Here is a 130,357-nt window from a genome sequence, read left to right as displayed (position 1 = left end):
AAAGGCTTCAACACAAAGGGATCTGGCGGATGAGCTCAGGTGCAGGGAATGAGGTGATTAGGAAGCAGAAAAGGCAGTGAGATGATTGGCTGCGAAAAACTTTGGAAGCAGCGAAGAACTAATGAGGCTTATTCAGAGCAGGTGTGTAGATATGCAAAGGAGGGAGAGGCAGCCAAGGAATGGAACACAGGAATCAACAAGGGACAAAGGAGGAGGGTTATTGTGGTATCTTTGGCTGCAAGTGGCATCGAGGATGATCGGATTGATTGATGATTGAATTGTTTCTGGCTTTGGTGGTTATAGGAATAATTCATACATGTTTCACACCAGAGTCTGTTTACAAGGCTTGGGGAGGACCACTGCATATCTGAGTGAAGTTGAACTACACCCTATTTAGCTCCAATAGGGGCTGCTGCAATCTGATTCAAGCGATGTCACAAGGCTACATCAGCTGCTGCTAACATATAATTGAATCTCCAACAAACTGCATTGTGGGTAAAGTAGGCGGCTGGTTTTGACAAGGAAGAGGAGTGAAATGACATATCTCTGGTTCTGCTGCTTTATACTACCCATCGTGAGTCTAACTGTACATTGCTATAGTACAATGCTGAATCGATACAAACTCTTTCACAAATCAAACTAAGCGGGATATTTACATTTCAATACAATGCTACCACTCTTGGTACATGTTTGCTAATGTCACCAAATACTGAATCACTCTGCTTGAGTCAGATTGTGATCATAATCCTTAATTGGCCAAACAACAGATTTGTTATTCTTGGAGAGTGCGCTGGACTGTTCATGATCATGTACGTCACTGCGGACAGTGGCCACATCTTATCTTGTGGCGAACAGCAGGGTTTAAGAACCAAATCTCTTGTCTCTCGTCCCGGCCTCGGAGCTCAGAGCCACCGGTGTTTGAACTCTTTGACTGGAAGGTTGGCTGTTAGCGATCCGATTGAAATGTTCCTTTTTTTTGCCATAGCACAACGTTTACTGATGGAAATAACTTTGTTGGACATTGTGGTTCAGCAGGCTTTATGGGTGATATACAATTCGAGTGGAGAAGAAAAACAAACTTGTATCTAATTATCCTTTTTGTTTTGTGTTGACTAAAATACCTTTATGTCATGTCGCCTGGCATTAAGCTGTAAGCACACTTTAGAAAAACTTAGTTATTTTGAAATCCTTTTTATTTAAATGAGAAAGCTTCATTTACAATTCTTTGATGTAATGAACGTGCACACTGTATCTGGGTCAAACGTTAACCTGCTAATTCCTGATGGGAGACAAATCTCTTTCATGATGTAACAAGCAAACGCTTGCTCATGTGCGGAAGCAGCCTTGTTTTTTATGTATTACTTTGAAGAGTTTTTCACGGTGAGCCCACTCCTTGTGGAATACATGTCCCACTTCTTTTCTGCGTCAATTAGGTGATGTGATGGATCTATGTTGCTCTTTTTGAACGTAGGCATTCATGTTGTTTTTTTAAAGAAAATACCATTTTTCCACCATGTCAGAATCTGATGACAATGTGAAAACCGAGTCCTTATGGTACAGCTGATGTTAGACGGTTTCCACCAGGTTAGCTGTGAATAATGAAATATAGAAATGTGTGAGCTATCTCAGAAACAGCGTGACTAATGCTTTTGGGGCGTGAAGAAGTGAGAAGAGTGTTTAGTTCAAGAGAAACAATGGTGAAAAAAAAGAAAGATAGACCAAACAGAAAAAGCCCATGAGGAATAATTCCATTCAAATGTATGACAGATTATGGCTAAGCAGCCATATATAGAAACCAACATCAGAACGTACAGTATGTTATGTAGGCTTGTATTTGTAAACCATAACAGGCAGTACAACACCACGAGGAGCAGCACATGTTCCTGTAGCAGCAAACAGGTACAACATGCTGTCAATGCACGGGAATGAGAGACAAGGTGTGAATGTTACATTTGAACAACAGATGCTGGTATCTGATAGTGACATAAATCAAACGATTATATCTTATGTGTGTTTGTGTTATGAGGCAAAAGCTAACAGTGAGACGTGGTGGCAGGTAAAACAGTCACCTGATTATAATAAAATAAAATGATTATAACTTAATAAAAATAATAAATTCAATTCCCTAACCTGATTATATAAAAACGATTCTGACCTGATTATAGTAAGAAAGCTGCCTCTCACACTAAATAACATGCATCATGCACACGCTCAGTGAGCAGTCAGAGGTCAATATAATGTGGTTAACATGTGCTCTCTGTATTAAACATACACTATATCTACCCGGTATGGTAAAGTATTTATAATGTACATCAACTAAATATGTGACAAATAAGTTAAACGGTTCCATACGCGTTTAATGTCAAATTAGCATTGCAAGTAACACCACTAGTGTTATAGTGTGTTGCATGCTAACATGCTCACAATGACAAAGCTAACGCACTGATTGTAACCATGTTTATTGTTGAGGCTGCTATTTTGATCTACAACATCTCAATGTAGCCTATAGTATGTGTATGTGTATAGTGACAATTAAGGCTTTCTATTCTATGTTCAACATATTAGCCTGTTAGCATTATTGACATTAATAATAAGCATCTTTTTGTAGGCAAGTATTTGGAATATTTTGAGATTTGACCTGATGGTAGCAAAGCCAAAATGATTGCCACTGAAAACAAACCTCATGAGCGAACTAGAAGAGAGGTCAAGTGTAACCAAAGTAGTTGGTAGCTAATCTTTTGGAACCACCTGTACAAAAGGAAAATGGAAATACGTCCCACAGTTGTTAAGTATGTACGTCTGAAACAAAGTGGCTGCTAGCATGGCTAAAACAAAGGATCAGGTAAGCTAACAAACTAAGTTAAAGCAGACAGTGCCGTGAATATTATGAAGAAGTGGAAAGTTACTACCAATGTTCACTGTACATAGTTGAGCATTGTCCTGAGGTACTTTTGTGTTTCCATTTTGTATACCTTTCTACATCTAGGAAAGGGGAAATACTGTAAGGGCTTTTTACCATATCCACAAACCCAGTCTCACGGCATTTCGTGTTCACCAACACGATTTTTAATCTATTGATTCGTGTTCACCATCACGATTTGCCCCTTTTTTTTCGTGTTGTACAGCACGATTTTAAAAGCAATGTATTTCTACTGGTAACGTGTTTTGTGCCTGCAGGCTGCAGCACGTCTTTTTCTCCGGTCGGGTCGTGGAAGACCGGAAGCTGTGTGGTTCATAAAAACATGTTCTTACTCAATATCAAGCCACAATTATTGCTTTTATTTTAAATCGTATAATTTCGGACTTTTGTTGCCGTCTGTGAGGAAAATAAATGGGGCTCAGAGCCTCAGGATACTGAAATCTGTATTTTTAAATATTTCTTTCCTTCTAATTTGTTATTCTTTTCAAAATAACACACTGTTATTTACTCACCAATAACACACAATTATCCTTGCTTTTATTTATTGGTTTAATTCCATAATCTCGGGCTTTTTTGGTGTCCGTCAGGAACTGAATTTCAAAATAAAAATAACCGGAAACAGACGTAGGCCTATAAGGGACATTTCGAACATCATTGCGATTGTCAACAGTCCGAAATTATACGATTTAAAATAAAAGCAATAACTGTGGCTTGATATTGAGTAAGAACATGTTTTTATGAACCACACAGCTTCCGGTCTTCCACGACCCGACCGGAGAAAAAGACGTGCTGCAGCCTGCAGGTACGAAACACGTTACCAGTAGAAATACATTGCTTTTAAAATCGTGCTGTGCAACACGAAAAAAAGGGGCAAATCGTGATGGTGAACACGAATCAATAGATTAAAAATCGTGTTGGTGAACACGAAATGCCGTGAGACTGGGTTGCATCCACTCAACGCTTTGATGCAATTAAGACAGAAAGTCAGATGATTCGCTTGGCAAACATGACGGCTATGTTTAGCTCCAGAGGCAGATCTGCTGTTCACAGACTGTTGGTAACCGACGTTGCGTGTTGCCGCTTGTCATAGTTTTGGTAAATGCCATAAGCTAAAACTAAAACTGCATCATGCCAGTGTACACACAGCATTACTGTGTTTAAGTGTTTGGTCCTGACTGCTATAGGATGTAGAATCAGAGTTTTATTTAAGGGTCAAGTTTATGTTAGATTATGAATAAATTGTCATATTTGAAATTAATCATATTAATATAGCCATAGTGTTATTAATATTCAGTATAAAAATGTGTTATAAAATATTGTCACATTCACACAGAGGTTTTGCCTCGTAAAAATATTTAAGTGCAGGAAAGATTAGTGACATTAAATCAATTTGAGCACTAAAGTATTACATTTTAATATATTACACAAGTAAAATCCTCTTAGGAGTAATAGATTCTGAGGAGACATTGTGCTATAAAGAACAATAAAGTCTTTAAACTCAGGGTGGAGAAGCACACTCACAGTCTCTGTAAGAGTAATACAGAGAGAGACATTGGAAATAAATGAATTATAAGCTGCAGAGGGAGAGGGGACGGCAGAGAGGGTGGGCGGGGGGCCAGAATGACATTGGGGTTTGTGTTAGACATGCCAAAAGGGGTTGGCATTGCCATTTGCTGACTCACGCCCCAGCCCCTAGAGGGATAACAGGGACAATAGACTTTCATTTATTTTTAATGAGTGCTACGGATAGTCTTACAGACACATCATTGTTCAGAAAATCAGCGTCTGACGGGAGTGGAGGACGCTGGCCAAAAGACCCACACAGATGCTATAGGCGGTTAAATCACTGCCCACAGTTACTTTCCGTTTCGATGAAGGTGCAGCAGAACAGGCTATGTCTACAGCTGAGGGAATACATGTCTTGTGATTTGACATGTCACTTCGGAATGTAAGTTATTGCAAATTAGTTTCTGCTCTCTGACTTGACCCTGAAGAGTTGAAAAAGTAATTTCGGTGATGGAATTGTCTTATGGCCTTGTGCCTTTATGCCAAGGATTTCCAAGCAAATGAACTGAGGGGGCAGATCTAGGAAATGAAAAGAGGTGAATAAAATCACCAACACGACTACAAACCTATTTTATCTGTATATTAAAAATGTCTTTAACAAGATCAACGTGCCTGTTTTTTCCCCTAAGATGCAGCAAACTAATTCATTGATGAAGGCCATGAGATGTGGCTTTTTTAACCGTAAAAAAACTCAAATTAAGTGGAATTTATGTTTAGAAGTGCTATTTCCAAGTCCAGTAATGTCGTTTCATGCCTGTTTTTTTTTTTATTTCTGTATAAGTGACAAATCAGCAAAGATTTGTAACAGTTTATGCAATATGTAAAATGTAGCTTACAGTTATCAAATGGTGTAGAACCATCCATGGTGCTGAACATGTCCTGCAAAGCAGAAAAAAAACTGATAAAAATAACTTCTCACTGTCTCACTGTCACATTACATTTTAATGGCTTCATTGTTTCATTTTAAACAACTCAGCAGTGGTTTTGATTCCAAAATGAAGAGGGAACTTCAGTGAAATGATTTCTGTTGACACACCACAGCCATGAACTTAGGTGTACCTTCGCTTCCTTCAGTTTTGCTGATGTTTCGCAAGCAACACAGTTTTAGAGCCACTTACATCAGTTTGCCTCAGCATAACTCAAATGCTTGATACAGCTATGGAAACGTGCCTCAGCACAGCATTTTGTGAAATGTGATGCAAACTGCTGATCAACTTACTAAAGCAATTATTACCTTCTGAGGAACAACATCGAGAAATGAATACATGTTTTGTGGCTCAGTTGCACAAACTTGTAAGGACAATTATTATTCTGTGCTTGATGCTGATCTACATGAACGCACGAATACACATTAGTGGCACAGCGACACCATTATATTTCTATCATTGTTGAGTAAAACCAAGACATTTTTATTCAATTTAAGATTTAATAGGTAAATTGTTGCCCTGCCTTCATCCTGTCGTTTCTTGCTGTAATAATAGCCTTGCCTAAGGGTATAGCACTCTCAGACTGAAAATACATCTAATGTATCTTCTCATCCCTTCTTCCTTTGCATTTATTCTATTCCCCTCTTTTCACCCCCCTAACCCCCCTTTTGCATCCTAAAGATAAATGTGTGCAGCTATAAAGCTTAACTAACTGGCAAATGACTGCCTCTTCTCCCCGCTTATCTACAGGATAAGCTGTGAGGTTATTTCCATGCTATACGGCTCATGAACAGCCACACACTGCAGCCCTTCCTGATGTGCGGAATAGGAAACATAAAAATGCACTGTCTGCATCTTTTGTGTCTCACTTGCATGACATTTTTCAAAATCGGTGGTAAGTGATGAGATTATTACACACACTATCTTGTGAAACAGATGAGCGCACCTTCATCTTGTCATTGCCTTCTTTTCAACTCATGAAGACCAACACAAGTCACCTGTATGGGTGGGGCTGCCAATTGAAAGAGAACAGCTAAGCATATCTATGAGATAGCAGAAGAAGAAAAAAGAAGACTGCCCATGAGAGGAGAAAAAGGAAATTGTTAGATAAAGCAGAGCAATGACCGAATGAAAGTAAATTGAAAATGTAAAGCAATGATGGGATGAGAATGGGTACTGCAAGATAGAAGATAGCTATTGAAGATTGTAAGACACATATAATAACGAACAAGTTTAGACTACATATTTCAATGACATCCCTTGACAGGTTGAAGCTGGGTTTAAGGCCAACAGTATCACAATGTCAATGCTTGCTTTCTGATGTCCTAACATTTAATAAATAGCACCAAACACAACCTGCAGCTGAGGTTTGATGGGTTAGTATTGGACCAACTGACACATCACCAAGTCTTTTTAATGTGAAATCAGGTCCTTCAACAACCGTTGCGAACGTCATTGCAATCCATTCAAAAGTTGTAGAGTTATATAATTCAGAGGCAATTATGTCAACCTTCTGGTGAAGCTAGAAGGAAAGTTATGAAATCACAAAAAAGGATTTATGGACTAAGCACGTCATAGCAAGTTTAATTAAAATGGAATAAATTGTTGTTTAGATTTTTTCTGTGCAACAAAGTGAAGAACATAAGGACCTTGCCATCCAGCCATTTTTCAATACTTTTGCCTGGAGCGTATTTAAGAAAGTGACTTTCTATTAAAATACCAAATTAGGAAATGATTGTGTCAGTCAAGCAAACGGCTGACTTTGCTCAGCAACATCACGGAGACGTGCAGTCGGCCTCATTGCTTGTGTGGGTGAAACGATGAAAGAGTACACACAGGATGAAAGGATGAGCAAAAAGAGGAATAATGTGGATATATTCCAAGCAGTGCCATTGCACGTAAAGCCAAGCAGAGAGTTTGAGTGGCAGAGTCAACAATAGGAAAATTAGCCGTGTCGAAGAACAAGCGCAGCTCAGCAGTTTGAAAAGGTTGACAGGGAACAGAGAGTCAAGGAGCTGCAGGAGGGAGGAGCTTGCAGTCTCAGGCTTTCTTTTATTCTCCTGGCATTTGACAAATTGGTTTGGGAAGACCTGGCAGAAATGAGTTCATTGATTGTAGTGAAGAGCTTGGTTTATCTTAAGCGGAGTTAAAGTGTTTTACACTCAATAGCAAACATTTGGACTGGTCTTAAGCATGAGTACGAGAACACTTAGCGTTTGGTTTCATTCTGTTTAGGGCTTCCAGAAACCATGGGTAATGATAGAATATGGAAATTCATTGAGCATTAACGCTCAATGAATTTCCATATTCTATCATGAATTGATGTTGACAGGTCTTTATCAAAGTGGGGAGTTCCTTTGCAGTGTAATTGACCCGAAGCATAAAATAACATCACTATGGTGGATTCAGTCAGTAAATGAGACGAATACAAATATTGTTCATGAATTGCCAATATAACAAATAAAGCACAACATATTTCCTTATTTGATTGCATATATATTTCCTATACATTTAAAAAAATATATATTGTAAGAAAGAGATTTCCCATAGACCCCTAACAATGTGCCGCATGTCATAGCAGGAAGAAGCGTGATATATATTTTTACAGATACAATCTTAATGGAAGTGACGACATTCAAGCAACCTCCTGCAGTGATGCTGTGTAGTATTTAGCTGAATAGCATCCGTGCGAGTTAGCACATATACCAGGGGTCTCCAACACGTCGATCGCGAGCTACCGGTAGCTCGCGGGCAGCTTTTCAGTAGCTCGTCGCTCGATTATCGATTATAGCGTAGTAACGTTGCTTCTTGATTTTTCGGCCACGGCCGGACAATAAAGTTTTTTTATTTTAGAATTCTTTCTGTCACACGAATATAAAATTGGTCGGTGACGCAGAGATCAAGGAACAGACGTGACAGCGGCTGGGCGACACCACACACGGAGCAGTATGCTTTCTCCAGCAGCACCAGTCAGAACCAACAGCAGAATGACCCGCTCTGAATCAGGCCGCGTCGCTGCGGCTCAGAGACATACAGGGAGGGATTTGTGTTTTTGAAAAACACTCGTTATCGTAATGTCAGGTTTTTGGTGGATTTAATCAAGTCTTGGATTGCAGAGTATGAATGTCCTCTTGCTATTTTCAGTTGATAAATACGCGTGGACAGTTTGTGAAGGCAGGAGGAAAGCTTCCGCGATCACCGTCTCCTCTCCGTTCCTCCAAGCCCCGCCCCCTCCTGAAAAATAATGAGCGACAGGCTGACAGTGACCCGAAAGAAACTTTATTATTCACTTAATCACTGAAATATAATGAAGCTAACTTAATCTCATACATTCATGGGATTCATGTAACAGTAAGACAGAGAATGTAAGTGTGCACCCACATGCACTATTTTTGTTTTTATAATGCTGTTGTAAATACTCCTGTTGTGTTCAGACTCAAGTCATGTGTGTGATGCCACATTCAGGACATTCAGTGTCCTTTTTTTAACAGAAGACCGTTGCTAGAAGCTGCAGCTAGACTGCAGCTGTATTAGTTTTTTGTTTTTGAGGATGGAAAAATGTCACACACAGATATAGGGAGGCTAGACCTATACACTTGATTAATTATGGTTTATAATGTCATGTCAACACGAAAGAAGAAGAAAATATGGCTGCACTGTTCGGTGTCAATCCTGTGGAGATGGAGGTTATAAATCTCCAAAATCATGTTCAGCTTAAGTCTCAGCAAAACTCACAACATTTCTGGAGCCTTGTATACGCCCAGAAAACTATAAGAACATTCACCAAGCAGCACTGAACATGTCTGCTTTATTTGGTTCTGTATACATCCCTTTGTGAAGCAGCTTTTTCTGGCATGAATGAAATCTAAATACAGAACAAGACCGACTGATGAACATGTAAATGACTCTATTTAGTGAACCTAAGTGGGTCCAGCATACACCTGTATGGTAGACTGACTCCATGCAGCGCCATTCATCTCACTGACTGTAAAAAAGGAGTGAATGCACTTATTTTACACACGTGCCATTGATGCTTGCAAGGTGGTGATTAAGGCGATGTATTTACTATGTGGGCCATAAGAAGAAGTGAAAACATTGTAATTTGCTCTTGGACATGTATGTGAATCTTCAGTGATGTACTTACTTTGTTGTCCATATTAATATGTTAGAAATTGTCGTTTTCTTGGACCTTGATGTGAAGTTAAGATTTTAGATAAGCTTTAGGTATTGCAATTTCACACAATAGTAGCTTAATTCAACTGATGAGTGCTATGTGAATAAATGTAAGCGATGCGATGCAAGTAGCTCTTGGGCACTTTCATTTTTTCAAAGTAGCTCTCAGGTGGAGAAAGGTTGGAGACCCCTGACATATACAGTACAAAGGGGTTAGAGGACCTCCCTCTAGACCAGGGGTCTCCAACACGTCGATCGCGAGCTACCGGTAGCTCGCGGGCAGCTTTTCAGTAGCTCGTCGCTCGATTATCGATTATAGCGTAGTAACGTTGCTTCTTGATTTTTCGGCCACGGCCGGACAATAAAGTTTTTTTATTTTAGAATTCTTTCTGTCACACGAATATAAAATTGGTCGGTGACGCAGAGATCAAGGAACAGACGTGACAGCGGCTGGGCGACACCACACACGGAGCAGTATGCTTTCTCCAGCAGCACCAGTCAGAACCAACAGCAGAATGACCCGCTCTGAATCAGGCCGCGTCGCTGCGGCTCAGAGACATACAGGGAGGAATTTGTGTTTTTGAAAAACACTCGTTATCGTAATGTCAGGTTTTTGGTGGATTTAATCAAGTCTTGGATTGCAGAGTATGAATGTCCTCTTGCTATTTTCAGTTGATAAATACGCGTGGACAGTTTGTGAAGGCAGGAGGAAAGCTTCCGCGATCACCGTCTCCTCTCCGTTCCTCCAAGCCCCGCCCCCTCCTGAAAATAATGAGCGACAGGCTGACAGTGACCCGAAAGAAACTTTATTATTCACTTAATCACTGAAATATAATGAAGCTAACTTAATCTCATACATTCATGGGATTCATGTAACAGTAAGACAGAGAATGTAAGTGTGCACCCACATGCACTATTTTTGTTTTTATAATGCTGTTGTAAATACTCCTGTTGTGTTCAGACTCAAGTCATGTGTGTGATGCCACATTCAGGACATTCAGTGTCCTTTTTTTAACAGAAGACCGTTGCTAGAAGCTGCAGCTAGACTGCAGCTGTATTAGTTTTTTGTTTTTGAGGATGGAAAAATGTCACACACAGATATAGGGAGGCTAGACCTATACACTTGATTAATTATGGTTTATAATGTCATGTCAACACGAAGAAGAAGAAAATATGGCTGCACTGTTCGGTGTCAATCCTGTGGAGATGGAGGTTATAAATCTCCAAAATCATGTTCAGCTTAAGTCTCAGCAAAACTCACAACATTTCTGGAGCCTTGTATACGCCCAGAAAACTATAAGAACATTCACCAAGCAGCACTGAACATGTCTGCTTTATTTGGTTCTGTATACATCCCTTTGTGAAGCAGCTTTTTCTGGCATGAATGAAATCTAAATACAGAACAAGACCGACTGATGAACATGTAAATGATTCTATTTAGTGAACCTAAGTGGGTCCCGCATACACCTGTATGGTAGACTGACTCCATGCAGCGCCATTCATCTCACTGACTGTAAAAAAGGAGTGAATGCACTTATTTTACACACGTGCCATTGATGCTTGCAAGGTGGTGATTAAGGCGATGTATTTACTATGTGGGCCATAAGAAGAAGTGAAAACATTGTAATTTGCTCTTGGACATGTATGTGAATCTTCAGTGATGTACTTACTTTGTTGTCCATATTAATATGTTAGAAATTGTCGTTTTCTTGGACCTTGATGTGAAGTTAAGATTTTAGATAAGCTTTAGGTATTGCAATTTCACACAATAGTAGCTTAATTCAACTGATGAGTGCTATGTGAATAAATGTAAGCGATGCGATGCAAGTAGCTCTTGGGCACTTTCATTTTTTCAAAGTAGCTCTCAGGTGGAGAAAGGTTGGAGACCCCTGACATATACAGTACAAAGGGGTTAGAGGACCTCCCTCTAGACCAGGGGTCTCCAACACGTCGATCGCGAGCTACCGGTAGCTCGCGGGCAGCTTTTCAGTAGCTCGTCGCTCGATTATCGATTATAGCGTAGTAACGTTGCTTCTTGATTTTTCGGCCACGGCCGGACAATAAAGTTTTTTTATTTTAGAATTCTTTCTGTCACACGAATATAAAATTGGTCGGTGACGCAGAGATCAAGGAACAGACGTGACAGCGGCTGGGCGACACCACACACGGAGCAGTATGCTTTCTCCAGCAGCACCAGTCAGAACCAACAGCAGAATGACCCGCTCTGAATCAGGCCGCGTCGCTGCGGCTCAGAGACATACAGGGAGGGATTTGTGTTTTTGAAAAACACTCGTTATCGTAATGTCAGGTTTTTGGTGGATTTAATCAAGTCTTGGATTGCAGAGTATGAATGTCCTCTTGCTATTTTCAGTTGATAAATACGCGTGGACAGTTTGTGAAGGCAGGAGGAAAGCTTCCGCGATCACCGTCTCCTCTCCGTTCCTCCAAGCCCCGCCCCCTCCTGAAAATAATGAGCGACAGGCTGACAGTGACCCGAAAGAAACTTTATTATTCACTTAATCACTGAAATATAATGAAGCTAACTTAATCTCATACATTCATGGGATTCATGTAACAGTAAGACAGAGAATGTAAGTGTGCACCCACATGCACTATTTTTGTTTTTATAATGCTGTTGTAAATACTCCTGTTGTGTTCAGACTCAAGTCATGTGTGTGATGCCACATTCAGGACATTCAGTGTCCTTTTTTTAACAGAAGACCGTTGCTAGAAGCTGCAGCTAGACTGCAGCTGTATTAGTTTTTTGTTTTTGAGGATGGAAAAATGTCACACACAGATATAGGGAGGCTAGACCTATACACTTGATTAATTATGGTTTATAATGTCATGTCAACACGAAGAAGAAGAAAATATGGCTGCACTGTTCGGTGTCAATCCTGTGGAGATGGAGGTTATAAATCTCCAAAATCATGTTCAGCTTAAGTCTCAGCAAAACTCACAACATTTCTGGAGCCTTGTATACGCCCAGAAAACTATAAGAACATTCACCAAGCAGCACTGAACATGTCTGCTTTATTTGGTTCTGTATACATCCCTTTGTGAAGCAGCTTTTTCTGGCATGAATGAAATCTAAATACAGAACAAGACCGACTGATGAACATGTAAATGACTCTATTTAGTGAACCTAAGTGGGTCCAGCATACACCTGTATGGTAGACTGACTCCATGCAGCGCCATTCATCTCACTGACTGTAAAAAAGGAGTGAATGCACTTATTTTACACACGTGCCATTGATGCTTGCAAGGTGGTGATTAAGGCGATGTATTTACTATGTGGGCCATAAGAAGAAGTGAAAACATTGTAATTTTCTCTTGGACATGTGTGTGAATCTTCAGTGATGTACTTACTTTGTTGTCCATATTAATATGTTAGAAATTGTCGTTTTCTTGGACCTTGATGTGAAGTTAAGATTTTAGATAAGCTTTAGGTATTGCAATTTCACACAATAGTAGCTTAATTCAACTGATGAGTGCTATGTGAATAAATGTAAGCGATGCGATGCAAGTAGCTCTTGGGCACTTTCATTTTTTCAAAGTAGCTCTCAGGTGGAGAAAGGTTGGAGACCCCTGCTCTAGACCCTTCATCTGGGCGCATTGGGACTCATACAAATGGAAAGCCAACCAACTACAATGCCGTCGCCCAAAGCTTGCTGCTGCCTATTAAAGTGCACACGGTTCAAGATGTCCTTTTGTCATTTGAGCCAATTGTCATGTTGTCCGAGAATACATAATGGAATATTATTTTTCAACATAAAAAGACTCCATTCATTTGTGTCAGCTAAGCAGTTTTGCAGGGCCTCATGGGGAAACAACAGCCCAGTCAGCAGAGCTGGAGGAAAGTGAGACGATGGTTCAGAAGATCAGCTGACTTGGTCTGGTTCCCTGTAGCATCACTTGGAACACGAAGGAGGACAAAGGTTAGTATGTTTTTTGTCTTTATGCATTCATATATTCTATTGATTTACTTCAATACTGCATTGTGGTATTTATTTTAAAATCTACAATGCATTGAAACGGAACAGCCGTTACCTCCCGTTGCTGCACCCACCCTCTGGAACTCACTACCCCAATCCATCAGGGATTCTTCCTCCCTCACAGCATTCAAAACATCACTCAAAACCCACCTGTTCAACACTGCATTCAACCACTGACCCCCCCCCCCCCCCTATTTTCTGTTCTGTTTATCTCTTTTTGTATTTCTTTGTTATCTATTTTTTGTTTCTCTTGTCCTTTTTCTCCTCTTAAATCTCTGTCAAAGCGTCTTTGAGTTTCATGAAAGTCCCACGTATTATTATTATTATTACCTTCTAAAACAGGTTATTCTAAACCTGGGGGTGGAGAAATATGAAGGGTCTCAATAGGAAAAGAAGGTAGACATGTGCTAGGGTTTATTTTGTCAAACCTCTGCTCTGATATTTGCTTATTTTCTTGGGAAGATTTTTACTGGTATAAATAATCAATTTAATGCAAGAAAAAATGGGGTCCAACTCCAAAATAAAACTCTAATTTTGGTAACTTAATTCACATTTTTTTCAAGATGAGGACAATATCTTTTGGTGAGTACTTCACAAATCTTTTACACTGTAACACAAAGCTGTGACATTAGGTTGCCACTTCAACAACAACACTAGCCTCATTGTTGAGTCTCATTAATCATTTTGATTATTATTTTAGCATCTTAGGTTAGATGTAATGTTGCTTTAAAGTCACACATGTCTTGGAGTATATCTACATTTGTGTTAATGTTTAAGCCCTTTCATTGAGATATCTTATTTAGCCTCTTGTATCTGTAACAAAGAGGTCTCTTGGATGATGCAAAGAAGTTTTGTATCTTTTATTTTATCTAAGGATGACATTCCCTAAAGCATTTTATGTAATTTGTTTTGGCTTTTCAGTCCATATTGCATCTTTTCACCAATCTTCTCCTCCAACACCTGTGAATAAAGGCGTGAAATGTCATTTAACCTCTGCAAATTACCTCTGGGAGTGTGTTACTCATTACCAAGTATCATGTGATTTTGCAAACACAGATTGAGCAACCTGATACAGTGCTGCCATCTAGTGTAGATTTGTGGAAGAGCTGTGGAAAAGAAATACATAACCTCTAATCTCTACACACTCATTTAAAATTAAAAGTGTAATGATCACAGTCATTTTTAATCAACGTAGTATTAGAGCCTATTACTGTAAATGAATATGGGCAAATACCTACAAAATAAACGTGGCAGTGAGGTTTTTCTAGAAGCTAAATGTTTATTTCAAGATTCCAAAACTTCTACAGTTAAAAAAATGACCATCATGTCTCTTTTGTATCATCATCATCTGCAATCTTCTTTTACTTACACATCAACAGTTTAAATGTATCAAAATCTAAAAATTCCAAGTGGTATCTAAAAAAAGAAAGAAAAGGCAACTGAACACTGTACACTTCTTTCTTTAAAATACTTTTTTTTTTTTACAGATGTCATACTTATTTAGTGGCATTCTGGTATGTTTGTTTGTAGCAACAACAAATAATGAACTGCGGCAAATGCATTAACTGTGAAGTGAAATGTACTGTCCATTTTTGTTCTATATACTGTTTAAAACCAGTTCGTTAATGAAGCTTTATGCAGTTGATGTTTTGGGATTTCAAAATCCACTGTTATCACAAGCCCCTGATACTATATACACTGATACTGAAACAGTACAATCTGACATTAAAACACAGCTTAAAACAGGACAACGATCACTCAGAGAACCACAATATCCTTGTATGAAGTTCCCAATTGTGGTTTGAGTTAAATAAATAGAAGTTGCATTTGTATGTTAAAGGCATGTGTTAAAAACGTGAGAAAAACCTAATGAAATTAAAGGTTGCCGGTGAGGGCTGAGTCCATGAGGTCGTCGTCTTCATTTCTCATATACATTGGACTAGGCCGAGATGGACGCTCTGACCCCAACATGGACAAAGAGGAATCTGAAGCAGAGATGGGTGACCGGGACCAACTGTCTGCTTTTATGGGATGCGATGACGGCCCCATGGACATCGAGGACTTCTTCTTCTCTTTGTCCCGGTCCCGATCTCGGTCTCTGTCCCTCTCTCGTTCCTTCTCTTTCTGCTTCTTCTTCTCCTTCTTGTGTTTCTTGTGCTTCTCCCCTGAGCTGTGAGGGATGGAGCTCATGTAGTCCTGGGGGGGAAGTGGGCGAACGCTCTGGTCGTCGTCTGAGCTCGGGCTGTTCTGGTGTGACTTCTCGGCCACTGAGCTGCTGCCCGACTCGCTCTCGCTGTCGAGGTTGAGCGGGGTGAATCCTGGCGAGCGGCTGTGGCTCGGGGAGGAGCGGTCATGCTTGGGAGTGGAGCCGCTGAAGAGGGGCGATGCTTTGAGGCTAGAAATTTGAGGACGCATAGAGGCATCACCAGATCCGTCCCCTGTTTTCTGAAGGGTCACTTTGGCCTTGATGCTTGGTGAGCCCCCATCAGGTTTGCTAATGATAATTTTGGCCAGACCGGTTGCACTCCCCCCTCCTGCTTTTGGGTCCATCAGCTTTTTATCCCCACTGTTGCCACCGGAAACAGACACTTTAGGTTTTGTCTCCTTATCGGACTTTTCCCGCTTATACTCCCCACTTTGAGATGATGAGCTATGCTTGGAAGGACCCACGTTGGAAGGGCCACTGCCGGGAACATTCCCAGGACCACCACCAGGAGCAGATCCTGGACCAGTTACGGGTGGCCCTATCTCACAACCATCCTCCCCTACACCTCCTCCACCTACACTCTTCAGTTTGTCGATGACTGCCGTAAGAGAGGGTTTCTTGTTTCGACTGGGCGACTTCCCTTTGGCGTTGGGATTGTTTGCATTGTTCTGACCAGCCCCACCACTACTTCCGCCTCCACTTCCTCCACCTCCACCACTGCTTCCACTTCCACATCCTCCTGACCCTCCTCCCCCTCCACCACCCCCATACTGAGACTGGGAGGCGCCTGGGTAGGTCATCAAACCAGAGGACGAGGAAGAGCTGGACGAGGATGAGGAAGATGCTGGACCAGAGGAGCCCCCACCAATGGGCTTCTGGGAGCTCATGCCTCCACCAGAAGAAGACTTGGAACCTCCAGAGCTGCCGCCTCCGGAGCCCATTGGTGATTTAGCCTTGGAAGAAGGAGGTGTTCCTGGAACCTGGGACTGCTGCATCTTCATAGGGGAGGACAATTTGTCAGAGCTGCGGGAGTGAGAAGGGGAGATGTTGGGCTTTATGTTGGGATTCATAAGTGACCCAGGAGGCTTCCCCCCCTGAGGCTTCATTTTATTACTACTTCCAATCCCACTACCACTAACACCTCCAGGCCCAGAGAGCCCATGTTTGGTGATTGGGGAGGTTCCTGGTTTACCAACACTAATTCCTTGGGAGGAGCCTTTAGATTGGGATGGCGCACCTCCACTCCCCATCCCTGCACTTCCTGGCTTGGAGCTGCTGCTGGTGCTGCTGCTGCTGCCTTGTGTCGTGGAGCCTTCTTTGGACTTGATTTTCCCAGAGGAAGACGAGTGAGAATGATGGCTTTTGCTGCTGCTGGTTCCTCCTGCTCCACCTGTGTTGCTAGAGGCTGAGCTGCTGGAGGTGTATCCACTATGGGATGATGTTTTGCCCCCAGTTATGGTCCCTTTTGGAATCTGAATGGTGATTTTGGGGATTGGAGGAGTGGCACCACCGGGAGGTGTTTGTGAGTGCCCTGAACTACCAGGAGACTTTGAGCCTCCTCCACTTATGCTTCCCCCAGAGCCTGAGCCCCCACTAGGAGGGGTGTAGGGCCGCCCCCCTGAGCTGTGAGAGGGGGACTTACCATCAGGGTCCAGCTTTTTGCGTTTGGGAAGTTTCTCTTTAGACTTTCCCTCACTGGATGGGGTCCTGCTACGTTTTACCTGTTTGCCCTCTGTTGAAGTGCTCCCCATCCCCATCCCCATCCCCATCCCCATCCCAGAACTGCTCCCTCCGCTACCCCCATTTTCATCTTTCGGTCGCACAAGTCCCTGTTGCTGTTTAATTTTGGGTTCTGCACTTTTAAAATCAGCACATGCCGCAGCAAGGCCTATTGGGAGGGGGCTCTGTGACCCTCCGCCATGTGTGTCTCCCAGATCAGGAGCTTGCACAAGAAGTGGTTTACCACTACCACTGTTGCCTCCGAAAACTATCCCCATATCAAAAGGGTCCTTCAGCGATGGCTCGGGGGTGCTCTGCCCATGGGGAGTGGGATTCTGTGGTGTTCCTGCTGGAGTATTCTGCTGGCTACTTCCCCCGAAACCCTTGACAAGGTCCATGTCTCCATCTGCACTTGGCGAGCTGTCGTCAAAGTAGTTCTGGGGAAAGCCATGGCCTGAGGTGAGGAGGTCAGGGTTGAAGTCAGCAGCATGGAAGAAGTTGGTGGAAGAAGAATCGCTGTTGGGAGTGGCAGCAGTTGCAGTTGCCTCAGCAATCAGGTCAGCAGCATCAGTGAAAGGATTCTCATTGCTGTTGGTGTTAAAAATGTCTGCCGAGTCAAACACTGCGCTGCCCTGACCGGAGCTGGAGGAGTCACGGATGGGGGTACCTAGGGGGCCTCCATCCTCCCCACCACTTCCCATGGGGTGCTGCCCATGGCTCCCACAACTGCCTTTGCCCGTCTGCTCGGGCAGATCTGACAAGATTTCTGTGATATCAGGGCCGATGCTGTCGGAGCTAGAGAGGCGGACCATACGAGGTGGGACAGCTCCTGGCGGTTGTTGAGACTGGACATGAGACTGTGAATAAGGCATGTTGGGGCCAGAGGGCGGTGTTCCACATTGGCTAGGTGCTGGAGTGATGCTATGGGGCGTGTCTAGGCCATCACCAGTCAGATTAACATCAAAAATAGAATTTTGAGATGCGTCCACATCCATAGAGAGCAGCTCACGGTGGAAGTCATCCTCATGCGAGACTTGATGGTGGAGCTGGGATCCCTGTTGTAGTTTCATGCCTAAACCGGCACCTCCACCACCTGGGACAGTCCCAGACATAACACCACCCTTTTCTGTCCCCCGTGGGCGCTTTTTCTTTCCTTTTGAATTACTTCCAGGGCACGCTGCACCCGCATTCTCGGTCCTTGGGGAGCCAGAAGAATTCTGCCTCTCCAATGGACTAGAAGCATAGAGCGTAGCAAAATCTTGTGTGGGGTTGTCTTTCAACAAGTTCATCAACATAGGATGATTCTTGGTGTTGCTGGCAGGGGAGGATGTTTCAGGTGGAGTTTGGTGGGGTTGTGGTGCATTCTGGGAGCTGGGACTAGAACCCACACTTCCAGTTATCTGTAACAGACTTGTCAGTATTGGATTCTGAGTGACTTTGTTGAAGTCATCTACATGGCCTTGACCAGCCTGCTGTTGTTGCTGGCCAGCCAGCCCACCTTGGGTTAGGCACTCTCCTCCCTGGGCTTGCCTTTCTCCGCGGGAAGCCCCAAACAGAGGAGCAATCTGACCTCCAAAATTATGTCCCCCAGGGGGTCCTCCGGTTGGTGTGTTGCCCTCTGCTATCCCATGCAGTCCCATAGGGTTAGTTCCATCGCCGTCCATGTTGTAGGTGGGACTACCGGAGGGTGGCAAGTTATTCTTCACCATGATCTCCACTGTCTGTGCGATTAGGGAGAGAGCTGGAGTGTCTGCCTGGATGGTCTCTGCTTTCCTTCGAATTGCCCGCATGGTAACTGGGATGGACATGCACCTATAGGGGGAAGGAAGCAATTACCATGAAAAACATACTAGAGCTGCAACAATTAGTTGACTAGTCTTTCAGTTTAAATATAATTGCGAACTATTTGGATAATATATATATATATATTGTTGTAACAATCCTCTCAAATATGAAGATTGACTGCTTTTATCTTTTGAAATTTTAAACTGAATATATTGGGGGTTTTTAACTGAAAAAATATACATGTAAAGACATTATGTTGGACTCAGAGAAATCAGCATATTCACGAATTACTACAAGGAAGGAAACTCACCGCTGGACTACTTTGGTGATGAATTCATCAGTGCAGATCAGAGCATCTGACAGTCCTTTATATAGCTTGCATGACACCTGTCTGGAGTCAATCACCTCCATTACCACTGGAGAAAGAAGGTCAGATAAGAATCAATTTCATCTGAGGACATTGTTAAAGTTTTATCTCAATATGCTTAGATTTTTTAAATTAAATAGTTAATTAGGTAATGCTTACCACAGACTAATGACTCATTGACTGGATGCTGGAACGAGACGCTGAAACTGGAGTCGGTGAGAGGACATACTTCAAACTGCAGCAGGCCTGCGCTATCTGAGGGAATAACAGCAAATGTGAATTACTTATCAAATGTGATTTAATACATAACACACAAAAAAAAACCCAGTACATGTTGTTGATTGTCTAAATACAGTGAAGTCAATCAGGGCCAGATATTTACCATTTTTGATGGAAGTGCGTTTCACACAGCTGCCAATCAAGTTGTTATAGGCTGCCTGGTGCCGGATGATATCCAACAAGAGGGGCACTTGTGCCGGGTGGCGGAAGGGGATCTTGGTCACCAGAACTCCTTGGAGAGAGTGACCATCTTGCACCGGGGCATCACTATTCAGGAAATAACAGTGCTGCTGATCTGGCAACGCCTGAGAAATGCATAAAAACAGCATGATTTATGTGAATTAAAAATCTAATACTGGGTGTATTGGCTGTGTGTGTCTTTATTTGTATATATCCATGTTTTCCTTGACAGGGTTAAGGTACGGTTACCTACAGACCATACATGTATTTGTTAATGAGCAGTTAATCACCTCTAGAACCTCAATTAATCTAAAGAATAGAAAAAATGTAATTTTACTACATTTCTGTTCACCAGAAGATAGCTCCATAGTAATATAGTCATGTTGATTTTGTTAAGCCCATATATATATAAAGCAGGCTTAAATTCCAACAAAGAGGTCTTACATTTCTGTAAACACGGAATAATCATGAAACCATAAAGAACAGGCTGGATGTTGTAAGAAACTAAGATTTAAAAAAAGGTAAGCGGACATCATATTAGTTATGGTTGTGGTGGTATTGCATAAGTTTGCTTACAAAATAGAAGTGCATGTTCCGTGAAGGTGTTGGCGTGGAGCTGCCCTCCTCACGGCGCTGGCTCTGCACAATTAACTGGCAGAGAGGTGAGAGGGCGGGGGGGCTCTCAAACACTGGGATCGCTGGGAAAACACGGAAAGAGCTTCAAGTTTAAATTAAAAAATGAAAGTTGTCCTGTAGGTACATAGACTATGGTGTTCAAGAGGTAAACTCACAAGTAGCATTGCCCAGCCTCTGAATAAAGGAGAGGGAGAAAGGCATTGGGCGGTTCATCTTGAGGAAAAAACAAGCTGGCAGGTCCACACAGTTTGTGTTGGTCACAGTGGAAAAAGAAGGTGTCCTGAAATACACCAACAATAAATTAATCAGCTGTCCCTCTCTTCTACTACTTCTGCCTTGGGACACAACAATAACTTGTATTGCCTAATTTACAAGGGAACATGTGCAAGTTCTCTAAAAAAGGGTTGGACTTTCTTACCCCTTGTTATCTACGGGGTGTGATCCAGAGATGAGTGGGGCAATTGGGAGCTTATAGGTAGCGGTGGTTCCCTCGATTGTCACAGAAACACTGACACCCAGAGAGCGTGGAACTGCAAAGATGACCCAAAAGTCCAGACAAGGAGACAAATGACAGGTCACACAAGGGGTCTTTAGACAATCAAATGGCTAGTCATTGCAATGTTAGTTCCCATTCTTATCCTTTCTAAATATAGGAAGTGATCAACTCTCTCTGTGCACTTACCAATGCCGTCGGGTGAGTTTAGCTGCGAGTCTGGTCCCTCTTCAAATATGTCAAAAGGGGACAAGTAACACTGAAGAGAAACAAGATGGCCACCACTTCTTGCAGTCAACAGGCCCACACCGCCATGGAGAATAGTCTCCACTGCATTAGCACTGGTTGCTAACCTATAAAACGCATATCAATCAAAGGTTATTGCATTACAAAACATGTAAACTCCATCAGGCTTTTAAGTCAATTTATAAAACTACAGGTAGTTATTTATAATACTACAAGATATATATTTTACCAAGTAAACTGATAAATTACACAGAATTAGAGGTAGAAAATTTAATATTACACCCTTAAAAATACGCAGGTACTGCTTTTAGGTTTCCCTTTGCTGCATGACTCTCTAAATTATATTAAATTAATATTGAATATCTATATCAAATATTCGAAATACTAGTAGCCTACATACATGGATGATGTACATTGTAACAAAAAGGGATTTTGTGAACTTACCTAAACATGTGCATCATCTTGGTGAGGTCAAGCTCCAAAGACTGCAAGGCTATATACATCTTGGTTTTCAGCTTACTGGAACACAGAGATGACATGACATTAAAAACAATAATAATGATAAAGACAAGATGTGTTTCTCTTATAAAACAAGTGCCTTTAATTAAAAGGTATACTTACTTGTCCCCAGGGAGTTTATAGAGTTCGACCAGTCCCTTCAGATGTTTGGAAAACTCTTCAAAGTTCTTCTCCCTTAGATGCTGAATCAGCTCAGGACAACTCTGTGATCAACACATTAAGAACATGTATATAAGAGAGTATAAAATGTATGATAAACAACAACTTCCTTGACTGTTATTTTAATCCACTTTATGGGTTTATATAGAGATTAGGGCTGCTCAATGAATCGTATTTTAATCGCAATTACGATTATGGTTTGCAACGATTACTAAAACAACATAATCGAAATAAAACTTTCTTTTTATTTATTTTTGGGTTTTCAGTTGAATTATACTTAAAGTTCAGGGTAATCAACTGCTAAAAACATATTGTTAAAAAAAAAATTCTCCAATAAATTGATGTTTTCAAAGTAAATGGATAATCGTTTTTAATAATCGTGATATCAATTATTGACCCAAATAATTGAGATTATGATTTTTGCCATAATCGAGCAGCCCTAATAGAGATTGCAGTAAACTGACCGTAGGGTTTTCTCCCTGATGAGCCACCTTGACGTCCACTAGCTGGCCATTTGTGTCCAGCTGCACCTCCACATAAAACATGTCTGACGTGATGTAACACTCTGTCCCTGATGGGCTGAGGTGAGAGCCAAGTCTGATCACACACAAAAAGCAGGGAATGACTGAGAGGGTGACTCGTTTGACTTTGACAATGACAATGACAATTTTAGGGAAGGTTTTGGGATGTTAATCACAGCCATATTATATGTTGGGGCCGTCTAGTGATAAGACCTTTCTGGGGATTATTTCAGCACTAAAGTCATATATAACAATTACTTAGATGTTTAAGAAATATGTGGATGGCACAGGAAATAAAACTGCCCATGTCCTTATTTATGTTTTGACTGAGTCTACAATAGATAAATAAAAGGAAACAGTTCAAATAACCACAATAATCTGCAATCTGCCTGCATGTCCTGTACTTGGAAAAGGAAAATAACTCACAGGTTTTGCCGAGCGATGGATTCTAGACGATCTGTCATGGAGGGTAGAGACGAGACTGAAAAAGAAGGCAGAGAAAAGGGGACATTTTAAAATCATATAATGAGACTATCATGTGTTATACAATGTTGCCCAATATTCCTACCATACATTTGCATGTCACCTAAAGCAAAGGTCAATTGAAGTTTGCTGCATTCAGGTAATGGTGATTGGTTGTAAGAAATAACCTTAACATTATAGCTAGCCCTAAAACAGTTTCTCATTTGTTTGAGTCCACATAGTAAAGTAACACATTCTAATGAAAAACGCTGCCCTGCTCTCCATGTGTTTCTGTCCTTGGAGGTGACAGCCTCACCTTTCAGCGCTCTCTGCAGGGTCTCCAGGCAGGTGAGCATGAGCGGGTGACCTGCAGCAGTTATCACTAAGCGTTTCTCCTGGAACACAGTATAAGGTAAAACAGAGGAATTAGATGATTGCAGAGAAAATATAAAAATGCTTCTTCATCAATATGTAATGTTCAAGTGTATCTTGCACTGGCTTAGTCAGCGCAATAGGTCAGGGATTTAAATGTCACCACTATAGTTTCACAGGCCCAGCAGGTACATTATTAAAGTAAAACACCTTTTTGTGCAATTATGTGATTAATTGCTGTACATTTATTTTGAACAGATTGGTAGTCTCTCTGGTGGGTACTGATTAGGGATTGTCAACAACACTTTTCTACAATATGTGTATAGTATGTGTGTTCTGAACCTTTTTAAAATGGCAAGTTAAAATGTAATTACTCACCTAAAAGGGTACAGCAAGTAATTCATATTGTATGCATACCCAACAGAAAACTTTCCTAAAGTTTTGTGACCTTTCTCTTTAGTAATTACCTCCAAGATCCTCATTAAAACTAATGTATAATTGAAGATGTACTGATTGTTGCCTTTTCATTTTGCATGAAGAAGCAGCTGACATAAGTACTTACTGTGAAAATGCAGACATTATCAAAACATGTTACGGGTAAAAAAAAGGAGAAAGTTGTGTCTGTCTTACCATGGCCAGACGCACAATCTTGCAGGTCTCCTGCCATGGCCTTGCAGCATTGTGTTTGGCATGAAGCTTCTCCAGCAAAGCAGCCATGCGATTCTGCTTCTCCGCCTCTGAAAAAATATACAACGTTTAAGAAAACACATTAAAAAACCGGAATGAACAATTTTCGTAGACATTCAAAGGCACCACACTGAATTAATCTCAGCGTTTTGAAAAACCCCAAACTAATTGTACCCCATATGATCAGTTTGCAAGGATAATTGAAGTTTTATCCAATATTATGTTCAATTCATTTAGCAAAACATTTAAACTAAAATGCAACCCGGACAACATGCCATGAAAACTATTAATCAATGTATTGCAGGTTCTTACATTTGACAAACATCTACATAGAAGATGTAATTGGACTATCACAACATAATTGTGACTGAGTGATTTATAGGTAGTATTCATGTAAATGAAGTAGCTATGATCAGCACTGAATGACAGTTTATTCCACACAACGAAAACTACGACAGCATCGTTTGTAAACTCCACATAAATAACACAAACAATATATGTATCTTGTTAGTTGATATTGTGATTAGTTGGGTAATCAATTGTGCAAACTAGAAACAAAACACAACATAAAGACGTTAATCAATCAAGTCACATAACATACCAAAAACAACTATTTAATCAGCACCACTTGCGCCTGTGTCGGGCAAGTCAACGAGAAATATGGTGTCAACTGAACGGTTGCTAATGTTTTGTTTATCTGTCATAATGGGCTACAACTGTGCTGCAGGTTGTTAGTTATGTTAGAGTAGCTTAGCAGGGATATATTGCATTGTAACGTACGTCACAACACCCCAAAATAAGGAAAACTTGTGTGGTGACATTAGATTACTTTTTTAGATCTGAATGGAGTCCTCAAAGTTAGTGTTTCCACAAAGTTGATGTTAGCAAGTTGCTAACGTTAGCCATTTGAGGACAACTACAAAAAGCTAGCTGCTAACTACGTTACAAAACATGACCAGTGACATTAACTTATTTTTACACGAATGTACCTTATTAAATTCAAATTGAAGCTAAACTTGACCCAATGTATACGTCCAAAACATACTTAATATGAGCGTTATTGCAGAGTCGGCTAAGTTAGCTGCTAGCCTCCGTTAGCATGAGTCGCCTTGCCCAGCAAACCAGATCATCATAATAACAGTTAGAAAGCCAAAATGCATTCAATTCACGTAATCTACCTGTTGCCTCTTCGGATTTGATCCGTTCTCCATGAGTCTGATTCCCTGCTTGCTGGACCAAGAGAGAAAGCTCTCTCGCAGGGCTAGCGCTCACCATAGAAACACCGGGCCCCGCCGCCATGGTGCCGCTACATGGAAGTATAACAGACGCTACCCGTTTCAGCTTCGATTTCCCAGCGTCCCCCTCCAGGCTTCCGTACAGCCCCATGCTGTGCACCATACTAGTTGGTGAGTGAACCACGCTGTTGTTGATTTGTTTGTTTCATAAATGTAATCCAGTTTATTTGTGACTTTGTAATTTACTTCAGAACAATTTATTTTCTTATTTAATTGTGTGACTCATTTGTCCGGAACCATTTTTAAAGAGAGGGTATAATTGCCAGTTTGCTGTGTTGCTAGATTTATGTTTATTTATCCATTTATTTTTCAAGCGAGACATGCTTTTTTCTTTATTCCTTCAAAACGAATTGAAATCCCTTTTACTTTGACTGCTTAAAATAAAAGACAATGATCTGATGAATACTCCAGATGGCGTACGATTGCCGCGAGTAAATGATTCATGATTTGCCAAGAGCAACTATCCGCCCAAAAAATCCAAAGGAAGGTTGAAATATTCACAATCGACATCAGAAACAGTCAAATGCAGAATTTCAACATGATGCTTGTTTTTTTCTTACAATATGAACTTTCAATACCCTCATTTATAAGGCAGCCACACGAAGCAATAGACTATTAAGAATTAGACAAATACATACATTTAAGCAAAAGCAGCCATGCACAGGCCACCACGTACAAGCACACACCTGAGCCTATTGTACAGCTGAGCCTGTGGCAATGAGGGCTCTCTGGGGAGGATTTCCCCACCAACCATTATGACCTGCCTGAGAGATGGAGAATGAGTGTGTGCATGAACATGTGTGCATTAGAGCATATGCAAAACTATATTTGTGAACATCCCTGTTAAACCACACACAGAGAAGATAGTTGTAGACAGCAGTGGAGATGGAGAGGGACCATATTGGCATCGTCTGAGTCAGTAGACAGACCCACAGATAGACATGAGAAAAGAGGGGAGGTGCCGCTATGTAATTGATGTGCCCACCAGGAGCTTTAGCTGGCTGCCTGGCATGGAGAGGAGGTGGGCACCGCTGCCAAGACAGCAGTAGGAGAAAGAAAAGTGAGGCACGGGCCTTGGGGCCTTGGGGAGCTGAAACCATGCCCATCAATCAGAGGCTAGTTCACCTTGCCATGCCAAGCGGGACCCCCCTCTGCGCAGAGGGAAGGGGTGGCACAGGGAGTGAGCCTGGCAGAGTTGCTAAACCTTCCCTAATCCTCCTGGTGGGTGCTTCGGTGCCACGTCCGAATGGCAGCAGAGTAGGCAGAGCCAGACATGAGGGGAAAAGAAAAGAAAGTTCAGCCCCTATTCTGAGAGAGGTCTCACTTCATGTTGTTAACATCAGGATGTAGAAATGTATTATACTGAAGAAGGCCACTACTTCTACAAAAAGGAGCTTAAACAGGGCGTCTTGTCCACTCAAAAATGATAGTTCTAAAATCATATGGCCAATCTGTATTTTCAGTTTTATGCAATATGTTGCATGAATTGCACTGACTGTAGCTTTGAACCTTAATGATAGTTTTTCTTCTTCTCTTCGTACAGAATATTTTCTTTGAATTGTAATGTACTATGAATGTGTTCTAATTAAAAATGGCAAACTACTGAGTGCAGCAACACAGGAAGCCAGTGTAGAATGTAAGATACTGAATTAATGGGCAAATACATTAGGGCTGCAACTGTTTATTATTGATAAAACACTTGGTCTATAAAATGTCAGAAAATAGTGAAACATGTAATTCACAGTGACTTAAAATCCAAGGTGATATCTTTAAAGAGTTTGTTTTGCCAGACCAAACCCAAAGATATTCAGTTTAATGTGACATAAAAAAGAGAAGAGCATCTTTGTCACCATCTATTTCAGGCTAATTCTCTGCAAATTCTTGCATGAAAAATGACTAGTTATTAAATTATCAAAATAGTTGGCGATTGTTTTTCTGTTGTAGACTACTCACTATATGTCAACCAATTGTTGCAGCGCTGCACACTGTGCATACAAACTCAATTGTATGACACTCAATTTTTATATTGTCAAAAATCATATGGTGCTGAAGGGGATGCCTGTGAAACATCTCTATAAACACATGTATTTGATTTCCTCTGCATGTTTCCTGTTTTAACTCAGGGGATGGAGACGTGTGAACAGCTTGGCAACCTTATTGAGTGCTTTGAAGTTGACTACCCTCCTTTTTTCACCATCTCTCTAGGTGAGCTCACATTTTACCTGATGTGAATAAATAAAAACCGACCACCAGACAAATTAACCAGACAATCCAAATAACAGATTTGCTATAAGGTTTTGTGCTTGGTATACAAACAGCTTTATTGAGCTGACTCTTGTATAAATTTGCCAAACAAAAGGAATACACTGTGCCATTTGCTTCTCACGTATCATACAAGTTTGAGATCAGTGAGCCTGAAGGCTGGAAACGGTCCAGAAAACAGTGAAGCATTACCAGGACACAGTTTCTGCTTCTTTGGCACCGAGTGCCTTGAAGTGCAAGGGCAGCTGGGAAGACTAGCTGCGAGGGAGGTAGAGGGAGGGAAGTGCAAGAGATGGAGGGAAAGTGAGAGAGAAAGGAGGGGTCGGCCCTATAGGACCATTTGTGATGAGGCTCATTTGCACAACGGCACTTAATTGGCTACAACAATTAATTAATGTGTTGGAAAGTTGGCACAAAAAGTTCATTTAAGAGGGTTTTAATAAGCAATTAGGGTGAAGTAACCAGTGAGGTAGAAGCAGGCACACAAAATGTGGAGAACTGTGAAAGTAAAAACCGTAGCTCTTTGGGAATAATGTGCCATATCTGGAAATCAGGATGTGGTTTGCTATTATGGGTAGTTACTTCACATCCCATTGTGAGCACTGATGGCATTACGATACATTATTTTTACCCCACACTTTTACAAACCCAACTGTTCATTGCACCCACTTTCCAAAAACAGCATCGTCTCCTCTCCCCTTCCTTCTCCCTCCCACTGTCTTCCTCCCTCTCTCTTTCTCACTCTGTGTATGAAATATCGCATGACTAATGAGTGGAGCAGGTTGAAATCCTGGGGAAGATGTCCTTGGAAGACGAATGCATTTTCAGCAGAATAATTAACTTAATTAACAAATTCACATGCATATTCATCAGCCTATTAATGTCTCCTCTGCGCGGCTTGATGAGCAGTGGGGTAATAACCATCTCATTTGCATAGCCTGTTCACACGACTCCCCATTTAAAGACAAAATAAGGGAAGGAAGAGCACAGGAGGAAGAAGGAAGAGAGAAATTGGAAAGGGAGACAACAAATAGAAAACAAGGGAGAGGCGCAGCGGGGTAACGCGCAGAGGTGAGGAAGTGACGTGTGATGGTTGGAAATAGGCTAACAGTTTATCTGACGGATGGGTGACATGAGGAGGGACGGCAAACATGAGCCCCAACAGATTGACTCCTCTCTCCCTTTCTCTTTCTCTTCCCTCCAGTCAACCTTGCAAGCCGTCTTCCCCCTCCTGCTGTTTCTCCATCACCATTTCCGTGCATCCATAATATTCTTCCCTGTAATCTGAAATAAGGGGGCTCTTTTAATGACCATTTTAGAGTAATATCCAAGTTAGAGACAGCATTATCACCCATCAGATGTTGTTTGTCTTGGTGAATTGTTCTTCTCCAACTCAGTGGAGAATCATATCGGTGTGGCGTCTCCGTGTTTCTCTGCCTGTCTCTCTGTCTCTCTGTCTCCCCTTCCTACAGTCTCTCAGGGGGAATCTTCTTGGCATTGCTCCACTCCTTTCCTTTCTTCTTCACTGCCAGGCTGCTGCTGCCGTCTCTACTCTGTTACCACTGTCTGCACACAACCTGGTGCTCCTAGCAACGCCACGTCTCTCGCACACACTCCACATGGCGGTCCGAGTGTCGTGTGTGTGTGTGTGTTTACAGTAGATCCATCGCCACTCTGTGTATGTACAGAGATAAATCTTTTGTCAACAGCATATAAGCCAAATGTTTGTTCTGCCACTTTGATAGAAAACAAAAGAAAATTGTCAAATTCAATAACCGTGTAAGCTGTCAATACTTCTGTCTCTTCCTGTTTGGAAGAGTTGAGTCTCAATACACTTTATTTTAAGTAGAACCAAATAATAACTAAGCTGAGTGAGACCATTATGTAACACTTTATTTCCTTTATTACTTCATTATCAGAGCATTTGTACCCCTTTGATTGTGAAATACATAAAAACATTTTAGGAATATTGCTTGATAATTTACACAGGTGCATTTCTAACTGTGAAGTATAGCTACATCTTGGCAAGGTGTTCAAATTGTTCCTTTTAGTACCAAGGTAACACAATGATGTACATTCACTGGGAGGACTGACACTCCAGGTTTTGATTCCAATTTGTTGTTAAGACCAATCAGATATTAATCTTTGATGCCACTTAATATTGTAACCTCTTTTTTTATGTAGACGGCAAAAAACATTCAATACAACATACAACAAGCCCTGCTGTAGATTTGCACAAGATGTCCAAGTCATGATCTCATGCTTCCTTGAGCAATATTTTCTTTTTCCTCTCCTTTTTTTGTTATTGTGTTAACATATTTGTCTTTAAGGGTTGCCTATACAAACCAACACATTTCCAGCCCTATATTTTCTTACATTTAAACCAGTGTTGTTCCGTTCTAGTGGTAAGAAAAAACAAGTTAAACACCTTTAAGGATTTCTACTAACCGAGCTGATTGACTTTGACGTCACATGGCCTCTTTAAAAGTCTTGTTAGAGCTTTTTACTTTCAACACAATGTGTTTTTTACCGTGCTGTTTGATACTATACATTTGCTATTTGAGTATCATGTCCTGAATACATACACACTGCTGTGGGTGGGTCATTGTTTGGGATGACAAACCAATCATAAAACAGGCCAACTCAATCACAACTATTGAAACCATAAAAGGGTCAAAAAGTGATTATCTAGGAAACTGTGGTGCAAGCATGTTGTAAAGTGACTCACTTTTTGCAAGCATTTGCTGGTCTTAAGGTCCTGGATGAGTCTTAATGATTGTCTCTGTGCCCACCCACACTATGATTAAGTGTGACTGGATTACTGGATTGGTGAAAAATAACTTTCAGAGGTTACCAACTTATGGTTTGACACTGTGTGATGAGTTTGAAAGTCAAAGGTCCTTCTAGGTTTGGCTTAGTTTTATTCATGCCAAAATGAAAACAAATTGGTAAACACTTTACACACACTGGTTGTGTTTTAAATGGTGCAGATATGTCCTCTATTTATAAGATGATTAATATATTATCTGTCATGCTAAAACACTGCTGCGACATGACGTTTTTTGTTATTTGCCCTTTCATTTGTGCGATTTATCCACAATTTGTTTCCCTTCAGCTTTGACGCATCTTTTTTGGTCAATTTACGAAGTTCTTGTTTTGTGAAGCGCCTCTTACACTTCTTGGGTCAGGTTGGAGCATGTTGATTGGCTGAACTCAGGCGGATGCAGGCTGTCGTGAGAGTAAGGGCTAGGAAAGGCGATTGAGATACAGAACATTAGCCGGTGTCGGGAGAAAATTAAAGGCCAGATCGCTTTCTTAATCAGAGCACAAGCACTGCGTTAAGAAGGAATTAGGTCGACAGCTGCTGTGTCGCTGCTTACCTTGCTCTCGCTCTCTCCCCGTCCGCATACACACACATGCTCTTCACACACTCTTATTATCATTCTCCTTTCTGTTTCACTCCTTGACCCTTCACTCTTGTTTAATTGTATTGTTCCCATCATTCCCCCCCCCGTGTACTATAACTATTTTGTGGCTGGTCCTCTATTATCTTTATATCCAGTCTTTTTTGTCCTCCACTTAACATTAAAGCTAAGAGTTGGCCACTTCTCAGCTGATGAGCAATGAGATAAACAAGAAACAAAAACTACACAAAAAAACGCATTCTGCAAAACGTGTAGACTAAAATAGGAGGCCGAAGAGGAGAGGAGGGAAGAGAAGTGATGCATGATGGATAAAGATGGATTTTGGTTCTGTTCCAGGAGGCTCAGTAGTACCCCTGTGGCTGATGGATGAGCTGTCATCGCTGAGCTCTTCCATGTACACCTGAGATGAATGGACAAACAGCAGTAGCCCTTTCGCTGTCTATCCATCTTCCTCTGTTTAGATACTTTCTGCTGTCCACGCTCGTCCTCCGCCCACACACACAAGGGGCTCATCAGAGTTTTTGAAGACTAATGCCGTTATTTTCAGCCACGAATTGCCAGCGGCCAATATTTTGTGCAGGCAGTAGCTTTATTTTTGATTTGACCATTTAATGCCAAACAACCTGGCAAGGATTGAGTGGTTCCCAGGATTTGTATTGTTGCTGGAATGATTAAAAAAAAACAGCTCTAAAATGTAAAACATGGGAAACCAATGAGATAGGTTGGCGGTGGGATAACCGACTTAACTTGTGAAGACAAAAACCCCACACAAAATGGCTTCAAAAGTCGAAATGATCAAGCTGTGGAGATAGAAGAATCTGAATTAGCCTTTACTCAAAAATGTCTGATAAAAGGCCGATATAATCTTGCCAAATCAATATGTCTGTCTACATTTTATACCCAAACATGAACAGTTTGTATGTCAGTGCTTGCGGTCCATATTTTCAGCTCCCTAATGTATTTACAAACCGTGTGTCAAAAAAACTGAAGATTGTTCACTGATATCAGGAGGCACTCCACTTTTTCATTTGGCAAATGCAGTGTATAAATTATAATTTGTTGCTTTAATCAGTTGAATCAACTGGAATGACCCTGTGCCTGATTGCCAGCGTCTTTCGGCAGACTTCAGTTTTGTTGGCATATTGTTCAGGCCATGACTCTATGGAAGTGGCAGCACTCAATATTCAAGCAAAGTTTAAGTTCTACAAGGTCAAATTAGCTTTTAAAATCCTGGAAAAGTACTCCTTCAATCTGATTTCTTGTGTGGATAATGTTGTGTGTTTCTGAAGTCAGTGCATTTACCATATTCTGTTCACTATAATTCTCTAGGTACAACAACAAAATAACTCAATAACAATTGTATAATGAATGATTATGAGTGTCAATGTTTGGCAGAAAAGAGAACATGAAAATACTCACTCTGTATTGCACCTTATTTAAAAATAGGAAATATGTTAAAGAGCAAAGGAATTATTTGAAAGGCACACTTGGCATCACACTGTCCTTATGACGCTGGTTAGATGCATACAGTCCATGTAAACTAACAAGGCACAGACACACTTTGGGGTGAAACTACTCTGTGTCCTCTCCAAGGGGGAAGGTTTAAAAAACATTTAATTAGGCTTTTGGCATGGCTTCATTTTAGCCTGGAGGTGTTGGAGGAGGTTTTACAGGCTTTATCCCTTTTAGAGCCTCGCAGATTAAACATTCATGAGAGCAATCAGCAGACCCTATGTGTCCTCTCCTGCTGTAGAACTTCATCTGTAGTTTGCATGTAGCGTCACGTTCGTGTAGGTTTATGTTGCTGAATAGCGGAGTAATGTAGCTTGCACACATTATTTTTACTGCCACTCTCCTGCACTGATGACATATTGAATTCTTCTCGAGGCAAAGTAGACTGAAGTGTTGTGTAAGTATGCATACATTTCTTAAAAGTATGTGAATGTTAAAATCCTCCTTTCTTGGTGAGCAGGCCTTGAGAGGTGCAGGATGGAAGGATGGTGCAGGAAGGCGGAGGAGGTTGTGGGGGGGGGGAGAATGGTGAAGGAGGGGGTGTGGGGGGGGCAACAGATGGTACGCCACGCTGCGAGGGACGTCGGCTGCCACGGGTGGGGGGGAGGTGGAGTGGGGGCAGATAAATGGGGGGTGGGAGGGGGTACTTTTTCCCCAAAGTGCCAGCAGGGATGACGAGGAGGGGTACTGGCTGCACGACTGTGTGATCGCGTTTGCACGAGCGTCTCCATGTGTCAAAAGGAGAGCCATATTCAGACTCGAGTTCCTCATCGACTGAGGTGAGAAGCCTTTGCCTCGTGCCCACTCAGGGTCTGTCCGCGGACCCCCATACTGCGCAGAACAGACAGAGTGATGACTCCCCCACGCACCAGTACACAGCTAGCTCACAGGCATCGAGACTGTATGAGGACCATGCTGAAATTACTCGTAACCCAGTTGTCTTGGTGAACTATCCCCCCCACCCCTGCCCCTCCTTGTCTCCTCTCTATCTACAACACCTACATGCACAGACGGCACACATGCTCACACACATGCACATAAACCCCCAATTACAGTGGCTGCCTGCAAAACACACCAGCTTCAGTGGTGTGTATATACTGTATGGTGCTGCCTATTGAACAGATGTTGTGGAATTTAAGATGCAAAAGCACCCCTCCACCACCACCACCACCCCTATACCCAACACACACACGCACATATATGTATATAATACACACACACAAACCCTCACTGTCTCCCTCCCCCCCAGCTGGCCCTGCCATGAACGTGCCATGTGGCGCTCCATTCCCCCTGGCACTTCCACTCTGGCTGTGCCAACTCTGCTGCGTCTGGCCGCCGCCAATTGGAAAGACCAAGAAAACAGCAGACTCAAAGTGGACTGTTTCTTTGTGTGTCTGAAAGTGTGTGTGTTAACCTTAAGAAACACAAAAACTTGAACTGTCATTCTATGTCACCGAGTTGTATATCAAACAGTAGAGAAGAGAATCAGATATTTTAATTTTCCAGCGTGAAAAACGACTTTAATGTCCAGTATCGTTGGGCAGAAGATAGGACTGTGTCTTTGTAGTTGTGTAGTCTGCGCAGGTGTGTGTCATACTGTCAGTCTGTACATGGTGGTTGTGAATCCCTTTGGGAATGGCGGCGGAATTTCTGTTACCATAGAGATGTCCAAGCTCATGTGTAATACAATTTCAACTTGAGAGAGATTAATTCAGAGGAAAGTGTTGATTTATTCATCCTGGTGGTTGCTGATGCACTTCCTCATTCGCTCTGATGTTTTACTGAGATGGCTGCCCATTCGCTGACTAGTTTTCATTTTTTCAAACCGTGTCACTGTTGAAATATTGCCGCTGTGCTTGTCTATCTTCAGCACAGGATAAGTTAAGGATAAGACCAGTGATTATTTTCTGTTTTCCTTGTATAGTTAATCAATTCCTTGCAAAGACAACAACAAACCACTTTCCATGTATCCAATGCCTGACATGGTTTAATTTAAGTCCAAATATTATTATATACAAATCAGTTGGAGACACAACTCGATGACATGAATCCTCATTACAAAGAAAATGGGCACTGTTGTCATTTCTACAATAACCATTCCTAATGCCATAACAAGTCCTCCCATTTAAACACCAATAGACATTATTTTTCCTTTGTTGTTTAGCTTTCCTTTCAGAATTATAAAAGTAAATGTTTTCTGATCCAACTTCTATCGGCAGGAGATTTGACGCTGCATTCCTAAACTGTTACCGATCAATTAGAAATCCATCTGTTGATGTGACAATGCTGTGGTTAACATTAGGTTGGGGCCAGACGCAATATTGAGAGGAATTGTGGTTGAGTTAATTAAGTACTTTGTAAAATTGAAATGGCAGCCTCCGGATCTGAAAAGGGAAGACAATGTGGAAGTGCCTTAAATAAGCATTCTTTCTTAACCATCAGGGAGGGGACACCACTGGTTGCATAAAGAAGTCAAATTGTATCGAAGCCTACAAGAGAATTCTTGCTTCATTTGTTGCTCAGTCCACATTGTAAACATTAGTTTTTTGTCTCAATTGCTAGTTTATATTCTCCTTCAATTTGTGTCCATTTAAGTGTAAAAGGTTGTTTAGGGTGTGGCTCCTTTGTAGATAGGATGCTACCATGAAGTTGTTGTGTTTGGGTGTTCTTGTTTATGTCTCAAAACGTAAGCTCTTTCGTTGTTTTTCTTTGAGTTTAAAAAGTGAATTTAATTGAATCTTCAACTTTGATTCACCCTATCGTTTTACTGCTTCTTCAAAAATCCTGTATCTGTCAGATTATAGTAATGGTTTAATTAAAGTAAAGGGTTTGTGGAAATAGTTAAAAACTGCATAAATCCACATCTGAAAATAGTCAGCTGAAATACACAATAAACTCTGTTTTTTGGAATGTTTCCAAACATCTACGTTGCCCAGATGTTCAAAGCAAGTTCTGAGAAAAATAGGAAGTATATATTTGTGTCCATTTGAAAAGATGTATGTCCTCAATGGGACAATGTGGGTTTTTTAGAGAAGATATTTGAGTTAAGGGTAGCTCCTAACATATACTTATTTTAGTCAATTTATTGAACATGTCAGAAACAAAACATACAACAATAATATATATATATATATATATATTCTTTTTCTTTCTTTTTTTTTCGCACTCATAATAATAATTATAACAAAGTACAAAAAAATAATAAGACAAAAAAAGAAATAATAATACTTCTCAAATAGTCTCTGTCATGTTCAACAGGGGCAAGAATAAGCTCCTACCCCCTCTAGCATACATGTTCCTTATAAATAAAATATTAGGTCATCGTCATCAGCGACATGTTTGTCGTGTTAATTTGTTTGTTTTTTACAAAACAATCAGAAAGAAATTACTTTTACAATTACAAGAAATACAAATTAATATGTAACATATTCACTCACCCTACTTCACCATTTTATAACACAACATAGATCAACACATTTTTGGATCAAGGGAAGATGATACATCACAAGTCAAGTGGTTCCAGTCCTGCATGTGCTAGTATTTATGTTCACATATACATCTTTGCATTTATGTGTGCATATGCATGAGCATGTGTTCTATCTCTATGTGACCCTCAAGACTCTCTTAAATGCAATGGAAGCACCCCCTCCTCCCCCATTCCCTCCATGTGGTGGTGGGAAGTGAGAGCTCCTCTTCACATTCCTCTTCGTCTAAGAAAGCAGGCGTGGCCTGATATGTCAATACCTCGTCTCAGGGCTGCCGTCGGGACAAACAATCCATTATGTTTACTTCTTCATAGCATTCAAAGAGGGGTCGAGGGAGATGGATCAAAGCGAGACACAAATAGAGCATAATGTGGAGAAGAGGGGAGAAAGTGGGCACTAACCCTGGGGAAAGGCATGACATATAGGTTTCTTTGACTTCTGATAATCAGCATGAGAGAGTTATGTTACTAACAATACCAATTCATTACCAGAACATGATAGTCAGTCGCTGCTTTACATAGCACAGTATTACTTGAATTATCACCTCAGAATATCCTATATATACACAGGATTATGTAACCAAAGCAACATGGTTACAGTACCTACAGTAAAACCACATAGAATGAGATTTTAATTATAATTATAATAATAATTTAAAATATTCTACATTACTGTTCACATATCTGTCTTAAGGTATTAAAGAAGTTTAGAAAAGACACCACCAGCTCCTCAATACATTTACATTTATTAAATCGTATTTTTCCCCGTATGTCAAGATTTTGAAAAGCATTGTATTTTATGTCGGCATCTGCCAGTGTGGGCCATCACGATAACAGTAGGCATACAAATATGTTAATTCCACTACTGTGGATATTTAATGTTCTCTGCTATTAAGTGGAAAAAGAGATGTGCATGTACCCGTTTCGGCAATTGGCCAAAATGAGATTAGAGTATATTGCCATATTGGTTATTGGCAAAATCCAATGTGATTCATCCCTTGATGCAATAACATAATGGTTGGATGCCAGTGCAGAATAAAATATTTCCTGTTGAAATTTCAAGATGTGCTCTTTAGAGTGGTTTCTCTTTTACAAACCTCTTTAATGACGCTATGTAGTCCTCTCGCACTGATCAGACCATACAGTTCACTACTCTTAGAAATCTGCTAAACTGCTTAATTTGTAACATGTTTGTTTGCAAAAAACTAAAAATGAATAGGAAGGGAAAAATTGATGGCCAATATATTTACTGCATCATTTTTTAAAACATGTTAGCGTAGAAAACAGATCTGTCTACATGATTTTATGTACTGTAAATTAATACAGAAACAGATCTAAACCCACACAAACACACTTCTTTTAAATTATTGCTTTTCTCTGCCACCTTTCCGACTAAACAGGTGATACATATGCACAAAACACACACATGGTCAAATGCACACTTAGAGGTCAGAGCCACACAAAGTCGAAACCTGTGGGTGGCTGCTAAGGCAAGGCCAGCGACTAAAGAGGTGTGTGTGTGTGTGTGTGTGTGTGTGTGTGTGTGTGTGTGTGTGTGTGTGTGTGTGTGTGTGTGTGTGTGTGTGTGTGTGTGTGTGTGTGTGTGTGTGTGTGTGTGTGTGTGTGTGTGTGTGTGTGTGTGTGTGTGTGTGTGTGTGTGTGTGTGTGTGTGTGTGTGTGTGTGTGTGTGTGTGTGTGTGTGTGTGTGTGTGTGTGTGTGTGTGTGTGTGTGTGTGTGTGTGTGTGTGTGTGTGTGTGTGTGTGTGTGTGTGTGTGTGGGACACTGTGGTAGTCTGTGTATGTGTGAGAGACTGTTTAAATTCAGTGACAGCTGTTCATTAGTCCATTACAACCCCACACTGCTGATTCCTCAAAGTGGCAGACACCAGCAGAAAGAGATGATGATCGCACGAACTCTGCAGGAAGGACAAAACACATAGCTGCAGAAAAACAGTTCATTTATTTTAATCGTCTTAATTTTACAGATTGAAATGTTTATTCAGATATGCGATTTAGTGGCAATTAACAGAGTTGCAAGCTCTTACTAACATTCTCCTTTTTCTCATTATTCATTCTATTTACTGTTATATGTTGTATTTCCTGTGCTGTGTGTACATATGGGGGCTGTCTGTTGTGTATAAGTGGGACATTATGGAAACATATGGACACTAGCATGAGTCTTATTTCACTGAACTTTAAATGAAATCTTCACACCTGGCAGTCTTACTTTACTCACATTAGAAACCTTTTAGTTGCATTTAAATGTTTTCATACAAAGAACTGTTTTACTTTAACTTCATTCAGGGCAGAAAGTTGAAATACATTTTTGGCAGTTATTCTATATCACGATTTATTCCATTTGCTGCTCAAGAGCTGAAGTGTGAAGTAAGAGATAATATTAAAGTTGATGTGACTAATATATTATTTTAAATAAACACAATTTAGAGAGACAACTTTTAAACTGTCTTCTTTTTTCTTTACTTTCCCCCTCCATCATATTCCCTAAACTTCATCAGGGGTTGGAGTATAATAACAAAATAGCAGTAAAATGTTTAACCAAATGCTTTGAATGGCTCCACGCTAATGTTACCAAGCATTTCTGCTATACATAATCTTATCATTTACACTAGCCTATTGGACATCATCCTATTTTGGAGCCGCATGAGCAGCTACGGTAAACATGTAGAAGGTTGCGGACATGTTTTATGGATTCAGAGGAAATGTTACTCTTCACTTTCCCAGATTTTCTCTGGTGGGCGGAGGTTTAAACCCAAAAACAGCAGATCACCTCTCTAATCTCACAGCTATAACCGCTGTGCTTCACTTTTGAGAATTAACCCCGTCCATACCATCCATATGTCCTAAAAATCTATTTGCACTGAGCCTGGAAATCTACTACACAAAATAAACCTCCACTTATGTCGACAGTTTCATCAGAAAAAGCATGATGGAAGCATCTCTGAGCTATAATGTCAAATATCCAATTTATTTGTGCAACCCCAATTGTTTTTGTACCTTATGTCCTTTCAGTTACTATAACATAAGTCCCTGTTTAACATGTTAAGAATATCTAAATTAAATACATTTGACCGCCATCCAGCTGTTATTACTGACCTCTATCATGACCTTCCACAGCATCTGGCCAAAAGTCTCCACTGAATGATGCTATACATATTTAAAAAATCATAATAAATAAGACTCTTGGACTGCCGTGTGGTTTCAGTCAAAACGTACTCAAAATGGCAGACACTCAGTGAGACATGCACACTTGCAGGGGTGAGCACTATTCTGCAATTTGGGAGAATCACATTGCATGGAGTGTGTTATGTGAAGAAATTGTGTGTTTGTGTGTGTGTGTTTCTTTGTGTTTGTGACCAACGATGAAGGAGCCAAGCAGGCGAGGGTGTGATGTACTTTAAGAAGTTGAAAGTGTTGGATACAAGTGACCATGTGCCATGAGCGAGAAAAACTGGAGAGAAGAAAGTAGAAAAGGTGAGGAAAAAAAGTGATATGCCGGGGCTGTAAAAGTGCTGTGTGAGGAAAGAAATAAGTGATGGGTGTGTGAAGAGAAGTTTTTGTGTGGGATGAAGCGGAGACAGGAAAGGGGGCAAGGGGGAACAAAAGGAAGCCAACATGCCATGAAGGAAAGGAGACAGAGGGAAGGAGAGGAGAGAGGAGCGAGGGCAATGAGCTGGATTGAATACCATCTGACAGGTCCAGCTGGGAGTTTGCCCACCCCGCAGCACCGCAAAACCCCTCAATATGGAGGCCAATTACTGCTGCCCGCGTGACCGTGGCATGGCAGCATCAGAGACGCACACCCTCCTCCTCTCCTCTCCCTTTTCCTCTGCCTCACCCCTCTTCATTTCCTCACCCCCCCCCCCCCCACCAAAAAATAAATAAAAAACACTCTCACCATCTGTGCAGAGTGACAACAACCTCTATACCCATACCATGCACAACACAGACTGTACACTGCACACACACTTCAAGCATAGCAAATCCTAACTCATGTGTGCTTTTATACTTGTGAGCAAGTGGTTTTATTGTGTTTGAGAGTGTGTGTCCAAAAACAACACGGAGAGGTCGGATATTTTCACACCTTCTGTATGTTTTTCTCCTCCTTTAACACACAAAGACAGTTCAGGGAGTTTACCATCACACACACAGCCATTGTTTCACAGATGCAGGGGAATTTCGCCTCATTTCTCTTCACAGAGCCGGGGCGTGGCGCTCAGGCTGGCAGGGGGGTGATGATGGTGGGAGAGTGCAGGGCAGGGTGGGTGAGCATGATGCAGTGGCACCCAATTCCCATGGTTGAGGTGACTCCCAAATTTAGCCTCATCTGCACCCAGACAAGCTCTTCTAAGTGGTGGTTTTTGTTTTTGGTGCCCTCTTTTCAACTGGTGTTATGGGGAGGAAAAGAGGAGTGTGTGACATATAACACATGCAGCTTTCTCCTGTCACACACACACTGCTGGGAATTTGTCACTTGTATTTTAATATTCAAATTGTTGTTGTTTTAGCTTGGTTTATTTCTTGTTCCCACCTCATGTCACTGTCATCTAACCACACAACAGAACGCTCTATGTAATGATTGTATCACTGATTAGTCCCATGAAATATTTTTTCTAGATTAATCCCAAAATAATTAATCCGATAAATGTTGACCTAATCTGATAAATTGAGTAAAACTCTCCAGATGGAGATTTATGTGCAGGGGCCTGGGCCTATACTTTGTGCTGGTTTCCTGCTGCCATTTTAGCCGATGAGTTGATCATATTAAAAGCAGTTAACTGGAGATCTGTGTGGGATTATATAATTACAGTAATTGCATGGTATTTTATAAACATTCATTCCAACAATTATGCTTGAATAGGATCCCAATTAATTGATTTTATGGACTTTAGTTTCGTCAGTTAAGCCAAATTTGTCCGAGATATTTAGATTAACCGTCACATTAGGGTGATGTCCGCCCACGTGGCAGGTGTGCATTAAACTCCGAAAAATATCATATATCATAATAAGGAAATAATATGATAATTCGTTAAACCCGAGTTCCAAACAGGTCTGCTGGGGTTAACACGGGTTAATTCATTTTATATGTTAAAGTCGTCTATTTCATGCATTAATAAGGACAAAAGTAACAAACGTGAAACTGATTATAGGCCTAGGTGTTTTATTTAATTTAATGTATCCGATTTAGATTTTTAAATAAGGCTCGACCCATGAGTTTAACGGGTTAGAAGTCACGCGTGGTTTAGAAGTCTGCTGCAGTATTGACTTGCACGGTTTAAAGACAACAACGCATTTTTAACACAGTAAAACATCCGATCTGTTTCATCATCGCTCTATGCAGTCTCGTGCGAAAGTGCGTGACCGGAAGGGAAAAGGTCTCTTTTAGTCCGGGGCCGCGCGTGGACACTCAGCGGAGGAGAATAATGAACAGATGCTGAGTGAATTAGGAAAGAAATACTGGGTCCCTCCCACAAGGGCCACTTTGGCAGGGGCCGCCTGGCTGCCACGTGGCGCAGCTGGCACCGTGGTTGGTGATGGTGGTGGGTTTACTGGTCTCTGGCTTTACTGGTGCTTAGACATTTAGCGCCTTGGCACCGAACAACGCCATAAAATCCTCCGCCAGCCGCCGCCCCTAACTAACTGAGAGGTTAGGGCAGAAAGTAAAATCGGAAAGGTGTCCCTCACCTCGTCCGTCGAGGCCTTTACCCTTCCACCCGACTGGAAACTAAAGTGGACTTGCAGTGAAACAGGAAGGCTGCAGAGAAAAAAGGCTCGTTTTAGAAATAAATGCAAATATTATTTGGTGACCTAATTCTATACCCAAAAACACAAACATTTTTCAATATTCAACATACCAATCATACAAGTGTCTGCGGATTTTTCGTTTTCTCAAAATGTTTTTGTTCGAGTGATGTCATAAAACATCCTCTTCCTTTGAGAAAAAGCATCAGCAATCTTCCCGAGGTTACTTTTGCTAAACCAAATTTGCATCACACTGCATAATACATATAATCAAAATGCTAAATGTCACTGAACTTTAAAGAAATAAATGAAAGGTTAACATAAAATGTCTATATATAAATCCTTAATTGACTCTAAATTATTAATATTGGTTAAATTGTACAGTATATTCCAGATACCATTTTATTGAAGGGGAAACCGCATCATTTAATTTTGTTATTGTGTTCACACATATAGACTTTGCTAATTATTAAAACAAAACAAAAAAGACAGAATAAAAATGTAACATGAAAAAATATATAATCTTTTAAAACAAATTCAAACAATAATGTTAACGTTTTCTTTGTTTGTTTGTATTTGACCAGGCTTCACATGTGTTTATTTGTACAGTTAACTTGTATTGGTTGTGGTAGCAACCATTTGGACTGCGTATTAAATCTGTTTTTCAAGGTTTGTGTGAGTGTGTTTGTTAATTTTAGTGTGTCCATTAGCCTATACCATCCCTGGGCTTCTTCATTTCAAACCAACGGGTCATTGAGTCACCTGATTTTGCACCTGCCCAACTCAGCTGGGTCTTTTAGGCAACAATAAAATCAAATTAGGAATGTTTTTCCAAAAAATGTCATCAATCTTATAAATGGATATGCATTCACTGTAGCGGCTTGCAATGTAGAAAGTGCTTACATCTCTTCTGTTCCTTTTCTGCCGAGGTCAGTGCTGGATGGGACGGTTTCCACCCTGCGGTGCCCGGTGCTGATTTCCCCTGGACGTCCGCAACAACATATGGGACCCGGGCAGCATTCCAAAGACGGCTCCATCTATTCATGTAAGAAACCTCCAATGATGTGACCTAGCCCAAATACATTCAATTGAACATTGTTAAAAAATACCAGGAATCTATTGTAATTGAGAACAGCATATATCTTATTTTCAGAACTGCCATTACAAATATCAGCCTTTGCAACCAGGCCTTATTTAAATAAATATTTGTTTTTCAGGAGAAAAAATAAAACGTTGAAAAAGCAGTCTCATTTAGTCATTCATGGTTAAAGACAATATTTTTGATAAATTACTTTGGCAATATGTGACTTGTTATCAAGATGATTGTATATTTTAAAATCACCTGGGAAGTCTGACAGGTGTTTGGTTTAAATTAATGCTGATGTGACAAGGCCCTCGTCCACATTCATTGAGCTGAGCACTTTCATCTTAAAACACTATTTGTGTGTGTGTGTGTGTGTGTGTGTGTGTGTGTGTGTGTGTGTGTGTGTGTGTGTGTGTGTGTGTGTGTGTGTGTGTGTGTGTGTGTGTGTGTGTGTGTGTGTGTGTGTGTGTGTGTGTGTGTGTGTGTGTGTGTGTGTGTGTGTGTGTGTGTGTGTGTGTGTGTGTGTGTGTGTGTGTGGTACGTCAGTGTAGACGAGGCCTTTTGCTCACTCTCTAATTTGTAACATTACATTTTTGAATGTACTGAATTGGCTTACAGATAAATAACCGACAAAACAGACGGTAAACATGTTTCACTGCCTTTGCAGGGTTTAACGTCATTCAAAATACTTATTGTAGTTTAAAATCATCTGGTGTGCTGCTCACATCATGCTACATGAGTTATGTTGTTGAGTGTAATGCCTAATGTTTCTGTTAGAATAAAATAAAAACATAAAATATCCAATCTGCTGTGTGTCACACTCTTTTACTGGGTCTGGAATTTCTAATAACTTTACACTAAAATAGTTTATATGTTGTTGTAATGCAGATATATTTACTCCAATATACCCTGTTTAACAGTTAAGCAGATCTTTTTGGTCTTATCGATATGCACATAATCTCAATCTCACCATTTCAAGAGTTTCACCACAAGGTGATCTTGAGGAAATAAGGCTTTTGCACATTTTTTGAATAAATTCCTTTAGAATTAAATCTAATTGAGGCCACTTAAAACCTACAAATGTCCATGCTGAGGTGTGAGAATAAAACACAATGTAATATAACAAATGTGTTATATTAAAAACTGTGTGAATCAGAAGTCTCAGGTTTTCCAAAATTCAAACTCAGTGTGTCTTCTGCTAACTTAGCAATTTCCTTAAGACATTTCTTTGATTTTTGTATTTGAACTGCATACCTAATATACATGTTCACTATGATAGTAAAGGCATTTTGTCAAATGCAACAAATCAGTTAGTTGTTACTCTAATAAGACTACAACATTTTAGATGTTTTGCTATCGGTGTTCCCTTCTCAGATATTTTAGAAGCTACAGGCCACTTAATTATACCCACATCAATCAGAAAAAATATAAAATGTAATGTAACATATTTTGTTTTCAAATAAACTTATGAATTCTCATTTTGTGAATTTCAAATTTTGAAAAATATCTGAATTGTACCTTTATGTACAAAAGTGATATTATTTGATTGAATTCAAAATATATTATTTATTAAGAAGAGCCTGAACAATCTCAACAGTTAAACCTTTTGAAATGCAATTTAAATGTATCTGATTTAAAAAAAAAACTAAAAAAGATAACTTCCTCAAAATATAATTTGCCAATTAGAATCAGAATCCATTTTGTATTCAATGACCTTACCGGCTTAATCTTGGTCAAATTCAACAAAATTATTTCAGACACATTTCTATGTATGTTGAAGTTTGGAATTAATATTATTTAATATATTATTATCCACACAGTTTATGGGTGATTTCCCTCGATGTACAGAATAAGAGTTGTTCGATCATGTCAGACAGTTATAAAACATTTTTTTTTATTTCTGTTGTTTGTCATAACATGTTTAGGCCTATACATCTTTTATGTCAATTGCACTCATTCTGCATACAGGATATTACTGGACACACTGATGGGATGTACAACAGTATAGGGATGACATCAGTAGAATACAGAAGGTAATCGGAGGAATCTTTTTTGCCACTTCAATCTCTCTTCTCCTGCTTCCCAAACAATATTACACGTTAGGATTGTCATTTCAATGTCTGATTGTGAGGAGGACTCAGTTATGGAAAAAAGCATTGAGATCCTCATACGGGGGCGCCCTGTCATGGTGCAGGTGCACGTCGTGAAAAGGTGGAATGTTTTCTGAGTGCGCACCGCCACTGCGCGCTCCCGAGGGCCCATATGGTATGCTGTGGCTGGGCCGAGACGTGGTCAGTCCGGAGTAATGCATAGAGTAATGATAGTTCCTGTCTGCCTCTGGAGCCTCCTGCTGTCTCAGGCCACCGTTTATGCAGACGGGCGGGCTGTGCGGGGCCTCGTAGTCCGGGCTGTTGTATTCAGGGGACGTCCCACCTGGGGGGTACACGGCCTCGTACCCGGAGCCGTAGGAATGGCCCCGCACGTTAAGCGCTGCACCCCCGGCCTGGTAATGCGGGCTGGAGATGCGGGAACACCGGTAGGAGTAGGGATTCACGGAGAAAGGAGAGCTGGGCACGTGGAAGCGGGCTCCCTCTGCACACGGCTCAGTCAGGAAGTTTCTGGTGTTGAGCTGCAGACAGCCTGCCACCAGGTTGGTAGTGGGCTGGGACAGGCCTTTGCACAACATCTGCACGTAGGCCACCACATCTGGCCGTTTCCCGTTGCGTAAAATCTCCCCCAGGGCTAAAATATAATTCTTTGCCAGCCTCAGAGTCTCTATCTTGGACAGTTTTTGTGTTTTGGAGTAGCATGGCACCACTTTGCGCAGACTGTCCAGCGCAGAATTCAAATCGTGCATGCGCGTACGCTCCCGCGTATTTGCCTTCATTCGGCGCACCTTGGAGCGCTCCGCGCGCGCCGGCGTCATCTTACGTTTCTTTGGGCCGCGCTTCTTGGGTTTGCCTTCACTGTTCTCATCGTCGCCCTCTTCCTCGGCCTCTTCATCCTCATCATCATCATCATCGTCGTCTCCGGCCATCTCAGACTCGGCTCGGCTGCTCCCCTCCAGCGGGTCGTCCAGGTCGTCATCATCGAGGTCACAGGCCTCGTGCTTTCCGACCTTGTCCTTGCTGTCCTCGTTTTCAGTGCCCTCCGCCCAGTCCGCCGCGAGCCTCTGGACATCCGGCAGGACCTCACTGAACAGACGGCTCAACATCGTGGCAAGCAACCTGCAAGAGACACAGAATAAACTTTACCTTGCTGTTTGCACCCTGCTGCTGTTTACGCATGGTGGGCTGTTTGTTGTTGAGCTGCAATAGCTTTTGCGTAAATACAAAAAAATGTGGTAGGCCTATATCGTTTTCTGTTTTATCTGGACACTAATCTAGTACATTTTGTCCCAAGTTTTTTTTAATTTTCACGTTTTTTATAGGACCGATTCCAGAGAAGGTAGGTTTTTTCTTTCTCGCTTTTAAAAAATACAATCCGTTTGTTTTAATATAATAAAAGAAACAGTCTGGACCACCCCTCTGCCTCCACCTGTGCCTCGGTCTGTGCCCTCCAGCAGTCCGGCTCAGGGAGCGGTGCCGGCCCGCAGCAGGGCCCCCTGGGACGCATTAAGGGTGTGGGTCCCTCCTCACTCCTATAAATTACGAACCTGGAAGAATTCCAGCACAGCCAGGACACACTGGACCAGAGGGTTCCAAACCTTTTTTTGTTTACTTTGAATTAACAGGTTTGTATTCAATCCGCTTTGGAATTTAATTTAAGAGCCCCCTTTGAGAATATTTCTGGAATAAAAAAGAAAGTATGCAATATTATCGCAGATATTTCAGGAAGAAAGTAATGAGTATGCTGTTGAAATATACATATGGTTGTAGTTTTTGCAGGTTCATAAAGGCTTTTATGGACCCTCAGGAAAACGCAGGCCACCGAAAAAAACGTTTTAATTGATTGTATTCTTTATTCCCTCCGAGTGTGCTTTGTTTTTGATCTAGACTCTTTTTTTTATTTCTCTGAGCCTCTTCTTTTTCTTTATTTAAAAGCAAGTCCCATGTTAATCAAAGCTGTTTTTAAAAGGTCACAGGTTTTATTGGGATATTTTATAATCATAATTCGTTCAAAAACTACATCTATGGATTTGTTTCCCTCTGTTCACTGTATAATGTTGACTAATAATTCAGACACGTCATTTATTAAAGTGCCATTGATAAAAGCTGTGACATTTCAAAATCTTAAAGGATTGTTCCAGTAATCTGAGCTCAGCTGCTTGTGGAGTCCAAGGACGTTTTTTTCTAATCTTGTAAGCACAATGTAATTAATGCCAACCAATACCTTGTCAATTAGCCTGTGTATCTCTATAGAGAATTCTACCCCCACAGTGCTCTGACGCGCGTCGTGCAGGAACACACACACACACACACACACACACACACACACACACACACACACACACACACACACACACACACACACACACACACACACACACACACACACACACACACACACACACACACACACACACACACACACACACACACACACACACACACACACACAACACACACACACACACACACACACACACACACACACCACACACACACACACACACACACACACACACACACACACACACACACACACACACACAATTTACCGATAATGTAAAACAAATACAGTCTCCAGTGCCCATCTTCTAACGTATTACGACACAAATTATGGATAAAATGTGCCAGAGAACCATAGCTCTTATAAGGATCTTTGTATATTTAAAGATTTATTTAATAAGATATATCAAATTAAACACATAGAGATCAATATATTCGATAAAAGCATCCAAAAACAGCCTGGAGTAAAGATTAAAAGCTACGAGATCACATTGCATGCGAAAAAAAGATGCGAACGATTTGAAAAATAGTCCTCTATTTGATTAATAGCCTATACTGTGCCACTCTAATTCCCACTGCAGGCACAAAGACAAAACAAATCTTGATCCGTTTATGATAGCCTTATATTGATAGAAAATGTGTAACCTACCTCCGTGGTGGAGCTCAGTGACGGGGCAAAGCGGGTTTGTTTACACCATGTCTCTCCGGGTGGGCATCACATCCACACGCCCTGCACGGATGCTTGTGCAGAAGAGGCGCTGTGTTCTGCTCTCACACCTCTCTCCTCTCTGTCTGCTGCTGCTGCTGCTGCTGCTGCTGCTATCCCCAGCCCTAACGCGTGGAGGGATCCGTGTGGCACCTCAGAGGCAGGACTGGGTGGGTTACATACCAGCTATGATGCCAGGCCCATATGGCTGGCACGTCATTGGCAAGAGCCATCACATGAGAGTCGGTGATTGACATGCGGCCGCATTCACAGAGACTGGCTTCCCCTGGGGGAGAGGGACTCGCCATCTGTCACTGAGCTGAAAGAGAAAATGGAATAAGGAGTGAATAGCACAAAAAAACGCACTGGATTCAAACAGCTTCTGTTAGCCTCCATCTTTGGGAAAAACGGGGTTAATCTCATATAGAAGGTTTATGAAAACAATCCCCTTAGAGAAATAATTACAGCAATCCTGGTCATAGTTTAGGATGATATCATAGTAATATTGGGTTGTTAAAGGATTACTTATAGGATAATGATTTCGGTTGGAACAGGAAAACCTACAAATAATCCACATGAGCCCTAAGGGGAAAATTATTATTGAATATTTTAATGATACAATTAGAAGAATTACCCCAAATAGGCCAATAGGAATAATTGGATCCCTATAGAAATGTTATGAGGAAACAAACAACAACAGGACATTTACAACACAGAAAAACTGCCTTCACACAAAGGATAAATATGGGACCCGCCATAAAGATCAGAGTCAGGGTGCAATTGCCTAAACGAGTCAATTGAAGTGAGCCAATCACAGCGTCTTGGTTTGGGGTGCCAGGCTTGGCACAGGTGCCGGTGGGCGGGCTGGTGCCAAAGGTGGCAGAGGCACAGATTGCGCAGAGGGGCCAGAAGATGGGGCAGGACAAGAGAGAGGGAGAAAATAAGGTGGTGGAGTACAGTTTATTGGCTCCGGACACATTTTCAGTGGAACAAAAAAAACGTTTGAATGATATTATTAGATCAATGTATTTCTGGTCATGGTTGTCCAGATGAAGTGCTGTGGACAGGGTCACACCCCAACATGGTGCCCCTGTGTTATCAATCTGAGGGACAATAATTATCATTACATTCAGAATATTTTACAAATTCTGATTACGTAAAGGCTCATCTTTTGTCTTTTTACATGTATTTCTTTTGTAATAAGTAAAAAACAATATAAAGACCTGCACTTAAAAAAATTAAGCATATAACAATATGTCATTGCTAAAATTGGACACATCAACTTAAATAATGAGGGTTTGTCTCCCAATAAAATAATCATATGATTTTGATGATTTCTATATAATTTAGAGGTTTTCAAGTTGAATGTCAAATACCATTATGCAATTCCTTCCAAAACTAAGTCTGAATCTATAGCCTACTAAGGGACCAACATAATTCAAATGTTTTGTCCAACCATAACTGACAACAACCTATAAGAGGTGTTGTTTGGCTTATTTCGTTTTAATTAAGAAGACAATTGTTGAAAAGAGTTGAGGTTAACATTCAGTCTGAATCATGAAATTGGTATCATGGTTTTGGTTTCAAATGTAACCTTGAAATAATGTGCTCTAAACATGATCAGTCAATTGTAAAGAGCTCGCACACGAACAGAGACATTTAGTTTGTTTGCTTTCTCAAATTACGCATGGGTGACATCTACTGGTCATAAAAGGTTAGTGCAAGCCTGGAGAATAATGACTGATAGTGATATCATTCGTTATGCATTCCTATTGATACGTGTTATTCTTCCTTTTAGGTTCCCTATTATGTGACCCTCACCCAATGACTCCAAATCATTGCACCATTGTGTAACAGCACTGGAAAAAAAGGCACATACCTTTTTACGAGGATTTACTTTGTTTTCCTCCTATTGTATGGTTATTGTAATGATAATTCAGCAGGTTTTTTTTTTTAACAGCTTCCGTATTGGGGATCTTTTGACTCCAAGTCGATCCAGAATTCCAAAACTACACCCACCAAGGAAACACCAACCTTTGTAGGATTTTACTGCTTTTTCTGTTATATAAATATTGTTATTTAAACTCATCAGTTTCTCTCTGCAAAATCCTATTTCTTTCATAATGAGCACTTTTGGTACTTTAAATATATTTGACTTGTGATAGAGTATCGTATACTGTGGTGTTAATACTTCTTCCACTCTAAGTAGGTTGCTGACGTCTAGCGGTGGAATGAGAGAAGACACTGTGGCATTTTTCTTTTTCAAGAACAACAGTACCCAAAATAAACTGAACAACAGATGGGCTTTTTATTTTTTATTTCCAAAGGTGGAAGTTTTACTCACAAAAGCAGCAACTCTCCAGAGCTGGCAGAGATCCAGAGCTTTTCTCAAGTTCACTTCAGGAGGACAGGGTGAACCTTCTCTAATCCATCTGCATGAAAGGTGACAACTAATTATCTTTTTCTTGCCTTTTATTCTATCTTTCCTCCTCTCTCACCTTTATTCCGTCTCATCGTTAAATGCACGTTACATTGACCACATTATGAAGCAATTATTTGTGTTTACATCATTATTGTCTGATAATAATTAATCTGTCAGAGTAATACATTGTTGTCACCATATAGCTTTCTACATGCACCAAACTAAATGTTTCCCTCTTTTCTTACACATTATCATATGAATTTGTATATGCCTCAACTTTCTCTTAAGTACTCACACTCTCACACATGCACGCACTACGCTTACTGACTGCCAACACTGAAGGGAGACTGTTGCCATGGCAATGCATTTCCCATCAGACTGCTCCATATTTACAGATGATAAAGCCCTGGAGGAAGATCAGATACATTTTTGAGTCTACATTGGCAATATGTAAACATATTTTTTTAATAGAAGCTATTTCATAATAAATAAAGTAGGTGTTGTTGGTATTGTTCACATGTATTTCAAGTATGCTGTTATTTAGTTTATTTTATATGGCAGACCCATGGCTATTACTGCAATACATTGCTTTAATAATACAGTCTATTCTTCCAATTGTTTTCAATTCTTGCTAAATAAGAATACACGATTCAAAAACATTTAGCCAAAACCAACACTGAACTTTAACTGTTTGTTTGTTAGATAGTTTTTAAGTTAAAATATTACTTAACATTTAATCATGCTACCTTTTAAAGAAGGTTCTTTTTTAGTCTAATCCTCTTTTGTGGTGTTGGTGTTTTTTAGGCATTTCTAAATGTATAACTGAGCTGATCATTGTTAGATTATAAGATATATTGTCATTTACATTAAATATGAAGTATAGTGTACTGAAACAAATACAGTGGGAAACCATTCATGTATAGCACACTTAGGAAAACAGTAGTGACAGGGAAGTAAACTTATATAAATAACAGTGATATTTTGGCAACCACAGCTGTCAGTTTACTTTGAATTAAAAAAAGTAATTTGTTTGAAATACATTCACGAAACTGATGTGTCATATATCTTCATAAAGAAAGGGGTTGAACTTGATTGAAGGCACCCTGGCAGTTTTTAGAAACCTCTTATTTTCAGCCCATCTCAAGGGAAATTGATTTCTGAGCCACTTTTGATGTTGCACTTGTTCCACTTTTTTCCCACTGCAACTGGAAGCGTCATAAAGCCTCGGCATGCTCTGCTGCACGCACCCTCACTCCTCTGCTCCACATTACACACAGCAACACAACACACGGTGGGAGTGAGAGACATAAACGGACAGTGAGTGTGAAAGAGAGGGAGGGAGGGAGAAAGAGGAGGAGGAAGCAACTCCTGGTTGGACTTATGTAGCACTTTTGTCATTTGGGAAGTGATACAATTTAGACCGGCAGTTAAATCGGACTTTGTTGAACATCTGTGCGTTTGGCTGCGGAGGTGACAGGCTGGATGGAGCCGCTGCTGCCCGCAGACACGGACCTGATGGAGCCAGAGGCGGATAAAGATGCGAGGAGGAAGATCCAGTTCTCCGTGCCTTCATCCGTGCCCACGCAGCTGGACCCGCGACAGGTGGAGATGGTGAGAGCGCGCGTGAGGTGGTGCGGGTGTGCCAACATGGATTGTGGTGTGCGCGAAAAAAAACGAGGTCAAATGTGGGTGAAATGGCTTTACCTGTCAGGATTACCTCTGCGTTTTGTGCAGCCTAAAACATCTGTAGTTTTGGTCTGTACGGCTATTTCTGGCAAAATGGATACGATAAGGGATTTAATCTGAAACATGCTGGCTTTAACTTTCATCCTGTCTTGAGTAAACAAAAGTAAATAACGTCCTCATAGCCCTGCCACTGACAGACAGTTACATAACCAGTCTAGCACGATTTTGCAGAACTCTGTATTTTGATTTACGGGTAATACTCTGTGGGCAGCACTGGGATTATAGGCTGAGTTGAGCAGGTTCCGTTTTTGGACTATATGGTTGCAGACAGCATCATTTGGCATTGAGAGACCATAAAGGTCATCACTAGTCTCCCCCATGCAAATGATGGCCAAGCATGCTTCACTTCCTCAAGATTTAGAGATGTCATGGTGCATCTGCTTGGCAATCTTCTTGCAGGCTGGAATTCAAAAATAAACTAATAAATCAGTTATTAGGCACTCAAATATACTGTATGTCACACATCTGTTGTTTACAGACCAATTTGCGGTCTCTCAGGCTTTGGACTACTTTCTTAACTACTTTCATTGGCTTTTTTTAAGCAACCGCATGTTACTTCTGAACAGTATTAAACCAACTCTTACTTGATATTTAATTAGTTTCTTATGGTTGTTTGTAACTGGGATGTGGGAACCTTTTACATTGTTGCCTATTCGTCCCATAGTCCTCAACTATTACTATCCAATTTTTCACATTTCAACCCGTAAATGATCATTGACTGCATTTTGTGAGCTGAGTCAGCTTTCCTATAAGAAGCTCTGGCAATTTCCCCTTTTAGGACCTTCATAAGATTACTGCAAAACTCCAGCGTTGATATAATGGGAATAAACACCGCAGCATCCTCTTGTAAAGCCCGCAAAAGGTTCTTACATCATAATACGTCTGATATGTCTTCTTATGGCCACCAATGTGACCCTAACTAATCTTACAGGCTCATCTGGTGCAGAACATCAGTGGAGAAAAATCAGCTGGCGATTTTAGGAATTTCCTCAATGCCTAAATTACCAACAGTCCAGTTGAGGGGTCAAGCTGCACATTTTATTCTCCGATTTTTGCGTAAAAATAGAATTATGGATTATTTATCAATAATTTTTTCAAAGTGACAGACACATTGGATTACTTTATTGATTAACCTTCAGCTGCGTTTTTTCTCGTTTTAATGCCATTGAACACAACTTTTGATCAGAATAACAGCTAAATTGAGCATATCTCCGTGTTTTGCTACCTAAAGCTACGTCGTGTGTTGTCTGTATTTGCTTCCCCTGTCACAAATTTCAGTGATGATTCTTATATTTCTATAATCTGTGGACTCTCAGGATGTTAGCTAAGCTTGTTTGTGCAGATCCAATAAGTATATCGATCGGTATAGCTAGAGTTCTGTGCTAACGGCGTTAAGATTTTCTCGCACAGGGCTAATTCAGAGGCTCAGCGTTAGCCTTGTGTTTTTTTTTGCAAACAAATAAATAAATCATCAGTTAGCTGAGTTTCTTCCCGATACATGGATATGAAACATTCATAGTTTATTAAATCTTAAGAAGCCCTCAGACACTGTTGATTGCAGATGTTGTGGTTTCGGACCCGCCGAAGGGTCCGTGGGGTCTACGAGGATAATAGGGGACCTTTAACAAATGCACTTGTCACCTGTCTTGTAATAAACCAGTAATAGTATTTCATTTATTTGCTATCAACCCAAGCTCTACGGACCAAGAATATAAAGTTGATGAGCTTCAGATCCACTTTAAGGGGCAAGAAGGTTGTTTTTTTCATCATCATTTTTGTCTTGCAGCCCTGTGAGTTTTGGTCAAGGGTATTTTTTCTTTTCTTGCCCTTGTGAAAGGCTGACACTGCTGCACACTGACAGTAAAACCTGTGTGAGTTTCAAGGGGCCAACAGAAGGCTATATGTGTTATGTGAGGATCAGCAAAGATCTTGTGTGCAACATTTCCAGAACACAGCCATAAAATTAGCATTGAAATGGCAAGCAGTAGCATGGAAAATCTGACATGTGGAGAGATAAGTAGAACAAGTGGGGATGTATGAATAAAACAAAGTGACAAGAAGTACAAGAGAGGAAAAATATAAAGATAAAGGACAGAAGGCATGTAGGAAAAGGAAAGAGTGAACAATAATCAGCCAAGGAGATGACTGATTAAAACCAAAGAGATTAGCAGTGGATGCCAAACCAAGAGCAAGGACAGCTAATGCTAATAATACATTCAACTGAAGCACAGCTAGAAGCTCTAAACTCCACAATCTTAACAACAAACCCTGCATAAACACACTATTGTTATATTATATACAAAGTGGCTTGTATATGTTCTTCCATCTTTAACAATGGATACAGTAATCGGATGATAATGTTGGAATAGCTGCAAAAAACATCCACTTGCAATGGAGGAAACCAAAGTAACTCCACATAAATATAGATGTTTGCTATGAGAAATGTCCAGTTTTAGCATGTGTTTTGTGAATGTTCCTGCCAAACCTACAACAACTATTTAAGCAATTTCCTTAACAAAACTGTATTTCCAGTCAACCCGCCTGGTTGATATGGGTTGAAAATCCGATGTGATGTTGTTTAATCAACTCTAATCTTTTTTTAGAAATTCCCCACTCGTAAAACAAAAGGTCAAAAGGCAACAGTGGTTTTCTTTTATCTTTTCTTGCACATCAAATCAAGCTCTACACCGGATTAATTACAGCATAAATTGAAAGCATTGTACGAACACAGCAAGGGATTTATGCTTTCACTGCATGGTCTTAATTGTTGAGTGGATAGGTTTTTACTATGATGACTTTGTACACACAGTGCTGCTATTGTGCATTAACAACGTCAAGATTAAAGCATTAATTTTGAATGTTAGGTGAAGGTCATCCTCCCTTCCAAAATGAGGTGGGGGATTAATGATTTACAATACAAGCACTAAATTCAAGGTCTCTGATGCTTGACATCTTTCTAATGGTTTCTTTAACAGTGAAGATGTTGATACATTTCTATTTTTCCTCTATAGTTCCCAAAAACTTTAAAATGTGAGCAGAACATTCAATAAACACAACAGACATGCACAGTTGGTGTGGTGTGTCATCCAGCTGTCCTCATATTGGTGTTGTGTGACTGGGTGCACCAAAATGAATAATTTAATATGCCTAATTTCATATCTGAGATTTATTTACTAGATTTTCATTTTCATACAGCCTGTCACAACACAACGATGCTGCGTAAAACCTTCATTGATATCTGCATGCATTGTGCACCTTACAATTTAAACACTAGATGTTTTCAAAGTTCTGTGTTTAAAGGCTTAGTCAGTTTATAGGTTAAAATGACTCGATTATTAGACATTGAGGTATTTGAGACAGACATATTCATTGATATTTATAGAGGCCAGTTGTTATTGAGAAACTAAAATGCCTTGCGTGTGTAAAAAACAGGATAACTGGTTGAGTTCATGTTTAAAAATGAAACGGAATAAGTGTTGTACAAAGCACATTTCCAGCTACAATTTCTACAATAGGTTCACAAACATTAAGCTATAAGTTACAATTATATCATCACTTTTAGCCCATTCAAGCAGAAGACTAATACATCTAGTGTGCAGAAATAACCCACTTTTACTCACGGAACTTCAGAATTGAATCCCCACAAGCTGATAAATGTGAAACAACTCAGTTATGAATACATTGAGTCATGTAGCACAGCTTCACCGCACTATAGGTATTAAAAGGCATTTCAAACATGCACAAAAACAACCTGATGAAAATACTATGTTCCCTGTAGGTGCTTGACCTTCTGGCAACCGTGTTAACAAAAGCCCTAGCAAAGGTCACAGTGTCTGAAAAGGCTCTCAGACAGGTGCTTCACGTGTGGTTTGGTACTTTTACTACACACGTTTTTCCTTTGTGTGTGAAAGCGCCCATGTTTGTGCATTTCATTTTCCTGTTGACACATTTTTAACATCTAATTGGATGACTTGTAATCCAGATTGAAATGTCTCCCCTCAACGGGCAGAATATTTAGTTTTGGTGTCTGAGTGATGAATATGTATGAGTCCTCACACAGAGTGGAGCAGTAAGTAAGTTACTTCAGAGTGAAAGCTGCCCACACATTTCATGCCTACACTCTCAGCTGTGATTGGCTTGGCAGCCACTTGTATCTCACAACAATCTTATTACCATAACACGTAACAAATAGAAAGGGTGATGAATCTATTGTATGCTTCACAACTCTTAGTTATTGTTAGCCAGAGAGAGGTGTTTTATTGTTGTTTATTATGTTACTATGAATAATCAAAGGTGGGCGTAGCTTGGAATTAAATCATAAGATAGTCAAAAATGACATTTTCAGGAAGAAATGTGGCCACAAAAGGAAGTTAAAATGTTATAAGGAAAATAAGTGAGTTTGCAGGATATTTCTGTTCTATATTGAATCTGTATTAATGCTAAATAGTTTGCTAAATTTTATATTTAATATCTGCCTACTGTGTATGACCTGAGAAGAAACATCAGCTTTCATCTTGATGCAGTAGTAACAATAACTGCAACAGGTGGAGTTCATTTGATTTGATTATGCCTCTGCTTCATGTCAATTTTAGTGAAGAGTAACAGAATGATTACAAGATAAATTGGACAAAAAGTACATTCTGCAGTTATGCTAAACATCATAAAACAATAATCAGTAAAGGCAAATAAGGTTTTTATTTGGCGAGATTATCAAATAACACATCCATTGTAAGAAACAACAAATCAAATGAAAATGCAGCGAAATAAAACGCACATTTAATCAGTTATTAAGCCAAGGCTGAATAAAAGCCTGTTGCTATCAGTCACACCTTGTTCCTTTGAATGGGGATGGCTGTGTTAGGAGTTTGCACACATGCAAATATGAAAAGATTCACACTGACAGCATGATGGATGGACTCTCTCTTTCTCTCCTTGCTAAGATTCGACGTCGGAGGCCAACACCAGCCACACTCTTCAGATTGACCGATCCACCATCACCAGAGGAGGACATCGACCCGGTAGATCACAGAAAAAAGTTCAGATCAAAGAAAAAGGGCTGGAGTCACTCACCAGTTTGCAAAACATTTCAGTGATTTTAGAGGAGAAAGCAATCTGACCAGACCCATAGACTGTGTGCAGAAGACAATATTAGCACATGTTTGTGTTTTGAGTTTCTTCTTTACTGTAAAAAAAGTTTTTAATCAAGCTCTTTGTACAGTACGTACACAAAGAGAATGCAGCTCCTTCAGGTTGGTTCTGTGGGGGTTGTAGAAAAGCATTCTGGCAAAAGTTGCATATTTGCATTGGAGGCATTAGGTGGGATGACAGCGAGTGGGTGAACAACAAAAGTAAATTCACCTCATAGCCAATTTTGTATCGGTCACTTGTTTGTGTGAGGCAGTACAATTGAGGACCCAAATATACTGTACATACAAAGCAAGACGGTAACATGAAGGAAACATGTAATTAAAGAAATAGTCAGAAACAGGCTTCAAGTTGATTGGCAGTGTAAACAGTCAAATAAATCCAAGACATAACAACATGTCAGTAGGGCACAAATGCTGTTTGAAAAGACCATTAGCATCACTGACAACATGAAAAACTGGTAGTGTCTCATCTCACTGCCCTTTTTTTTGTAATGCTAAAAATTCACCATAATATTACTTTGCTATATTACAGAATTGATCTGAGGCTACACAACTGGGGTAGTGTAGGGTATATTCCACTGGGATTACAATAAAACATAAATTGTGTAAACTGTATGTCCATTAATCTGTAAACCATGATTTGGATGCTTCCACAGTGGGTTCTGGGTGAAAATGGAGCTTTGAAAGCCAAACTGGTTCACACGACAATTTACCAGCCACCCTCACTAAAAGGTAAATACACTGTTTTGAATACATTTGTGTGTTTCAAATATGTAGTTCAATTTGGGTGGGTGGGTGTGGGTGTGGGTGTGTGTGGGTGGGTGGGTGTGTGAGAGAGAGAGAGAGAGAGAGAGAGTGTGAGTGTGTGTGTGTGTGTGTGTGTGTGTGTGTGTGTGTGTGTGTGTGTGTGTGTGTGTGTGTGTGTGTGTGTGTGTGTGTGTGGGTGTGTGGGTGTGGGTGTGTGTGTGTGTGTGTGTGTGGGGGGGGGGGGGGGGGTGTGTGTGTGTGGGTGGGTGTGTGTGTGTGGGTGGGTGTGTGTATGTGTGTGTGTATGTGTGTGTGTGGTAGAGAGGTTCAGTGTGTGTGTGTGAGATTAGGAGCAGAGACAGCTGTGAGTCTGCTCTGGATCATCCTGGATTATAGGTTGGGCACACAGTTGTAACATCATCTCACACATAAAACAAATATAAAACACAAAAGCTCTGCTTTTTTCAGCAAAAAAAGGTAGACAGGCACAGTTAGAAACTACTGTAACTGGTGAACATATAGTGCATAAGGCAACTTAAAAGTATTGTTTTTTTTCTGAAGTTGGTAGAGAACAAGATAGAGTAAAAACAAAACATCTTGACCTACATTTACCAGATGACCAGAAACACAATTAAAAATTTACTGTTTTCTGTTAGGTTTGTCACATTAGCTTAAAAGGTGATGATATGTCAATGATATTTTCAGTTTGTTTTTGTCGCCCCCTAGTGGCAACAGCAACAATGGTAGATTTAAATAGCAAAAAAGAGTCTCAACATGAACAATCTCTTCCATCCACCTAGCCATCAATTCATCCATCCATCCATCCTTCCATCCATAATCATCTGTCAAATCAAGGGTTTAACTGATCATCATCAGTATACAATCTGTGTGCTCTTTTATTCTACATCCAGTTTTGTATTTTCAGCTGTGCAGAGGATGGCCCTGGCTCACCTGGCCTCCCTAGACATGACTTCAGTGGACAGAGAGGATTCTTCTTCTGGGGAGGAAGATGAGGAACGTAAGAAGAAGAGCCAGCAGTCACCCTCAGCTACAGGTAGGGGACAGTATGCCATTTATATCTATTATTGGCATTTCACTCAGTCATTCCTTATACTTTTAAATTCCCTTTCTTGTCAGATCCAAGGGAAGAAAGCCAACCACTCAGGGATCAGTGTGCTCAGCTGGACAGTTTGACAGAAACTGCTGATCTCAGCCTTCACCGCAGTGATGCAGAGGAGGAAAAAGGAGAATGACAAAAGAACAGAGCACCGATGAGACAGAGTGTTAGTTTGGAGCGGACTTGGATAACACACGTGCATGTGGGCCGTGTGTGTGTGCGTGCATGGGTGTGTGTTGTTTGAGTCTGTGAGAGAGAAAGTATATCAGATCGCATTGAGGAAGGTCAGAATATTAATGAGCAGGTATGAAGAAAAGTGAAATCTGAGACTTTTGAGGCAAATGTATAGGCCTTGGGCAACAGAGAAAGCAAGGGGGAAATTCCATTCAGCCAAGGACACTGCACAGTAAATATGAGAACTGCAAAGAACTGTGGCCATTTCCTCAAGCATTTTCTTTCTTTTAGGTTCAACAGAATTCAACAGAAGTCTTGAGGGGTTGTATTCCCAGAAAATATGTGAAGTTCAAGACTTTTATTAACCTTATTCATATCATACAGGTGTACGACGGGATTCTGGTGCTAAAAACACTCACCTCAAAAGCAATTAGAAAGTCGAATGATGTACACAGCCCAACATAAGATGTATAAACAACATATTTTGATTATTTGACAAACATGAAATGTTGTATTTAATATGTAGTCAGTTCATAACTGTTTTATGGCCATGGTGAGGGAGGTATTTTAAAGTATGTGTCACACAGTTCAACAAATGAATGTGAGGTCCTCAGGCTATTGCGTAACATAATACACATATACTATACACTAAATGACATAGTATACTATAGTGTGATAAGTATATAGTGCACAGTAATATTGGAAAGGCAAACCCTTTTTTGAAATTCAACCAAGAAATTGTTAAAGAAAACCAAACCATTCTTTCAGTTTGCTTTTCTCAACCTTGTAGACATTTGCGTGCAAGGTCAAGGCGGTTGGATTACAGAGGATCTGAGCGCAGCCACTCACAGCAGACCAGACTGAATCATATCCGACTAATCCAACTAATCATCATAATGCAGCGCAGTTTTTCTGCTTTGATGTTATGAACAGGCTTTTTGTAACACAGAGATTAGGAGGCATTTGGGATGTCAGAGATGATTGGTGGGAACCAAAATTAAACCTATTTTTTCAGAAACTCTTTAGTATGATTCTGAGCTTGTAAATAAATTGTGTTTGTTTTTGTTGCTAATCAATAAATTACAATGAGTGTTTAAAAGGATTCTGTATGAATGTACAATCATATTTATTTTCTAAGAAAAGAAAGACAAAAGGCCTTTTTTGGCTTTTCAGGAACCAAATAGAGTCAATGAGACAATTTAGACTAAGTTCTTAAACAAGGTTACCGCTTTCCCTTTGGAGGGAAATAGCAGTTTATTATCATTATTCACACATTTATTTTCCTTTTTTATTAGAACAATCTGTGTAACATAACACATTGTTGGTGTATTGCTGATATATCAGAAACAACTCATGTTAACTTCTTATAATTTCAAAAATATATTCTGGGATGAAGTTCTAAATTTGATCATTTTGATCACATGATTTAACAATTAATGTTGATACCATAGCAAATATTAAGATTAAAACATCGGGCTGCTGACTTAGAGTTTACATTAATATAATGCTGTCAGTCTGAGATAAGAAAACATCATGAAATAAGAACTGCTTTAGAGTCTTTATTCACACATCACAAATTACAAACACGACAGGCAATTCATTAATAGTTAATCGAAATAGAAGTATATCAAGATAGAAGTATATCAAAATATACAGTTTATAAACAGCGTGGAAAATGCTATGTTATGTCAACAGGTGATTTGTTTAAAACAAGATTTACGCATTATTATTCTCAATGCTGTAGTTGCTGTGTTTGAACTGCAGGAGGCAATGTGTAATTACATTTCTAACTGGGAGCAACCAAAGGGAATGTCTCCTGCTTATTCACCCTCAGAAAAGACGTTTTATGGACCAATGAAATAAAATAGAAGGAATCAAAATAATTCATTCACATGTTGTTGTCTTTGAATTGTTTTCCCTCACCCCATACCAAAGTTAAAAGATGTGTTTGTATTATTAATAGCATCACTGATATCCCCATTTTTATTTAAATAATCTGCTGTGCTAAATTATACATTTACAGGTTTAATCTATAATATTTTATCTGGATTCTTCCTCTCACTTTTACTACTGTTTATCCATTTTCCTTTCTCTTACTTTTACTCCTTGATTGCCTTTACAAAAAACACCCCAGACACGTCATCCACTCCCACCCTCATGTCCTCAGGCAGTGTGTAGACCTCCAGCCTGATCAGGGTGTAGCCGCTCTCCTTCAAACTGGCACAGACCTGGGCCTCGTTCAGTGGGACCACAGGGATCCTCACCCCAGGCCCCCCAAAATAGTAACTCTCTCCCAGGGCACCGATGAGCAGGAGATGACCCCCGGTGCGGAGGAGCCTCCCGATGTGGCCCAGGGCCCGGGTGAAGGCAGCCAGGTCGGGGCTGACGCTCTCCAGACAGAAGCAGGACACCAGACAGTCGGCCCCTTCTGAAGGGAGGGTGTCGAGGGCCAGAGGCTGAGGGCGGTGCACGTCAACTGGGACGATGTCGGTAATGACCTGACGTAGTTTAGCAGCCTTCTCCGTCCAGGCTGAGGGCCTAGAGACAATATCAATGATTAGATACAAACAGCTATTGTAAATGCAGATGTGCAATCCAGCATTAGTTATGTAGCATCATTAATACAATTTATTCTGCAGAACTGAACATTTGACAGGTCATTTTCTACATTGGACATTCATGGTCCCTGGTGGATGAACCCTAACCATTTTCTCTTGACTTTTCATCGAATGGCAACTAAAATTCAAACCGTTTACTTTTCCGGTTAAATATATTGTGTACAAAATATTCATATTTCCTAAATCAGAAATCCTACTGACATTGAGGGGACAACATATTTTTTCTACAGTGCCACCGTGTGGTGAAATAGAATTGTTTGATGGATGGCCATTGAATCTGGTGCACACATTCATGTCTCCATCAGGATGAATTATAATCTGTTTGGTAATCCCCTTACCTTTCATCAAGCATCATCATCAGGTTTGTTTGTTTGTAGCCTTTATTTAACCAGGTAAAATCCCATTGATATATACACAAAGGATATTCTCCTCACTCTCAGCTGTACGTTGTACTTGTATTATTGTAACAGTAATCACAGTACACGGATTAATTATTGCTTATTGAAAACAAATCTTGTTACCCTGAGGAAGCAGACTGATTCATCTTTGGCACAAGGAAAGACAAGTTGAAGAAAATAATAATGCTATTAATCTTTGTAAAAAAATCAATTGATTCTCATTATTAATTTTTCACTGTAAAGAGAACTTTTCCTCTCTCCCAAGGACTGTACACTTAAGTCCTTGCCTGATGATCAAACTAGTCTAAAAACTATATTTCTTGGTGAGAGATATTACTAGAAACCTTGAGCCTTCGAACAGGGTGAAAAGGTGTTTGGTTGTACCGTCGTCCCTCCAGCTTACAGACGTGCTGCAGGTAGGGCGTCCAGTCCAGGTTGCAGCCTCCCTCGTCCTCCAGCCAGCCCCTCAGCTCCTGCCTGTTGACCTCCAGGAAGTCTGTGAGGAGCACCTTGTTGAAAACCTCACAGCCGCTCAGCACCTGGTACAGAGTGGGACCTGAACCTATGTCCACCAGCAGCTCACCTCTCACATCACCTAGATATTTAAAAGAGGTAAACTGATCGTGATTTCTTTACTAAAAAAATACTTGATTACAGTCTCTTATTTAGAAATCACTCCAAGCACTCAAATCAACAATTATGTGCCAGGTTTTATCTGGAAAAGTTATTTTATGACAATACATTCAGAATATAAAGTTAATTAAATCTTTTGGGAATAAAGGACCTAATCAGCATTTTCACTGACAGAATACTGTGTTTTTAGATTTCAGTTGAAAGAAATTGTCAAAAAAGGTCAGCATCTTGAACATGTGTTAGGTAACCTATAAAATATGTATTTATACAGAAGGTATTGTTGTGAAACTTAACATATTGTATTTGTATTGTTTTATTAGTACACCTCTTTTAAAATACACCAGTATTACATTTATCACCCTGTCTCCTTACCTTCAGTGAAGGCTCTGTGCAGGCATGCCAGTTTCCACGGCACAATGCTATCCTTTCTCTCAAAATCAGCCCGTGGTGGAGTGTAGTTATACTGCAGATACGCAGCAGGATCAAATCCCTGGTAGCAGGCTGCCATGGCTGCTACTCCATTCACTTTTCCCTTTCCTTCCATCCTTGTGTTTCCTTTGTGACTCTATCACGTCCGTTTAGTGATCAGCCTTTAGGTGCACCTCTACCACATTCAGCCTCCTTATATATTCTGTGTTTGTGGGTGTTCTCTGTGTCATTTGATGTGTGTCAATGCTTTGGGCTACTCTGAGTATCATGGGCAGAGATAGAGATCCTGTTTTTGGGCCCGTGTTGCTGCCTGATAGCATTTGTTTTGTTCAAGTTCCCCGCCCTGAGGCGCTGATACCATCAGATCAGGGGGGCTTCCTCCAACACTAGAGCCACTAATGGACTCCTCACATGGCTTCCAGGTCTTCCACCCACCTTTCAGAGGCCCGTCATATCTCCACAATCACTCTAAAGGGCCTTTAACGTGCAAAAGATAGAGCAGTTTCATCTCAGGCAACCCTGTTTGAAAGACACAAACAGATCTGTCTCCATGTCCTTTTTGCCATTTGACTTTGATGCTGTTCATTACAGAGTGGCAGAGAGATGGGGAATGGTGAGTATAGTAGGAGCAAAGGAGAGGAACAGTCTCATGTTGACAAGCGAAAGTAGATGATTTCAAAATGAGAGGTTGTTTTGGAAGCTGTTATTATTTTTGTGTCAATATATTCCAAAATAAAAAAGGTTTCACTAAATTCATCAACAAGTAGCAATGTGTTAGAGGAAGGACACAAAATACATGTTTGAGTAACATGCAAACTTAAAAATATATTTGTTATAGAAAACCTTGACAAACAGAGTTGCACTACTTTTGGGGGATTTAACATGTATTTAATTGGTCAGCATTTATTTATTTTGTAAGTACATATGTATATTATGGAGACACATTTAAAGTTTAGGTATATAGAAAATCTTCTTACTTCACAGTAGATGTTCAGTATTATGTTTTTTTTCTGTAACAGGAAATGGGACAATTTTTTTGTATCACTCAATTCAAATTACTTGGTGAATTTTTAAACCACTAGCCACAGTGGCCAGCTGACTCAACAGTGAGCTTTATCCCCTGATTTAATTAATTTTCCGTCTATTCCTAGTAGATCCCGCAGCAGCAGCTGAACCAATGTGGAATGGAGCCATGTAGAAATAAAACATATTCTGCCCAGGAGTCTCTTAACACCTTGCTCATCCCTGGCAGCTGAACCAGAATCAAGAATGCACACACACCCTGACCCTCCTCAGACAACCAAAATATTACAATGTCCAAGGGAGATGAGATATTTTGGATGTGGATTTGTGCACAGGGATCTATTTTTAATTAGAATATTTGGAGATTACAACTAGAGTCAGACTGGGTAAAGGGGGTCGAGAGTTTTCCTTTCCAGGGGAATGCAAAGAATGCTAAAATACCTTTGGCCACACCTCTGTGTCTGCAAACAGTCAGTGTTTATGTTTTAGGACAGGAATTTGATTATAAAAGCTGGGATAATTTCTATTTGCATATAGAAATAATGAAGCAGCCTACATTTAAAAACGTACGCATGTTATATATTTTCGTCTAAGTAATATATGAAGAGTACTTAGTTGTTGAAATCCTCAAATGTATTCATTAATGTTGAGGTTAACAGAAAAGTCCATTCGAGTCCATATTAAATACATGGAAGATTTATTTTTAATCTCGTAATTTCTTCAACTGTACACATTGCTATAACAAAATCTATGCTTATGCTAATCTTGACATAAATATAAGGAAATTCTACTGTCATTATAAAGTGAAATCTCTGTGTAACAGTAAAAACTAATTTCCTTTCACATCACCAAACAATTTAACATATTGATTATTTTTAAATGACAGAATTCAGCCAACAAAACAAATTATACTACAACAAGAATCTTGTATTGCATACATAGTAATTCTTCAAACTGAAAACAATAATACAGTATACTATAATACTTTGTTAAAATATTGAACATGTTTTCATCTTTCCAACAGTCTTCCTCTCATTTGCCTCTCAAGCAGAGCTCTTTGCTCCTTTGCTTGCACGTGACATGAGCTTGTTGCAACTTCGGCCCCATGGCACCAGAAAGGATCCGCTGGAGGAGCCTCTTGGCCTCCCCGTGTTTTTCTGAGCGTTCTGCCTCCATCACGATTGGCCTGGAAGAGATTTTGTTTTTAAAATCTATATTTATTTCACAGCATGTTAGTTTATTATAGTCACAAACATGCCAGTTAAACTGTGTGAAACTGTTGATGTGGAGAAGATTGTCAGTAACCTCTGCTGATGCTGTGGCACGATGGTGAAGCTGTGCCAGTGAGCCATGTATCTCTGTCCTCTCTGCCAGTCCTCTTCCAGGACGCTGCACTCCAGCTCCGCTCTACCTGCACCAGCCGCACTGCACATCCCTGCTGCCTCCAACCAAACCCACCTCCAATCCTTTCTGGATTACCGTCTGGATAAAAGAGATCAGATTAAATGTATATGCAAAAATGTGCACCATGTGTATTGCTTCTAAATAAAGGATATAGCAACATTTGAAGTTCTTTTCACATCCAGACATCCATACTTTTATTTTACACACAAATTAATATAAAAATAACTGAAAACAGAAAAATATGGAACTCTAGCTCAAAGGTTATGTATGAATAACATATCACTGTTCAGTTTAGCTGGGTATAATGTTGCAACATTAGTTTTTGCAAAGTTAGTGCTTATTAATAGATGACCCCATGCATTTCCTTACATCCTTTTTTGGTATGATTGTCAACTTTTAAATAGTTGTTCTCTTGTCTTCTGGTGTTTTGTGCTGAAAGAAAATCTACCTTGGGGCTAAAAATGATCTTGTTCTCAATCTAATTTAATACTCATGTTTTTTGTCAAATCACACGAAGTGCATTTTGTTGCATTTCAATGGTTTAGGGTGAATACAAAGTATTAAACACATTATTGTGAGGAATAAAGGAATCCAAATGTTTGAATAGTTCAACAGCAACAAACCTTTCTTTTACTCACTTGTTATTGCTACTTTTCTGTTAACCTCTGGAAAATCTTCCCTTTGACGTTTGACTTGTTCAGAACTTTTCCTTTGTTAGATTCTAATCCCTCATGGAAAGAGCACAGCTCGTCTGAACTGCCAACTGGTCAGCTAGGGTGTGTGGGGTGAGTATTAAGAGGGGTTTTATAGTTGTGTTGCTGCTGCTATTTTAGACCGGCTCTGCTACGAACGAGTCATGCTGATATTAGCAACAATAAACATAATGGCACTTGGTCCATGGAGATGATTAGCAGAGGCACGATGAATACACACACACACACACACACACACACACACACACACACACACACACACACACACACACACACACACACACACACACACACACACACACACACACACACACACACACACACACACACACACACACACACACACACACACACACACACACACACACACACACACACACACACACACACACACACACACAAAATTAGTAGATTAGTGAAGCCAGGAGTAAGGTAAGGGTCAGTTCCTTCCCCTGAGTTAGATGGACAGATAATAGAGTGATGAGGAGGAGGAAGAGGAGGAACACAAAAGAACAGATAAAGGGCAGCAGCAGACAACAGAGAAAAGAACAGGACAGATATAATGGAATAATACACATTTAGCCAGAGCTACAGGAGCCAATTTAGTTATCTTTCATCCTAGGGGCAGTGGAAGTCCCAGTGTCAGTCAAGTCTGCTTTGGGTTACTTTTTTATTCACAGCAGGATAGTGCAGGTAAAGAAACTTTCATCTCTACTGTGATCATGTGATCTCTCCATCACATGGTGCAAATGAAAGGTGCACAAGGTAATGTAAACTAGTTATAAAAGCTGGTTCCTCCTAAAACAGTGTTTAAAAAAAATTAGTTTCAGATTGATGAACTGAGAATAATTACAGATGAAGATTAAAAAACGTTACGGAAAACATTTGGTTTAAACTGTGATGGCTCTGTAGGCCTATGTTATGCATAAAACATGGAGGGTTACAGGGTCAATGGCAACGCAAATGGATACATACTCTACTATTAAATATTAGATTGTGGCTTATTCTATTCTTTATCGGACAGTTATATGGACGTGAATAAAAAGAAAACATTACATATTTAATTAATAGGCTACACAAAATATCAAGTTATCTGTGTTTTCACAAATAAATGATGATGCCTTTATGTTGAAAGTGTATTTTCCGTTCGTTTCCTGCATTTCCCCGGCCGGCCATTACGCCACTTCCTGCCAATACCTCTCCAATTTACGAGACTTTTCGGTTGTAAAACAAAATGTGTTTTGAATGTCAACACGAAAAATACTGACAACATTTGCTGTGAGTCCTCAAATTGCAAATGTGTTTACCGACAATGTGGAAACACCGCCCTTTTTAACTTGCAAACAGCAGTGACCGTTTCATCAGCAGGCAGCTCTTCCATCAGGGGAGGAGCGTGCACATGCAGAGCCCACCTCTGCTCAAGTATTTGTGTGATAAACGCAGGAATAACGGGTTAAATAAGATGATCAAAACTCAATAGAAGACGTTAAACAGGGTTAGCACAAACACAGGACAAGCCAAATAGGGATTTCTGGAATTCAGGTAAGAACCAACGCTTTTCCACCACTTTAGCATCTAGGGAACAAGTAGGCCTATGGATAATAAAGTTTTGACTGTAAATCTCAATACAATGCATCACTTTTATGTTGCAATTTAGATATACTACTAACTTCTATTTACTCTCTTTAATACCACCACGGTTGAATGTGTTTTATACTGATATGTTTTACATTTCTCACTCTCTGTATGCACCTGTCACAGTAAAGACACTACACTGACCATGCTGCTACGAAGGCTGACCCTGTGTTCTAGGAACCATTTGGATTACCGGAGAAGAGTATGTGGTTTTCTCACCAGACCATTGACACAAGGCAAGCCATGCTGCACAGCCACTCTGTGACACACTTAATCCCATGTAAACACTGTATTTGATGTCTGTTTTCAGTCATCCAGCATCCTGGATTACAGAAAAGTAAAACAACAAATTTGCAACCCCAGATCTTTTAATACAAGTAGATTATGTATGCTCATATAAATGCTCTTTCGCTGCAAAACAAATCTGGATTATTGTCAGATTATTAAAGTATTCTGATATGTGATTAATCATAAGTACTTTTTAAAGCAAAAATAGCAAACATGTTCTAGTTCTAGCATTAGGTCTGGGGATTTATGCATTACTTTAATTCATGTGAAAGTTAACTGAATTCTGAGTGCTGCAAACAACACTTTTTATTAATTATCGTTTGGTTTAGTCACCTATGATTGAATTATTTCACAGTTTTCTTACATTATTCAGACCCAACAATTTGTTGATGTATTGAAACATAATCAACAGATTATTCAATAAAAAAAGTTAGTTGCAGGCATTAAACTAAAACAGTTTTGATTATGTATCAAGCTTTTTTCTGTTTTATATACTGTAAGAAAAAAAAAGGGGGGTTTAGACTTGCTCTCACAAAACCAGCAATTTGTAGAGGTCTTCTGAGCCTCAGGGATGGCCATTTTTATTTATGTATTCTTTCACATAATCAGACTAATCAATAATGTGAATAATTATTTTCAGATTTATAATGCTTTTGCTTGCAAATGTGTCTCGTTTTTCTGAAAGTACACAATATTAATGTGCATTGTGTTATGTCAACATAGTCAAAAGTGTCTGTTGGCAGATGTGGCGAATTGTAAAGTGCTCCTTGTGAACATGATGGAACACACTGTGCAAACGTTGACTGGGATATTGTGTTTGCAGAGAGATTTCAGATCTACTTTAGTCTGAACAAGATGTCAGGATCTCTCTGTCCCCCTCTCTGTCTCTCTCGCGCTTCATTGGTAAAGAGAGATGTGTAATGTCAGCACAGCACAGGCTATTTTGCCTGCTCTGCTGATGTGGCAGTTTGAAGGCTGTGATTATCCGTTTCCCACGTTACAGATGAATGAAGGGGAGGGCTTTACTGTGTTTGTCTCAGTCATGGAATTGTATAGTGATGAAATCAAATATAAAGCTATAGTAATACACTGTTAAATCCAATTAATTAATAACAGTCCTATCTGTACTCTCCTGAATGATTAGTCTATTTAGGTATTATTTCTTCTGATGCATACTTCATACTACTCCTGCTTCCGTTTCGCAATGAACCACATTGAAAATGGAGCTAAAACACTTCCTTTTCAACAGTCAAGTACAAATAACTTCTTATCCTTTTATACAGTTCCCAAGGGGAGGGCTCATGGGAGCTCCTTTGCACACCGAGGGGAACTGCGCCAGGCCAAGAGGATCGTGGTGAAGCTGGGAAGTGCTGTGGTCACCCGTGGGGATGAATGTGGCTTGGCTCTGGGGAGGCTGGCCTCCATTGTGGAGCAGGTGGGAGGACAAATAAACCAGTATAGTAAAAAAATACGTTTAAAGTTCTGAATAACTTCCAAGACAATTCTCCTACTTAAATAAAAATGTGTCTTGCCAACCTCCTTATGTCAAGTCATGCAGATTTATTTTCCTAGGTATTGGAATATTTTACCACAACAGTACAATGGGTCAATTGAATTTAGGTGTAATTGAATAAAAAGGCCATGTTAAACCACACATGCTTTGAAGTAACTGTTCTTGATTTCTGCAAGTATAATCCCATTGACCCCATGGTATTTGGCTTGGGTAAAATAAGACAAGTCTGACATTTAAAACTAATACAAAATAATATCAAGGCTCGTTATCACAAGTGGTAGGTAAGAAAAAATGTTTCCTTGTTGTAATTTTGTTGAACCAACATTTTAAGGCTGCCTCCTTGGAGCATGAATGTGAAAACAAGTGAGCCCAGCTGTTGTCTATTTCCTAATTGGGTGAATCGGCCTGCAGGTGGCCATGCTGCAGAATCAAGGCAGGGAGATGATGATTGTCACCAGTGGAGCAGTGGCCTTTGGCAAGCAAAGATTAAGACATGAGATCCTGCTGTCCCAGAGCGTCCGGCAGGCGCTGCACTCGGGACACAATCAGCTCAATGACATGGTAAGAAAAGGTAGAGGAATATGTTTAGGCTAGGCTTCAAGTAATGATAAAGTATTTCCCTTACGGTTTTACATTTTTGCAACTAACAAGAATGTTCATTATATATTCAGTTGTCTGTTTTATTAAATGTCAGAAAATTGTCAAAAATATTGATCAAGGTGACTTTGTTAAATGTCTTGTTTTGTCCACAAAAAACAACAGAAAATATTCAAATAAGAGGCTAGAATCAGATTTTTTGAGTTGGCATTTTATTTAATACTTGACAACTAATTAAAACATCTTTGCAACTCTAGTTGAAGGCTTAATCTGATTACTCAGAAAATCTATGTAACAATTTACTGCCTTGTGCGGCAGTCGGTGCCGGTACTGGAGGCCCGGGCCTGTGCTGCTGCTGGACAGAGTGGGCTGATGGCGCTGTATGAGGCCATGTTCACCCAATACAGCACCTGCACTGCACAGGTAAAATAATGACTTGAAATAATGATCAAGAAACATATTACAGTGTCATATTTGATCTCTCTCTCACCCACTGCTCTCTGTTAACTCTACTGTCAGGTCCTGGTTACAAATCTGGATTTCCATGATGACCAAAAGAGGCAGAATCTGAACAGCACGCTGCAGGAGCTGCTGCGTATGAACATCGTGCCCATCATCAACACCAACGACGCTGTGGTGCCCCCGCCGGAGCCCAACAGCGACCTGCAGGGGGTAAATGTGGTTACAGACAGCATGGGGGGGGGGGGTACACAGCGGTGATGGTGGCAGCAGGGGAGCCGAAGTGATCGTAGGAGACGGTGATGATAAAGTGTAGACCGTCACTGTTCATTAGCAGCAGTGTTTTCTTTCATCCTCACACGATGAAACACCTCTGCCAGCCGGCCTCACCTAAGCAGGTCTGCCCTCAACCATGAAGGCACAAACATGATGGGAGGGGTCCGGATGGCAGTGCATGCTGTCACTCGAGAGGTAGTGCTGTCAGAGGGGGCCCGGGGCTAACTTCTGTAGGTAGACCCTCTAGGGCTGCTCAATTAATCGTATGTTTTCAAAGTCAAAGTCAATGAATAATCGCATTTCATAATCGCAATTACAATTATTGACCCAAATAATCGAGATTATGATTTTTGCCATAATCGAGCAGCCCTACGACCCTCCTTTACCTGCAGAAATCACTAACACATCTTTTCTTTGGGGATAATTCTGCCTCGCTCTCTCTCTCTTTAAACAGGATTTGTTGACATAAAAGAGACTATTTTATGAAAATCTATAATAGGTTTGCATTTAATTTTTACTGAACTTATCCCTTGCATGTATATGTAAACTTGCATGGACTTCATTTGGCTGTTTCTCTGAAGTATTTAGTTCATTATGCAAAAAAAGGTTTGAACCCATGCTCAATGAATGGACCTCTTGTTGAAAAAGTTAATGTCTCCCTTTCAGTGTTGCACTCCCTAGCAAAGTGTTGTGTTCTGTCACAAGGACTGTTTTGCACTGTTTTATTTGTTCATCAGCCAGCCTATAACCTTTAAGAAAAGGCCGTTTGCAGATTTCTTTCTGTCTTCAGGAGCTTACTTCAGCACTTTTCTGGCTCTGTAGGTGATCAGCATTAAGGACAACGACAGTCTGGCGGCACGGCTAGCTGTGGAGATGAAGGCTGACCTCCTCATCGCGCTGTCTGACGTGGAAGGTATGTGTGTTACCACAACAACAGTATGGGTCAGCTGTTAGGTAACAACACCATCTGTCTGCACTCTTCACTGGGAACCCCCCCCCCCCACTCCTAACAGGGTCAACTGAGAGTCATAGAGAGACAAACACACACCTTCTGCCTACATGTTTGAAATTGATACTGATGGGGTTGCCACGAGGTGTGTGTGCATGTGAGTGTGACATGGCTGATGATCCGTTCAGTATCAATTGAGAAGATACAAAAAAAAAATACTGAGAATCATTTTAGCCAACTATTTATAATCAGTTTGTTTGTTTTTAGGATTGTACGTGCTTTGTTGTGCATTTTGATACCAAGTTGTGGGCTGATAGTTTGTGTAACAATTGTAAATGACTTAGGACTGTACGACAGCCCCCCTGGGACAGATGACGCCAAGCTCCTTGACATCTTCTACCCTGGGGACCAGCACACCATCACATATGGCACAAAGTCCAGAGTTGGGATTGGAGGCATGGAGGCCAAGGTATGGTGTCAAAGACTGTGTTGAAAACTCTATTATTTTCATTCAACTTTAAAGTCTCAGTGGAAATTCATCAGATGGGCAAGCTATAAGCCAGTGATGTCATACTCTTTTTCTTTATGGCTTGTGATCTTTTAAACAAAAAATAATTGTAGTTTGGGCACTATATCACATTCAGATTTTGAGATGCTGGCAGTTCCACCAAAGACACATTCCCCCTCTAAACTTTTCCCCAGTTTAATTTACATAGCTGTTCAAATGATAAAATATTCCCCAACATAAGCAAATGTTGTTATATTTCCGTAGCATGAAAAACAGATTTGTGTAGGTGAACTCCTTTCTACTTTCCTCTCCATCCATCATCTCACAACCTTTCAGATTTGTCTTGTGAAACCTTTGAGGGGCCCAACCCTTGGTTTTGGAATCACTGGACTACACTTAAGAGTACAATTTCAATCTTGTCTCCCCTCATATGATATCAATGATACATTTTTTTTTTTAAAGACCTTTTTTGAGATTTTGTCTTTCTTCCTGCAGGTCAAGGCTGCCCTGTGGGCTCTGCAAGGTGGCACCTCAGTGGTCATCGCCAACGGCACCCACCCTAAAGTAACGGGTCATGTGATCACTGACATTGTGGAGGGCAAGAAGGTGGGAACCTTCTTCTCCGAGATAAAACCTGCAGGTGATTTCACTAGGGCTGCATGCTTTCTCTACCAACAACTTATCACATGTGTATCAATCCTGCATTACATTTGTATGAAATGAAACAAGTTGTAAACTAAATTAAGTTATAACCTGGCGGTATAGTGGATAAACTTGAAGTCTGTCCCTGACCCTTCACCAGGCCCAACTCTGGAGCATCAGACACAAGTGGCACGTAACTCTGGAAGAATGCTGGCATCTCTGCACCCAGACAAGGTGCCACAATGTCTTAATAATGCCCATTGTTGTGTTCTTGTCAGTTGTGTTTATGGGTGATAGTTTAAATAACATCTTACTATATATTATACACACCTAAAAGAATAGGCCTAATCTTACCTTTTATCAGATGCAGAGAAACACTGACCTCTTGTGGATAGATGTGCTCATCCTCCTGCCTGTGTTTTGTTGCCTGTTGTCAGAGGAGTGAGATCATCTGCCATCTAGCAGAGCTGTTGACTGAAAGACAGGAAGAGATTCTGGCTGCCAATAAAATGGACATGGACCTGGCTGTAAATACAGGTAACAGAAGCCCACAATAAGTCATTTAGTCAGGTTTGCAGATGATGAAGCTTCGTAGTACCTATACATACGCTTTCAGCAGACTCCCTTTTCCTATTAATGTTAGGGCTGGCACTATAAGAATATTATTGCGATATCTATAAGACATTTGAAAAATCAATAATTATCATAGTGTCAGTCCATTTCATATTTGGCTTTGTTTATTTTGCATTGTGTCTTTTTTATTTTAGAAAATGAATTGCACTCAAAATAAGTGTTGTGAGGTGACGAAAGAGTCTTTAACCATAACATACATTATTTCGGGGCTGGTTTATGTACACAATGTTCTCATATGTATGTTATTAACATGATACCCCTTTCATTGTGTATATTGTTTTCAAATGTTACGAATAAAATAAAAATCAGATTTTGTTAACTTTTTCTGTGGACAGTTGACTTCCTTCTGTGCCTCTCCACCAGAGGGCAACCGACCCATTTTCTCCCTATGCCAAAGTGTAACTTTGTGTGTTTTTTTTCCCTACAGGCCTTTTGCCAGCAGCCATGCTGAAGCGACTGAGTTTATCTCCTGCCAAACTGAACAGCCTGGCCCTCGGCCTGCATCAGATCGCTGTGGCTGCCCAGGACAGTGTGGGTCGAGTGCTGCGCAGAACCAGGGTGGCTCACAACCTGGAGCTGGAGCAGATCACTGTGCCTATTGGAGTTCTTCTCGTTATCTTTGAGGCCCGACCCGACTGTCTGCCACAGGTATACAGACAGAGCAGCCATTACACACACAGATCTGGCAATTTGGTAATGTATTGGCAAATGCTAACAAGATAAAGAAATGAATATAATCTGAAAATGTATGGACAAAAAAAATGTAATATCTGAAGTAATATTACAAAACATTGTTTTTCTGTAGGTGTCAGCATTGTCAATAGCCTCTGGCAATGCCCTCCTGCTGAAGGGAGGCAAGGAGGCTGCCAACACCAACCGAGTCCTCCACCAGCTCACCCAGGAAGCCCTTTCCGTACACAGAGTTAAAGAGGCAGTACAGCTGGTAAAATATGCTTCCTATACATGTATTACAAGGCAATACAAACTTTATATACAGCATTTTATGGACTGGGAGGACCCAAGTCTGCATGAAAATACATCATCCCAATCAAGCCTGTACAGCCTGTAGCTGCTGAGATTGACACATTTGTATTTGCTTCCAGGTGAGCACTCGTGAGGAGGTTGAGGATCTCTGCCGACTGGACAAGATGATCGACTTGATCATCCCTCGAGGTTCATCCCAGCTGGTGAAAAACATTCAGCGGGCGGCAAAGGGGATCCCCGTGCTGGGTCACAGCGAGGGAATCTGCCATGTGTACGTCGATGCAGAAGCCAGCGTTGACAAAGTCATCAAAATTGGTCAGCATAAGAAGCTTGTCTGACGTGTGCGGAAGTTCATGTGTACACGATTGTACTTTATTAACAATACTTATACATTTACCAAATGTTAAGATGTGTAGTATTGGTAGGCCATTAAGGCCAGACGTGTTTGTTAGCTTGTACTTTGCTCAATTATTAACTGACTAGGAATATAGCAGTTATTGACTGTTATTTTCTCGTTCCAGTCCGAGACTCCAAGTGCGACTACCCGGCTGCCTGTAATGCGATGGAGAGTCTGCTGATTCACAGGGACATCCTCAGGACTCCACTGTTTGATCAGATCATTGACATGTTTCGCACTGAACGGGTAAAACACTGATCTTGAAATGTGTTCCTATTCATCGATATAACATTAGCAATACTTATAAAACAATTGCATTTCCTTTTGTAAATTTACTCTGGTCTTGCCAAAGCCAGCATATGAATAAATATTTAAACGGTGAAACCAGTTAGCCGCAAAATGAGTATTTATTATCATACTATATTTGTCTATGGGGCTGCTTTTACATTTCCTTAATAAACTTGCATGCCTGCAATACATATTTTAGAAAAACAGTCGTCCCCTAAGCTCAAAGGCTAAATATAAGAAAATGGCTTTATCTCAAAAACCACAAGGAAAACTCATTAAAAGTTCAATATCAAACAAAAGTCATTGGTGTAATTGAAGATACTTTCTAAACTTAAGTCCAATCAGAATAAATATTATTTCATTTTCCTGTATCATACTAAATATAGTCTTCAGTACAAGTCTACTTGTCTCTTATTTATCTTTGTTCTGTAATGTGTCACCAGGTGAAGATTCATGCAGGCCCCCACCTTGCTTCCTACCTGACATTCAGCCCATCAGAGGCAAAGTCCCTGCGGGCGGAGTACGGTGACCTGGAGTGCTGCATGGAGGTGGTGGACAGCATGCAGGAGGCCGTGGACCATATTCACAAGTATGGCAGCTCCCACACAGACGTCATCATCACAGAGAACGGTAGGTGGCCCTTCCTGTTTGTGCTAGTATTGTCTTTGTTGTGTTTATCCATCAAATTGCTTTTAAAAATGGCAAAAAGATGCAGTCTTGCATTATTTACGTCATACCGCACCCTGGCCAAACAGCAGTACTGAGTCTAGGTCAGTCTTGTCTTGCTCCTTGCTTCTACCTGTAGGTGTCTGATATTCATCAAGTTTCTCACTCCCTTGATTCACCTTCCCCATTCATCTCACTTCCTGCCACAGGGACTAATGAGCAGTGACACTTTGTTGTCAGGATGAGTGCACAGCCTCCCTGTGTGACTCTAACGTAGGGGACAGAGCCCTTTTTAAAATGTAGAGCAGATGCTAAAACACAGTTTAAAAGAGTCGTCCCTGTCATAACTTTGGGCCAGTTTTGTCTTTCAAGTGAGCCATCACACCACATTCTTGTAACTCATGTTGATTGAACCACTCTGTGCCAGGTTCAGAGTATTTCCTGATTTTAAAGGCTGTTGCCATATTGCATGCAGACAGTGTTGAAGACTAACATATTGCCCTTTTTGTGACTCCTTCATTTGTCAGGCAATTTTAGAGAGTATCATAAAATATTGATGGGAACTAAAGAATTGTATTTAAAAACGCAGCGTTTGTAAGACGCTACATCTGCAAGACAAAGAACCATTCTGCGGAATATCTTTTTGAATGCATGGAACATCATGAAGTGCAAATTCCTCGATCAAATGTTGAAATATGCCAAATATTTCACATGACTCTTTTTGGTGATCAGAATAAAAGTGAGCATTTCTACATTGAGGATTACTCAACTGCAGTGAAGGATGTGCTGCCATCTGGTGACCACAGAAGGTACTTCAATACATTAAAATGTACGCATTTGTACTAGTTATTTCCTGTCAATCAAATATTGGTAAAGTAAAGCCAGTTCTCATTCATAACACTCCGTTCGATGTCTCACTATGGGATGCGGCTCAACGCGTATGCAAACAGAAGCATCAATCTCATTACGCCAATCCTGATTGGCTGGTGATCTTGACGTCAGGGAATCCACCCACCCTTTTAAGTAGCTTGCGCTACGACGCAGCGTCATTCAAACACCTCTTCTCGCTTCAGAGCACATCTCGAATTATCAGTAACCGGGCTAGCTTAACGGTCCACAGACTGAACCCAAGCTAACATTCGGTCGACGGGCGCTTGCCGGTTACTTTTTTGCTTTGCAAGAAGACTGAACAATATTAACATACCAGTTAATATTGTAATCTGCCTCGCCGTTTCTTTCTGTCGAAATAACGGTAAGGTTTGATTTTTTTTTCTTCAAGCTAGTAACATACCTGTTGCTAGGGTTAGGGTTAGGAGGCTATCGATAACCCCGGCTCGTGCGGGCATTGTACCCGCTTCACCATTAAGAGCCTCCGCTGACGGTTAGCACGCCAAGCTAGCTTGTCGGGACGGGACCCCCTCATGTCCGCTGATTCGCCGGCCGGCAATCAAGACATGGTGGTGTCCGCCGCAGAGATTGAGCCCCGCACTGTGTCAGGCTGGGGCTCAACAACAGCGGCAGCCGCTGAACCGGAGCCCCACGCCGTGTCAGGCTGGGACCCGGTGGCGGCAAGAGCCGCGAGAGCGGAGCCCCGCGCTATGTCATGCTGGGGCTCCCAACTGGACCTCACCATGGTTCCACCCGCGGAGGATGTCCTGGAGTTGGACTATATGGAGGACGAAGAGGATACCTCTGAGTTCCTCCTGTCCGACTCGGATGAGGATGACATCTTCGTTTCATCGGCTCAGGCTGCAAAGCCGGGAGCGATGTCCGCTCTCCCGGGCGAAAGCACACCAGCTTCGCCCGTCCTAAGTATGGGCTTGCAGGCCGTGTGTCAACGCACTGCGTCCAGGCTGGACATCCCATGGCCTGAAGTGGCCAAGGAGACCTACAGATCTCACTACGAGGGGAAGAACTTGCCCCAAGCAGCAAGGACGAAGAGGCAGCTCCTTCCAGTCTTTCCAGAGATGCTGGACGAGGTATCGGTCTCGTGGAGAGACCGCCCTTTCAGCAGCAAGGCCCCAATCCAGGGTGCCTCCTCCCTGGACTGTGACGGTATGGAGAGGCTCGGCCTGCTCCGAATGCCGCCCATGGAACCGCTGGTGGCAGCCCACATCCAACCGAAGCTAGCTTCGACACCGAGCATGGACCCCATGCTACCGGCAAAGGCAGACCGGTTCCAGTCAGCGATGACAGATCGGGCCTATAAAGCCGCAGCTTTGTCCGCCAGGGCACTCAACGTCTCCTCGCTGCTGACCGACCGAGCTCTGCGAAGACTTGTCGAGCAAACCTGAGCCTGCCGTGTAGGACGAGATCGCGGCGATCACGGACATTTGCCTCCGTGTGCAGCGCTGTGCAGTCCAAGCCACGGGCAAAGTACTGGGAATTATGGTGGTACAGGAGAGAGCCAGGTGGCTCAACCTGACGAACCTTCCAGACCGGGAAAAAGAGGATGTTCTGGACATGCCTATTGTTCCCGAGGGCATATTTGGCTCCGCTCTAGCTTCGATGCAGCTGAGATGCGAATCAAAAAGGAAGGGAGACGAGGCTCTCCAGCTCTGTCTCCCCTGAAGGGTCCAGCCGCCACCTCCAATGGTCCCGCGGCAGGCCTTCACTCAAGCTGTCTCACGTCCTGCCCGGTTCAAGATACCGAAGCAGCAGAGACCACAGCCCGTCCTGGGTCCCCAGCCCCAGCCCAGGCACGAGGCGAGGGGGAGCTGGCCAAGAAAATCTCCGGTTCCGGCAGCTGCCGCTCAGGCGCAGCCGACCCATGTTTTCAGCCACCAGGCGAGGAAGGAGGAGCGGGCGGCCTGACAGCGTCCTCTCCTTACCTCTCCTCTCCTCGACGAAGGAGCTGGAAGTTCCGTGTTCCCCAGCTCCAGAGCACGTTCCAGTGTTAGATGCTCATGTGTTTTCGGGGTGCCACCATGCCCCCATCTTCCCGCCACCTCGAGTGATGCCAGAACGTCATCCTCAAGTTCGCGCCATCAGGGAAATGGACTTAACATCAAAGACAGCAAGTTCTGCTCATTGTTGTTTCCTAATAAATCATTTTCCACTGTCGTTTCCAGGCTTGAAGCCAAGGGCGCAGTCAATACAAATGAAAAGAAAAACAATAAAAACAATAAACAGTCTGTCGTCTGCCCCTCTTTTGAGAGCGTCTACGGCCTCTCTCAAAAAGCGGATAATAGACGGGATTGTGAAGGCACCACCGCCACGCGCATGCGCAGTGTCGGCCGGGGTTGTCAACCTGGGGTACCACCGTGTTCAGATACTAGAGGGCCCCATAACACAACAAATAGAGACACTGAGGGAAGACGACAGAGCTGTGACATCTCCGCTCGCTTTGAGAAGCGAAAAGTGGAGGATGCTCACAGATTCTGCTTGGGTTTTCAAGACAATAACACGGGGCTACAGGCTCCAATTCGCTGTCATCCCCCGTCACTTCTCGGGCATTCTGTATTCACAGGCCCGGGGAGAGTCGGCCCATATTCTAGAGCAAGAGATTTTCTCGCTACTAGAAAAGAAGGCTATATCTATAATACCCTCCGAACAGAGTCAGAGCGGCTTTTATTCCAAGTATTTCCTCGTTCCCAACAACGGAATTCGGCCTATACTAGATTTGAGAGCTCTGAACAAATATTTCAAAAGATACAAATTCAGAATGCTCACTCACACATCTCTGTTGCGTCTCGTGCGCCAAAACGACTGGTTCACATCAGTCGACCTGAAAGATGCGTATTTCCACATCCCAGTATATTACCCACACAGGAAATATCTGAGGTTCGCCTTTCAGGGTGTCTGTTACGAGTACAGAGTACTTCCCTTCGGTCTGTCTCTCAGCCCACAAGTGTTTGTACGGTGTACGGAAGCCGTGATAGCCCCGTTAAGACAACAGGGTATTCGCCTGGCAACTTATTACATTGCATTTAGCTGACGCTTTTATCCAAAGCGACTTACAATAAGTACAATCGACCTGGAAGACACAACCCTGAAGAAAACAGAATCATAAAGTACATCAGGTTTCATAGAGCCAAGTACTTCAAGTGCTACTCAACTGGCTGTAGATAAGCCAGCCCTTTATTAGTATATAAGTGCTCTGTTAGCAGTTCTTTGTTAGTAATTCTATCGCTCGAGGTGGAGTCGAAAGAGATGAGTTTTCAGTCTGCGCCGGAAGGTGTGTAAGCTTTCTGCCGTCCTGATGTCAATGGGGAGCTCATTCCACCATTTTGGAGCCAGGATAGCAAACCCACGTGTTTTTGCTGATGGGAACTTGGGTCCCCCTCGCAGCGAGGGTGCAGCGAGTCGTTTGGCTGATGCAGAGCGCAGAGCACGCGCTGGGGTGTACGGTTTAACCATGTCCTGGATGTAGGAAGGGCCAGATCCATTCGCAGCATGGTACGCAAGTACCAGTGTCTTGAAGTGAATTCTAGCAGTTACCGGACACTTATCTGGACGATTGGCTCCTTCTCGCACAGTCGGAGCAAGAGGCTATTACGCAGACGAATGTCCTCGTAAAACACCTGCTCGACCTGGGTTTCGTAATAAACACAGAAAAGAGCATGTTGTCCCCAGCCCAGACTGTAATCTTTCCCGCGCATCATGGCGCGCGGAGAGTGATGGTCACTATGAAATGCGTAATGGCACTGCGCCACTGGCTTCACCCGACTTTTCTAGTACGGGGCGTGCCTATGGGTGCTGTCCTATCGCGGAAAGTGGTCACCACAGAAGGTCGACCTGTGAGGGGTCTCTGGAGCAGAGACCTCCAACGGTCACACATAAATTATCTGGAGCTTTTAGCGGTGTTCCTCACCCTGAAACGCTTTCTGCCTTTTCTCAGAGGACATCATGTCCTCGTGAGGACAGACAACACGACCATATAATATCATGTATGAACCGAACCGCCAAGGGGGTTTGCGTTCTCTCCAGTTACACATGCTGGCACGCAAACTGATCTTATGGAGCTGCGGATGTCTCCTCTCTCTGAGAGCGACGCACGTACCAGGAGTGATGAACCTCGGGGCAGATCTGCTGTCCAGAGGTGCACCACTATATGCAGACTGGACTCTACATCCAATAATTGTGAGTCAGCTGTGGGTGCGTTACGGCCGAGCCGCGGTAGATCTGTTCGCATCAAAAGAAAATGCGCAATGTTAGCTGTTCTTTTTAATGCGCGATTTAAACGCACCGTTAGGAGTGGACGCGCTCGCGCACGTTTGGCCTCCGGTCCTTCTGTACGCATTCCCACCCCTGGCTCTTATACCCCCAACTCTGGCCAGAGTGAGAGAACGCCACACACTTATCCTGATAGCGCCGCACTGGCCTGCAATGTACTGGCTGGTGGAGATATATCAGCTGCTGTGCGGGCAGCAGCTCCCGCTACGCGGGGACATACTGTCTCAGGCGGGGGGGGGCGATCTTTCACCCACACCCAGAGCGCTTGGCACTATGGGCCTGGCCCGTGAGTGGTATAACCTGAATACAGTGAGACTCCCTCAGAAGGTGATAAACACTATTCAGAGTGCAAGAGCTTCCTCCACCAGGTCCCTCTATGACTGTAAGTGGAGGGTGTTTGAGGAGTGGTGACTTGAAAAAGGACACATCTCTTTTCAATGTCCTGTCGGGGTGATTCTATCATTTCTACAGGACTTAATTGATAAACAGAGCTTTCTCTACGATCAAAGTGTACCTGGCTGCTATTGCTGCATGCCATGTGGGCTTTGAGGGAAAGACGGCAAGCCAACATCCTTTGGTCTGCCGTTTTATGAAAGGGGCTCGCAGGCTCCTCCCTCTTTCCAGGTCACTGGTGCCCTTATGGGACTTGGCAGTGGTTTTAGATGGGCTCACTCGACCTCCATTTGAACCCCTGGAAGAAGCTGACATGAAACACCTGTCACTGAAGACAGTGTTGTTACTGGCTCTGGCATCTGCCAAGCGAGTCAGTGACATTCATGCGCTCTCTGTACATCCTTCATGCACTCAGTTTGCCCCGGGGCAAACGAGAGTGTTGCTGAAGCCCAACCCTGCCTTTATACCTAAGGTGGTTGGCTCATGTACCCCCATTGACATTGAGGCATTTCCTCAACCACTGTGTTTCTCTGAGGAACAGCGGCCGAATTTGCTGTGTCCAGTTCGTGCTTTACGTACCTATATGGACAGGTCAAAAGAGTTTCGTTGTAATGACCAACTCTTTATATCCTGGGCTAACCCTCAGAAGGGCAAGCCCGTTACCAAGCAACGGCTCTCCCACTGGATTGTGGAAGCGATTGCTCTGGCTTATACGATTCAGGGTTTGCAGGCACCAACGGGCCTGCATGCTCATTCTACTCGTGGACTGGCTACATCCTGGGCTTTGTTCAAGGGTGTTTCCATCCAAGACATTTGTGCAGCAGCGAGCTGAGTTGAGGCGCATCCCATAGTGAGACATCTCACTTCATGTTACTCTGAGAACTGGGGTTACGTAAGTAACCTATAGATTTTATACCAATGATACAGTGGTTATACATATACCACATGTAGATATATATATGTATCTTGCTTGATAGATAGATAGGTAGATATGTAGATACTCTTTCAACAAAGGTAATACCTGTTTTAGCTAAATGTGATCTGATTTTATTAACACACATTTGCGGAGTATTTAATTTTTAAACAATGCTAGCATTTCAACTAAAGACATTTGGACCTATAGTTGTCTACATCCCCCTGATATAAAGGATGTGTAGATTTTGTGCTCACTTGATTTGAGGTTAGGGCACTGGATGTGTACTAAGATAACATTAGTATTTGTGATTGCAAAGAATACCTGTAATGTATGTAATCCTCAGAACCGCAGATTAAGGTTTTCTCTTAAATGTAGTGTTGTTTATTGCATAAATTCATTATTTTAATCTCTATTTCTATGGCATAATCACAATGAAAAGTTGTTGTTGTCCGAACCTCATGTTCATGCCTGAAAAGGTGTTTTGAGTTTGTGAGCTAACAATCTATCTTTCTCTTTCAGAGGACACAGCAGAGCAGTTCCTGCAGCTGCTGGACAGCGCCTGTGTTTTCTGGAACGCAAGTTCACGTTTCGCAGATGGCTACCGCTTTGGACTGGGTATGTAGTGATGATGTCCCCATATCATCTATCTGTTGTCTGTATTCCTGTGAAATCTTTTCAACAGCCTTATTGCTGTTTGTTCTCTCTCAAACTACTGCAGACTCTCTTTCAATACATAAATGATGTTTTACATTTCTCCCTTGCTCTCTTTCTTCCTCTTTTGGTCTTTAGGAGCGGAGGTTGGAATTAGCACCGCTCGTATCCACGCCCGGGGCCCTGTCGGCCTGGAGGGGCTGCTCACCACAAAGTGGGTCCTGAGAGGGGACGGGCACACAGCAGCAGACTTCTCTGAGCAGGGTACCATGAAGTACCTCCATGAAAAGCTGCATGTTGGGAAGCCTCTTGCTGGGCAGCGGGACAGCAACTAGACCACAGAACACTCACAACACTCACTTGGCCTTAACATTATTCCAAATGGTTTGCATTGCCCAGCAGCAGCTCTGTCTGGGAATGAGTTGCAGGTGATGGCTGATGTCACTGTTTTACATTTTGGAAGCACACAGCATGGAGAGAAACTTACCACACCAATAGTCCATTTCATCAGCACAAGCAGAAAGTTGTTCAGACTGTTACTGAGAGTTAACAAATGTTTTAAAGTCTACCTCAGCGTATGATTATATTATACGAGTGAGGTAAATCACCCTCATAGGCTGCTGCAGGAGGTGTAATGTGGATATAACGACACAATACCTTTAGAATAGCACATACAATAAACAAGGGAATTAACTGATAACTGTTTTAAAGACAGCATAAATGCACACTACTTATACTGAAGTGCTTGAAATTACTATCTTTTTCAATATGGAAATCTCAGGCCGTGTTTTTAAAACTGATAATGAATGGCATTACATTTATTCATGAAATGTGTATTTAAAAAAATTGTAATACTATGCGTAAGTTGTACCAAATACAACTTGGTTATTGTCATATGCACAATTAATTAATTACAGATCATTTGCAAAGAAAAAACCTTAGATCTCAGGTTCCTTCAAACTATGCTAATTATAATGTTTAAAGAAACAAAAAATACATGTACGCATACATTACAGGTACTTAGTTTTCCAACTTCCATAAAGCATCCAAAATCATATATCTGGTCAATGATCAGCACACTTAGCAATTCTCTCCAGCAAATACAAAAGGGTATTATGATGAGGGGCTTGTTGTATCTTAAATATCTTTAATTTATTTAATATTGTTTATCGAGGTCAATTTCATGCTATAATTGTGCATAATCTATACATTTTAGACCACATTTTATTTAGCTGACTGCTTTCAGTGCTACCAACAAGGATCATACAGATTACACTTTAAGTGCTTTCTTTGTTCATAAAGTATATCATCAGTTTTTCTTTCTCTTACTGTAATTGCAGGTTGTTTGCTTCTGAATACACGGGTATTTTGATTAGATGTGGTGCTGGTTTAAGTGATTTCATAAGTGAAACTAATAACACTACTATGTTGGCATTTATTATAAAATGAATTATCTCAGTTTTACTGGTGTGTTTACAGATTATGATTTAGTATTAGATGTTAATTCCATAAGATACTTATTGTATAAAGAACATTGATATAAAGGAAACCCTAGTTGTGTTTCATAGCAATGAGAGTTTGAATTCTTGTATGCATCCATTTTATGTTTTTTTTATTTGATCATTGTTACAAGTTGTGCTCATTTTTCCATACTTTGCTGCTTGCCTGCGTGTTCATTGTGCGCCCAGAGCCTCTGTCAGAGCGGGAACAGTAATTGACAAGCTGCCTCCTTCAAGCTGGAGGGGGAAACCGCGACTGCTTTTAAATCAAGCTTTGTTACATTCCAGCCTCTGAGCTCCCATCTGATGTCTTGCAATGCACACTTAAGGGTTGTATAATAGCAGTATTGTAGAATTAAAAAGAAAAGTGTCGAAAAAGAATATTTGGATATTTTTTTCTTACTTTCTTTGATTTTAGCACTTGAAATGTTGAGGATTTTTACACGTATGATCATCTCTGTCCTGGCGCTAGTCTTTCTACTTTCACAAAGAACACAAATTAATGGGGGGAAAAAAGTCGTGCTGATTTGAAAAACAGATGTCTAAAAAGGGCCTTTTTTAAAGTTGCCCATAGGGGAATTCGCATTGCTGGAAGTGGGGCAAAGAAGACGGAAGACAATACTATAGAGGTTTAATTATCCACCCATCAGAATGAAAAGAGGGAGAACTGAGACTAATAATGGAATCACGGTCTTATGTTCTTGGTTTCTTTCATTTTCTCTCTCTTTTCCAGCATCTAAAGAATTCATTCTCTAAATCGCACTACTTACCCTTCAATCAGCATCCCATCACCAAGTCCAAAGGGTTCGGAGATGAAGAAGGAGACAAAACTCAGATCTCACTCTTTTGTCCTTTTTATGTGAAGCCCTTGAAAATATCATCTAAATGACTTGAGGTAGAGAAGGAACAATCCAGGGACATTGAGTATAGCCTCTTCGATGCACATGTTTTATAGAACTGTATTTTAAAATATTGCATTAAAGTTGTTTGCTACAGTAACGGTAGCTATTTCGGTGCATGTGTGGTATACTCGGATGCTTTTGTGAACACCTGTTTTTAGCGAAACAATACGACATGGAGTGTTGTGATACGAAAAGCTTCCTTTGTTGGGTTACTGAGTATATTCCTCTGCATAATTTTGCAGTCAAGTATTATATTTTGCGTTTAAATCATATATTTACAATAAACCGCAACCCTATGTCAAATCCCCATCTAAATGGTTCCCAAAGGTTCTACATTTGACCTTTGAATCCAAGGAAACAACTTATTTTACATTTACATCACCCCAGTTCTGTTCTCTGCTGATGTGCCACTGCCAACTTTATGGCCCCTAAAACATTTTGCAACGTTACTGTACTGAATATTTAAGCAAGGCTGTTTGGAGAGTTTCAGGTTATTTGCCACACTGTTCTTTTTATGTAAAGTTTGCAGAGTTATAACCATAAACTTTAAACATAAATGACCATAGACTTGATTTCTGTAGTTTCTATGCAAGGCACAGTGCTTACTTTCTAAATGTGATTAATATTTGAAGACCCTGCCCCTTCATGACCTTAGATTAGCTTCCATTTGTGGCTGAGAACTGGCAGCCTGTACGTTTCCTCTCATCTCTTATCTGACATTGCCCCCAGACCCCAGCTGATCAGATCCCATGTTGCACTCTGTTGATGTTATGTTGTCTGCTGGGTATTGTTGTCAACAGATATAAAAAGGATGATGAGGGCAAATCATTGGACTTGTACAGCAAAGCCGACAATCCTTTAATTGGACATTACTCAAGGCCAAAACTCATATTTCTTGTTGTGCTTGATCTTAAGAGACTCTCAAATGCACTCCCCACTGGGCTTCAATTTTTTTTAAATCAATAATTAATGGTCAAAGTTATTTATTCATGTGTATCTTTGCCAATTACGCAGTGTCTAATTAACAATTTCAATAATTGATATTTATTTCTGAAAGGGTTCAGTATCTTGGGCTGATGAAAAATGCATGAGCATGGATGTGGACTGGGTTTTGTTTTTTGTTCTGAGAGAGCTTGATGCTCGGGGCTAATACCAGACCACTTTGACTCCAACTCTTTGAGTTGGCACTGGCCCTGTGATGTGGATCTAATATGGGCATCTTTCATGGACCCAACGCGCTTACTCTGCACCATGTGATCTCATAAAGACTCCTACATGCTCATCCTCAGATACCCTTTTTTTTGTCTTTAATATTGAGCTTCAAAGAATAAGCTTCTGTTTCCTTGATAATTTCTCTTTGTGTGTGGAATGTCGATATCACGGCAAACTGTAGAAACTCTCGGTCTTGGTCTAGGACCTCGGTGGTTACTCTTCTTTGTCACTCTGTGGTCCGATGGAACTAAGTTCAATCACCACACTAAAGAGAAAAATATTCCTCAGATTTATGAAAAGCCATATCCCCCTGATCTTTTATAGTGACAGCTGTAGTAGTCAATAGAAAATTAACAAAGACTCCCTTTAGTTGACTTTCATCAAGTTTTCTTTTATTGTGATTCCAGTAGGACAGGAGGTTAGGGACTGGTGAGGCAAACCATTTTGCTCTGGGACGACCAAAGCAAAAAAAGATCATTACTATTTATTGAGCGTTGCTTGAGCACTGAATAGGGAAGGAACTTCACCCGACAATGCCCGAGAAAAACCAGAACCCAACATCAGACGCGCCAAATCCCTCCATCATAAAAATATATGACTTCAGGTTTGGACAGCACAGTGTTGAGACCACACTGAAACAGTGCTGGCATTAGGGGAACAAGAGGTTGGGATGGTAACAGTGGGGTTCAGTAAGGGCGACAAAAGCTGGGAATCAGTTGAGCTCAGTGATACGTCTCAGAGAGCCGATGGTTGGGCTGTTGCTTCCCCACTCGATGTGCCTCCTGTACTCTCCAGGGTGCAGGAAGAACTGGCGTCCCCTGTAGTGGGGGTGTTCATGCAGAATCCAGTAGCCCTCCATGACGTTGACGGAGGAAATGTCACGAGTGTGGAAAAGCTCGCTCAGATCGGGGCAGTCATCGCTCAGCTCCATATTCTGGCCTCCAAAGTCGGAACGCTCGAAGATCTTCATCTTGTAGTTGCCGTTATACTAAGACAGAGATAATCATAATGTCATTTACTGTAACCATTTATTAAACTTTAACTCAGCACAGTAGATTAACTTTGCAATTTCAAATACATTTATAAAGTTCCTGTGCTAAAGTTGTTCTGATCCAATGACCCAGTCTAAATGTTATTTTTCTCTCGCCACAAATCTTTTTGCTGCAGTTATAGGTCAAGCTAAAAAGAGAGGCTTTTTAAATGGCCACAGGTCTGGGCACAGAATAGTGAAGAAATAGAAACGAAATGTCATAAACTGTCTAAACCTTAAGAGAGAACATTGCTGTAAACAGTGTTAGGCATCACTCACAGTTGGCACCATGCGGCAGGAGCGGATGCAGTCATTGAAGCCGGCCCAGCATTGGTAGTCGGGGTACTCGCCCTTGTTCAGCATGTACTGGTAGCCGCCATAGTTGGGCTTCTCGTAGGCCACCCAACAACCGCTGTCCACTTTTATCGAGTTACAGCGGGTGAAGTGGTTTTGCATCTCGGTACAGTCACCACTGCACTCATAGTGACGACCCTGGAAGTTCTTTTCCTCGTAGAAGATAACCTGCAAGCGGTATACAGTATAGGTAGACATTATCACCATAGGGCTATAACAAAGACAAACTATTGCTATTATTATCTGATAGATGACAAGCTATCTGTCCTCCAGCTCTTCAGACTCTTAATCAATAATAACTTGACTTTTAGTGTAATTTAGTTTTATATCTATATCATTTGGTATTCTGTGCCAGGGGTTTGAAAGTTAGCGTTATCCAACAAAGTTCTTGTACAGAATTACAGAAAGTAAAGAATTTTGGAGTTGACTCTTAAGGGAATATGAAAACATGTCCCAAATGTTGCACCAGAGGCAAAGTTTAATAAAATACAGAGTACCATGTGGTATACTTTCATGAAGAGAAAAGTCTTGGCATATTTTTTTGCTACAGCGATTGAGATTCAAAGAGCAGTTACACAATTGCTATGTTTTATTACCATCAACAGAAGGCAAAGCAGAGTATAATTAAGTATAACTAACTAAGTCTAATTACGTCTGACCATTAGTAAGGTATAGTGTGGTAAACACTCATTTAGAACTACTGACAACTGATAGCATTGACTTTGCAGCATTGTTTCCCACCTTTTAAACCCCTTATTTACAAATGATCAACATACTATCAAACTCTAAAGTTGCTTTTGATATAGATTTTGAAACGCACGCTTACCTTGCCCATTGCAACTGTGTACATTTCAGTTCGCTGTACCAGGCCTTTATAGACCCTGCTGGGATCAGGGCTTTGGAATTGGAGACAAAGCTTTGCCGTGTCAGCACAGTGGGCTGTGTAGAGTGCATGACACTATCGGACTGGTGCGCTGCAGCAGCCGCTTTGTCTCTGTCAAAGCTCTCTCTTTCTATGGAAAACACTGTACCGCTGCACTTTCTCACAGCGCGACAGTAAGAGTTGCAACATCTGCCTTTATTGGTATGAATGCCAAAAACCTACATGCCGACTGTGAGGTATGGGTGGACAGCAAAAAGAAAAGGTTTGTTTTGTTATGATAGGTATATACCAGAGATATTGATAATTAAGCAGCAGTGTCAGATATAAAGATACTTCATTGATCCAGAGGGATATTTAGAAACCAAAAAGACCGCTTGGCCAAAGTGTGTTGTTTTCAGACTCATGGTAGCATGTATGTGTTTTGAAAAAAAACTCACAAAGCACGTAGTTTTTTTTACATTACTTTTTTATATAGAGTTGCACATGGGTACAGTTTACATGACAGTCCTCATCCTCCTGAAGGAGCCGACCATGGGGTTTTGGCATCCCCAGTCTCCGCAGGCCCTGTAGTCTCCAGGGCGCAGGATATACTGACGTCCCCTGTAGTTGGGGTGCTCATAGAAGATCCAGAATCCCTCCATGATGTTGCAGGAGAAAATGTCACGGTAACGGAAGCGCTCGTACAGGTTGGGGCAGTCATCCATGAACTCCATAGTGTGTCCCATCATGTCGGGCCTGTTGTAGATCCTCATCTTGTAGGATCCTCTATACTGTGTGTGGGAGAAATCAGATTTATTACGTTAGTTTGGAAGGCGTCAGCCCTAGAGAGCCTTTTGGTAGAGCGTTCAGCCCTGAGCTGATATATTTCAAATGATGACTTTTATTATTTCTTTAAGTAAGCAGATTAGAAAAACTCTTTCGGAGCATGACGGGATATATTTTTTTCCTTTCCCAAACTGCCAAAACACTCAATGTGACTAACAGAATTAAAAATGAAGGCTCCAAGTCTTATGGGGGGTGTAACGTATTCCTTTTAAAGGCTGACTGGGTCTCCTTGTGGGCCTTGCAAAAGAGACTTTCATGCTACGTATGACCTGCCTGAGTATCTGTTAATGACATCAAAAGGCAAATGATTGACATCCATTTCTAAAGCGGCATTTAATGTGCAAGGTAAGGGGTGGGGGTTGGGTGTGTGTGTCTGTTTGATTGACTTACAGGGGCATACATCTGGCAGGAGCGGACACAGTTGTTGAAGCCCATCCAGTTGTGGTAGTCGGGGTACTCGCCGGGGCCAATGATGTACTGGTAGCCCATGTAGTGAGGCTTCTCATGGGCCACCCAGTGACCACCGCTCACACGGATGGAGTTGCAGCAGTTGAAGTGCTTGAAGGTGTCCATGCAGTCACTGCTGCACTCCCAGTGGCGGCCCTGGAAGTTGCGGCCCTCGTAGAAGATAATCTAGAAAAGAGAGAAACATATGTCACTCACAAGTTAATGTTAGGTATATAAATGCACCAGTTGCAATACTCATGAATGGACTGTAGGGGACACTGCTCTCCTTTAAACAAACTAAATTACTTTTTCACCAGAGCCTCTCCTGTCTATTTTCAGAGCTTTGACAGATGAAAATCAAGGCAATTAAAAATGTGTTAGCTGAATTTAATTTGAAGAAGTCTTTGTATGCTCCTTCAATCTCAACACTGTCAACTGTGGTGTTGTACAATTACAGCAAATCTATCCTATATAGATACCATATAATTGCTCATGTCCACAGAAGCTTCTCTTTTAAACCGTTATAAGTGTGTTTTTCCCCTAAGAAATAACCAAACTAAATTGTTCACATTTTTTTAACCCAATTTCTTTACTTGAATTTTGACTACCTCTCCTCACCCTCTGCTGCATTTTCTTTCACTGTTAAAATAGTTGACACCCAAAACCTTAAATTTTTCTCTCTGTCAAAACGGTTGCTGTATTGCAAGTGAGCTCATACCTTTCCCATGGCTGTGCAGTTGTGGATGTGTAACATAAACCTAGACACACTTCCAGGGCCTTTTATACTCTCCCACTGACGATGAGGCCTCTGACACGTCAGGAACTACTACTCTTTACCTTTTCAGATGCCAACTAGTGTTCCCTTTGTCTGTCCGCCCACACGTACCTTATCTCCTGTCTGCTAGAGTTTACCTATAGAATTGACAACTGCCCCCCCCCCCCCCCCCATCCGAATACCACACAAGTGCTATTCTGTGTTTGTATGACCCTTGTTCCGCCATAACCTTGTGATGCAGCCTTTTGAAACATCACACAAAGGCCCTTTAGGTATGTGGCCCCCCAACAACAAAGCTTTTAAAGGTGTATACTAGGTTAGGTCATTTGTGGGGGGCACTCTCTAAATTAGTACTTAACCATGTCAGGATTTTCATTTCATATCTTGCTGGCGTGGAGAATTGTAACATAGTTTGGTTGTGTGCGTTCCCTAAGTGGATACAGGTCACAATGTAATTGTTATTCAATTCCTGTTAAAGGAAAGGCGTGTTGATACTGTGGACTGAGTCAAGCTGTTGCGTTGATGTAAACTACAGTGATATGTTGTCTCTTTTTGCTTCCATAGCCTGCAGTTGTACTATGATGCCAGACGAGACTGGTCTGTTTACAGATGTACAGAGGGAACTACTCGGTGTGTGTGTTTGTCTAATATAAAAAGGGGGGGGTTTGGGGCATCTGTGGGTTTGAGTCTTTGTATAAAATGATAGATGTTTGGACTTGAGTCTTTGGCTTGTAAGCATAGCCCAGAGCTGAAGGGGAAAAGGCCAGAAAGAGTTGCCGCCATGTATTGTGTTCCCAAAGCCCAGCTGATGCCAGAAAGGTCAGTCTCATCCTTTAGCCTTTCATCGGGATAAAGGGCTCCTGCCCCCTCTACACTTTGTGTGCTTTTTGCAGTTTCAACTGTGTAAAAAGGCAAAATGTTTGCAGAAAGCACAATAGCCATTATGTTCCTGGGCAAAAACACTGCCACTGTGGTAGCGCATCCACAGCCATATGACACTGTTTCAGTGTTAAGAAACAGCGTTGATAAGCTTTTGCTTCTTTGATCATTCATTGACTTGAAACTCTCATAGGCTTCAATAGCTTTCATGTTTGAAGCTGCACTCTTTTTCTATGACATAAGTAGTTCATTGATATCCTTTCATCACAGTGTGCAGCGTAATTGTGGCTGATTATCAGATGGGATGTTGTTTTGTTTTTGTGAGTTTCCTCAGAAAATATTTACTCCGTAGGAAAGGTTTTATCAGAACATATAAGAAACAAATGTTTAGATTTTCCTCATATGTTCCTTCATAGATTCATAATTGATTTAATCATTTCTATTAAATGTAAAGTCTTTGTACTCTGTGTTGATGCAAGAGGGCAGCAGAGTGACAGGGAAATCATACTCTTGCTGGTGTTTAAGCTTTGCGTGATACAGTAGCAAGCTTTTACTTGTCTGAGGCGTCTTTGAGCAGGTCTCTATCTACTTGAAAGGCTCAGTTTGACCTGTGACCTTTGCATTCAGAGACTCATGTAACAGAGGTGCAATACGTTGTTCAAACCCGGACAAAAAGAACGACCACTGCCGTCATTGCCAATGTTCTCGTTTTCATCACCGAGGAACATCAGCTAACCCTAACTCATTAGCTGGGACCTCGGCTGTCTCTGCGTCTCTGTGGCTTCCAGAGGGGAACCTTGTTTCACAGGCTCTCAAATGATCATCTTTAGCTGCGCTACAAGACATCTCCTCCCCACCCTGAAGGGAAAGTAACATCACAGAGACCCTTGCCTGCTTTCTCAGTTCCCCCCGGAGGAGAAGAAAGCTACCCGCTGTGGAGCATTCCACTCTTCATCTCAGAATGATGGAAGAAAAGGAAAGGAGAAAGGAACAGAGTGGGGGGCTACATTCGCAGCTCCATTGTGTCCGAGGATCTCATTGTGCAATCTGTGTAACCGCGTGGGAGATGACGACACTATTCGCCCGCAGAATGACTGTCAGTTGGGGACCTCTGTGATTGATGTGCACCCCACAGAGATGGGAGAAACGTTGACAGATAGCAGCCCCGGCACTAGTTAACTTGCAACCTATTTCATCTACCCGGCTTCCAAAATAAAAACCCCATTTGTGTGGCTGATAATTAGAATGTAAAATTCACTCAGTAAAACACATTTCAGGTCAGAGGAGGCTTCTTTCAATTCAAAACAAATCATATCCCCATAATCCAAACCATGGTCTCTGTGACCCTGCGCTATGCAATAGGTCTCACCCCTTAAATGTTGTAGGCAGAGATAGGAGAGCAGGCGTGCTTGCAGTGCCTCCAATGTGCTCTTTAAATGAACAGTCATTACAAAAGCGCTGTGGTACTGAGGGGTAAACAAGGGGGTCTACAGTATGTGAGTTTTGCTCCTGAGAACTGGCTAATCTGGTGCTGAAAATGTGGTATGATCGGAAAGCGCTCGCCAAAAAAGCCTCCCACGCCGGGAGTAGAATGAGGACCTCTCTTTTGCTGAGAGATGATCCTCTCCATTCTTTCCGTCAGAAAATCTCCAGGCATCCTCCCTCTCTTGTCACTGCCAGCGCACAGGCTCTATCGGGATTGCCAGACGCAGGAGCCACTATGAGCCTGTGCCAGGGCCAGGATTTACCGCGATGCGTCTGATGTTCTCCATCTTTTTGCTGGGGGATAATTAAAAGAGGAAATGGTGTTGGAAGAACAGAGTGGAAAAGCAGGAGGAGGAGGGGGCTTGGACCGAGCAAATGGATGCAGCTGTCAATTATGTCGAGTTGTTGATATGTTGTTTGTGTTTCTCTCTTTGAGATTTTGTGTCGAACTGTTTCCCCATCAGGATTTAGTTTTAAAGTTTGTGGTAAATCTCCCCTCCGTACTTGTAATTAAGAAAAAAACATTTAGGCTAATTAAGAACAACTCTTAACTTAGCAATGAAATCACCATAACAGTAATTCTCTTCTGATGACCTGCAGGGGATGATTTGAGTACAACTGTGAGGAGAGAATTGTTAGGATTTTCTTCACGTCAATACGAGCTGTCTTTCAGGAGTTTTGGACGGATGAAATCACTGGAGCATCTTCCCTTATTTGACTAAATCTATTTGCGATGCTCCACCACACAACATGACCCAAACTCTGTGAAAAGCAGGACAACTCCTTCATCTCCCAGCAGAGTCACCGGGGGGAGTGACGTCTTGTAGTTGCTCTCACTCCTCATCTCCAAACTCTGTTTTGACGTGGCGTGTCTCCCGTGCCCCAAGCTTTAAAGGTTTAAAGAGCAACTGTTCACCCTGTAATCCAGGTGCCTTTCAAACAAGTCACGCTGTTTACTGACACATGACAAAAAAGTTAAACCCCCTCTCATCTCTCTGCTTACAAGACTGTAACTCACCTCAGAGCCTGGTAGTCATTTCTCCTGAGCACCCTGAACAAACAGAGCCTCAGTGAGAAGGGGCCCCTGCCTTTCACCACGCACTAAATTTGTAATCAGATGCGATGCTGTTGTTACCCTTCTTCAAATTTGTCATCAAAGCAAATGTGTTCTGACAACAGCTAGTGACAAGTGCACCAGAGGAGAGGCAGCAAATCAGCCTTTTCACACCGCATATCAATTATTGATCATGTTGCCCCCTCCCTCCCTCACCGCCCCCGCTACCCCGGCAAGTAGACACCTTGTGATAATGAAATACATCAATTTAAAAAATAAATAATAAACCGGGGTCGGCTCCATTGTTGCAAAGCCTTAAGAGCTTGATTGACTGCCTGCACATTTTCCTCGTTGGCAGTGAGGCAGATCAAAGGAGGGTTCCTCTTATTGCCCAAGGCCACTTGCAATTTATTTAGAGGAGCAGGGCTGCCGTCCCAGCAGGTAACATTATTGGGCCGAGACACTCAGGATAATCATAGCTTTGAGGTACCTCTCAAATCCCACCTCTGCTGCCTCCATCATGCATGCGCAAAAATTACACGCATATGATTTACAAAAACCTTCCTTATTATATTAAATTAAGGAGTAGATACGACTGCACTGATGTCCTCACATGGAACACCCAGCTGCTCAGTCACTGACCTGAGCTGCCCTAAATATGTTGGGTTAAATCAGTTTTGGCTAAATATATCAAGATTTATTGGATTGCTTATTCCTTTCTTTTGACTTTACAATTAATTATTACTAAATTAATATATGCAATGTTATGGTTATATAGTACGTTATATATTTCTCACATACAATGTATCTCTTCAAATGTTAATTGAAAAGTTTAAGCATTTCATCAACATTTTTTAAACTATTGTTTTATCTAACAATTTCCCATTCATCTCACAGGGTGAAAATGTTCCATGACATGACAGAAACAAAAGATGTTTCCGTGTAAAATGATGTACAATAAATATGATCGATTGAAGAATTAATGATTACACATTGAAGACATCAAAAAGTATCATGTTGCTTAGTTATGTGAAAGGAAGAGTCACATTTTATGCCACATATTTTTGTTTGTATGCACCTTAATAATATGACTTGGATTTCCAGTTGTTCAAAGGCCTCTCCTGTGCTCCACATTAATAATACAAAACGGAGAGCATAATAACGGGATGCTTCTTTTTGTCAAGACGCACCTCTTTGCTCATGAGCTCTTATTATAACGCACATAATATAAGTCTCACATTGCTTTCACTTAGTTATAACTCATTTAAAAGCGCTTTGTAATTATTAACCACATTTGTTTGCTATTTTAAATTACCTTTTTACAACTTGGATGCCAACAGCGTTGCTTTAAGTAATTTATATCCATAAGAGAGCAAGTGTTATAAAGTAAATAATGTCAGACTAAAAACACTTTACCCTACCAGAATGTGAACATTTTATTGAACCGTTTTATTTGTTGTTGGTTTTGCAGCTGCTAAGTTAGTTAAAAGACTAGATAAACATGATTAAGACAAGGTTGCAGTGATATACACGTATGCCTACAACAATATCACTTCTTGATTGGGCTGAATATAAAATAAAAGCTGTATTTATGTAAATTAGTTTGCTTGATCCTTTTTATAAAGCAATTTGATGGAACTCAACAGACAACAAGACATATTATTTGAAATATGATTTTCCTTGCAGACTCAGCTTTCTAATTTAAAATGGAAACTTTTTACATTTGAAAAATACAACGTGAATTGATCCTTATAATTTTACATGGTATGATAAGTAAAATCCTTAACGTTGACAAAATCTATAAAGTTAAAGCCCTGGAAAACAACAAAGTTAAGTATTACAATTAAATGTGTTGGCTCTTTAAGACTGTATAAATACACATAATGTAACAGAATTTGAATTTATAGAGTAGATGTGACTATTTTAAAGTATTTATTATTTGAAACGTCACACAAGAGAAGGATTTATTGTTCTCTGAATAGTTTCTTCCATATCTTCCCGGATTTGTAAACTGATGTTTAATTAAAACTAATTAAAATAATAATGATTTATGAGAGGAGTTGGTCATAATAATAATATCTTGTTATTTTTAACAGTTCCAGCATTTTAAATCGCGCTGAGTTTATCTTCACAGTTGAACAGTTCCAGTAGATATACCTCAAGTCATTCAGGTAGTTCCCAGCACTAGAGGGCACTAAAGCCAAAGCATTGGCTGTCGGCAGGAGGGCTGTTTTAAGTTCTTTAAAGTACAGCCATATCTCTGAGCAGCTTGTATGTGTGTTTGTTTGCTTACATGTATACATTTGTAAGGCAGCTTGGACACACGTGTATATAGACACGTGTTAGTCAATGGCACACATTCACGTGGTGCGTCTGTGTGTGTGTCAGTGCCACGGCTCCTGTCTGTTCTGAAGCCTATCAGTGCTCCGACGTTGTTTTACCGAGGGAGAAGTTTTAAAAAAAGAAGAAAGACAAGTCACTAACAAGCTGGCATGACCTGGGTCCCAGCACACATGCTGCTTGTCCACTTGCTTATATAAGCAAAACACATGTTCACTGCACACACACACACACACACACACACACACACACACACACACACACACACACACACACACACACACACACACACACACACACACACACACACACACACACACACACACACACACACACACTATAGCCTGAGAGTTGCTTTTTAAAAATCTAGTTTCAAACAAACTTAGACTGAACACACACATTCATTACACGCTTGCACACAGTATGGTCAAACAGAGTCTCAGACAGACAATGAGCAGTTAGCTTTGTAGCAGTTGCAAGCCAGTGTGTGTTTTTGAACTGCAGATGTGGATGCTGACTGAAGGATCAGTGCACACACTGCAGGACTGCAGAGATGGCAGTTCTCCCATAGAATCTGGCACAGCCCGGGTCTTTTTGTTGTACCCCATTTGCACGGTTCATTTAGCCATGTTGAAGAGGTGGTGGTGGTCTGCATCTGTGTGTGGTGCCGGCTGATCTTTTGAAAGCACATCCTCCAGCCTGTGTGTGCACATGCTACGCCATATGCCACTAGTTCGCTTCTAGGCAATCGTTTATGGATCCACAATGATTTAAAAAAAAAAAAAAGATTTCATCCTTGAGCATTCAGGACAGCAGAATCTAAATTGAGTTGTCCATTTTCTTGTTGGTATTAGAAGCTACAGATCATAGATTTATGAATTCTACAGAAAAGGCTTATCTCAGTGGCAAGCGCTGGCTTCGATTTCTACTGGGAATTAATTGCACAGGCATGAAGCGAAGGTATGCGAGATGGAATCAAAAATGTTATTAACATTCGAGCACAGTTGTTTTGTGTTGGAGGATAGGGTAGTGAGATGCAAAAGAGGCTTGACGTGATCTGTGTGAGGCCTCCGAGGAGCAGGAGAGAGGCGCTGCTGTCCCTGGACTGCGGCAGGAACGGGCCCTTAGCCGAGTCCCTGGAAGACCGAAAGCTCCACTCAAGGGACTTTCAACCAAATTAAAAAACAATGATACACCAAGGGAGAATCTAAAGCCAATTCCCATCATCAAGACCCACATTCTTCACTGTTTTGCTTTTAACTTTTGTTTTTTTTCCCTCTTCCCTCTCTGTCTCTGACTCTCTTTCTCTTTTCCCTTCGCACTGTTGTTTTCTAGTTTGTTTTCCACCCGTACTCCTCTGGCTGTCGCCGAGCGCTACAGCCACTTTCAAAGGCTCTGCTGTCACGCGCCGCCTTTGAGTCCCGTTTGAAATGTTAACGTACATGTTGTCAGGGTGCCGTCAGGAGTGATTGACAGGTCCGTCCCAGAGCAACACCGGGCTTGGCAGGCTGGCTGTCTTTTGTCAGAGGCAGCCGAGGAGAAGCAACAAAGGGAAGGAGCAGAGGAGGAAAAAACATACATAAATAAAACAAAACTGCTCTTACCCATTTCTCAATAAAGACCAAATTAGATTAATCTTAACGCAGAGCAAGGCAGGCAGGCAGTTGTGGAAAAAGAGTTGATATTTTCTCTGGCTTTGTTCCCCTGCCATTGATGGTGCACTGCTTAGACACCCTCTCAACAGGACACCAAAGGCGGCACAGCAAGAGTTGTATAAAGAGCCAGCTGTACATATTAATGTTCATTATCACCTCCCTTCAATGCAGAGAAACACCAAAGTACGGAGTTTGTCCCGGCCTCACCTTCGTTTGAAAACGGAGATGTGATGTTTGTGGCCTTGTCAGCCTCTGTGTTTTAAATAAAAGCTGGTGACCACTTTGAAACCGGCTGCAGGATACAACAATATCCATCTCCTTTTAAAAAGATGACTCGAGTTGTCAGCGTTAAAAGGTGGATTTGGAAGGATTTATTTTTTTGTGCCTGAAATGAAAATAATGTATAAGTGAGAAATTGGATGGTGTGTTTCTGATCAAAAGTGAAGAGACGACAATGCCAGGTTCAGAGATATCTGGCTGTGAAAACTCTCTCCAGGCCCCCTGCTGTGATTTAACCACTGGGAGATGGAGGAGCGTGTGACAACATAAAACTTCATCCTCTGTCTTGCCTCTATCTCCAATACACATTTTGTTCTGAAGGAGAGGAAAGAAAAAGCCAGTATTGTTTATTGTGGAGTACATTTCCTCAAAATGCACTCCTTTTGGACTTCTTTACTAATAAGCCTATTCACTTCAATGGTATTACTTTTTGTGTGACTATATTCCCTCAGTTACAAGTCACCTTAAGCTTTGCATGGGATTTTGTAATTTCCTATTTGGAGATGATAAAAGCCATTGATCAATCTCAGTCTCTTTACAATCCAAGAGCGAAAGTGCAAGATAAAAATATTCAGTGCAACACAGAGTCTTTGAGATCTGTATCAACTGTCAGCGTAGGGGTTGCAGGGCAGTGTTGCTGGGCTCGGGGGCCAACGGTAGCGAGCGCACAGTCTACTAAAGTGTCTTTGAGCAAGACACTGAATCGATGCCAGCTCCAGCCTGATCTGTGACCTCCCTGCGCAGCGAGCAGGAAGCACAGAGACGATCTCAGAATAAAATCAAATGTGATGAGAATAGAAAATAGGTTCATGTGAAAGTTGTGCAGAAGTTTGTTTGAACGTTGCAATCGAGGCAGAATTGAATTGATTCAGTGGTGAACATGTAAATGAGGGCACTAACAAGTCTCTCCGCTTTGAAAATCAAGGACATTGTCGTTCCATCTCCCTACCAGCAGTGCTCGGTGTGAAGGGAGTTGAAGAACATCAGCCACAGGAAAATACAACTGCACATCCGATGTTGAGCAAGCTGTTCCTGTCAGGCCGGGATTATGACATGAAATCTGGGAAGACGGTATTAAGATTTATATGTGATGCAGAGGAGCGACGGGTGCCGCATAAAGACCTTGAATACATTTTAGATCAACAACTGACCATGAATTGAGGGAAAGGGCTGTTTAAGCTCAACACTTTCTTACATAGAAATATCTTGATTTTAACACCACATCTTCTTACAGGAATATTTGAGAGTTTGTTCTCTTGTCTCAGTGTTGCAACCCGCCGAGTAAATAATTCCCTGGAATAAGGTCTTTTTGAACAGATCCATCTATTTCAGGCGTAGACATCTTGTGTCAACAACTACAGATTCGAATCAGGGGGGAAAGTGTAAGCCTTGTACAGAGCGAGGGTTTCTCTATGTGGAGAACCGCACATGACGGGATGAGTGACTTGTACTCACTCGCTGAAAGGTTAGGCTTTTCCTTCTGCCGGTATCTTTTTAAAAGAAAACATATCTGTTGTTTGATAACTGCTTGACATTTGACAGACTTTTCAGACCAATCAGACAAGTTTCTTTTTTTTTTTTATGTTGGCCGTCTGGAGGAGCAACAACAAGGAAAAACATGGAGGATTGTCACTTTCCTCAAGCCTTTCAAAGGCAGTCTTTCGCAGCAGCTATCAACGTCAGATACCACAAATGTTGTGGTTGTTTTTTTTCTTTCATTTGTGTTTATTTTTCTCTCTTTTTGGCCTTACCCAGTCTGCTGAGACCTGATCGCTACCATCAGAGCTGAACTCGAGAAAAATCACTTTCCAGTGTCTGAAGTGCCAACCACCGAACCTCACTGCAGCTCCGCCACATCGTGAACCTTCTCCTCTCCACTTCTCCTCTCCACTTCTCCTCTCCACTTCTCTGCACTTCTCAGAATTAGCTCAGTTGGCTGCACTGAAGCACTCTGTTTTTTCCCTTTGGGGCATTGTCGCCATATCTTTCTTTATAGTTTCAGAATGTGTTCTACTGTAAATTATCAACTGTATGTTATCTTGGAGGAAAAGCGCAGAGCTAGAGGGAAGCAACAAAGCCACCAGTCTCTCTGGTTACATAATTCATGTCAGCCATATTCAAATAAGATTTATCACATTGTCAATCATCAGGAAGCGCGCGTGTGTGTGTGCGTGCGTGTGTGCGTGTGTGCAAGAGCACTGATAACTCTGAAGCGATAAATTAATAACGTCCTACCATGGGAGCATGTGAATGAGCGTGTTTAGTCATTCTGTTTGACAACAGAAGGAAACGGCCTATTCCGTGGGGTAGAAATCAAATTTCACACTTTTCATAGATATTGTTCTCTCCTCCAAATGTTTTAAATATGGAGTCTTGCTCTGTCAGGAAAGTGGCTCAAACAGCACTTTGCACAGAAGTAACTTTTGTTTGGCCGTAAACCGAGCGAACCTTCTCTCAAAGAGAACAACAGTACGTGGTCTGAATGTCCTGAAATTGTTCATTTAGGAAACACTAGTTCATGACTTCTGAATGAACTGAAAAACCTTGAAAGTTAAGTAACGCCATATGCTTGTTTATATTTTTCTTTGAGATAATTATTTATTGACATTTTTGTTTGTTGTCATTTCAAGGATGCTGTAGATGTTTTTAACAAATAATAACGCAGCACATAATTGAATGCGGCGATAGCATAGTTCATATTTTTTTTAAAGCTATGATGAAATTGTGGGCAATATGTCCATATAGATTAAAGAACATTGAGATGTATTTAATCATACCAACAAACAATGACTCACACATGTCCTCAACCCAAGCCGTCCCACACCTGCTGTAGCAGAAAGCTCTGCGTCTTTTATGATGCGTCTATAGAGGAAGATCTCCCCGAATGCATAGGTTTGAACATGTGAGGAGTGGATGATTAAAAAGGACTGCGAGACACACAGACTTCTCCACTGATTTCAGCTCTGAAGTCAGCCAGCCAGGTGTCGAGTGTTTGGGAGTTAGCGTTTGAAAAACTTGTGAGAGAGACGGAAAGAGGGAGTGACTGATTGAGACTCTTGAGCGATTATGAGCAGGAACAATGTACCACAGATAAACAAGCCCTCACATCTCCAACTGGAAGTCTAAAATGTTGAACGTTTGAAACTCCTTTTAAAAATAAGACGAGTCTCCCTCTCATCGCCATGTGTTTGCCGCCTGTGTGTCACAGACAGCCTACCGCCATATGCACCTTCTTCTACCTACTCCATTCTGTCCTGCTTTACACAAGCGTACCGATAAAAAGCTGCTGCTGGAGTCTAAACGGAACAACTCGTTCTCTTTTTCTCTTTCGTTTCCTTTTGTGTAGGGCCAACCTGACCCCTGTCTTGCACCAGGTGTGCATTTCCTTGATCCCTCTCTCCTTCAACCCTCCCCTTCGTATTTACACCCCTGCCGCCCGCAATGAATGATTCACATGGAGAGGCTCCCTTCCTCCATCGGAAAGCTTTGCAACTATACACTACAGCCCAGCCTCCATTTCTCTGATCTCGCCATGTTGTGTAACGCTTGAAAAACCCTTGCGTTCTCGCACTTGTTTCTTTTTTTCCCTCCACGCTCTCTCTCTTTTGCTCTTTCTCCGAGTTACATTCAGTATTGACTGTTTATGCTTTTTAATGTTGTGGAGAGGGCCCGGGGCTTGCGGATGGGGGAAAAGCGCTCTTCTTGACACACTTACGCCCCCGTAGTGAACTCTAGCTCCCAGCACTCTAGCAAGTACACAGACCTTCTTCTTTTTCCTCTCCCTCCCTCCTCTGTCTCTTTCACTCCCTCTTTCTTTCTACAACTGGGAGCTCCTCTGAACATCAGCACCCCGTGTTGCTCCGCTCCAAAGATCACCTTATGGAAGATTAAGATGCTCAAATGCTCAAGCAAAATATGTACACAATAACCCCCCTTTCCCCATCAAAGCGGAGGCAGTGCAGTTGAGTAGAGTGATCTCGGGGGGGCGTTAGAGGGCGCCAGAGAGTGCAACAGTCACCTCTGAGCAGGGAAGGCCTTGGTCAAACCTGACAGGGAACAAAAGCGACCTCTCCATCTGTAGGTCCTCCATGTGTCTTCCATCTGTCAGCCCACCTTCAGATCCCCTTTTGACACATACTCTCTTTCACACACTTACTTTACCGATCGATGCGCTGAAATCTCTCCAGCCCAGTTGTGATGAGGAACGACTACCACAGATGATGCTTAATATGAACATGCAGACTTGAATAGTTATTTGTCTGCTGGTATATTTGACTCTCTTTTCTTCCTATCCGGCCTGCCAGAATATATTTCTTCCTTAGTCAAGCAGCTTCATTTTGTGGGTATTCTCATTAGAACAATGTAGAAATAAATTACAGCATACGTATACAATGAAGGCAGACCGTGGAGCCATATGTTGACCGCTGTAGGCAGCGTGGGTCAGCCAAGTGTCTTGGAGAAATCTCTGGACTCCATTTGTACAGCTACGTAGCAAACAGGGTCTCAATTTAACGCAAAGTGTCGTCGTACGCCTGCAGCTAATACAGAGCGACAGTTAGCTGCTCACTGAAAGGCCGCTATCTGCTCTTTGTGTCGGCGCTGATACTAGTGATGGCCATCTTAACCATCTTCACTGAGTGTGGGCAGCCCGTGTATTATCACTATGTTTCCTTGTGTGTCCCTGCTGCTTTGATATCCACTGATTGACTCCTCACTGGCATTTTCAAGAAAAGAAAAAGGAAACTTCAATTCCCGTTCATCTTTCAAGTCCTGTTCATCTGCTTAAAGAGCATTTCATGGTCAAAATTGCGTTCAGGCGCCTCTTGTTCTAGAGGAAGCCACTAATAGAGTTGGTTTGAAGGCTGTTTGGAGTGTGTTTAATGAACACTGGTACACAGTCAGATCCATCAGCGCTGGCTCTTTGGCAGTGACAACCAGATCCTGTAATGTCGATGTTTGGAGATAATGCTACAAATTAAACAAGTGCGTCTGTCCCATTGTGCCCACAAGGGAATATACGTTACAGTTCAGGAAACAATGAAATACATCTCCATCTCAACATGTGACCGGATAGATAGCTATGATAAGAAACACTAAATGGGAATCTAATGTGAAAAAAGCCGAGGTCTGTTTCTACTCCTTAATCACAGAGCCCGGTGACAGACCAAAGAAGATGCTTTCACCGTCAGACAAAGGAAGAGAGAGGCTGAATCTGTGGTGGCTAGTGGAGGAGGGAGGGACACTGCCCCCCACCCCATCCTCCATCCCCTGCCCCCCCTCCCTTTTCAACTAAAGGAAGACATCATTATGAGTAAATGACATGAGGCGGTTGGTTCTGTTCCACTCCTGGTCCCCCAAGGACTCTTTTGCCCCACTGTGTAGCCCGTTCCCATCCAGCTTTGCTGCTGGCCACAGGCCTTCAGAAGCTCGGGCTGCAACTCAAAGGGATGGGCGCTCGCACATTATTGATTGGACACTCGATAAAAGGTCATGGGGGCCCTCCTCTGCTGTGGGGTCCTGTGCTGCGAGTAAGCCCCTCTCCACACACACATACAGCGCTGTCCCCTGCATCAGCCACCTGGGGGATAAGCAGAGCTGGCAAACAAGCTAATCATTCCCTCCGATTTTCTCTCTCCTTTTCTCACACACACACGCGCACGCGCACACACACACACACACGCACAGACACACACACACAACAGTTCCTGAGTGGCTGATAAATGTCAGAATGGCTTGTATGGGATTTTTAAGAACATTATTTATTAATTGAACTGGTTAATTAGGTCCCTGAGGCTTGCACGCTAATTGAGAGCCACAGAGCTGGCGAGGCAAGAAAGCCAAAACAAAAGCGATGGCTCAAACAAATAGACAAGCGCTTGAGAACTCTCACACTCAGCGCACACACACAGTCGCACATAAATTAACGGAAAGATAAACAACTGTTTACATTTTTTCCCCTTCTTGGGCTTCCCCTTTTCCTCGCATAATTTTGTGACCTGCCAAATGTTCTCCTCTTCTTGATGTTCCAGCGATGGAGAGAGACACGCGCAGCCACTGAAATCTGCCACATTGCACAACGCATCTGTCTCCACACAGCGCCCCGCATTCATTAAGTTTGCACCAATTAGCAGACATAGCTCATAGCACAAACATCCATTTGTGCCTCCCACTTTGAAAAATCTTCCTAAAGTGAATGTGTCCCTCAATATGCCCTTGTGTCACCCAACTTTATCTTCACAAAGTCTCTGTTTCTTGCATAATTAGAGAAGAAATTCATTTCTTCTCCTGTCTTCTTTCAGGCGGTGTCTTTGTCCCTTTTTATATCGCGCTCGAGTGCACCTTGAGAGCGAGTGTGCTTTTGTCAAGAAATCACACCAAGGTTGTCTGAAAGACTTATGAGATGGAGTCATAGGCGGAGGTTGGTTCAGGGACCAGAACACAGAGAGAGGCATGCTGACACCTCGACAGTTACACCTGTTTCAACAATTATCCTGCTCTCTGATAAGAGCTGAACTCCTTGGATGCGTGCTTCGTCGAGTTAACCGAAAGTTTTCATTGGTGACAAAGTCTTGTGTATTCAAACTTCCAAGCCCCAGTTCCATAGCATTTGAAGGCAGGGTTATTGTGAAGGAAGAAAGGAAACTAGCTGATGCTGAACAATATAAATAGATCTACACAGCTTTTCTGTATTTTAATTTAAAGTGCAACATAGGAACATAAGATTTTGATCTGTGGAGCAGACTTTAAAGACACGTGGAGCTTAATTGGTAACCTCTCTACAGTATTGATTCTCCGTGTCAAGTGATGGATGACTTTTTGATTTCTTGTAAATATCCATGTTGATAGCGAAGTTTTTTCTGATGGTATTTTATAGGGCATATATTCCAAATCACTAAAACAAGTAGTAACTTTAATTTAGTACATCTAACTTTTTCAAAACAAATGTTTTCTTTTCTTCTCTTGTTTTCTCTTCTTTTATCCGAACATGTGCAAAGCACATTTGAGGGGATTAGCATGTTTCCAGATGTGAAGTTTGGCTTAAGACGCACACATTGTAATTCTAACCATCGTAGCATGTTGCAGTTTCTATGAAAGGTCAGTGTTTGATATCAGGGGTAATTTTGAAGGCCTTTCAAATAGTCCTCCTTAACATTCATGAGCATACATGACCCCAGCAGCTAGAGCAGCATCACTATATGATTACCCGCTTAACACCGCCGCGTTGTGGAAATTGCCCCCGCCCCCTCTCCAAGTAAACTCTGCCTCTGACCTGCATTCCTTCGCTCTGGTGGGACCGCTTGCGCTCTGTCTCGGAAGGGAGATTCAGATGATGGGGCATCAAGGTCAGATGCTATTGAGCGATCCTTCAAATAAATGTATGAATAAATTACTTGATAAATGAACGGCTGGACTGAAATCACTGGAGAAAACCAAAGAGTTGAACTTTACCGAGTAGTAAAGAAAAAGAAGAAGAAGAAATCTGAAAGTGCTCTTTTCTTAGTTTGGAAAGCGTTCACGTTTCTTAGCAGAAGCAAAGCATAGTTTTGTTTGATTAATGAAAAGCTCCACTGAATCACAAGAGAACGTCTGACATTGAAGTCGAATGTCGAGTGCAGAAAAGACAAAAATCCTAAAATTGTTTTTTCTAGTTTCAGCTTGATTAGCTGAGAATCAAGTCAAGGCTGAAATGTTTGACCAATAAGAGACAACAACTCTCTACCACACCCTTAACAATGGGGTAAAGAGTAGAGCTGGTGATCCTTGATGTCAAAAAGAGGCAGTTAAGGTGGTTTGTGTGTGTGTGTGTGTGTGTGTGTGTGTGTGTGTGTGTGTGTGTGTGTGTGTGTGTGTGTGTGTGTGTGTGTGTGTGTGTGTGTGTGTGTGTGTGTGTGTGTGTGTGTGTGTGTGTGTGTGTGTGGTGTGTGTGTGTGTGTGTGTGTGTGTTGTGTGTGTGTGTGTGTGTGTGTGTGTGTGTGTGTGTGTGTGTGTGTGTCATCAGGATGCCTGCTAAACGCCTTCTTTTGGAGGTTCTGAGGGTAATACTTGTAGTAGACTCGGATCATGTTTACTGTATCATCATTCATCTAATCTGATTTGGTCATGTCTCAGGGTGCCCAAACAAATGGAAATTATGAAAATAACAACATATTGAATTACAGTCAAACTTTTTAATGACACCTCTCTTTTTTTGTTTTTATGTAAACCGGCAGAGAGTGAAAACATCAGGAAGTGTACGCAGCATCATTTTCTTTAACCTTTAGGGCTTTGAAGTCCCTGGATCTAAAGGCTGCTTCCTATGATACAGACCCAGTCCTTCGGCTGACGTTGATCATGGATGTATGTTGTTGTGTCCTGCAACTGTGACCAGCAGGTGCAAAATGTAAAAAAATAATAACTTTGCTGCAGTGAAAAATGTATCAGTCACGAAGATGCTTATTTTTCACCAGCTACTGAGAATGAGTCAAAGTCAAGCATGGACTCATATTGCCAACTCAAGCCCCATCTCCAGCCTAACATAGTTTTGTTAACAGCTGGTGTAATATAAATTGGCCAAGATGAATGTTTAAGAAAGGATGAAACCGCGGTGGCAAACTACCAAGGGCAACAAGCTCCTCTCTGCTGGTCCAACAATTACCATATGGACAGCAGTTTTATAAATGCCAAATTCCATTTTGTAATATTCACAGCTGTCAGTCTTTAAATGTTTTTATTTTTCTGAGGGATGTTCAGTGTAAAACGTAGTTTACAATCTACCTTATTTCTCTTCTTCTGTGGTACATTTACATCTGAAAATAAACTAATCAATGCCAGTTGCTTTATGTTTAAAAAGAAATATGTAATATGAAATAAAAACATAGTTTAATGTGTTTAAATCCTAAATAAGTCTGTTAATTCTGACAGCTTTTGGTCCACATTTTATATATCAGCACATTTTGTTTGCTTTGCTCTATACAAAGGCAGCAGCAGAGAAAATGTGAGCAAACCTGATCCGTTTTTGATGGAGCTTGTTCTGTAGATGCCACAAAAGAGGAATCACGAGAGGCCTGATCCTGGCTTAGTATTGTATTTCTCTCCAGCACTGGATGAGTCAATGTGCAATATATAGCTTTTCCCCTCGCAACTTAAAACAATATACCAGATCATTTGTAAGACCAGTACCTACCTGTACATGGTTTTAGGATCATGTGATCATTATTTCTTATATGCACTTTAAATCCAATAACTCACTTTGTGAAACTAAATATATGAGCATTTTTATTTTATATTTGTTTTTATTTTCACCGGTCCATATCAACTATGAAACCTTTAAAACCAGATTTATCTAATGTACAATGATCAATATGAAAAGGTGTTCATATTGCATTGTACGGAGTCCCAGAAGTGTAATCTTAAAAAAAAAATGATCTTGCTGTTTCACAACATTAAAGGTGGGGTAGGTACATTTGAGAAACCGGCTCGAGATCGCTAGAATTTGAAAATAGACAACCGGAGAAAATCTGCCACTTCCTTATAGAGCCCCTCCTCCAACACACACTAACGCGCACATGACCAATGAGGTCACGAGATAAATGTGTGCCCCGATGGAAGGCTGACAGGCAGGTAGGCCGTGCTTTTTACAGTATTATGGCTTTCACAGATGAATTTTTTTTATGGATTTTTTGTCAAAACACTTAAGATATTCATTGCTATCGGGATGTTAAGAGCATTCCATGGAATATAACAAAAGTGTATCTCGAGCCGGTTTCTCAAACGTACCTACCCCACCTTTAATATAAGTAGAAAAAGCTGTACACATCTGTCCTGTTTTAGCATGACAGCCACGGTGTCTGTCTTCGGAGGCTGTGTCCATGCAGAAAAGATTTAAGGGTGAGCTGTGACTGTGCCTCGGCCCGATGAAAATCCCCTCTACACAGCAAGCGCCGCAGTCCCAATCCCCCTCAGACTGGCACCGATCGATTGCTGGTTGTTATTGACATGACACCTGCCGAGCCGGGCTTTAAGCTATCGAAAGCCGATGTGGCAGATCAAAAATAGGACTCCAGCTTTCATGTTTGTAAACAGTATCGATTTGCATAATAACCTTAAAAATTAGTTCCCCGGATTAGGCAAGGACAAACCTGTTTCAGCGTTTGTTATGATGCTCGCAGCATATGCCTAATTAGAGAAAAAAAGGCAGAGGCTGTGATCGGTTTATAAAACAGGCTGTGATCGGCTTGACAAGTCGGTGCCTCGCTGTCAACACCTTTTGCTTTGCCACTGTTAATGAAAGCCATTTTCCATTAAATAATAAAATAAAAAACACACCTCTAGACTTGCTCGGCAGACAAAAGCGCTGATGCGTCACTTTTACACGGATGCAAATTATTGCTGCGTGTCACAATCATTTATTCATGAGGAGGCCTTCTATCTCTTGGCGGGTTTACCTGCGCCACGGAAGTGCTCTTTCCTCCGTGGTGCCATGGCGCTGAGAGAGATGTCAGCCTTCAGGAGTGACGAGGAGACAGATGTACTAAAGAAACAACACAAGCACCGCTTGCTCCACCAGACGGGTCCAGTTTAAAAGCACTGAATTATGTATCTAAGCACAGAATGACTTGTGAGCGTTGAAAATCTCCATTCCCTGTCTCACAAACCGTGACCTTGTTTGCTACCGAGGAGCATTGATTAGCTGCAGATGCCTACAGATGTCCAACTAATGCCAATTATAATGACATTTACTGAGAGGTCGTTAAATGCCAGTAACATCAACTCCATGCAATCCTGTAATTCTTGTGCATTTTAATACATTTGCACTCCAGTGCTGCAACACACAGGCATCACAACAAAATACGCTGCAAGGCAAAGATGAAGAAGCCTTCCATTTCAACTCCCAGTTGTGGACATTTTTCGTATAATCCACTGTAACACCATTCCTTCTGCAGGAATTCCCCAGTGAAAAATGCAAAAGATTAGAAAAAATATAAAGACAAGTTTATGGAAAAATAAAGGGCTAGTGGTGTCTGACAAGCCTTTAAATCTAGGACACTCATCCCAAAGAGGAATGCACACACTCATTGCAGGGACATAAAAGCAGAGTTTTAGCTGTGCTACAAGGGCGATGGAGATGGTAGGCCATTAGTTGGATGGCATTCTTATATGTCTGTGAAGCAGCCACGACACCCCATTTGTTTGAAAATTGTTGAACCGGTTTTTATACTAAAGGCGTTTTTAGAGGATTTGAGAATACTTATTCTGGACGTGCAGATTCAGAGTGTCAGTAAAGACTTCAGGGCAGCAGGAAATAAGGACTCAATCGATTTATACAGGCGATGTTTTCAATTTGTGAAATTCTTTTTACAGCTTTAATATTTGCACTTAACCAAAGATCAACAACTATTCATGTCTTAGCAAGATACATTGATGGAGAACAGACACACATGTACAAATACTCATAGAAATGGGGAAGGAAAAAAAGGAAACAAACCAAAATCACATTCAAGAAAATGGCTCATGGCTGGCTATGGCAGATTAGTTCAGCCAGAATGGTTCTTCCAGACCCACCTTAGGAAAACAATACCATATGTGCAGGCTTATTTACGAAGTGCTGACACAAGGGCCTGAAAGAATTAGTATTCTGTTGGTAAATGTTTTCCTCTGGGCTCTGTCTCTGCAACAGCTTACAGATGTTTCAGCCATGCAGAGAACGCAAGGCTTTTCCCTCCACGGCATGAATGAAAAAGCATGTTGAAGATTTTGCCCCGGCCAAGCTCGGAGAGTGATCTACAACTTATACTCGGCTGCACTTTGCTAAGTACTACCTCCTGCACTGGCCAAGGTTTCATCTGACACAGACGCTATTTAGTGCTGCTTCCATGGACTCCAGTGCACATTGTTCGGCACAGATTTGTCAGGCTGGCAGGTCTCCAGCGACAGATGTACGGGCAGCAGTAAAAGCCGTCTACACTGCACAGGAGTGTACAAAATAATGTTGAAGCACTTTAAGTCTCCTAGTAAACTGGTTTATCCTGACTAATTGTTTGGTGTTTCTGATAGACACAATGTGGATTGTTGAAAGGCTACATTGTTGCCCTTTTTAAAGTTTCTCTTACCAACTCTGTCTCTTTCTCTCACGCTATTGAGGAGTCATAAAAGCAAATGGAGTCAATCTTGTTTACAAGGAGTAGCTAGGACCAGCTGACTGCTCAGCCCCAGCCTTGACTCCCATTTACTAGTGTAACAAACCGTTAGGGACTGGAGTGAGGCAGGGGGAAAACATTGTTATCAGCAGGCCAGATAAACTCCCTCCAGAGGTAGCGCTGATAGAGAGGCAGCCCCGCCGCTGGGCAAATAGAAAGATCATATCTGGTCCTTGCTCTGAGCCGGCCAATCAGCCCAGCAGAAGCACTGAGGCTTACTCGAACAGGGGAGATGTGTGGAGAGAGGAGACCAGAGCATCGCCAGGGTCTGCTCCTCTTTTCAGATGGACTTTTAGAGGAGAAGATGGATCTTTGGAGGAGGAGAGGGGCCTTGGATGTGGGTCAGTTTGTGGTTGAAATAGCTTTTTCTTACAGATTAAGTTTGGGTTCTTGAACCTCTCCTGGTCACCCATCTCCTGCTCCACAGCTCCTTTGCAGATTGATTAATACCCTGTGTGGTGATTGACTAATTCCGCTAATCGACCCCATGATCAATAATAATTGCGAGTTGGCAAGATTTAATATTGATTCTTACTATTTTTCACATCTCTCAATGTGAAAAGACATCACAGGTGACATATGCCTGCCATGCAATTGTGATTATGTTAAATTATGTAAAGTACATTTTGACCTTGACCATCCGCACCACAACTAATGCGACCTGCAGAATTTGAAATGAATCATATTGCCGACAGATGTGTTTTAATACTTTTTGGGATAGACTTGGTAGTTCTTGTGTTTGTGATAAAATACGGAAAACACTTTTTGATTTACGATGTTTTCCCCATCGTCCTTGCTGTAATTGTCATTTTCCATCTTCTATATTCAAGCAATGGCTTTTGCGGATGCCTGATTTATTTGAATTGACCATGGCCCATTTCTTTAGTTTTGGGTTACTGAATTTGTAACGGAGCGAGAAGGGTTGTGATCTCTTATGAATATTTGAAAAGACCATTTATAAATATGTTGAATGTCATATATCTTACAGGTTTTCTTTCTATCTATCTGTCATTTTACTTTCTCTCCCCAGATAACAGTCATTTTCTTCTCTTTCCTTTGCTTAAATGTTTCATGGAGGTTTGCCAGAAAAAATATTAGCCCCTCTCCTCATCCACTAGTTGCTTTAGCTTTCCTTTGGGGCACATACTTTGGAGCATCCGCTTTACATTCCTCACTTCCCCTCTTATCCAGTTTCTACGAGACACTCTTAAGACCTGAGGTATAAATTAACCATTTATTTAATCCCTTATTATTGTGCTTGAGATGATCTTTCGAGAGTAACACAACCTTTTTTTGATCCATTACCTCTCTATGATTCATTTAAAAAGACCTTTTCACTCATGTCATTCATCTCCCACTGAAGTCAGCTTTGCGACACATTTAGAAAGGGGCACTTACTGAAGTTGCAGTGATTGTACTTGAGTAAAATATTTCTGCACTTCCATTCAGCAGTATGATATACGATAGGGATGAGAGGCCAAGCTCCTCTATGACAAGCAGGAGGCACATTTCCAGAGGCAGAAGGAGGGTTTCAGGGTGAAGAGGCTACAGCTGTCATTGCTCATCTTAATGGCATGCTGGAGTGCGCACACACAAATGCACACACACACTTCCAAACCCTACACACACCTACAAATGTGGGGTAAATGAGGAAGCTTTGGATGTATGCGGATGTATGCAAGTGAGGCCTCGCACACGCTTGCAGACACATAAATCTGCTCTCTTTCACGCGCACACACAGGAAATGAGGGGATGAGGCTTTAGATGTACATATAAAAATGCGAGCAGCCATGTGTGTGAATGCATACTCCTGCAGACATTCAATTGGAATCACATAGACACACACATACGCCGGATTTGTACACAGATGTACACGCTCTCACACAACATGAATATGTATTCCTTAACACTCAGAAGCGAGTACACAGCCATGCACACGGATACTGTATAGCATACAGACACACCTTCACACACCGAGCATTGCCTGTGACAGATGTTGGCAGGAATATTGCCAGGAAGAAAGCTCTTTCATTTATTTGTATTCTCTCTGTATTTTGGCATGCCTATCTTTGTACACAGTGTGGCCATGTCACCAAAGCTGTTTCCTTTCTCTTTGCGTTCCTATGGGCACGTCCCCCCCTTCCTCCCTATGTTATCGTCATGAAATTGAAGTCATTTGTGCCAAGACACATTAGAAGAGAATCGGGGAAAGCGAGGGGGACATTAGCAAAGATATTTTTGTCAGTAATGAGCTAACTCTTTGTTATGCACCAGGCTAAGGAGGTCTAATGATGACGTTTGTACCAAGAGGAAGAAACTGAGTCTCCAGAGTCCACACACAGCCTGAAAGCACAGGCTTTGGTGCAACTCTTAACTCTATTCAATTATGCAGATGAGCCCGTTGGGCTAGTGTTGGCCGTCACTTTAATGATGACGTGAGTAAACAGACATAGCTTCCTTTTCCTGTCTTTAAAAGCTCCCCCCACCCTACAAACCCCTTATTTCTTATTTTGCACCCGAGAGAAAGTTAATTGTCTTAGTCATTAAAGAGGTATCAGCTGTCATGCCACTGACAAAGACATAAAGAGAAGGGAAGGCAGAGGGATGTGAAGAAGAGAGAGTAGAGAGAGATTTATGTTGTGCCTTCCAGGCTGATGGCAAAGACTCTCCTAAGATGCAATCATGATATTTTGATGCCAGATGAGGACTGATCAACCTCTCAAGGCTGATGCTCTTTGGAGATGTTTCTCAGTTCTCCCCAGCGTCCACCGGGTGGCAGAAGAGTACAAGGAACAGCTTCACACACCGCAGAGGCGAGGGGAGGCTTTTTGCAACTACAAAACAACGACCCCAACAGTTTGTTAAACTTACGGTCAAAAATGCACATATGCTTCATAATCACATGGCTTCAATTGTACAGATGCAAGTGCATTAATATGCAAGGCTTTTATATAACTTTAAAGGGCCTTTTGTGGAGAAAATGATTGCAATAATGAACTCACATGCACAGCTCTAAAGAAGTTGGGATTGTGATAATGAAAGGCATAATTAAATGCATTTACAACATTGAATCAAATTCACATCAATAGATTATACTGTAAACTTTATGATCAATGCATTAAGGTGAGAATAAAACAAAGCTTACTGAAGTAGGTAAGGATAATAAGAAGTTGATACAACTAAAAAAAAAAGAGAGAACCAGCTGTTTCAGGAATAAACATTATGCAGCATTGTTTATTTCTATTTTGGTAATTGTTTTGATGCTTATTTTATGAATATTAGGTATTCAAAAGCAAGATCTATTGCACAGTATGCAAGCATATTGTTTTATACTGTGTATATTCTTTCTGTTTAAAAACATTATTTATTTTTGATGCAGTCTAAATAACGATGGTTTAAAATATTGACCTTTAAATATATTTAAGCTATTTGTTCACCTACTAAAAAGAAAAGCAGAAATGTGTGATATTGACATCAGTAGTTGTCAGATATTACCTTCTCTCGAGCAGCTGATACGCAATGTAGTCATTTCTCTTTCAGACAGTATGGACTTTATTCCGCATCATTTATCTGAGCAACATTTTATCTGAGTGCATGTGGAGTGTATCCAGGAATCAGAGCAAAGTAATTGATTGAATGTGCAGATATTTCATAATAACAGGCTCTTTCTGATGCATTGTCTTTATGGATCGTAACTTACAGTCTAGCCTTTAGGTGGGCACCGATCAACCAGGGAATCAAAGCGGGAACATTATTCAGAAAACATTTATTTCTGTAGTGTTTCTTTGTCTTACTGATTGCACACTGGATGCCCTGAGCACTTGTGACTGAAGACAAATTAACTTGGGAATGATTGTCAGATCAAAGTCTCTCCCTCCATGCTATTCATTTAAGAATCTGGGCATCGAGAGCAAAGTTGTGTCCTCAAAGTGAAGACAAAAAAAACTCTGGCTTTGGCATTAGCTCCATATGTTATCTTGTTCCAATTGTCTGCTCGCTTGTATTTTTCCGTTTACTGCCCAGAGGAACTGGAGCCGCTGAATAGCAACGGTCACCACAAATCACCCCTTAAGGACGTCCTCAAGTAGACAAGGATCAAGGCTGCATTTTATTTTTGCTACAAAGGCCTTATTGTATGAAGGTATTGTCACTCAGTGTGCTAGTAAGTGTTTGACACAAGGATTCTGGGTAGATCAGCTCCTTGAAAAATGTCCTTATGTTGTAGTGTGGTCTAGTGTCAGATAATGTAGAAGGAGGGTGGACGCAATGCAATGTCTGAAAACGACTTTTCTTTTCATCTGTCCATTATATGTTGTACTTTTCTTACTTCGGAGATGCAACGGTAAACCTGCAACCATATTTGCATCACACCAGTAGCCACGCAACAAAACAAAGCCGCATTTAGGTGACATCTTCCAAATCAGAACAACCTCCCCTCCCCGTCTCCCCTTCATAAAACAACCCTCCAGGGAACAAATACTAAGTGAAAGCATGTAGGTAAGCGAGACAAACTGTGCGGGAGAGATGTGGCCATTGTGAGTGTTTATTGGACGCCATCTTCTTGTGATGTGACAGGGGGTCCGAGCCTCATCTCTACAACGTGCATCTAGGCGCTCTCAGCAGGAGGCTCGCGCTCCCCTTCTCCCCGGTGCCACTGCCAGACGTCTCTGCCGAGGTGGTGTGCTAATAATTTAAACAGCCCAATCAAAGACAATGCGATGTTTCACACAAGGGAGAAAAAAGGAAAAGGAGGAAAGTGATTATTAGTGTTTGGGAGAGGCAGCCAAAGTGATTGAGCTAAAGGGGGACTTTGATTCTGGGGCCTCTCGTTGTTTTTCAGAATGGCATTGGGTTTAGCCGCCAGGCTTCAGGAATCTGGTGAGCTGCCTGTCAGCGCATGATGGTTCACTTTTTATTTTTTTTAACAGGCTCAAAGCCACACACAAAGAGATTCACCACCAACAGTTTATTGTAGTAAGCCAATACCATGTCCATCCTTCTGACGGGAAGAAATTAGGTTTTGTCATTTAGGATTTTGTGTTCAATTTTTTGACTGTTGTTATTGTTTTTTTATCCTGCACACCTCGGGAAGAAAAGTTGAGATTTTGGGAACAGTTTGAAAGAAAACAGTCACTTTGAAAATCACTTCTGAGGAGTAGTTAACATAGTTTATGTTCAGTTTGGTTTGTTAGGCTGCATTCAAATCACTATCTGGAATGAAAACACACACACACAGACACACACAGACACAGTAGAGATGAATCACCTTGGCTTGTCAAGAGGTTGGTTAATAGACACATTTGATGTCACGCAAAGCCCAATGGTGTTGAAAGGGTTTTGTTGGTGTGTTGCTATCACCTCCTGTGCATAAAGCTCCACTTAAAACAATAAATAGCAATGAGCGCATCCAAAGCCCCTGCAGTTTAAAACGATATCCCGTTTGATATGGGATACCTATTACTGTTGGCTTTATCTAATGGATTGGATTCCCACACCTCATCCCTTTCGCTGTTTCAAAGCACTGACACCTTCAAATGTAATGTGTTATCAGCACACTAGCTGCTCTCGAGCCACTATCAATGGCTCACTTTTCTGCAGGGGACAATGTTACACAGTTTGAAAAAAGGGAGCGACCTCTGAACTCCCTGGATTCAAACCATTCGCTGTGCTATCTGTCCAACTTGTTTGATACCCAAAAGAATACATGTTTCTATTTATTGATTGGAAACTCACACTTACTATATTACTTAGTGGTTTTACTAAGGGTCATACTTTATTGTTGTACATTTAGCTTGCTAAGGAACACACGACCCATCACTTTGTTTTTGCTGTAAGACAATCTTGACCATACCTGCAGCATACTGATCACATACATACAGTTGGATATTATTGTTATTATTAAATAGTGCAAAATGTCAGGGAAGAAAATTAGCATTTTGTTGTGAATAAACACATATCTTACATGTTGCTCTCCAGATTCTCACATATGTGTTAGTTCATTAAAAGACCTTAAGAAGACCTATAGCAGCTGGCTTATCTTTTGCTATGATAAAGCCACTACAATAAAGCCTTTTGTTGGCCTTGTTTTGGACTGCCTGGATTCTCTTTCTGTTAACGTGGTCAGTGTTTTTAAAACAAATAGAGGTTAGGAATAGTCACTACAAGCTGTTCCACATTCTCAGTGTGGTACAATCGTAATCACATCCTGCTATATTAACATAATCATACCTACTACCAACTGCCCACTTTGCCAGTTCTTGCCCAATAGACAATTATCCAAACATTCATTATATGTGCCACAAAAACACAGCAGCATCAAGAATTGACATCTGAGTCTGCATTTCCCTTAAAACAGTTTCCAGAATATTCTACCAGAAGGCACCTGGATTAACTGAGCAGCAGTAGCTTTATTCACTTCGCCTCTCCTTCAACAGCTGTTATTTGGTTACATGTTAGCTTACCTATAGCTGCAGTAAGCAGAGCAGCATGGTGTGACTACAGTTTAGGGTAATTCTGTTTCCAGGGATTGTATTTCTTTAATTGTTTGCTCTGCTTTTGAAATGCATTGAGTGAACATGACACAGCAGAATGCTGATTCATGTTGATTCCCTAATGTGATTAACTGAAGGATGGCTAATTGATGTGTGGCAGCAGGGTGTAGTTGTTTTTAAAACAGGATGTGAGGATGTGCCATTTAACTATATTTAGTATCCCATCCTTATCTATTTCTTGCTATTCTAACCCTTTGAACTCAAATAGATTTTGACATAAATGCAAGGAATGTATTGCTTTATTGTTCTTAAAATGTGGTTGCCATTTAGGAATTTCTGTAATTCATAACCCGAAAAAATTGGGTTTTTAATAGTAAAACAGCATGTTCTCACAGGAAATCAATATGCTATTTATTTTTTACTAACCCTAACCACACACCCACATTACAAACAACAACCAAAGAAACATTAACACAGGATAAGTCAAAGAAGACAAATGCTTATATAATTGTGGTGCCAAAAACAACGCTCTCAATGTTTGCAGATTATCTTCAGCATTTACAGGTTACATTTGGAGATGACATTATGCTGGATTCTAGCTGTATAAGTATAAGGGTCATTTGAACAGTGGCAGCTGCTATTGACCATCGAACTCCATGTCAGCTGCTGGCTAACGCATTGATTTACACAACACTCAAATATAAATTGTTCACCATCTGTAACTTTCTGCGAAGGGAGGCAGATGTTATGTATCCTGTCTGGTTTTGTAGTGCCGGACCACATTTTGAAAAGGTGGCAGAGCAGAGGAGTGATCCGTCAGATTCTTTATGTATCATAGAGTACAGTTCTCTTCCCACCTCTCCTGACTTCTACATTTCCCTCTCTGTGCCTCTTTTCTAAAATAGAAGTGGTGGAAAATGGCCCGACACACTCCACGTTTAGCACCATTCGGTACTTTTGGTTAGCCTCAGTGGCCAAATGATTCACTTTGAAATCTTCCAATTAAATGAAGCTTCTAATTGTTAGTTTGCTCAGCAATTCTCCCTATGTGTGCCTTCTTCTTTCACATCAGACAGAAAAAGAGTCTCTTTTACGTCTATAGGTCGTCACAGCTAAAATTATACGTCCTGCGTCTGAATGTATGCGTTATGTATGTTTATCCTCCTCCTAGAGTTGTCATTAGGAAGAATGCAGTGCATGTAAGGTCTCGCATGATAACAGGGTTAGTTGTTGTGCTGTGTGTGCCGCGCGCTCTATATAGACCATGTCTGTGTTCGCTTTTCTACGATTGTGCTGCAGCAAAGCGGGCAGACATCTCCACCAAACAGATCCTGAAGGGGCGGTCAGGCAGCAGCTGTTTGTTTATTTAGATCTAACTTGTAATTACGTCTGCGACAGACTGCACCGCGTAGAAAAGACATATTTGGCTCACCAGCCAGTCGTCAAAGGGCGCTCGCTGTCCCTCCTGATTACAGTTGTGCAGTGTAGCCGTGCCATCCCAACGACAATGAGAGAAATGAACCACCAGGATCTCATTTAAGAAGCAAATGGAAGCGACTCAACTGTTCTGAAGCTGTAGGTGTGTGTACACATTTCACATGACAGAAGAATACTTTTATATCACTATTAAATGGCGATCTGAAAAGTTGTTGCCTCTTAAAGTGGAGGTCTGTAACTGAGCCTACAAGAGTCAGTGTAATTGTATGCTAGGTTTGCATAAATGCAGTGTTGGGGTTTTCAAGATGCCAGGATAGTCCGTTGATGTGACAATACTTTGTCCAGGTCGAGGAGGATTTCTGCTTATGATACAAACTGTATGTAAATGTCCCTCTACAAACACGGATGCTTGCTGTGTTCCCTCATTTGGCATTGATAAGCAGTTGTGACGACCTCATCAGTTAGATGGAGCTGACTCCAAGACGGAGACGAGACAAAACCACAGACCTCAAAATGAGGTGAGCGGGAAGACAGAGACTCAACTTCACAGGAAAGCGTGCAAACTGAGCCAAATTCTCCTTCTCTCTCTACCCCGGCTCTCTTTTCTTCCCTACCCTTTCTTCCCCTCGCTAGTTTAAAGTTGTCCTGGCTTTTATTTTGAGAAATATTAATTTGGTAGAAGAGTGATGTCGTATCTGAAACACAACATAAAAAGGAAGAAAAAAGCGAAAGGGAGAGTGAGAAAAAGGGGGAAAGAGGGGAGGAAAAAAGAGGCGCAATGCGTGCACATTTCTCTCGCTTGACGTTTTGCTGAAGTTTGTACGCCACTTGAGCCCGCCGTTTCCCTCGCTAATGATACCAGCGGAGCCTCTGGGGAATGGCGTCCGTCGTGCGCCTGGCTTTCACATTTCCAGCACCAGGTATTTTGGGATACGCAAGCGGGGACTATGAGGCACATCATTCCAAGAGCTCATCGGGCTCTTTCTCTCTGTCTCTCTCTTGCTTCCTCTCTCCTCTCCAATAGGCTTCACTCCTCTCCTCTTTCTTGTTGTTGTTGTACTTCTGCATACGCAGACATTCTCTGTCTCACTCTAGTTCTCCCTCTTTCTTTCTTCCTACCTCTCATCCTTTCTCTCTTTCTTTTTGATTTGGTAAGGCTGATTTCAAGTGTGGAGGGAAAAAAGGAGGGGAAAAAATGCGTGCACAGGAGAGGGGAAAAATATTTTTATTAACTTGTTCATTGTATGTGAAATCAGGAGGTTTCTTCCTTTCTCCCATCCGCTCTCTCTCCGCCTGCTTCTTGGTTAAGGCAAATTAATGTTTAAAGAGGTAATTGACTGGGGCCCTGGCAGGATCCACATTGTATATTACACAAACAGGCGGCAACAAAAGGAAATTCTATATCTAGACAGTAACACGACTGCACAGAGGATCCTCAACGGGGGGTCCGGATGAATTATACAACAATCTGTGTTCTCCCTCGTTTAATTTAAAGGTCTGTTTTTCAAGGCTATCGCCAGCACCCACTTCAGAGGAGAGACTTGGCCCGCTGAGGTCAAGCCCATATTGACAAATATCAAGAGGCAAGAAAGGAGCGCCCAAAACGCAGATATGAATAAGTAAAGGAAAACAGATAAGCAAACATAAAGCAATAAGGGAGAGGGGAGGCATTCAGACGAGCATACACACAACACTGGCCATGAAACTCGGGGGCCCAGACAAGGTTTTCCAAAGAACTGAAAAAAACATGAAAACTAAGCATATGAATGCACTTCTTTGTAAATAGGAAATAATCGTTTGTCTGATGGCACTGCATGGCTGTCAGGGTCTCTTGGTTTTCACACAAATACACTCACAGGCCTGTTGGACCTTGCCCTTGAGGTTTTGTTTGCTAAGGTAGAACTAGATTGCCTGCATACATTTGTCGAGATGCCGCTTCCAAAAATGATCCGAGACATTTCATGAATTTTAGTTTGTTACATAACCGCTATGTGATTGTGCCAGGTACCTCATGGTGCTTTTATTTTTAACTTCCACTGATGCATTTTCAAATAACTCTGAGTGAAGTCTGAGTCTTTGAGCTAAAACACTCTTAGTACACCAGCCCCCTGCTGGACACATTTCCCCTCTCTCTTTCTCCTTTCTCCTCCTCAGTTTTAGAAAAGAGTCGGGTGGTGACAGAATTGCCCAGCCACCCCTAGTCACCTCTTGTCGCCACTGATTTTCTTCATAGTTCATGGGAAACACACTGCAGCCTCCCCCTGCCCACCTCCCAGTCCATCACACCTCGGACAATCAACAGGTCACAGCCCCCTAACCCCTCCCTGTGGCTCGCCACCAGCCTGCTTCTGACAGGATGAGTTTGACCTCTGACCCCTTGAGCAGACAGCTCAATCTGTTTTTTTATGGCACCAGTCATAGCAGTGAAAGAGAGCCACACATATCACATTTCTCTGGGGGGAAAAAGACAATGGCAGCCTCTTTGGACTTTCCTTTCCCATTGTGACCCTTCCTCAGTCACAATTTGATTTAATAGCGTAACATGGCAAACCATTCTCATCCTTCTATTACTCACTGCCTTTATTTGTTCAAATCAACATCAGAGCTTTTTAAGAATCTGAAGCTTCTATTGCTTTTATTTTTGCTTGGCCATACCTCGGAGGTCCTAACCCGATACGGAAGAGTATGATTTGATTGAGGAGGTATTTAAAAAGACAGGAGAACTCTGATGCAGATTTGGCCCCTCGTTCACAGCAGAAAAACTAGTGACGTTTGCTCCCCTAAGTCCTCTTGAGCTCCATCGCTGATTTCACCTCCAGGGATGAGCAGCCAGTGATCACAACGCTCAGAGGAAGTTAGCGGCCTCCACTCTCCAGGGGCCAGCACTTCCTCTTGATTTCGCCTGTTCTGTCGAAAAAGAAAAGGAAGGTAAAGATAAAAAAACACCCCTGCTATGCTGTGTGTGTGGGCTTCACACAACTGTAAAACTGCGTCATCAGCACAAAGATAAAACTCTGAGTGTGTGTGTGTCTGTGTGTGTGTCTGTGCGCCAGTGCGTGTGTGTGCATGTGTGTATTTTAGACAAGGTGCCTGCCCTGGAGCTAGATAATGTGAACAGAAGCAGATGGGGAAACTTAAACGCACTCCCACTAGGGTATAGCAGAGCTGGCACAAAGTAAGAAGAGGTCTTAGAACATCTCCCAGCTCTAGTGGATGCCAGCACTCTCGCTAGCACTGAGACTGGATGACAAAGAGAGTGAGTAAGAGAGCGTGTGTGTGTGTGTGTGTGTGTGTGTGTGTGTGTGTGTGTGTGTGTGTGTGTGTGTGTGTGTGTGTGTGTGTGTGTGTGTGTGTGTGTGTGTGTGTGTGTGTGTGTGTGTGTGGGTGTGTGTGTGTGTGTGTGTGTGTGTGTGTGTGTGTGTGTGTGTGTGTGTGTGTGTGTGTGTGTGTGTGTGTGCCTGTGCCTGTGTGTGTTTTGTACAGTGCCTCTACTTTATGTTTTTTTTGCTTATTTATTCTGTTACGATACTGTCGGCCCTCTAGCCTTCTGTTTTGTGACTCCCTAGTGCTCCAACACTGAGTGTGTCTGAGTGTACGAAAAGGCCACCCAGTCCAGTCCACACTAATGTATTTTCTGTTGCTTGTTTTAAAATAAGATAAAATATAAAAGTGAATGTAGGGAACTTGGTTGTAGTTGAGTCCAAATGTGAATCATGTTTATAATGCATTTGACTATAATTGAAGGCCTTTATTATCCACAACAAGTATGTTCAATATTACTTTACAATCCCATCCCAGCAGATATAATGCTATACACGTCATGCCACCTTCCCCACTCTGGATTAGTCTGCTGTTCAAGACCTCAAAACCTCTGTGTTTAATTTGAACTCCTTAAGGACACGATGCATACGTTTCTGTTCTTAATCCTATCCATGCTGTACATGGACGTCTAATTCATACTAAATAGTTACAGATTTAGTAAGACTTTTCTTTCCTCAAAACTAATGTTGAACATCACCGAAATTGTTTCATTCTAATACTTACAAACAGTTGCCATCGGATCCTCTTGAAGACTTTATTTTACTAATATTATAAATAGTATTGGTAATGTTTTTTTTTGATGGTCTGTTTGAATTAATTAATGTGATTATTGTGCATTCTGTAAATGTATTTTCTTCTCAGGTTTCAAAATGAATCTTGATCTCAATAAGATTTTGCTGAGTAGATACAGCTTAGATAACTGATTAACTAACTCTGCCTGCTCAGCAATCAAGCAAGAAGCACTTGTCCCATCCTTTAGTCATGCATCACATTTTGCAAAGCATCCGAGTCACTTGGGACCAATCCGTTAGGCCCGTAAATCAGCTGTGGTTCTCCACACAGCCAGCCGAGGCAGGCTGGGGGTAAAGAGGGGGCCAATGAGTCCTCCCACAATGAGATGCACATGTTGCAGCCTGGTGGGTGGGAGCTGCAGAGGTCACTGGGGGTGTGTAGGTTAATAATGAAGTGAACTTGATCCTCTCCAGTCCCAGAGAAGACTGGTCTCTCTTCCCCCCCACCGAGGGGAGGAGACTGTTATCTCAACTATGTAAGAAGAGGAAAGTGATGAAGGAGAAAGTGGTGGTTTATCTGAACTGCTGGGTCAGATAATGGTTGTGAGATTGCAGATAAATGATTATTAGTCTTGGCAGTCATGAAGACAGCAGTAAAAGTCATAGTTTCATATAAATGATTTCCCCCCCCATGTTATGCCAATACAAATAAACAAGCCAATGTTGCCAGATGTTAAACACAAACAGCTGTACAAGACAATTTGTTTAATACAATATCAAAATAAAGACTATGTATTTAAGTTAAGTGTTCACGTGTTTAATGTTCTCAACACCTGGTAAAGTGAGTGGAGGCCTTATTTTTGCCCATTTAATTCAGATTTTTCTAGAAATGTATAGTAGCTCCTCTGCAATGTCCGCTCCAAGCTTTCTGTTATTTCTTTCTGTTGTCTGCTGTGATTCCCAGAGGTGTCTTTCTGCTATCATCAGCGTGTTTCAATTAAGCCAGTGGGCAAAGGGGATCCTGGTGCTGAGTAAGACCTGACCTCCTCAGGCACGTTGCTCCTGAGCTTAATGGTCCTTAGACCTTAAACACACTTGACCTTCATGACCCGAAGGGTCTCAGACTGAGGTCTTATTCACACATAGGAAGCCCCCCTCCTTGTTAAAATCAAATATTTATTTTAAAAATAAACACAGGTCAACTTGATACCATATATCTTTTGTATGGCAAACCATCCAGAACTGTTTAAGAAGTGGTTATTTGGCACATAATAGTCCCCCAAATGTTTTCACTGAAGTTACCGGTTTCATGGTAACTAATTCCCTTAAATTGCTGGTATTTTTTGATTGAAGTTTCAGTAGTTGCCGAAACAGGATTACTGCGTGAATGGTGTTTTTCAAAAGCAGTCAAATAACTTTTTGTTAAAAAGTAAAAGAAAATGTGCAAGCGGCTAATTAAAGATGAAAACAAGTCAGGACTCCATGAATAAAGTAGCTATTTGGTGAATTTAGCAAGGTAATATCCAGTGGTCAGTTAGAGGATCTTATATGATATACCGTATAAGAGCCAAATGTGCTTTGAGTTCAAAACAGCTATCAGCTGAATGCTGAGAAGTTACTGATAGCAGGGCAGCAGGAGAGAGAGCAGGCTGTTCAGAGACATTTTGTTTAACTCATATCAGCAGAAGGGATATCGATAGCGTATCCATAATGTTTGACTTTTATTAAACAGATAGTTAATCTTATTCATGGATAAGGAGCAGTGGAGCAGATTGCTGCTCTCTGTTGATGGCACTTAATGCCCTTCAGGTAAGGTCTGGATATTGCTGATGCCTCTCCGTCTCTAGAAGCAGACACACACACATACACACATACACACATGCATAAACGCATATCCCACCCCCTTGTAAGGACGCTCGAGTTTGATTGATGAGGAAATAGATGGCAAATTGCAGTGTCCATCCTGATGGATGACATCATTTGGCCCAATGTGCTGATCACGTATGCCAAACCAGAGTCTTGCCCCCTCCCTTCCTCCACTCCCTTTTGCTTACAATTGATCAGTGAGAGTTTTGTACACCAGCCTCCTTTGAATTTAATGCATGAGGAGGGAGAGCAGTTGACGCGGCTCTTTACTGCCTGTCCCAGTCCCTTGGCCCCCTCCCTCTTGTTCACTTCCCCATCCATCTTTATCTAGAGGGGTCCATGCCATGACAGATCCAGTAGCACTCTGTTTATTTACCCCCATTCACAGACAATCACTCTGTGTTAAACGGCCCTTCTGCTTTTAGATGGATGATTGTTTACACAAGTTCAATTATAGGGGGTGTCTGAATATAGACTTATTGAAGGGGGAGACTCGGAAAGATGGAGAGTGATTGTCGGTCCTTGATATTTTCTGCCGGTGTTTGTTCTCATCATCAAACTAGAGCAAACATTGTCAAGCCTTTCATTTACTGCCACCATGTTTGCCAAGGAATTTTGAACAAACTCATCGTTTGTTCAAAACGATGAGTGTCAACAAAGAGGCAAATATACAAATTGATTTATAAAAGCTTAGACTTTTTTCCGCAAGATGGTGAGATAAACCTTATATTGTGTAAATAAATCTGCAGACGACCTCTGACTGGGGGGAAAGGGGTTTTCACATCCATTGGCAAAGGAGAGCCATGCATATTCCTCAATCAAAATTCCTACATGTGTAAAACAGCTTTGCCAGGCCTTGTTCTCCCAAAGGCTTATCTTGTGGAAGCTATTCAAGCGCCACCTCATATTCAAATGGACTGACAGGTGAAGAAGAGTTGGAGGAGGAGGAAGAGGAGGAGGAGGAGGAGGAGGAGGAGGGGTGGAGATGTGTTGATTGATGGGAGTTGAGCTGAGTTTATGAGCCAGAGCCAATCTGAATATTGAGAATGCGGCCATCGTGTCACACTCGCCATATTAAGAAATATTTGACAATGCATTATGTTGGAGGTCTGTCACGCAAAAAAGATGAGCATGCCCTCCCCTGTGGCTGAAATTACAACCCGTGGTGCAGTGAGGAGTCGCTTCCGCCCCACTTTGGGAATTCTCTGTGGACGACTTTGACACGGGGGCCCATTGACAGGGGCCCTCCTCACTTACTCAGACTTAGTGACTGCCAAAATAAATGATAAAAAACATCAGTATATGCATGGATTCCACTGTCGTCGGATTTGTACTGTATTGTTGACCATAGCCCTAACTTTGCATGCATTTCTCTCCTCTTTAAACATGACTTTAAAACTTGAGCTTGTGGCCTGCATTTAAAGGCAGGCCATAAAATGTACCTCCATGAAATGTTACGAATGAAACCCAATGCGACAGCTAAAAAAAAGGTTGTGTAATTTAAATCTAAGAAGAGTCTCCGAGGTCTTGATGGCATGCCAGTACCTGCTGATGTTTTAAAGAGTTCCCAGCTCAGTGCTTTACTGTTCCATGGAAATGATTTGGCCTATAAACATGCCACCCCAGGTCCATCCTCAGGTTATTCTACACTAAGAACGACATGGTGCTAACAAATGGTTTCCACCTGGGCCTACTGGATCTGATCCTTCTGTTTCCGTCTTGATGCTAATTTTAGCCAACATGTTTTACCATAAAGGAAGCTTCATCTGGTAACAAGATTCCTGGCCAGATGGCTGTAATGTTACTGATGTACACGTGATCTCTGACTGTCTTGGTTATGTGTGCAAAGTAAGCGTCTATGTGTGTTGATATCTCATTACAAGGTGTCAACTTGTTTTCTATTTGGACATTTGAATGAGAGACATTTACCCCGGGGGTTGTATCTGTTTTCTTTGTTCACCAGACGCACGCATGAAGAAAAAAGAAATCTCCAGATCTCCATCACACTTCAGCTTGTTTTTCTTTGTGTTTAGCTTGTTGTGGACTGACAATCAAGCTGTAATAACATCAAGGTGTTAATCTGACATTCATTTAGATGTTAGCCGTGTTCCTCCAAATGGTGGAGGAAACAAATCATTGGCCCTTTAATGGTAATCAATGCCTGATCCCCCATCGCCCCCCTTCTTTCCCCACGCATCATCTGGTGTGCTGTTTGTGTGTGTGTACATATGCTATGGTGTGTGGTGTTTGTAGGTGTACTCTGAGCTGTGGTTTTTTCCTCTGGGAGTCTCTTTGGCTGACCCCCCGACCCCTCTTTCTCTGAGGACAGCCAGCTAAGAACCAAGCAAGATATCAAAGAGTGGGGGGGCACAGCCAGGCCACTGGGTTTCTGGCAAAATCATCTCAATAAATAAATATCACAAGACACCGCTGCAGGGAAAAGCTTTGATGTGGGGGGATTGAGCCCCATTCTCTCTTTTCTCTCTCACTCTTTCTCAACTTTAATACAGGTGCTTCTCCTCTAGTGTCTTCACTCACCGCCAAACCCTCTCCACTTGCTCTGACAAAATGGCTCCTGTGTGCTCCTCTGTACACATCTCAGCAGCACCAAACGTTCAGGGGCTCTCAGAGGAGGTGAGAGTTGGAGAAGCACAGTTTTGTTATCAATAGATCCAGGGCGCTGGATTGGTTACGAGAAGCTGGCGCCAAGCAAGTTAGAAAAAAAGCCTTTATTTTCTTCCTCAATGTCGAGGTTCTCAGGAGAAAAACAAGTGCTCATACTTTGAAAAGATATTTACTGATGCCTGTTTCAGTTCAGTTTGAATTGTTTCCATAAGGTCAAATGAGAGGAGATTATTGTGTGGAAGCACCCTGTCAATCATCCTTTTGATTTTTTATATTTTGAGATAAACAGTACACCATGTCAAGGCCCAACTCTTAGCAAATGAGGAGGAATGTTTTCAACACAGCTGTGTCTTGATGTCCACAAAGCTTCTCCACAACATAGAATAGTCTTTGTATGTCTTATTTTCCACTAAAGCGCTTAATCACCATTGAGTCTTACTCTAATTGTGCCATCGTTTATATACGTTTACTGTATATAAAAAGACAGTTTGGTCACCTGGGAACGTTTTCAGCCCTCGAAAAGATAATAATTGAAGAAAATGTCCTGATGTAAGTGTCCTAAATGTGTTCAAGGCAATTGCAACACTTTTCCCGACTGTTGCCTCAGTGTGCCACTAGACAGTTGATTTCTTTTTAAATCACAATGTCTACTTTATGGAGTAATAAATACACACCGGACAGTGATAGCTATTCTGTTTTTACTTTGCGGAATTGCCTCATGCCTGTGTCTGCAAACACTGAACTGGAGCGTCGAAACTAGCTGACTGCACTAAAAGACATCTGGTGCACTTTCTAGCAAACGATGTGATAAAATCTGAAGTGTCAAACATGTCTGTGGTGTGGCCAAAGCAAAGCTGACAGCAAAATTGTCGGTTATTTGTTTTTTTCCGTAATCTTAAATGAATGTACAGCAGTAAAAACATATGGTCATAAGGGCTTCAGGTCTTTTCTCTTTTCTGTTTTGTATTCTTCATATAGTTACATTTATGTGAGGACAATTTGTACTATAAAAAACTACATCAAATCATACTAATCAAGATCTAAAAATATGTTTTTATTTTTAATAAACACATGGCGTGTGAAATTAATATATTCATCAGTACGGAGGGCAGTCAATATAATAATTGATATAGTTTAAGTGAAATGTTATGTGATGTATAATTGTTTTTAATTAATTCTACCGTGTTGTGTAATGTTTATTTATACTGTTCATGCTCACTACTTGTAGCACTTCGGGATTTGCATTCAAATATGAAGTGCTTTATAAATGGAACTCATTATTATTATTATTATTAAAACCTCGTCCAAACTAATGTTTGCAATTTGGAAATCTACATTTAGTTTTATATGAATCTGAGACTTGTTTTTTTCTGATGTAATGCATTACGAGTCCATACAATTCACTGCATTAATGTGATAATCTTTTGTGAGATTTTGTATATATTTGCCATATCATAAAAATAATATAGATTTTTAAATACAAAGCCTTTGTTTGACAATTAAAGTAAATTACATAATAGTAAAATACAATTACAAATACCACAAACTTTAGCCTTTAAACTAAATATGTTTTTACTTGGAACCAATAAAGACATTTCCTGTATGAAGGTACATCTCTTGAGATAGAATATAATTTTTAAATCATCAGGTTGGTCTTCACTATGATAACTCTCCACACAACATCACTGTTTCGTGTCACTGACACACTCATCTAATGGAGCAACATGAATAAAAGACAACATGATAACATGACAACACGATGAAAGCGAGTGGAGGTGGTGAGGGTGGATTGCCTGGAGGGTGAATTGTAGGTACATTTAGCTCAGAAATTGGTCAATAATGTTTTCCTCTCACTATTGAGAGGCAACTGAGTGGAATGTGGATTTAATACGCTGAGCAGTATGGGGGTTAAACTGTGTGTCTCTGGGGAGAATGTTATTGACTGTTGACCAGCCTAAATTAATTTTCAACAAGCCTCTTCAGGGGCACAATGGAGATGGATTATTGTTGCAAAGGGGGGCCTCATGTGCTTTACTCCAAGGTCCACTAAGTGGATGGCTGGCCTCTTAATATGCCTCCACCTCAGCTGAACTATACTGCATTTGTTATCAATATTTGTCTGCTACAGTTTCCATTGTGATTGTGAGCCCTGCACATCCACTTTAGATTTAACACGGAGGTATGCTGACAGAAAATACCTTTTGTATCTTCTCTCCACCCAAATTCTTTCCCCGATGACGCTGAGTGCAGTTATTATTTCCAAAGTCTCGTCCTCGTATGGATTTAAATGTGCCTGTGTCGTTGATGTGCCTCAGCTGAGGAAGTCAAGCAGCTGAGTTAAACAAGAGGCCTCATTGTTAATTTGAGCATCCTGGCTTATTAGTTTGGTTTTGATCTATCGGAGGCGGCTGGGTGTCATC

General features: G+C 41.5%; 7 protein-coding genes and 1 long non-coding RNA gene across 9 annotated transcripts; 2 read left to right on the top strand and 6 right to left on the bottom strand.

Moving 5' to 3' along the window:
* Positions 1 to 14,837: 14,837 nt before the first annotated feature.
* med1 (mediator complex subunit 1) lies at positions 14,838 to 25,607 on the bottom strand. Its single transcript, XM_034107438.2, has 15 exons — positions 25,390 to 25,607; positions 24,155 to 24,261; positions 23,469 to 23,547; positions 23,117 to 23,171; positions 22,634 to 22,766; positions 22,113 to 22,213; positions 21,936 to 22,010; positions 21,435 to 21,598; positions 21,171 to 21,282; positions 20,908 to 21,032; positions 20,693 to 20,814; positions 20,040 to 20,241; positions 19,817 to 19,912; positions 19,601 to 19,706; positions 14,838 to 19,317 (listed from the first exon to the last, which is right to left on the bottom strand). Exons 1-15 carry the CDS (start codon positions 25,595 to 25,597, stop codon positions 15,456 to 15,458), a joined length of 5,547 nt encoding a protein of 1,848 aa, XP_033963329.1. The 5' UTR covers positions 25,598 to 25,607; the 3' UTR covers positions 14,838 to 15,455.
* Positions 25,608 to 44,850: 19,243 nt separating this feature from the next.
* On the bottom strand, positions 44,851 to 48,348 carry LOC117464964 (neurogenic differentiation factor 2-like). Its single transcript, XM_034107758.2, has 2 exons — positions 48,074 to 48,348; positions 44,851 to 46,260 (listed from the first exon to the last, which is right to left on the bottom strand). Exon 2 carries the CDS (start codon positions 46,245 to 46,247, stop codon positions 45,171 to 45,173), a length of 1,077 nt encoding a protein of 358 aa, XP_033963649.1. The 5' UTR covers positions 46,248 to 46,260; positions 48,074 to 48,348; the 3' UTR covers positions 44,851 to 45,170.
* Positions 48,349 to 50,457: 2,109 nt separating this feature from the next.
* Positions 50,458 to 61,525, top strand: LOC117464484 (protein phosphatase 1 regulatory subunit 1B-like). 2 transcript variants are annotated; one of them, XM_034106936.2, is made up of 6 exons: positions 50,458 to 50,573; positions 52,023 to 52,163; positions 57,239 to 57,316; positions 58,102 to 58,177; positions 59,118 to 59,246; positions 59,330 to 61,525. In XM_034106936.2, the coding sequence occupies exons 2-6, from the start codon at positions 52,035 to 52,037 to the stop codon at positions 59,443 to 59,445; spliced, it is 528 nt and encodes a 175-aa protein (XP_033962827.1). In that variant the 5' UTR covers positions 50,458 to 50,573; positions 52,023 to 52,034; the 3' UTR covers positions 59,446 to 61,525. The 2 variants fall into 2 exon arrangements, with proteins under 2 accessions (XP_033962827.1, XP_033962826.1); XM_034106935.2 differs by lacking the exon at positions 50,458 to 50,573 and having other exon boundaries at positions 51,833 to 52,163; positions 59,330 to 61,521.
* Positions 61,526 to 61,579: 54 nt separating this feature from the next.
* On the bottom strand, positions 61,580 to 63,706 carry LOC117464483 (phenylethanolamine N-methyltransferase). The gene is made up of 3 exons (XM_034106934.2): positions 63,505 to 63,706; positions 62,884 to 63,094; positions 61,580 to 62,021 (listed from the first exon to the last, which is right to left on the bottom strand). Exons 1-3 carry the CDS (start codon positions 63,674 to 63,676, stop codon positions 61,583 to 61,585), a joined length of 822 nt encoding a protein of 273 aa, XP_033962825.1. The 5' UTR covers positions 63,677 to 63,706; the 3' UTR covers positions 61,580 to 61,582.
* Positions 63,707 to 65,284: 1,578 nt separating this feature from the next.
* Positions 65,285 to 66,751, bottom strand: LOC117464485 (uncharacterized). Its single transcript, XR_004554097.1, has 3 exons — positions 66,627 to 66,751; positions 65,890 to 66,066; positions 65,285 to 65,770 (listed from the first exon to the last, which is right to left on the bottom strand). It is a non-coding gene; the product is annotated as an uncharacterized lncRNA (long non-coding RNA).
* A 1,350-nt stretch (positions 66,752 to 68,101) lies between these two features.
* On the top strand, positions 68,102 to 85,512 carry aldh18a1 (aldehyde dehydrogenase 18 family, member A1). The gene is made up of 18 exons (XM_034107721.2): positions 68,102 to 68,243; positions 68,463 to 68,572; positions 69,908 to 70,059; positions 70,549 to 70,698; positions 71,053 to 71,157; positions 71,254 to 71,406; positions 72,292 to 72,382; positions 72,763 to 72,887; positions 73,422 to 73,566; positions 73,729 to 73,802; positions 74,006 to 74,105; positions 74,629 to 74,849; positions 75,007 to 75,144; positions 75,305 to 75,500; positions 75,707 to 75,828; positions 76,314 to 76,500; positions 83,540 to 83,635; positions 83,810 to 85,512. Exons 2-18 carry the CDS (start codon positions 68,482 to 68,484, stop codon positions 84,004 to 84,006), a joined length of 2,343 nt encoding a protein of 780 aa, XP_033963612.1. The 5' UTR covers positions 68,102 to 68,243; positions 68,463 to 68,481; the 3' UTR covers positions 84,007 to 85,512.
* Positions 85,513 to 87,787: 2,275 nt separating this feature from the next.
* crygmx (crystallin, gamma MX) lies at positions 87,788 to 88,866 on the bottom strand. Its single transcript, XM_034107117.1, has 2 exons — positions 88,594 to 88,866; positions 87,788 to 88,272 (listed from the first exon to the last, which is right to left on the bottom strand). The coding sequence occupies exons 1-2, from the start codon at positions 88,864 to 88,866 to the stop codon at positions 87,997 to 87,999; spliced, it is 549 nt and encodes a 182-aa protein (XP_033963008.1). The 3' UTR covers positions 87,788 to 87,996.
* Positions 88,867 to 90,045: 1,179 nt separating this feature from the next.
* crygmxl2 (crystallin, gamma MX, like 2) lies at positions 90,046 to 91,550 on the bottom strand. The gene is made up of 3 exons (XM_034108141.1): positions 91,542 to 91,550; positions 90,767 to 91,009; positions 90,046 to 90,321 (listed from the first exon to the last, which is right to left on the bottom strand). Exons 1-3 carry the CDS (start codon positions 91,548 to 91,550, stop codon positions 90,046 to 90,048), a joined length of 528 nt encoding a protein of 175 aa, XP_033964032.1.
* Between the last annotated feature and the right edge of the window lie 38,807 nt (positions 91,551 to 130,357).

The sequence above is a fragment of the Pseudochaenichthys georgianus genome, chromosome 19 (assembly GCF_902827115.2).
Source record: "Pseudochaenichthys georgianus chromosome 19, fPseGeo1.2, whole genome shotgun sequence".
NCBI classification, from domain to species: domain Eukaryota; kingdom Metazoa; phylum Chordata; class Actinopteri; order Perciformes; family Channichthyidae; genus Pseudochaenichthys; species Pseudochaenichthys georgianus.
This window is presented reverse-complemented; position numbering and strand designations above follow the sequence as displayed.

Bases quoted from the DNA above. Each gene is read 5' to 3' on its own strand.
- med1 (XM_034107438.2), bottom strand. From the start codon at position 25,597: ATGGGGCTGTACGGAAGCCTGGAGGGGGACGCTGGGAAATCGAAGCTG. The intron at 21,033-21,170 runs GTAAGAAAGTCC...GGTGTATTTCAG, and splicing joins CACCCCGTAGATAACAAGGG to GACACCTTCTTTTTCCACTG. The intron at 19,318-19,600 runs GTGAGTTTCCTT...TTCCCCCTATAG, and splicing joins ATCACCAAAGTAGTCCAGCG to GTGCATGTCCATCCCAGTTA.
- LOC117464964 (XM_034107758.2), bottom strand. From the start codon at position 46,247: ATGTTGAGCCGTCTGTTCAGTGAGGTCCTGCCGGATGTCCAGAGGCTC.
- LOC117464484 (XM_034106936.2), top strand. From the start codon at position 52,035: ATGGAGCCGCTGCTGCCCGCAGACACGGACCTGATGGAGCCAGAGGCG. The intron at 57,317-58,101 runs GTAGATCACAGA...ATGCTTCCACAG, and splicing joins CAGAGGAGGACATCGACCCG to TGGGTTCTGGGTGAAAATGG. The intron at 59,247-59,329 runs GTAGGGGACAGT...CTTTCTTGTCAG, and splicing joins GCAGTCACCCTCAGCTACAG to ATCCAAGGGAAGAAAGCCAA.
- LOC117464483 (XM_034106934.2), bottom strand. From the start codon at position 63,676: ATGGAAGGAAAGGGAAAAGTGAATGGAGTAGCAGCCATGGCAGCCTGC. The intron at 63,095-63,504 runs GTAAGGAGACAG...TTAAATATCTAG, and splicing joins GCACAGAGCCTTCACTGAAG to GTGATGTGAGAGGTGAGCTG. The intron at 62,022-62,883 runs GTACAACCAAAC...TATTGTCTCTAG, and splicing joins TGTAAGCTGGAGGGACGACG to GCCCTCAGCCTGGACGGAGA.
- aldh18a1 (XM_034107721.2), top strand. From the start codon at position 68,482: ATGCTGCTACGAAGGCTGACCCTGTGTTCTAGGAACCATTTGGATTAC. The intron at 73,803-74,005 runs GTGCCACAATGT...GCCTGTTGTCAG, and splicing joins CATCTCTGCACCCAGACAAG to AGGAGTGAGATCATCTGCCA. The intron at 75,145-75,304 runs GTAAAATATGCT...ATTTGCTTCCAG, and splicing joins TTAAAGAGGCAGTACAGCTG to GTGAGCACTCGTGAGGAGGT.
- crygmx (XM_034107117.1), bottom strand. From the start codon at position 88,866: ATGTCTACCTATACTGTATACCGCTTGCAGGTTATCTTCTACGAGGAA. The intron at 88,273-88,593 runs GTGAGTGATGCC...TCTCTGTCTTAG, and splicing joins CCTGCCGCATGGTGCCAACT to TATAACGGCAACTACAAGAT.
- crygmxl2 (XM_034108141.1), bottom strand. The intron at 90,322-90,766 runs GTAAGTCAATCA...TCCCACACACAG, and splicing joins CCTGCCAGATGTATGCCCCT to TATAGAGGATCCTACAAGAT.